Source organism: Delphinus delphis, chromosome 8 (genome assembly GCF_949987515.2).
Source record: "Delphinus delphis chromosome 8, mDelDel1.2, whole genome shotgun sequence".
NCBI lineage: Eukaryota > Metazoa > Chordata > Mammalia > Artiodactyla > Delphinidae > Delphinus > Delphinus delphis.
In genome coordinates this window covers 2,231,706-2,374,021 of record NC_082690.1, presented here as the reverse complement: position 1 = coordinate 2,374,021, position 142,316 = coordinate 2,231,706, and positions in this window count along the sequence as shown.

Here is a 142,316-nt window from a genome sequence, read left to right as displayed (position 1 = left end):
AGGTGATCACGAAGAGGTGCTGACGGTGGACGGAGGGACGAGGGACCGGACCCCTTAACGCGTGCTGGAGAAAGTGGGCCGGTGCTTCTGGTCCCGCAGCACATCCGACCCGGCGTGGTCCTCACCTCTGAGCAGCGTTTCCTGGTTACTTAACTGCTTCCCCACCTGTGTGCAATGAGCGTCTTGATGGTGGGACACAATGGGTCCACCATTACTTTCCAAACCTAACGCAGGGCCTGGTGTACAGCTGGAACTTAATACATATTTTTCGAATGCTTGAATACATGAATAAATAACTAGAAGTAGAGGTCAAAATCTAGGACCGTACAGCCTAATAAGGAAAATTCAATTACTGTCGACATGAGAAAAATATCTTGATAGGAAAGTGTGGTGAAAATGTGGCAATTAGACCTGGGGTAACCAAGAAGACTCACGGGTTTTGGACACACAGGATGAGGGAGGTTGAAGACTTGACGATAACGCCTAGGTTTGTGGATCAAAGATTTAGGGGAGGGCTTCCCTGGTGGCGCAGTGGTTGAGAGTCTGCCTGCCGATGCAGGGGACGCAGGTTCGTGCCCCGGTCCGGGAAGATCCCACATACCGCGGAGTGGCTGGGCCCGTGAACCATGGCTGCTGAGCCTGTGCGTCTGGAGCCTGTGCACTGCAACGGGAGAGGCCACAGCAGTGAGAGGCCCGCATATCACAAAAAAAAAAAAAAAAAAGATTTAGGGGAAGATGGGGAGAGTCAGATTTCTTAGGAGAAACCAAGGGGTCTCTTTTGGGCATTAAGTTTGAGATGAATGTTAGATATTTGGGGGAAGGTCTGAGAAAGCTGTTGGGTGTGGCCAGTCTCCCTGGGTCCAGAGATGCTCTGGAGGCTGCAGGGGTGGCCTGAGTCCCTGCCCAGACATACGGCTGAGAGCTCGCGGCCCCAGGCCACGGGGTAGGAGCAGGGATCATCACTTGTGGAGCTGTGCTGGGGGCTGACAGCGCACCCCCAGGGCTCATGGGAGTTTGCCATGGCTCAAGGGACCTCAATGGCTCGAAAGGCTCCGCGACGCAAGTACGGGGCAGCCTCGGAAAATGGAAACACACCCGAGGGTGACAACGACCAAAGCACCCAGAGCAGGCGGCTCTACCAGAGGCCACGGGGAAACTTCTGGAACTGAAAGTCATGGGTTCTGAGTCGTAAGATTCAGTGGCTGAAGTGAAGAGGAAGGTGGCACCTCCTGAGAAGTGAATTAGTGCCTCCGAAGGTCAGGTGGAAGAACTATCTCAAATACGGAGCAAAAATAATGAGCTGGGAAGTGTGAGGAGAAAGGAAATGAGACATTTGGAGGACAGATTCCAGAGACTTCACACGTAAACAGGAGAAGCTCCAGAAGGAGAAAGAGGGACAGATGGAGACACAACACATAAAGAAATAACACTGGGACATTTTCTTGGTTTGTCAAAAACCTTGAATCTGGAGATTGGACAAGCTGGCTGAGTCCTAGATGACACTGGCGAAAATCCACCCCCTACCCCCCTACCCCGGCGATGCTGGGGGATAGGAAGCTCGTCTCATCCCCCGGCGTCCGGTCCCCTCAGAGCTGGAGAGAGGAGTGTCTTTACCCCAGCACATTGACGCCCTGTACGCTGACCTGGGAAGAGCTTGGGCGTCTCCAGTCTGATGGGTCCCACGGTCAGGGTGAGGGTGATGGGAAAGCCAGCGGCTTTAGACCACACCCAGCCATGGAGGCAAGACCCAGGCCTGGGGGTCCTGGACATCAGTCCATGTACCCACAGAGGGGGTAAGGGACCAAATCCCAGATGCTCGTGGAAGCAGGTGGTCAAGGAGCCCGAGTCTGGGCTCGGAGGGTGTATTCCAGATGCTGCGGGCTCTCCCTCGAGGCTGCCCTCCCACTTCAGGGGCCTGGGACCAGTGTCTCTAGGCTGCGGGTGAGGCTTGGTGATGTGGACCCGTGCTCCATCCCGTGCGCCTAGCAGGATCGGTGCACCAGGGCAGAGACACCTCAGCATCACTTGGTGTCTCCCCGGGACCAAGGGACCAGGCAGAGCTCTTTGGAAGAAAATGTGTGGAAGCCACAACAAATTCACCTGACAGAACAGGAGGTGCCGGAGCTCTGCACGACCCGGAGCACTGTGACCGCTGACCAGCCTGGACCCCCATGTGAGCGGCGTGGGTGGGCCTGGAGCTGGGCGCTGCGGGAGAGGGTCTGAGGTCCCAGCGCCTGGCGATGGGCCGTCAGGGGTTCGGACGCGGTCTCCTCTGCTGGAGGACCCGGTCCTATTCCCCTCTGTGCTGAGAGCTGGCCCACCGGGCCCCCGGACAGAAGCTGCAGGACGTGGGCTGTTGGGCCCATCTCTGTCCTGCCCTCCTGGACTCGTGCTCAGGAGAAACAGCCATGTTAGCTGATATGCACAGCACCTCGTACAGTGTAGAAATGAGTCCCACACGTCACCTCTTTGTCCCGGTGATGTTCCGTCCTGGCCGCTGGCACAACCAGGTGGGGCAGGGGTGACTGAACCTCTTAGGATCACTGGGGACCGAGGCCCTTCTGCAGGTGGAGAGGATGAGAATCTGAGCACTGCTTGGCCGAGTCCCCTGCACCCCCCGAGTCTGCACCCTTGTCCCAGGCTTACGTACGAAGCCTGGGGCCCCTATTCTTTGGCTTTGGGTCTGTACCGCTTACCTTGGACGTGGGAACGGGGTAGAAGTGGCAGCAACCCCCTCAGAGGTGGACCTAAGGGACCTCGTCCGCCTCGGCCACGGCTGCGAGGTGCGTTGCTGACGCTCAGCCTGGACCCCAGAATCACCGCGTGTGGAGTGGACCCCCAGCACCTGCCCACCTGCAGCTGGTCTGTGAGGACAAATGGCTGCGGTGTTAACCACGGAGGATTTTCGGGCCGTCTCTGTTCTGCGGGATGAGTACGGCAACGGCTAACGGATGCTCTTTGAGAAGGTGTGTCCCCGAGTTCTTCATCCACTTCTGTGAGCAGAGGAGTCCCTGAGGCTGTTGTGAAGACAGACTCTCAGGACCCCAGGGGAGTCTGATCTACTAACTCGGGAGGGGCCCAGGAATCTTCATTTTAGATTCGTGCTTCGTGCTGCAGGGCCAGATGTCTGCCTGCTACACACCGACTGGGGACATGTTCCCAGCCAAGGACTTTGCCTCTCAGAGTCCAGGAGTTTCCCCTGCAGCCTGGGTTCCACAGGGCAGTGTGTGTGTGTGTGTGTGTGTGCGCGCACACGCACATGTGTGTCTGTGTGCGTGTGTGTCGCAGGGGCACGTGTGCGTGGTGGGGGACATGTATGGGGTGCAGCTTGGGCCCCCCTCTGCGTGCTGTGCCTGGTGTGGTGCTAATCGGGCAAATTGTTCCAGGAACCTGGTTAATGCTGTGCTCTGTGCTGCTCGCAGCTGCAGCTTCTTGAAGGCACCGCCCCTCCCGAACACACACACACACACACACACGCACACACGCACACACGCACGCACATGCGAGATGGCACTTTTCTGTCTGCAAAGATCAAATTGGCCTCCTTGTTGCTAACTGAAAGCAGCTGTTTATTTGTTGTTTTCATGTTTTCAACTGTTGTGATGAGGTTTGCTTCCTTCTCGTCTAACTGAATTACGAGTCATTCAGCTCCACACAGGCTGCAGAGGAGCTGGATCCTCCCGTTGGGTGGGCCTCAGACTCCTTCTCTGTGCTGCAGCCCGACTAGACCAGCGCAGCCACGTGCTTGGGCGCCGAGGGAAGGGCCAGAGCACAGGGCTTCTCCGCTGAGTCTGCTGTCCTTCGGCGTCTCACCTCCCTGGGAGGACAGCTTGGACCGAAGGCTGAGAGGAGCGTCTGGTCCCCACACCCCTCCTCACGCCCACATGGTGTGAGTGTCAGGAGTGTGGGACCCACGTCTGCTTGGCCTCGGGTTCGGGGTCCGCTGGCCACGTTGTCTTGGAGCTTCTCTGGAGGGTTCATTAGCCAGATGTTCCCTCCGTTTTCCCACTGCTGAGCCCTGGCCTCCACCCCCCTGCCATTTGGTCTGATCTCCACGTAGGTACACCCAGATCCTCTCCATTGCCCCGCTGGGTCCAGAGGAACCGTTTGTACCTTCATAAGTGACTGGGTTGCTGTGTGACCCTAGTCATCGTTTCCCCTCTCTGAGCCTGTCTCTCTTTAACCCTGGAACGGGGTGGCTGGGCTAGATGAGCCATGTCTCAGATTTCTGCTAACTCTAAATGTCTTTGACTGGCGTGTATGGCTGTGTCTAAACTTAGTGACTTCTTAGTAATTCTGCAGTGAAATGGTTTGGCGTTGTCAGTTTAGCATCGTGGTGATAAAGCTCCTTGATCCTCAGGTATATTAGGAAGGGCAACCGGCTTGATAATATTCAAAGGGAGCTGGGTAGACTCTGAACCAAGGTCTCTAAGATCCGAAGTTGACTCAGCATCAAGTACACTGGGGGTGGTGAGGTCAAGAGAGCGGGTGGAGCGAGGCAGCCCAGGGCGGGCGTTAGCAGCAGGGAAGCTGGGCAGATGGATCCCGGAGGCCGGAGGCTGTGGGCAGTGGAGGTGGGCTAAGAAAATGAGAAAACTGGATATCATGATATCAGTTCTTCCCATATTAAGTCACAGGTCTAATTTTTCTGCAAACTCTGATTTTTCAGGGGGAGGGGAAGAAGGCCCAATATTTTTTAAGTTCATTTGAAAAAAATATACAGGTGAAAACAGCTAAGAATTATGACAGAGAAGTTGACTGAGGGGGCTTTGTTTTACCAGCTATTAGAACAAACCACAAATCACTACTAAGGAGGACAGTGCGATAGTTAAGGAAGAGGAGAGAGATTTACAGCCCAGGATCGCCCGGAGGAGGGGCCTCAATGTGGGACGGCGTGGGTGACGGAAGAAATACTGCCGGGAAATATAAGCAGTTTGGAACCTCGCTTTATACCATATATCAAAAATGATATATGTTAATGGGAAAAAATCAAACCATATTGATATGAGAAGACAATTTAAGTCAGTGCTGACCTCTAAGTGAAAAAGGATATTCTAGGCATAAAAGTACTTATGGAATAAATAACTATGCATTTGATTATATTAAGAAATCCTATATGTCAAAAGGATTCTACAATGAAAAGGCAAAACAATGGAAAACTTACAGCTTTCAAAACCAAAGAATGAATTATGTTGACACTGGTTAAAAAAAATTACTAAAACTCCAATAGGAAAATAGGCAAAGATTATAAACGGGCAGTTTGAAATACCAATGACTAAGAAAGTGCTGTATCAAAAATGTTAATTCTTCTTAGAAATCAAATGCAAATGAACAACAATGAGACACTATTTTCACTTACCAGATGAGCAAAGATTTTAAAAGTATACTTTTTTCGTGCTTCCGTGAGTTGAGGACGTCCTGATACCCGTGCTGGTTGCTGGTGGGGGATCACTGGTAATATCTTTACCTAAACAGTACGGACACACGTGTTTAGAAGCCTCTATATATGTACAAATGATCTGATTAAATAATTCTCCTTTGTGTTTGAGAGTCACGCACAGAGGTTCATCACAGCGCTGTTTGTAATCACAGCCCAAGTGTTCATTCATTCTTTAAGCAGCTGATTCAGTAGATATCAAGTTTATGTTGTAAATCTGGATCAGATGTTGGGGACATGCCGGTGAGTAGAAAGCACACGGTTTCTGCATTTTGTGGAACTTACCATTTAGTGGAAGGCAAGCAACAAATGAGTTAACAAACAGCTAATAATTGCTCAGCAATTATGGTAGAATTATGGTGACTCCTTACAATAAAATTTCATGTGACTGTAATGTGATGCACGTGTAGGATGGCTCCATCCATCTGTCCATCCAAGAAGCAGGGGTTGAAGACCTAATGTACACTGGGGACTCTGCTAGACTTGAAGGACACAGTCGTCAAAGTGGACACAGTCCTGCCCTCAGGGCCTCACACAACCAGGAGATTCTATGACTGTTGATGGGGACCCTGTAGAAGAGGTACAGGACCAAGGTGGCCGCTGGGAGACGCCATTCCCTGAGAGGTGGGTCGTCAGGGAAATCTTCCGGGAAGAAATGCCATCCGAGCTGGGACAACCCAGATGATAAAGAACGGGAAGAGAACCGTGTCACAATCAGACCTCAGGGAGGGTTAAGATAATGCAGGACACAGGATGTATGTGTAACATGACACCAAGGGCATAAAGATCTGTGAGCCGGAGCAGGGGGAAGTCTGCTGAAATGTTACAGAGCTGGTGGGGCCTTCCGGGCCCTCTCCTCTCTGTGGAGTCCAGCCCAGGCCTGACCACTGCCCTCTTTCCACAGGTGTCCCCTGGGAACCGCTGGCCGGTCCTCAGGCACGGCCGCCTGGCCACTGGCTACAGTGGCACCCAGCCCAAGAGGTGGTCCTCTGCACTCCAAATCCTCCTCTTGTTAGGAAAGTGCCCAGAGCAACAGGGGAAGAAGAGACCTCCCTCCCCACCGCAGAGAGAAGGTGGGGAATCTACTTCTCAAGATGAGCTGTGCTCAGGCGACCTCGATGTTTCCGTGTTGTTTGTGATAGAAAAGCATCTCTTGGAATAAAGAGCAGGAAGGTCCACACGCGGTGTGAGATGGGCTGAAGGCCAGGAGCAGGATAGGGGGGAGCCGGCGGGGAGGTGGGGGACAGACGTGTTGTGCCTTCCCTGTGCCCCTGCAGCCCCAGACCTGCTTCTGATGGGGGAACTCTCCTCCCCGCCCAAGCCACTCCCTGGACCTGACATGCCACGGCTGCCTGTTTCCAGGAACGACCCCAGCTCTGCAGCCGCGTGTTCCAGGTGTCCTGAAGCTTGGCCCTTCTGACCTGTCCTCCATCTGGAATCCCTCCCCTTTCCCCAGCTGTGCCAGGAGAGCCAACTCTTGTTGTAGGATCCTGTGAGAAACCTCACTTCTCTGTGTGTTTGTGTGGTCTTTCCTGATCACCCCAAGTCAAACAGGCATTTTCCTCTAGACTGTCTGGCATTCGCTGTCAGAAACACTCATTTGACATTTATCACATTCTGCCTTTTATTGCCAGTTATTTGTTACTGTTTGAACAGTTACTGTTTGAACTGTTTGAACCCCGCCCCCCGGTGTGCAGCGCTTTTTCTCTCTGCTTAGGAGGTGATCCGTCCCTCTTCCGTCACTGAACCTCCCAGGCCCAGCTCACAAGCCCCCGGCCTGGGCTTCCCCTCTGGCTTTTTGTGAATCACAGTCCCTCAAGGCTAGCAACTATATCTGACTTATCTTAGCGTTTCCAGAGGTTCCCAGCTCAGCGATGGTGTGATGAATGCTGAGTCAGCACTGGGAGTTTCTGAGGACCGTTTGATGTGTCCTAGGTCATAGGTTGGCAGCATCGTGCTTTTTTTCCCTATTGCATAGAAAGTACTGTGCACGTGACAGGTGCTTAATGAACAGGAAACACTATTAGTTGTGATGTCTGTGTTGATAACAGCATTACCAACATTATTGTTCAACCCCGTCTGGGGTCGTCCTTGTTGACAGGGAAGATGCCAAGGCAGCTGGATTCCAGCACAGCCCTGGCCCGCGTCTGGGGGTTGGTGCTCCGGCCGGCGTCCAGCTGCCTCACCAGACAGGGTGCTTTTATGAAGCACCCTAACCCTAACCTCCATCGGGGCTGTCTCGCCCTGTGAGGGCCTCAGGTGCAGGAGTAGAGCCTGGGTCTGCTTCCTGTCTGCCCGCCGGCCCGGGTGCACGTTTAACTATGGACCGTGGAGGTGGGATTCCAGGAGCCACAAAGTGACCGAACAAGTGTAGGGGGTGTAGAACCCCTCTTTACCTTTCTGACTTGACCGTTAAGGCAGGTCTGAGCTCTGGGCCTGGCACCAGGCTGGTGGTTTACGTGACACTTTCAAAGCCGGTGGCTCCACCCTCCTGTCTCCTGTGAGCATCTCGGTGCAGGTTGCTGGCTGTACCCACAGCCCTTCCACAGAACATCTCAGCAAGGAGAAAGAAAAACAAAACAAACCAAGCCCCCTAACCTCCAGCTCAGCAGAGCCGTGCTGCTGCCTGACTGTATTTATCCTGACAATTCTGTCCCTTGTCTTTCTCCCTGAGTAAAGCTGTTCTTTTGATCCCAAAATTCTCGGAGAGAAGCGAGGCACAGAGATAATTATTTTTTAAAGTTGCTGAGGCGTCACAGCCATAGAGAGTCACGCCTCCATACGAGGGCAGATTCTTTGGGAGAAGGTCCCCAAGCTGTCTCCCGGGCCCTCGGCTGTGAGCCTAGTTGTGGGCAGAGGTGAGACGGCACAGGTGCCTGCAGGGTGGTCCTGGCCCCTGCCTGCTGCTCGGACCCCAGCCTGCCCTGGCTCTCAGGAAAGCCCTCACGTGATGCGTTTGGGTCCTGCTGTCCTGGCAGAAAGCTTTGTTGGGTGACAGTTGTAAAAGGACCTGGGGGTGGGTCCCTCGGAGAAGGGAGAGAACAGGCAGCAGCTGTCACCGGGTGATGGGCGAGCAGAGGAGGGAGACAGATGGAGATGCGTGTGACTCCACAAGAAGCGAGCCGGCTGGGGGCGGGTGGAACGGGAATCGGGTTTCTCAACCCACACGGTTTCTGCTACCAAACCCACCATCCTGGAGACAGAAATGGGTGACATAATGTCCGTTGTACGTCAGGGAAGATTCTGGAAAGCATGGTGGAGTGTGGAACCCGTTCATCCTTGGGCTTGCCAGCCTGCCCCTGTGCCAGGGTTGTGGGAGGAGCTTGACCCCAGCGGGGACTTGGCTGGGAAGGGCTGTCTCTGGCTGGGCCGAGCTCTGCAGCCTCTACCGCAGTTCTGAGGCCATGCTAACTCGGCTGGATCCCTTTGGCCGGACCCCCTTCTTTATTCCTGGCCCCCCCTTCCACGCGGGTTCAAGGGTCACGCAGCTCTGGGTGAGATCATGGGCTGCCCTGCTTCCTAGAAAGCTCATCTGACCTCCTGGCCCATCTGTTTTCCTGAGGGTCCAATCAGGTCACGTGGGTGAAGCCCCCGAAGTCCCTTTCCCCCAGGGGTCATCCTGCTGCCCATTGGTGGGCCTGGTACCCTGGTTCCGGGGAAGCCAGTGTGGCACTGGGGGGACATTTCTACCTGGCACGTTCTGAATCACTTCTGTGATTCCAGAAAACACAAAAAACAGAGCCCGGCCCTTGGTGACTGGGGCAGGCTGGGCCCTGCACCGTGAGCCCGCGTGGCAGGCCTGGAGGGCCAGCATCACACAGCCGGGTGGGGAGGACTTCCCGTGCACGTGGGCTGGGACGTCCAGACTCTACAGCCCCGGAATGTAAAGTCTTGACCGTGAGCCAGCCCTCTGGGAACCAGTGGCTTCTCAAATCATCCAGAGATCAGAAAGTGGGCTCTAATCTCTCTCTGCACTTTCCCCGAGGCTTTTGCTGCAGCATCAAAGCCACATTAGTGAGCCCAAAGCCCCTTTGTAAATGGTCTGACTCGAGGGTCTGCTCCCTGTGGGAGCCGTCTGTTTGGGGGCTTGTGGTGGCTGGGAGGACTGGAAGCTTCTGGAAAATGCCCGTGGGCTGGGTGTGTTGCAGCCTCTGTGTTCCCATCTGAGAACGAGTGGAGAGTTGCCCAGTTTTCTGGGCGGGTCCTAACACTCATGGCCTTTCTGTCCCACGTCCTCACAAACCTGGCTGAGCCTTAAGATCCCCCGCAGTGGACAAGTGGAGGAAAGCTTCACTCCCCGCGACCCAGTGATCAGGGACCACCTCCCTCATCTCCCACCAGCACTCCCCCACCCAGCTCCATGGTTTGCTGCAGGGACCCCTCCTGTTTCCCCCAGGTGGTGGATAGAGGGCTGATGACACATTTGATGAGTTTAAGGAAAGGATGAGAAAGAAACAAGAGATAAAATGCCCTTCACAAGCGGATCCCCATCCAGGCCTCAAGGACAGAAGACCCAAGGCCTGTGGCCAGGGGAGGAAGCTGCCCATGCTGAGGACAGGGGCCGGCCCTGCTCCTGTCCCCTGGCGGCCCGCAGGCCTACCGCCCGTCTTCCCGCCCCTGCATGGAGACTCAGGGAGGAAGAACGGTTCATCCGTCTCCATCTGCCTTACAAGTGTCGTTTCTGTCTTAGAGCATCCCCTGATGGCCTCTGCCACGTCCTCCGCGGGTGGGGCCTCCAGCAGTGCTCTGGTGGGCGGTGCTGTCCCTCGCTGGGGGCTTGAGGAGGGTGGAGCTCCCCTTCTCTCTGTCACTGGGTTGGGGGTGGCGCCCGGGGACGTCTCTGTTCTCTGCGTTCCCGCAGAGGGCTCGTCCCCCACTGCAGTTTCATGCTCTGAGGGTACCACAGGCAGCAAGGAGGGCCCCCCTCCCGCTAAGGGCAAAGGCCAGCTCTTCCTCTTCTCCTAAGCTCCAGGCTGGCTGTATGTCCAGGTCATCGTATTCAACACAAAACTCATCACCTTCTAACTTTCCTGTAATCTCTGGCATCTTCATTCTCCTGGTCACACCCCAAACCCCAGAGTCACCAGTGACCACACGGCCCCTTGCCCACCTCCATCCAGTCTTTGTGTCCAGCTGGTGCGTCCTTCTCACCTCCTGCCACATCCTTCCCGCCAGGCCCAGCCCTGACTCGGGCCCTCTGGCCGCACCTCCGCGGGGCAGCGATCCCCTCCTGGGCTCCCTGCAGATGCGCACAGGTCTATCGTGCCGAGGCTCTGCTTTGATTACAGCACCTTTATAGACACATAAAAAGGAAGCAGTTAGGCCGTCAGTCATGGTAAATGTTAACCATCTTTACAGATTTTTTAGTGCAGCCCATCAAAATTGTCACCCACATTTCCAGGGTCCAAGGGAGCACCTGCCCGGATAGGAGGCAGCAGGCACCTGGGGACACGGGCGCAGAGCTGGCTCTGAGGGCTATGTCCTCTCCCAGGTCTGACCTCACATGCCGGGGCCGGCGCTGACCTACCCCGGGCCCGCTCCTCCTGGGTCTACCCAGAGCCCGCGCTGGCCTCCGGCTTGTTTCACTCAAGAGGGATAAGCAGTCGCTCCCTCTGGGCCCTGTGAGCACTCTCCGTGAGAGGCCGTACATCACAGCGGTTAAAAATGGGGGTCATGGGGTGTTAATCTCTCAGCTGCTGGATGGGGGAAGGCTGGGGTGTCCTAGGGAAGCGCTGGGGCAAGTGGAGCGGACAGGCTTCAGCAACAGATATTAACCGACCAGTAGGGGAGCAAATACACCCACTCAGTGATGGGGCTGGATGGAAATGGAGCCAGGATTTGCTGGGGTTGGGCTACGAGGGGTTGTTTTCTGTTAAAACCCAGTTGATGTTGCTGCCACACATGGGGATAATGAAAGAGCCAGCATTTCTGAAGGAATGAAGGCATTGGGAAATAAAAACAATTTGGTGGGTTCTGGAGTCAGACTCCCTGAGTTTAGAACCCAGCTCTAACCCTTACTGTCTGTGTGACCTTGGCCCTGACACTTACCCTCTCTGGGCCTGTTTCTTCATTTGTAAAATGGGTATAAAACAGGGTTGTTGTTTTGAATGAGCGACTCAGGACCTGAAAAGAACTTTGGCATAGCAAGTGCAGCTGTGGGGAGGGCTGCAGGGGGATGGTATTGAGGGCAGAGGTGCTGCAGTGCATGGTATGGGTAGGAATGCTGACCAGCTCACCCTCTGGGTGGCCTTGTTCTAAACTTGCCTCCTGCACTTTGCTTGCATGGGTCTGCTGCTCCAGGCAGGGTCTGCTGGGTGTCCTCCTGATGCCCCATCTGGGCCTGCGCCCCAGGTACGCCCCTCCTCCCACCCATGGGAGAGCTGTCGAGTTTGGTTATCTAGCATCTCCACCCCAGTGACGGCTTCCTCTGGCCGACTCAGCTCGCCAAGGCCTCTGCGTCCTCTGGTCCCAGGGACTCACTCTTGGAACTGTCCCCTCGGCGTCGGCTGTGGCTCCTAGAGCTGTGTGTGCCAACGCAGCTGGAACTGGCTTTCCCGGCTGGTTTGTCCATGTGCTGTTAGAACGTGGACTCTGTGCAAATTCCTACTTGACCCTGCGGTGTGCAGTGTGACGCTACGCACTCCAGGAGTTCTGTCTGATTGATGCTAATTCACTCCCAAGCCCGCGTGCTTGCTGCCTGGTGGCCGGGGGACTATGGGGCGGAGGACACACGGGTCCACCTGCAGCATGACCACAGCCCTGAGGTTGACTCTGCCTCGTTCTCTCACTGATGGCCCCCAGAGCCACCTGCTCAAGGATCAGAGCCAGCGTGGCCCAGCAGGCTCCTCTGCCCCTGCTGCCCCACGTGGAGCAGAAGGAAGGCTCCCGGACGGGTCCACGTGGTGGGGGAGTGGACGGTGAGCTCAGGCAGGGATGGTCGCCCCCTCAGCTGTGCAGGGCCTGGCACTGCAGACGCACAGTGTCTCCAATTTGGACTCGGCCTCTGGCCTTCCAAAGCCGACGGCAGCCCGATCTGGAGAGTCCTCGCCTTGGAGGGCCATTGGGAAGAGGCTGGCTCTGCCGTGTGCTTCAGCCTGCAGGAAGCAGGCTTTCTGTGCCATTAAATAATGAACGTGGTGCTACACAGAGGAAAGGCTTTGGTGTTAGTAAAAGGCTTCAATTAATTGCTTTCACTTTAGCCATGTTCTGCGTCTCCAGGAGGAGACAAGAGAGGGAATGCGGGTTTTGAAGCCGAGCGAGAGACACATCCTCATAAAAGGCGACAAATGCCTTCTTCCGGTCACGTGGGGCAGCCCAGTCACGGGAGCGTGGGCCGTGGCAGCCACCGCCGGCTCCAGGCTCTGGCTCTCTTCCACTGGCTCCTGGGGAGCTGGGCAGGGGGTGTGGGGACCAGCTCCTTGCGGAAGGGTGATGGCCTCTGATGGGCTGACCCAGCTCTGAACAAGGCTGCGGCAGTCACGGGTTGCTGTGTGATCTGCTACTGGAAGAGCCCGAGTCGTCACAGGCCTGCCGGCCGGGCCTTGAAAGAAAAGCTACTGTTTCCAGGAAGTGGCTGTCAAGGCTGGGGCTGCACCTGGTGGCCCGTGATGCCGCCGAATCATGAGGTGACGAGGGGATGGTGTTTTGCACTTTCATGGCCCTGGGCCTGCCTCATTGTGCTGTCGTCTCTGGTCTGTGTCAGCCTCCCCAGATGTCCATCCTCGAGGGCAGACACCGTCCTTGTCTTCCTGTCGCTGCTCCAGCGGTGCTCAGGACCTCCAGCCCCATGCTAGGACGTGGAGAGGCCTCCCGGGACTGCTTTAATGAGGGAAGACGGACTGTAAAGAAATAAAAAAGGAAAATGTACAGTATTCTGATGGTTTTGAGGACAAGAAGAACAACGCAGGAGCGGGGTGGAAACGCCAGGGCAGGGCAGGCACGGGGGCAGCTGCATGTTGAGAAGGGCGGTCAGGGTTCTTACATTCAGGCAGAGGCTCAAGGAGAGGGAGATGCCGTGTGTCCGAGAGCACAGGGCTTTCCCGGCAGAGGCCCTAAGAGAAGCACAGATCTGGCATGACTGAGGCACCCCAAGGAGGTGCATGAGGCTGGGACTGACCTCGAGGGAGGGTGATGGATGCAGCCATCAAAGAGGTAACGGGACCCGACCGTGCAGGCCTTGTCAGGGCCTTAGCTTATCTTTGATAGGAAGTTATGGGGCAGTTTGGAGTCTCCGAGCCCTGCTATGGAGATAGTAATGGTCCCAAAGACAGGGCCCTGAGAACATGTGCAGGTGATTAAATTAAGGCTCTTGACCTGGGGATAACCCTGGATTACCTGGGTGGGCCCAGTGCCATCGTGAGGACCTTTATATGAGGGTCAGAGAGAGGAGGCCACGGGGTGGGGGAAGCTGAGTCACAGTCAGAGAGGCTGGGACATGCTTGGCCGGCGACTCTGAGGATGGAGGAGGGGCCGCCAGCCAAGGAGTGAGATGCTCCAGCAGCCGGCCCACCTCGGGCTCTGACCTCCTGAGCTGTCAGGTAATGAGGGATGACTTGTCGCGCAGCAGCAGCCCACAAGCCCAGATGTCAGGAGTGCTGCTCTGTGACGGGCCGGTGGCCCCGGGTGACTCAGAGTCAAGTCACTGGGAAGAACCGGGCCAGCGGTGGGGAAGCCGGGTCTCGTCCCTGCGGTAACGGAGGGAGCAGGCAGCGAGGTCGCCAGGTGGGTTCCAGAGACCGGCCTGGAGGGAGGTTCTTACGCAGACCTGCCAGGCATGGAAGCAGAGGAGCCTGCCCTGTGGAGGGTCCCACCCGGGCTGGTCATCTGAGGGGCTGCATCTCCTGGACCAACCCTGGTGACAGAAGAGAAGAGGGTGCTGGGGCTGGGCGGGGATCAGCTGCTGGAGCTAAGACACGGGTGGGTGGCCGTGGCGGGGCCGGCGGTGCAGACTTCAGAGGGAGGGGCGGCTCCCTGGGCTCCTGGCACTGCGGAGGGCCCGGAGGACAGCATAGGAGAAGAGCCGAGGCTGCAGCGCGCTGCTTGTGCCCCAGGTCATGGAGAGGACCGTCCCCTCCAAGAGCTGCCCCCCGGCCCCACTGGCCTGGGCCTCCATCCACCTCCAGAGCGTCTTCAGCGCGCGCGGCCCACTCTTGTCCTCCACCTGGCGCTGAGTTTCATCCTCCAAGCGGGTTTTACATCTTCCTCCTTCCAGAAACTTTCCAAGAGTAGTCAAGGGAGAATCAACAGCTTCTTTGGCCCCACTGGCTGGGAATCCTGACCTCGCAGTGTTCTTTTCCCAGCGTGCTTTTGATATTAATTAAATATGCTGCTATTGACTTACTTTGGTCCATTGCGGGCTAATTCCCCATATGCCCCACTCAGTGTTTTTTTTTTTTTTCAAATGAGTGGCCTTCACAAGGTCTTTAACAAAGCCTTTGAATCCAGGAGATTCCTAGAAATCACATCCCTCTCTCTCTCTTTCCATCCCTCCATCCCCACGTCCCTCCCTCCCTCCCTCCACCCCTCCCTCCATCTCTCCATCCCTCCCTCTATGCATCTATCATCCCTCCATCCCTTCATCTGTTCCTCCCTCCCTCCATCCATCCAGTTTCATTGAGCTCCTACCGTATGCCAAGATCTGTTCGCAGCATCAGGGACATGGCCGTGAACAATGCAGGTTTAGCTGTTGTCAAGGGGACTGCATTCCAGTGATTTTGATCTAATGATATAAACCAACACTTAATTAAGTCTTTTGGATGTTGGTTACCTCAGAAACGGAAAATGTCAGGGCTGGAAGGTACCTCATAGATCATCTAGTAAAACCTTCTCACTTTACAAACGAGGAATCTGAGGCCAGAAAACGAGTGTGGGGGCCAGAGGTCCCTCAGCTGGTCAGCGGCCAGGGCGTTTGCCCGGCATAGTGCGGTCCACCTGCCCACAGTCCCAGGCTTGCTCTGTGTCTGAGTGGCTGGTTTTCAAGGCTGAGGAGAGCACACAGTGGTCCCAGTCAGAACAGGGAACATGGCGACTTTTCAGGTGACTGGAATCTGGGGTGAGTGGCAACACTTGTGGAATGGAAACACCTCATGTCTGCGGGACGTGTGGTGATGTCTCCAGAGGGTGGGGGGTCCCTCTGGAGCACCCTGGGACGACTTCCAGATGGGGCGGAGGAGACAGGTAAATGCAGCTGGCCCTGCAGGCCTTCACCTGGATCGGATTTGAACCCCAGGTCTGGGCTCCCGGGTAGGGTAACAACCCCAAAGCTCCCTTGCCCACCTGGCCGGGCTGGACTCCTGCCGCTGGAACCGCAGCTCAGGGCCTTGCCCCCCAAGCCTCCCTGGGAAGCTGCAGAATCTGTCTGGCCTGCCCACCACCTGAACATCACCCCTACCCGGTTCTCCCTGGTTTCTCCCAACCTTGCGTGGAGAACAGTGTTGAGTGGCGCACAGGGTGGGCTTGAAAGTGATTCGGGGGTGTCTATGTGGGACTTGGAGAAAATGGTCATCACGTTCTTTCTGTGTTACTAAGGTTGATGGAAAGTTCGAAAACATGCAATTTAAAGAAAGATATTAAGTAATACATTTGTAGAAGAGTTCTAGAAATCCGTAAAACTTTTCAAATGAGCAAGTTGAGCTGGCTTCCACGAGCATAACTTTTTTATGTGTATCAGTTTTGATGCTACCTACCGAGGTTTCCCCCGGAGGCCAGGCCTGAGGGAAGGCCTTGGAAGCTGTTTGTCTGGACAGTGATGCCAGAACTGGGGTGAGGGGCTGGGGAGGGAGACGGGCAAGGAGGTGCACTGCTGAGCCAGCCATCTCCTGGGAACGCCGGGCTCCATCCTCCCGGCCTGTGTGTAGGATGAGCATCACCATCCCCTGAGGGGTCGGGGAGGGCCTTAACGTGCCCACCTTCCAGGGTGGCATGTGCAGAGGACAGGCTGGCCCCAGTCTCTGGTCCTTAGTGAGGTCGAGGTTCTGGGAGGCCTGCCTCTGTGATGAGATGTGCCTTCCCTGGGAAAAAGTGATGGTGTGTGTCGGGGGGTGGGCAGCAGAGGCCCAGGAGGGACAGGACCGCAGGTGTGGCTGGTGTGCTCAATGCGGGGGCAGAGCTGCGTGTGTGCGGGTGGGGGGGTGGCTGGGCCTCAGAGAGGTGTCAGGTGAAGCCACGGCACCTGGATCCACGGGGATCAGGGACTGTCCTGCCAGACGCGGCCCTCAGAGATCTGACCACCAAAGGAGCACAGTGTGCAGTGTCTGCACAGCGGGTGGGACTGCCCAGCAGCCTCTGCCTGGTTTCACTGCAGAACGTGGGCTGTGTGTCCTCAGTGAGCCCTTTGCTGCCTAAGGTCCCGAGTTAAACATCCCTCTAGTGACAATTTCCCCCAACACCTGGGATCCAGACCCCACCTGATGACAGGTTACTGGCCAGGGAACAGCACACTCATAAGACATTGTCATCAGTTAGAACTGCATTGCGGAAGGGAGCAGGGCGTGCTCACCACACACGCACACACACAATCATCACGGGTTCTGCTCTGTAAACGGGCCGAGCTGACCTCCCTCTGGGTGTTCCCGGTGGTCAGTGCAGGTGCGAGACGGCGACCTTGTGGGGTTGAGCCGGTGAGCAGAGGGCAAACGTTGTACCTGATTATACAGTCTGAGCAAACTTCTAAAAGGCTGCTTTTCGGAAGATGTATTTGTCCAGTAGCACATTTAAGATCGATAAGGATTTCGTAGAGTTTATCCAGGGGAGTAAAACATTAGTGATCTTTCTGTTGGTTGAGACGTTTATTTTCTTTCTCTCCTACTGACATAAAGAACTCCCTTGTATGGGGAGGGGCTAATCTCGTCATAGGACTCCTGTGTCCAGAGAAGGAAAAGCAGAGACGCGACCTCAGAAATCCTCCAGTGCGTGTTAACGGGGCTAGTGTCTGGCGCGTGTGGGATGCCCCTCCTGTACCAATCCTGGGGGGGGGCGGCCCACTGTGGACTCTGCCCAGAAACACCAGCATAGTGATGGGCGTCCCTGCCCCCAGCGCCAGCCCCTCCCTGCGCAGGCCTGCCGTCCTCGAGTTCTTAGCGTGGCCCCATCTACTTTAGCAGGATCATCAGGGCCTTCCACAGGTGGGCCAGGCACTGCAGACCACTTCTTCCCGAGAGGCTTGGTGAGAGCAGCCCCCTCCCCTCGTCATTCACTCTCGTCAATGACGTGGAGTAAACTGGGAAAGTCGCTAACTTCTCTGACCCTTGCCTGTCACCTGTACAACGGGGAAAGAGCAGAGCCACTGGACCGGAGGCGTGTGGGTTACAGGTGCAGCTGGTAGGGTGAGCTCTGTAATTACCCGATGTGGTTGGTTTCGTTTGCCCCCAGATTTCACTCCTGCGCAGATGGTGCCACAACTTCCCGCGGGGGCTTCCACTGGGTGTCAGCCACCCCAGGGCTCGCTGCTGGCATATGCACAGATGCCCAGGGCTCCAGCCTCCAAACCTGCAGGCTGGCCTAGAAAAGCGCCCAGAGGACAATGCAGGTGGGTTTTCTAACCCACAGGGATCAAACCGCCGTGGGGGAAGGAGAAGCAGGCATGTGTGGTAACCCTCCCAAAGCAAGAGCCAAAGTCGGTCAGCTCGGCGTGATTGCAAACCTGCTCTGGGCTTCCAAGGCTTTTAGTTCTAATATAGTTTCCTTTAAAAATGTTGCACCAGCCAAGCTTGTGACGGCACAGAAGACATCGTGTGGAAAAACCTGCACGTCACTGGCCTTGAATCAGGAGAGTTGGATTCCGAATGGGAAGAAGTTTTAAGAACATCTTAGCCAATTTATCAATCGGATAATTTTCTTCTTGCATGTGTAAAAGAGTAATATATAATAAAAAACATTGCCAAAATGAGCCTAAACAGCTCTTTGAACAAATACAGATACAAATTACGTCATAAGAATGCATTGCACCTAGTTTAATTGGCAGTCTTTTCTTTCCTCAACCAGAGATCGAACCCTGGCCCTCGGCAGTGAGAGCACTGAGTCCTAACCACTGGACCACCATGGAATTCCCTTCTTTCTTAATAAATAGTACGTAAAATAAAAAATACAATGCAATTGTTAGTGTCTTAGATTCGGTGAGATGCAGTATTAGGAGAGTGACCAGTATCTGTGGTTCCTTTAAGTAATTTCCATAGGACACGGTCCAATGAGTGTGTTTTCCCTCTCCTGATTGAGTTTGGGTTGGTTTGCCCATATTTTCTTCGTGACGGTTAATTTTTGTGCCAACTATGGTGTCTGTTGCTCAGTCAGATGCTAGTCCAGATGCCAGGGAGGTGTTTTGTAGATGTGATTAACATTTACAATCAGTGGACAGCAAAGAAGTAGAGTATCTTCCATAATGTGGGGAGGGGCTGATGCATTCAGTGTGGGGAGGGGCTGATCCATTCGGCTGGGGGCCTTACGACCAGAAGAAGAAAGGGTTCTGCTTCAGGACGGCAGCACCAGCTCTTCCCTGAATTTCCATCCTGCCCTGAGGATTTGGGACTTGCCAACTCCTGCAACCCCGAGAGCCAATCCCTTCGAAGAAATCTCTGTCCTCTTGGTTCTGCATCCCTGGAGAACCCCGACGCACGTAATCTTTCAACACGTGTTGGTTAGAATTGAACAGTGTGACCCACGTAAAGCAAAGGAGAGCCTTAGAGGTCAGTGTAGAGAGACGATTTCTGCACCAGTGGCTCTCGCTGCAAGCCCCGCACCCCGCCTCGTGCCCGTAGTGTGGCTCAGCCACAGCAGACCCCGTGTCTGCCCCGAGTCACCCCGTCTCCCTGCGTTCGGCCCGGGCTTCAGGCTACGGGTGCCCTCCCCGCTCAGGGCCGGCACCGAGCCGCCCCAGGTCTGCTGTGAGTGCCCCAGGAGGCCGCGTCCCTGTCCCGTGGGGCAGGTGGGGTGGCACTGACACCATCCTCCCAGCGGCCGGCGTGGAGTGGCTGCCCCGGGGTGCCCAGCATCAGCAGAGCCACCTGCTCTGGGCCCAGCTGCACGTGGGCAGAAGTGAACAGCTATGTTAATAGTTTCCCCAGGATAATCCATCATCCCTCAAGGGTGCATTCCTGACAGGTAATTAGAATCCACACAGCGGAATAACGAGCACCGTGTTTAGAATGACAACCACTGCAAAACAGCAGGGCAGCCGGCCTGTGGTCTCTGGTCCTGGACGCCTCCCGAGCTCACCTTCCAGACCCTGTTCAGCGCGTCTTCAGCCAGTGATCCCGCCGAGCGGGTTCGGACGCCTTCACCACATGGAGGGCCCGACCTCCCTGGCCATGGGCAGGGGTCCAGGCATGGATGGAAGGGAAAACACCGGGCTGAAGGCAGCAAGCCTTGCCTTTCCTGGGGCCACAGTGATGGGGGGACAGGAGATGGGAAAACTTGAGTTAGAGGGACCTCAGAGGAAGAGGATGCAAACATCCCCCCACGCCTCCACGGCCATGCTTTCCAGTTTGTCCACCTGGGTTGGGACCCTGCGGCTGGCTGGGGAGGTGTCTGGCCTCCTGCAAGGGCGCTCAGCTGCTCAGCAAGTAGAGAGCCGTCCTGTCCGGCTGCCCCTCCGTCTCAGCCCCACCTGCTGCACCTGCTGGAGAAGTGTCCCTGGCTCACCTGGTGGTGATGACTTCCGTTCTGCCGTCACCTCGTGGGAGGCTAGTCCCACCCTAGAGACCAAGAGGACTGTGACCGGGCTGGGGCCTGCGAAGAGCCAGCGTCATTCGATAACCTTCGGTCTGTGCCCCTCCCCCCAAGGAAGTGTCCTGCTGTATTCTTTTTTGCGGTACGCGGGCCTCTCACTGCTGTGGCCTCTCCCGTTGCGGAGCACAGGCTCCGGACGCGCAGGCTCAGCGGCCATGGCTCATGGGCCCAGCCGCTCCACGGCATGTGGGATCTTCCCGGACTGGGGCACGAACCCGTGTCCCCTGCATCGGCAGGCGGACTCTCAACCACTGCGCCACCAGGGAAGCCCTGCTGTATTCTTTGCGGGCACACCCACGTTCCCTGGGTGCCCCGTGCAGGTCCCTTGGTGGTTTCCAGGAATTAGAACCCACATCCCGGCTCTAGTCTGGGACGAGGTCTACACGCTTAGGCTGTCTGAGATTCAGTTCCCTCCTTTGTGTAACAGGCATAAAACTGTCTGTTTCTTAAATTCTAAAAGGAATAAACACTGTAATAGTGTAAAGTGCTCAATGAGTACGAGAGAAGCCACCACAACCCTTTATTCTCGGTCTCCCAAAAGGCAGGAGCTGCGTCCTTGGGGGAGAGGGCACCTCCCTGCCCTGCCTTGCTGGGGGGGGGCAAATTTCTAGAGCCTTCTGACCCAACGGAAGCCTTTGCTGGTCTAGGGACGGGACGTGTCAGAACCACTGTAGGAGTAGTTTAGAGACGACCAGAGGTCACTTTATCTTGGCGCCTGGACTGTGTGCTGTGGGCTGTGGGGTGGACGTTATCGCCCGCAGGCCTTGAGGCCCCGTGTGCAGCGCGTGGATTCCGTGGTTCGGAACTCCTGCCGTGGCCGCCTTGGAGCTTCTGGTCTGGTGTTGGAGCTGGAGGGATGAGGGCCTTTGGCTCTGACCACCAGGGAGGGCGGGTCCAGTGAGGTGGAGATGGGACTGCTGGCTGGTCCAACACCCTGTTATCGCCCCCCTCCTCACACCGCCGCTCACGCCGCCGGAGGCTGAGGACGCTCCTTCGCCTGGTTCTTCCCGAGTACGCACAGCCGGTCTGGGACGGCAGTGGCGCTGGGTGGTTTTCGGGCCGAGCTGCAGCCCAGAATCTCCTAGAGCCGGTGGCCTTTCACCCCCTGTGTCACTGCGTCCCTTCTGAAGCCCACAGCCGGCTGTGGAACGTGGCCCAGCGTTCACGACAGACGCTGTCAATCACGAGTCACACCGGGCACAGCCGAGGAAAATTAAGGAGCCTGTGAAGATCCCATGGCACGAGGCCTGGGGCCCGTGGGGGCCTGTGTCTCTCCTGTCCCACTGAGAGCTGCACCCAGGAGCTTGGCCCTCTCCTGCTTTTAACAGCAGAGGGTGGGCGGCCTATACCTTAGTGTTCCTGGCCAGCTGGGTCTCAAGTGGTCTGTGCTGACCACACCCTGCCCCCTAGGGGGTGTTCGGGCCCCTCCCCAATCCTCTAGACCAGCCAACCTGGGAGGCCTGCCCACGGGGAGGCTTCAATCTCTGACCCCCCGACCTGCCAGGTGGGAGGGAGACGCAACCCAATGACACAGGTGGAAATGCCTCGTTACAGCTCCATGAATCAATCAGGTGCCTTGCGGGGCGATCACAGTATCCTGGATGCAAATCCCCACAAGACAATAAATATAGATTCCTTGGTCTTAATCACAGCGGCATCTTCACCTGCCTGCAGTGATTAAGGTGTAACCCAAGTGCCATTTAACTTCATTCCAGGCCATTTCTGCATTGTGTTGTGTAAAGACGTCTGGACACAGAAACACTCCCTGCAGCCCAGGCCGGGTGTGAGGGACTCTGGCCTGGAAGGCGCAGCTTGGGCAGGGGTCCCGCCCCTCATCTTGGACCATCTCTGCGGGGGGCGTCCCTGGCCTTCATTTGGAAGCCCCCTCCACCCTCCCATCTGCTTGCAGCAGGTGCCTGCCCTGCAGCTCAGAGAGGCTGAGACCCTCCAGGCCCACTGACCAAGTCCCAAAAGAGAGCTGTTTCCAGAGAGGCTCTGCCCACACCTTCCCTGGGGGCGAATGCACCTCTGCAGGGAGGGCGGCCTGGCTGCACCGCAGGCCTTACCTGAGCCGGAGGGAAGAGGGCAGAGACCTCTTGTTGGCTCAGGGGTGTCTGAGGCCTGGGCTGGGAGAGGTGAAGAGGTAGCCATGGAGGAGGCCAAAGTCCCAGGTGAGCCAGGGACTGGGTCCAGCCGGGCCGGCGGGGCTGCCTGGGGGCTTCGCTGCAGCCCCTGTGACCGACAGCTGACCCACTTGCTCCGGTGGGTCTTTGAAGGCTGGAGCGCCCATCTGTCTGCACGGGGCTCTCAGGAGCTGGGGTGGGGCTGTGTAGACTGATTCACATGATGAGTAGAGACCCCTAGGGATGCCTTTCCACCTTGTCAGCATCCGGAGAGAAAGAGGTGGGAACAGAGTGTCTAGGGTGAGAAGGGACGGTGGCTGGGGTCCCAGGGCTTGGGGGTGGGGCTGCGACTGTAGGAGCTTCTGCTTGCTCCCCCGCAGGAGGAGACAGCTTTAGCTCATGCAGGTCCTGACAAATCCGGGACCCCATTGTTGTAAGAGTGCACCTTGGAGGTTCCAAAACAGAGCAAGGGAAGAGGGTGCTGAGTAGACCGGGAAACACGTGTGTGTCTTTGCGTGCTTGTGTGTGTGCACATGTGTAAATGTGTGTGCACGCACGCACACACCCGGGGGTGAGCTCTTAGCTCTCTGTCTGCGGGACGGACAGAGCAGGGGAGGAGAGGGTGGCGGCCATGGTCTGGGACGCCTGGAGCAGCCTTACAGGAATTGCTGCCTGCAGCCCAGGCCTGGAGGGAGGGCCTGGGGCCTCTGAGAGCATCACTTACGGGGCTGCAGAGGCCTCCTCTCAGAGCCAGCATCCAAGGCCTGGAAGCTCTCAGCACGAGCAGGCTGACCTGAGGGAGGACGGGGCGGGCCCTGGACGCAGGGCAGCAGGATGCACGGCCACATCGGCGATCAGCTGAGGTCAGCCTGGCAGGGAAGGCAGAGCCCATGGGCTGCGTTTCCTCCGAGCCTGAGAGCTCCTCCAGGCGCTGTGTCCTCCTTCCCATGACCGCTGGGCCCAGCACGTGGGCGCTGCTCAGCGGATGGCATCCCAACCCCGGGGCCGACAGAGAGGAGCTGGAACGTGGCCTGTCGGACCCTGTTCCTCCTCGTCTTGGAGACGGGCCTGCCCTGTCCTGTGCCCCAGGGTCCCTCCCACTCGCCCCCAACCCCCGCCTGCCCACGGATTCGGCTCCTGTGTCCTCCAGTCCACTCACGGCTCTCCGGCCCTTCTCGCTGGTTCCAGCCCCACTGGGTCTCGCCTGCCCACTGCAGAAGCTCCAGCCGCCCCCCAGCTCTCACTGTTCACGAATCTCTTCCCATCGTCCCTCTGCTCCGAACCCGCCGATGAGTACACGCTGTCCAGGCGTAAAGCCCAGCTCTCCTCTGGGCCTTCCTGATCCCAACTCCTGGGACTCCGCCAGTTACCCCTCTGCACACAGCCCTGGCCTCCAGCCCCGTGAAACTCCGGTCCTGCCCCCAGGGTGCTTCGCATGCTGTTTTCTGTGGACATTGCATCTCCGGTTCCCTTTCGCGTGACCCTCCTCCCTGCTCGCCATGGGGCTAGCTCTTCACCCTCCGAGCTCAGCTTGGGCACCTGTGCTGTGTCCCCCAGGGGTTCCCGTGTCCAGCCTGCCCAGCCGCACGGCTCTCAGATGACCCCCACGGCTCCCCCATCTCTTTGTGGCCTGTGGGCGCCCTGACGAGGGACCCCAGTGGTCCTGGTGTTGCGCTCAGTGCCTGGCCCAGATCGGCCCTTGAAACTGTCCTGTGTTTCCTTCATTCTGAGGACTGTCCACACCGCAAGTTGCCCCGTCTGTGTGTGTCATAGGAGGAAAAGGAACGTGGGCACTGGTATTTCTGACTGAGTGTGCATTTACCGAAGCCACTGCATTTCTGCTTCAGGGAGGACCTTCCTTCCTTACAGTCTGAGGGAACCTTCACAGGAGCCTCACGGCGGCCACCGCGGTCCTTGGCGTGTGCCTGAGTGGATGGACCTCTGAGGGCTCCAGGATTGCGGTGTGATGGCGAGAATATTGGAAAAGGCCGTGATTTCTTCTGCTTTGGCTATTTGATTAAACTCAGTTTTCATTTTTTTCCTATATTGACTTACAATTGCTGGAAGTAATGTAGCCTGTCTCGAGAATGAGTCCGACGCTTTGGACAGATGCTGCTCTGCCCTGAGTGATGTTCCCCTGGGATGTGTGCTGTGGTCCCCCTTCCTGGCAGCCCCAGGCGCCCGTGGTCACATGGCAGTAACTGAAAGGCCACCTCCAGATGCACGATCGGCTGTCCCTCCAGTGCTCGGTCCTGGGGGTAGCCTTTCTGAAGACAGTTCTGGTGAAAATTATAGATTCGCCTTAAAGAGGAAACTGCACTGACTGCGATGCTAGCAGATCAAAGCTAACGAGTTCACCACCTGGGACACCGCGGGTGCAGGGATTCTGCGTTTGCTCCACCCGCCTCCGCCCGCAGCAAAGACAGCTGTGCTCAGATTTACTTCTCTACCTGCCGTCTGTCCGCACGTTTCTCCCGACCTCGCGGTGGGATTTCAGTGACACTCAGTATGACGCCACCTAAGAGCAGAGGGACGCGATGCCTTTATAAAGTGACTCTGCCCCTTTACTAAAGTCTGGCTGCCTCTCTCAGACACCCGAATGGCTCCTTAATTGTCTGCAAGGTCGTGCTTACCCTCTTGGGTCTTACCCCGGGTGGGGCCTCCCTCCTGCACCCCGACCCCTGTTCCGCTGTGTTTTGTTCCAGGGGTTTCTGGAAGGGCAGGCGTCCCCACTCTGGACTCAGAGGATGATCGCCCCATCTAAGGAAAGGCGCCCGTTGTCTCTGCTGCAGAGGCCCTGCAGGAGGCGGGGTCCTCAGCCTCACACCCCTCCGCCAGGTTACTCCCACCAGGCATCGGAAGGGTTCAGGCTCTCGGGCCCTGTTGCGTTTCTCCCCCATTGACTCACGTGCTCTCTCACTCTCGAGAGCCTTTGTACAGGCTGGAGGGGTCCTTAGAAGATGCTGCCGCTGAAGGGGTTGGGGGTTGAGGCCCCTCTGTCATGCACCTGGGGGGCTTCCCTGTGGAGTGAGGGTCCCGGGTCACCTGCTGCAACCTCTCCTCCCGCCAGGACTGTGGTGCAGCACCCCCATCCTTCTAGGGACCCTCCCTCCTGTTTCTCTTCTTTGGCCTCTGTCTCCTTTCCAAACATCCTGGGCGTGGGTGAGCCTCAGCGAGGGGTGACCTCAGGGACAGAAGACTTATTCAGGCTTGAAAAACCCAACCCCACCCACTGCTTCAGCGACACTCAAATCCTGGGTGTTGGATGGTCGCCCCACCCCGTCCCTGGCCCTCGTGCTGTCACAGCATTCTTGCTGCAGAGAACACAGGTGATGATTATTTAATAATAATCCACATTTGAACAGTTATTTTCAAATTACAAAGCACTTTGACTCAGGGTATTTCAATGTCTCCTCACACTGACTCTCCGTCTCACTGTCATTCCCCTTTTACAGATATGGACGAGGTGAGCTGGGGTTACTCCTTCATTTATGTGTTTCATCCATCAGGAAGTACTCCCTGGGTGCATAGTGTGTACCTACCTCTGAGTTAAACTGTGTGTAAAGTATCACATGGTAAGGAAAATATAAAATATGGAAATAAGGTAACACGAGAAGTGTAGAGGTAAAAACTGCTGTGGGATCACACATGAAGGGGAATTGTATTACCTGTAGGAGGTGGTCTGCTGTGGTTGGTACGCGGGGGCGATGATGTTAGAAAGTTCTCTTGGGAACTAAGAGAGGGTGAACTTTTAGAAACGCCAGGCAGGAAAACTGTCCTTTATATTACAGCAGCTGGGGTGAGGGTCATGGTCCCCCCGGCAGGATGGGAGGGAGGGCCCGGGAGGGGGGTGAGCCTGGCCTGAGGCCGGGGTGGTCAGCAGGTGGCAGAGGCGGCCCTGAACCCCGGGTCCTCGCTGGCTCCCTGACAGCTGGCTGCTGTGCTCTTGGTGAACGCCTCCGTTTCAAGCACGGAAGGGGAGAGGGAGTGAGAAGACCCAGGGAGCTGTGGCCAGCTTGCCTCGCCTGGGTCTCTTCCCTGGTCTGTCCGGAGTGCAGGGTCTGTGCTGCAGAGGAGCGGTGATCACCCGGGGCTCCCGGACTCAGGAGGCTGCTCTGTCCCGGGTGCGACAGCTCAGCCGAGCGTTCTCGGGCCAGAATTGACTTCCCCAGAGGGCGCAGAGAGAGCCTTTCCTCTGCTCCTGGCCTGGGATGTGGGCCGTGAAGTCCAGCACTGGGGGGCCGGGGGAGGAGGGAGGGAGCCCTGGCCCTGCGGGACGCTGAGCTGCTGTTGTCACGTGGGTGAGGTCCGAGTCCTCGAGGCGAGAGCTGTGACTCCCATCTCCCCCTTAGCTGCGTCTCTGTCCCTCCATCGATGGTAATTCACAGGTCAGTGACTATAACGTGTGGATGAGGGACACCCAGGCTGGGGGGGCTGCTGAGGGTCCTGCTTCATTCCCCAAACATCTCTGAGCACAACTGAGGTAACGACGTAACAGCGGGGAGGTAACGATGGTGGTCAACGGTCTTTGTTTTCCAGGAGCTTCTCACCCAAGGAGAGAAATATCTCAACTTTGGCAGTGTTGGGGGCTGGGGGAGTGCTTCTGGGCTCTGGGACCTGGGGCCCAACAGCCCCGTTCAACTCACCCCTATTCACTTTAATTCAGCCACCTGTGCTGAGCACCCATTTCTGGGGAAGCACGTGGGTGATGGGCTAGGGCGGTGGGAGGAAAGCAGAGTCTGGAGCCCACCTTCCGCTCTCTCCTCCATGTGTCTGTCTGTCTCCTCCTCTCTGAACGGACACCTGTGCGGCTCCCACCGCACGCCAGGCCCTGTGCTTGGAAACTGGGGAAGAATGAGGAGCTGGAAGAACCTCATCCTCGTCCTTGTGGAATCTCCCCACGCGGGCGGGAGCGTCGACACCGACCAGATGGGCACCGAGTGTGCCATGAGGGGGTGTGGGTGACCCGAGGGTCAGTCTCGCTGACGGGCCACCACCTGGGCCTGTGCCACGGCACCGGGGCAGCTGAAGCCCCTTGGTGCTTTGCTGTTGGTATGTTTATGTTACACGAGATATAAAATATACACACACATGAATATGTATTATATTTTACATATACTATATATTATAGAATAGACATTACATTATGTACACATATACGTATATTTTAAATTGCAACCCGTAGGGTATGGTTCCTGCAATAAAAAGGAGTCTGTTTCAAAAACTAAACAGCAACAGAAAATAATTCACTCAAAGATTTTACGTGCTAAAAGAGGACAGAAAACATGGGAGAATATTTGTATAATCTTTGGGTGGGTAAGGCCTTTCAAAAGCACGAAGGAAAAGGTTGCTACTTCTGATCACATGACATTTTAAAGCTTTAGAAACCGTGGGCAAAACCGAGCAACAGGTGAGAAGTCTCACAGGTGGCAGGTTGCTGACGTCACCTGGCCTGCAAGGGCGGTGCAGCTGGACCACAGGATGCTGCTGGCTCCCAGACCAGCTGGCAAAGAGCTGCTTCCCTGGGCTCCGAGTGACCTCTCCCCTGTCACCAGCTCCCCTAGGACCCGCCTCCCCTGCCCCCCACACAGGAAAATGAAGATTTGTGCCTGAAGGGTGCTGCCCAAGGGCACAGCCGATGTTCATCCTAATTGGCTGATGCTTGCGCTACATGATTGTCAAAATGTTTTGCGTTTCACCCCGGCTTTAACATGTCACTGAATGCTTATTTTGTGCTAGGCACGGGCTTACCTGTGTCAGACTCACTAACTTACATGATCCTCACAGCGCCTCCAGGAGGACGGGGACGTTATCGCTATACCAGGTAAGGATGCAGACACACAGAGAGGTCTGCTCTCGCCCAGGGTTATACAGGTTGGAAGAGGTGGAGCCGAGACTCACAACCACTGGGCGCCACCGCCTTTTCAGATCAGCAAGAACAAGGACAAAACCCAATAGAAAAATGGGCAAAGTGTTTGAACAGGAGATTCTCATGTACAACATACATGAGACACTGATGGACAATAAACCTACAGAAAGACCTCCATCTCCAGTAAAAATCAAATAAATGCAAATAGCAACAATAATGAGACATTTTTCATGATCATATTGGAAAGAATTTAAATCATATTCTCTTCCATTATGGTTTATCACAGGATATTGAATATAGTTCCCTGTGCTATACAGTAGGACCTTGTTTACTCATCCTATATATAACAGTTTGTATCTGCTAACCCCAAACTCCCAATCCATCCCTCCCCCACTGCCCTCCTCCTCGGCAACCACGAGTCTGTTCTCTATGTCTGTGAGTCTGTTTCTGTTTTGTAGGTATGTTCATTTGTGTCATATTTTAGGTTCCACAGGTAAGTGATATCATATGGTATTTGTCTTTCTCCTTCTGACTTACTTCGCTTAGTATGATAATCCCTGGGTCCATCCATGTTGCTGCAAATGGCATTATTTCGTCCTTTTTGTGGCTGAGTAATATTCCAGTGTATATATGTACCACATCTTCTTTATCCATTCATCCATCTGTCAATGGACATTTAGGTCACTTCCATGTCTTGGCTATTGTAAACAGTGCTGCTATGAACATTGGGGTGCATGTATCTTTTAGAATTATAGTTTTGTCTGGGTGTTTGCCCAGGAGTGGTATGGTAGTTCTATTTTTAGTTTTTTGAGGAACTTCCATACTGTTTTCCATAGTGGCTGCACCAATTTACATTGCCACCAGCAAGACACTGTAACTCAAAAGTGGTGATTCAAGTGAAATCTTTGAATGACATTTTGCATGAAACAAGATGGTAGAACAGCTTATATAGAATGATGCCATTTGTAGAAAATTATATGCACACGTCTATCAAGGGGCTGCTCTGCAAGGAGGGTCGCCACAGAGTCAATGGTTGGCATCTCCAGGCCAGGGAGGTTTCTCCTCTCCTTTTTGGGGGCAATTTTCATGGTGTTTGAATTTTTATACTTGAAAGGTGTCATCCAAACGTCCAATCCTCGACCTGCTCAGCTGCCTCACCCGTTCCTTCCCCGACAGCCACAAGCAAGCGTTTTGCTCTGGTTTCCTCTGCTCTTTCTGGATCCTGGAGCTCCCCCGGGCACCCTCCTCTTGGGAACCGTGAGTAACAATCTACCTTTGGGGACAGTCGCCTCCTGATCTGCTGGCCTCACTGTGCCTGATTAGAACTAATCTTGGGTACTTTTCAAACAAGAGTCCATCAGCCCCAAGTAACGCAGGCGCTTAAAATCCCCAGTTTATTCCGAATTATTCCTAGTGGGCTCAAGCTCTCGGAAGATCTACACCCTCGCTTTGCTGATGGATTAACGACTCCAGCAGAGGAGCCCCTGGAGGGCGAGTGCACTTATGATCCAATCCGTCAGAACACTGCCCGGGGGCTGGCTTAGTCCTGACCTTTACGCTCCCACAGCGTTGGATCAGGACGTCTAGATAAGGATGCATTTCAGCGCTGAGTATTTGGACATTTGCAGGAGTACTCATTCATTCAATGGCCCCGAGAGAAGGCGGGAATCAAGGCGGGAATCATGTCTGTTCGAGACGTGCCAACAATTAAGGCAGCGCTTTTCCGAATCTTTTCTCAAAGGTCTCTTGCTGGAGGTGTTAAGCCGCCTAACACCCTCCCCGATCACAGCAAGATGCACCTGCAAGTGAGGACGTGGCGAGCATAGCTCTCTCTCACATCCTTCTTGCTAAAAGACGGTGTGAAAGCTCTCATGCCAGTTCACACCAGGGAGACGTTGTGCTGGAGGCGCTCAGGCTGTTACAGGAGGTTGTCAGCCAATCTCTTAAGCTCCTGGGAGCTTCCAAGGGCAGAGGAGGGTCATTCCTCCTGGATTCGAACACAACACCAATTCACTTATGGAAGAGACTCCTTCTAGGAGAACAGAGGCTCAGAGCTCCTCCACGCTGGGGTGTGGTCCCGGTGGCTCTCGGTCAGGGACCCTGAGTGCCCTGCGGGGCTGCTCTGTTTTCCATCCTGTCAGTCCTGCCCAGGCAGGAGGGGAGGCTAGGGGGATGGTGAGAGAAGCTGCAGGGGGAGACCTCGTGGGTGCCACATTCACCAAGAGAACTTCTACAGACCCCGGTCTCCTGTTCTGTGGGGAGGGAGCCACATTTCAGTGGTGTCCTGGTGATGCGTGAAGTGCGGTGGTTATAGGGGAGGGATGAGAGCCCAGCAGACAGACAGCCTCCCTACACCCCATGCTAGCAGGACCCTGGCCCGAGTGTGCTGCAACTGCTCACACGTCCCGGGGCCTGTGAGGCCCACGGTCCTCCCGGCGGTGACCTCGTCACTCCTTACGGTGACAGCGTAGGGTTGTGATTACATCCGTGGACGCAGAGCCCAAGGCTGGGGCTGAACGTCTTGCCTGAAGTTAACGGACAGGGAAGGTCAGGTGTGGACTTGAGCCTGTGTCTGACACTGATGCCTGGGCTGTAGCCCGTGCTGCAGGGGGACCATGTGGCCCGATTCACTGCGTCTGCTCTGGAGGGGAGCTGAGGCCAGCACCCCCGAGGCAGCTGGTCCTCACACGGTCTCCTCCCCAGAGGCAGGCATCACTGGCCCTCCCTGTGGAGCCCCTGGAGGAGGCTCTGAGGCCGGGAGACCACATCGCAGGTGCTCAGGCAGGTCACAGGGCTGCAGTGACTGGATGGAGAGTGGAAAGCTGGTTTTGGAACTGGATGCTCCTCCAATGGGGCAGGCAGTGTGCTGGGCTGGAGTCCTGATGGCCCTGCGGCCCCCGGGCTGCCCATCCTCCCAGGGAACTGTCCACATTTACAGAAGCCCCTGTGAGCCCCTGGGCCCTCTCTGGAGACCCCTGCTTCTCCTTGAGTACAGGGACCCTTTGCCTGGGCTCCAGGTGGGGTCTGAGCAGCAGGTATGGGGAGGGCAGGTGTGGGGGGCAGGGGGCCGCGAGGGCAGACGGCACAGGCCTCCCTTGGAGGCTCACGTGTTCCGACTTCACCTGCCTTCCTGACACTCATATTCTCCTTCTCCAAAGCGGAGGAGATCACTCCAATCTCAGAGGATTGTTGCAAAATTTAAATAAGATTAAATAGGTAAAGCCCTTAATGTGCTTAGCTCATGGTCGGCTCTCAGAGATGCTACTTAGGCCCCTCCCCCACCATCCCCTCCCCCACCATCCCCTCCCCCTCCCCCTCCCTTCCCCTTCCCCTTCTCCTTTCCCCTCCTTTCCCCTTCCCCCTCCCTTCCCCCTCCCCTCCCCCCTCCTTCCTTCTTTTCTTTCTTCTCTATCTTCCTCCCCTGACTCCACTTGCCAAGGCAGCCTCCAGAACCAGGTGCTGCAGGCGGGTTAGGACACGAAGAGGAAAGCTGACCCCTCAGGCTGCACAGATGCTCCAGGGCCTTGCCCTCAGCTCCCTGACCCTGGAGGCAGGACCAGCCCCACGGCACTGTCACCCTAATGACACGAGAAAGGGAAAGAGCGGGGTGGAAGCAAAATGAGGGCTGGTGGCCTCTCTTCCTCCTCTGGAGAAAAATGAAATTTCTGGGACTGTGAAGCTATGCTTCCCCTACAAAAGAGAAGACGATGAAAACTTACTTCTGCTGTGATGTAGTAAAGACAGAAATAACCGTCAACATCAGGAAATGGCTCTGCCTTTTTTTCGTGTCTGAAACCACAGGTCCTCTCTGCAGCCGGCTCACTCATCCCAGAATTAATTTTCTATTAAGAATAAAACTAATGAGTTTAGCCAATTTCTGGTGCCCATAAAGTCGTGCTTTTCATTGCCAAGTTTAAAAGACTGCTGGAGACACCAGCTCCTGGAGGGGCACCAGAGCCAGGGCTGGCAGGTGCTCCCCGCTGGGGCCCAGGGCTGACCCCCACCTGTCCTGCCCTGGGGCCCCGGAAGCCTGCTTCCTGTCCCTCCCACCCCACGGGAGAAAGGGCACGGTGTCCACTGCACGCTGTCACTCTGAGCCCAGCGGGGACACGCTGCTCACCACGCAGACGCGCAGAAGGGCTGTTGGAGACGACTGACAGGCCAGCTGTCTCTGCCACTCCGCCCCCACTCCCCCAACAGGACACACGCCCGACTCCCACGGCAGCCCCCAAATCCCACCTGGTCACTGCTGCCAGGCCTCTCAATGCTGTGTGACTGGCAAGGCCTCGACCTCGTCCCAGGTCGGCTCCCAAGGGCTTGAGACCCATGAACAGAAAGCTCTTCACTCCAGCCCACCTGAGACTCCACCATACAGAAAAGCTAACATAACCACCAGGGAAAATGATCCACCCTCCATCCAGGAAAGGGGAAGAGGAACCGACGACCCGTCCATGGCGGTGGTCAGCCCTGCCGGGCAGGGATGGGGGGAGCCACTCCTCGGCCTCCGGGAAGCTCCTTGGACACGTCCTCTGTGTCTCTAGCTCCAGCCCGGGAGGGTCCTTGCCTCCTTGGTGGGGCTGGGGAACCGGGCTTTCCAGCCTCAGGCTGCTGCAGGGCGAACTCTGCAGAGACACGGTTCCCTCAAACCCGTCTCAGTGAGCAAATCACCGCAGCCACATTTCTTCAGTCTGGACGTGGCTTTTAAGCGGAATATTTGTGTGTCTTACTCACTAGCCCCTGAAGCTTGACCCGCCCCCTTAGCTCGTAAATTAACGGTGACTGTGGTGATAACACCCTTATCTGATCTCTGTGGGGCGCAGACTCCAGCTGTCCGCCAGGACTCTTAATAAAAGGGCTTGATAAATGCTGGGGTCACGGTTTTCTCTTCCACCAGAGCTCCGGCTCACAGCCCCCATTTATAACTCTCAGTTTGGGGGACGGCGGCTTGCTGGGTCTCAGCTTTGGAAGAACTCTCCTCCAGCCACCGCATGGGGTGTAGAGGGGGGACGCGGCACCCCTCCCCTTCTTCACACACAGCCAGCTCTGCCTGGGCCCAGCTCGCTCCTGCAGCATTTTGTTGAAAGTGACAAGAGTGGGACATTCTCTTTATTTCTACCTTTTCCCAGGGCTATGGCTCAGAAGGCCTGTAGCTGCACTTCCCAGGGAGCAACACGCAGGCTGGACTGGGTGCTGTGCCGGCCTCCCAGCCCAAGGCTTCCCCAGGTGCTGCCCGGTTCCCAGGGCAGAGCTCTGCTGCCTCCAACTCTGCCGGTGCAGCCCCACCTCTGACCGCCGGTCCTCGTTAGAAACGGCCTCTGGCTCTTATTAGGCTCTTACTAGGGCCTGACCACAGGCAGCTTAAACACATGAGGGTCTACGGATGGTGCGGACGCTCTTTCTGAGGTCAGGAAGTGCGGTCGGCCGCTGCCACCCAGCACAGGGGCCACCTTCCGTGTCACCAGCTGCGGCCACTCTACCTGAGAAAGAGGCGTCACCATTCTCCTGCCTCGCGGGGCTGCTTGAGATGATGAGGTTCGGTGTAAAGGTACTTTTTACCATATGTTGTCCTAGGAACATTCAACGTCATCCTGGGGATGCCCTAGGAATATCCGATGTTACCACTAAAGTGTTTACACCTCTGAGAAGCTGATTTGCATCTAAGAGGAACTTTCAAAGTCAGATCCCAAGCAGTGATGCTCCTGGGAAATTTCAGGCATCAGGCCGGCCAGTGTTACGAGGTCACAGGACACTGGTGATAGCTTCCAGCCCCTTCCCTGTCATTCTTCACCACCTCGTCCTTCCTACGTTCCTCCCCGACCCCAAACCCTTCCCTCCGCTCCGTCCCGCCCCCGCCCTGCCACTGAGCAGCAGCTGGCCTGGTGAGGGAGGATGTCCCAAGCGCAGCATCATTTGAGAGGAGCCAGGAGGTCAGGAGGGCACCGGCAGCCTGTATCTCAGGGACCAGGAGGGTTTCTCACGGAAGTTGGCACCAAACTGGAGAAGCCCTGTGGCCCCCACGGGACAGACAGTGCATGGTGGCCGAGCTCTGGTTGGCTGTGCGGGCAGCAGGGGGGACCCGGACACGCATATGGAGACATTTGGGGACATCCTTTGTGGGCCTGGAAGGCCGTGGTTCTGGATGCAGGAGGGGAGGCTGGGAGTCACGGGGGCTGTCGGGGGGGCAGGGCGCGGCCCCCAGCAGGCTCTGCTGTCTGGGGCAATCCCAGGGGCTGGGGGGCTTGCTGTCCGCACATCTGGCACGGCGATCCCCACAACACCCGCGTCTCAGGGGCTGACGCTAGAACACGGGCTGGAATCCAGGCCTCTGAGGTCCCCTGGCAGTCACTGCCCAGAGCATCCTGACGTCTGGGGACTGCGTTCCTGATCAATCAGCAATTCATTCCCCTCTTTGGCCAAAGTAATTCAGCTAAAGCCAGATCTGAGCCAGGTCGTTCCCCTGCGTACAAGCCTTCAGTAGCTCCCCGTCACGTAGAGACAAAACTGCTGCTCTGAAAGGGGCTTGTGTGGTCACTGTGCCAGCTCTGTGACTCGTGCCCCCCTGGGAGGGATGCCCCAGGCCACGTGTTTCTCACCTCCGTGCCCTCTTCTGCCTGGGCCCCCTCATCCTCCTCCGGTCAGCGCCCAGCCGCCCCTGCAGGCCCGGCTCAGGTAGGCCTCCTGGGAGCCTTCCCAGCCCCTCCCCCAGCCGCTGAACTTGTGGATCCTGCCCTCTGCCCCCTGTACTGCACGCGGCCGGGCGTGTGTCTGTGCCCACCAGCGCCGGGTCCCTGACTGGCTCTGGACTAGGCAGCTTGCCGGTTACGGGGCTGGAGGAGGGAGTGACGGGATGGCCCTTCTCTCTAGCCTTTGGTCTGGGAGCTGTGTCAGTGGGTGCAGAGGAGCGTTCGGGTGGGGACGCGTCACGGTGCTTGTCCCTACCTGCCCTCTGGGGGATCCTTCCAAGCCGGCAGCTCTGGGGCCCCGGGCGGTCAGGACGGTGCTGAGCCTGGGCTGCACTTGGCAGGGGTTGTGCGCGGCCAGAGCTCAGCCCCTCGGCCTCACATCCGAGCTCTGCTTTGGCCGCGTGCCCAGCTGGTGTGTGCGGCCTTGGGAAGGTCACTAGGCTTTCCTGGGCCTCAGCGTCCCCGTCCCTAAAACTAGCAAGGAGGTCCCACGTTCCTTCCACGTCTCCCGGCCCTGATGCTCTGGGGCTCCGAGCTCCTTTTGCTGGAGAATCGCCTAAGAGCAGGGGCTCGTGGAGAGAAAAGCGGGCAGGGAAGAGATGCCTCCGCTCCCCTAGCTGGGGGCCATGGCTGCGAGTCACAGCCGGGCCTCCCACAAGCCTCGGACAAAGGCTGAAACCACCATTTCTTTGCTTTCACCATAAAGAGCATTTATCTGGGGGGCAGAACGAGGGAGTCAGGCCCCACACGTCAGAGCCCTGTGCCCCCGCCGTGCTGTAGCCAAGCACCAGCGTCAAGGGCCTGGGCCTTCCCGGGGGCCTTCGCCACAGGGTCCGGACACCCTCGGGCCTTCTACAGCAGTGGGAATTCCGGAATCTCTTGCAATATTTCACAAGAGTCTAATAAAAAGTGTGCTTAGACCCACCTGAAAGCTGCGAAGGCAACTGAAACGTCAGAGTCTTGGGTTTTGGCTTGAATTACAGCAGCTAGGCAAGTGAACCCAGGCCTGTCACCTCTGATGGCTTCTTGTAACATGCGCTGACTTGTTGAAAAGAAGGGAGATGAAGCAGCAAAGAGAGTCCAGCGTACCCTTCTTTGCCACATACGGCAGCCGCAATAAAAAGAAAGGCCCTGGAAGCAGCGGGCTGCTCCCTGGGCTGGTAAGTGGGGGCTGGCTGGGCCTCCCTCTTGGAGGGACTGGCGCTCCTGGCGGGGGGCCCTCGGGTGAGGATGAGAGACGGGTCCAGACTGTCCAGGCCCCGTGTTCTCTGGCCGCCTGTCCCTCCCGCTCCTGTCCCTGCAGACTCTCGGGGAGCCAGGACGGGGTATGCCCGGGGCCCCGGCTGGAGCCCCTTCCTCAGCCTCAGAGGGGAGGGGTCTCTGGGCGCGAGGGCACGCCCTGGGCTCAGCGGCTGCTCAGCTGGTCAGGGACGTCAGCAGACGGGGCTGCGCGGGGCCGGTCTGCAGCGAGCTGGGAAGCCTGGAGCCTGCCTGCCAGCTGGGAAGTGACCAGGGGCGGCATCGTCCTCTGCAGGGGGAAGGCGGGGGCCCCCGCCGAGCCAGCACTGGCCGCGCAGGGAAGTGGGCATTTCACGTTGAGGCCAATAGCAAACGCCTGATGGTGGGGCCTGTTTTCAGACGTGGCAGCCAAGGCTTAGGGTGGGCGTCAAGCCCCTGGCCCTAAGTCCTGTTATTCATAAGGGAAGGAGCTGGGATGGGACCTGGGGACCCACTGGTGGGGCAGTGCCCCTCCTGCCCTGTTCCCCCCACCCCGCCCCAACCCGTGGCTGAATCTCACGTCGGCCTGAAAGTTCAGTGGAGGCGGCTTTGGGTCGCGTTTAACTTCAGGAGATTCACCCAGGTAGCCTTCCCCCTGTCCCACGTCACAGCCGGGGGGACCATCTTCCCCAGGACCACATGTGTGGGGGCTGGGCCTGGCTGCTGTTCCCCTCCCCCTCCCGCGGGACCGCAGGCCCGGGGCGACACCCCCGTTCTGTGTGCGGCTTGGTTGTGTCTTGCTCAGCCCTGGGGAGTGACTGCTGGGGGCGTCTGAGTACATAGGGTTGGGAGGCAGCCTGAGTACACAGGGCTGGGGGGCGGCCTGAGTACACGGGGCTGGGGGGCGGCCTGAGTACACGGGGCTGGGGGGCGGCCTGAGTACACAGGGCTGGGGGGAGGCCTTAGTACACAGAGCCGGGGGTGAGCAGGCAGAGAGGGTCTGGGGGTGCCATCGCCTTTGTGGGTGCAGCTTGGAGCCGGTGCTGGCTGTTGCCTGGGCTCCCCCAGGGGCTGCTCCTCCTGCTGAGGTGGGATCCACCCCCCCGCACCTACTGGCTTCTGTGCAGAGGCTCCAGGACTGGAACAGGAGCCGGGCGAGCGGGGGAGGCCGGGTACCTCCACCCTGCGGGGTTTCTTGCTGAGGTAAGCAGTCTGCAGCTCCTCGGCCACCGCGGAGGTAGCTAAAACATTCCTGTGATTGCAGCCGCTTCCTATTCCCCCCGGAGTCCGGGGTCTCCCAGCCTCAGTGCTCAGGGAATCACAACCACAGTTTCCACGTCTGTTCACTGGAGAAGGAGGCCGGGGGGTGCCCAGTATGGACCTGCAACACACAATCCAACACGTACATCTGTGCCGTGACGAAGTGCAGCCGAGCAAGGGCTCCCCTGCAGGACAGGAGCTGAGGGCTGCAGTGACAGGCTGGCCAAGCGTCTGCCTGCGTTGGAAGCTGGCTCCTGGGGAGGGGCCCCTGCTCCCCGTAGTATGCTTGGTGAGACTGAAGACACATTGTGCGTATCAAGTGGCTGTGGCTGGGAGGGAAGAGTAGCAGCTGGGGCGAGGTGGGGAGCCAGCGGTGGGGGCAGAGCTTTCCCAGGAGGGCGCAGAGCGGGTCCTGGGGCCAAGACCCCTGGCTGTGTCCGCACGGCTCTGACCAGCTGCTGGGTTGTCTCAGGTGGCTTTCGGGCACGCTGGGCCTCGGCTTCCTCGCCCATAAATTGTGGGGTTTGGACTAGCTGGTTTCTAAAGATTTCACCAGTCCTGACATCCTGGTTCCTAGAAGCCTTCGGGGAGAAGAGACCTTCATCTTTATTTCATCATATTTGGTCTTCGCTCTTCCTTGGTTGGGAGACTAGAGGTGGTTAGTGGCGCCGAGAGGCTGGTGGGGAGTCACTGAAATTGGCCCCTGTGACCCCCGGGGACCTGGGATACGTGCATTGCAGTCTCTGACTGTAGACCTGTCCTCTCAGAGAGAAGTGCAAGGCACCTCTAAGGGACGGTGCTGGTGACAAATGGGCAGGAGGGGTGGGAACTGTCCAGCAGGGGAAGCTCCTGAAACCTGGGAGGGCTTGTTCATCCCAGAGAACCTGGTCCTTACAGTGCAGGAGTTGTGCCAGATGCCGGGAGGGAGGCCCTGGTACCCTGACCTCAACCCGACCCGAGGAGCTTATACCTGGGGAGGGAGGTGGACACCAGCACTGCAACTTCTACTGCTCCACTATCAGAGAAAGACGACCAATAGTGAGGGGCTCAGAGGACAGAGGAGGACGTGAGCTGTGAGCGCGCGCACAGAGGGGCTGTGGATGGAAGTGCGCTTGGGTGGTGCGTGGGTACAATTTAGTGACACATTGGTGGAATTTCATGCGGAAGGGCTGGCATCAAGAAAAAGGTTTGCAAGCTTTGTAAGGGGTGGGCTGGGGGCGTGGTAAGGAGGAGACACAGAGAGGACGAACAGGAGAATACTGGAGAAGCGGAGGAGGGCAGGAGGGGACGGAAAAAGGTCGATGCAGAGAAACCTGAGGACAAGCCAGTGTGAGGCCCACGTGTTGGCTGGATCCGCTCCAAGCTGTGGGCCTGGAATCCAGTCTGGGAGGAGAGAGCTGAGTGCAGGGGGGGATGGGAGGGACAAGAGGAGGGACAGGGAAGGGGGCGCCCTAATGGAGATACCGCTGCCCCCAACCGCAGGTCCAAGGTCAGGAGCCTGAGCCTCACGAGCTGCGGGGGAAGGGTGGCACCTGCCCTGCCGTTCCCTCCTCCCCGACCGCCTCCCACTTACTGGATCACTTATCCCTCGGTGGAAGCTCTGTGGCCCACGGCCCCAAGGGGCACTCTTGCTGCGCTGGTGTGTCAGCCAACTCTAGGAGTGTCCACGCTTCAGGGAAAATGAGGGCTACCTCCCCACCACCCGAGCCCGTGGTTAGACTCCCCCCTCCCTCCTTCCCTCTGTGGGGACCCCCTTGGAGCCCACCGGTTCCAAGAAGTCTTTATGGCCTAAGCTCCCAGGCCAGCATCATCTTTACTCAAAACTTAACTATTGAATTTTCCACTCAATAGATTAGAATTGACTTGCTTTTTTTAAATTCCTGAACCCCTTTAAACAGGCCTGTACCCGCACCCGTGCGGCTGCCTTCCTGCGGTCTAAGCTGGTCTAAGAGGAGGGCTTTGTGCTAAATGAGATTCGTTAATATCCCCACCAGCAGAGCACACTAGGTTATTTCTGTGCCTGAGCTTCCTTTCCCCACAATGCTCTCCTCATTCCCCTCCCACCTAGAAATCCAGGCGGGCAGTGGGGTGGGAGACAGGCTTTTAGAAAGATATTCTTCAGTGGAGACAAAGGCCTCTCACAGCAGTTATGGCTATCGGAATTGTTTCCTTTTGTAATTTATTGCTGGGGCTTCACATGGGAGTTCAGCCCACGCTTTCAAGTGTTCAGTATCAAATAACAGTTGGGGCCAGGCTCCCTCTGGATGAAATGCAAGAGCGATAACCTTTCACAGAGGAGGAGGTTTAGGTTGTATTCCATAAGAACTTCCCAGGTGTCAAGCATTGCTTCCGTGGGTGCATTTTATTGGGGAGGGGGTCCCGGGTGATCCTAAGTGGAGAGGGATGGTTGGTCTAAAATAGATCAAGAGGAGTACAGGCTGAAAGTTCTGGTCACCTGGTCTAAATCTCAGATTTTGTGACATGTCCAATCTCTGGCTGAACTCAAGGTACCCCCCGCCCCTCCATCCGTGCTACCCTGGGGACCTCAGCTATTTTCTCCTCTCTGAAAGAGAAGGAAACATCCATTATGAAAATCAATTGCTATAATTTGAACCTGCATGCATTTAAAAACTAAATTAAGCAGGTTCATAAAATCTAAGCTCCTTGGTTGAGCAGAACAAGCTTGGTTCTGGAAATGTCTGCTCAGACCAGGAGTGGACTTGGGGGACGCACAGCTGTAGGGGGGAATTGCTGCTGTCCTCTGTGCTTTCCATCCAGGTGGGTTTATGGTGCTGGCCCAGGGCTCCTGCAGTGCAGGCAGGGGACGCACTGTGCTCCTAAGAGGGGCCTCCTGCATCTTTGCACGTCATGGCAGGCTCCTCAGGCCTGGGCCTGGGTGGAGGGGCCACACCTGCAGCAGCTCCAGCAGTGGGTTCCCAGCCCTCCTGCCCCCTCCCTGCCTGGCCATCACTGCCCACCATGGACTGGGCACCACGCCCATTACAGTTACAGGCTTCCATCTTCTTCCTTCTGCCTGTGTATGTAGAAAAAAAGGATTCTTAAAAATGGAAGAACCCACCTTGACTTCTCTGAGAGTTGGATGGAGTTGAGGGGCTGGAAGCATCAGAGTACATATTTTCAATGATAGATTCTGAGCTCATTTTGGAAAGATTTGAGGAAGCCAATAGAGCGGGGCTGAGGGAAGACAGCCCTCTCCTGAGAGGGTAGCTGTCCTTCCAGCATTCAGGGAAACCCAGGAACAAGCAAATCCGAAGTGACGGAAGAAGAGGTGGAGAACCGCAATGCTGTCTCTCTAATTAGAGGAAGTGAGATGCAGCTCCAAGAAGCTGACAGCGCTGGTGGCTAGGAGCCCGGCCTGCAGCCCAGACAAGCGGGGAGACGTGGGATTCCAGGCAGGCTGGGAAGGAGGGCTGATTCTTGTAAATAGGAGTTTGGTTAACTTACTCCAAAGGGCAGAAGCTGAAAACTGGTATGATTCGTATCTAAATGTACTTATATGTTTATGTTCTTTTAAATAATTCTTAACTATAAATCTAGTGTCAGTGTAGTTTTCTGTAATTGTATTTAATTAACGGCCTGAATGCAGTTTTGGAATAAATAACGTAAGTCCACGATAGGATTCTTCAGCATTCTGCTTACTTGTTAGGAAATGTGCTTTTGTAAGGCAAGTGTGTTCTCTAGAAGAGCTTGTGGGGCTCTGGGAGGCTGGAGCCGGGTCATCACGGCTGCCGAGGCCTGGCATTCATGTCGTGACGTTTCCTTTCAGATGTGAACACCAAGCAGCTGATGTGTAGCTGGTTCTGTGCCCACTGCAGCCCACGGAGGGGGAGGGGGAGGGGGAGGGGCGGTGGGTGGTGGGCTCCTGCACAAGCCCGGCATCCTTCCTGCCAGCCTGGGGACCATGTGGTCGTGCGTTTCATGGAAGCTGACCTCACCCAGGGGGCAAGTGGATGAGGGTCACATTTCCCTGATAAGGCCTTGGCTCACCTCCTTGGGGTAAGTAGGGCTCTGGGACATGATCTTGGCGGATGAGATAACAGGGAAGGGAGGGGAGAGGCTCTGAGGAGGGTTCTTCGAAACGAGACATGAGGCAGAGGGCACATCCGTTTTTTCCTCTGGTTGTGTCATTCCCAGCTGTGATGCCGGAACAGTGGCAGCCTCTCTGTGACCATGGACACCTAGCATGAGGACAGAACCCCAACATGATGAGGGTGGAAGAATGAAAAGACGTAAAGAACCTAGGTTCTTGATGACATTGCTGAGCCATTCAATTAAAAAACCCTGGAATTTCCCTCCCTATGACAGTGTGTTTTGTGGAATAATAAATTGCCTTATTGGGGTTGGCTTGTGAGTTGGGTTACTTGGACCCATAGGTAGCCGTGCATGTATTTCTTAAACCAACAATCTTATGAAGTAGGTATTACTATTACATTCATTTTGCAGGTGAAGAAATTGATGCTCAGAATGGTTAAGTAACTTGCCCAAAGCCACACAGCACGGGAGTGCAGAGGTGTGCTCAGGCCACCGCAGAGCCATTGCTCCTTTGACACTGACGGCTACTCTACACTCAGCTGAGTCCTCTGGAAGGCCAGCCAGCTAGGTTGGAACCTGCGGGGTGGGTCCCCTCACGCAGCAGCCAGGCTTGGCCCTGCACCCCGTCCTCTTCCTCCAGGCAGAAGGTAAGTGCAGCAGTGACAGCAGCTTTGATGGCAAAGGGTGACAATCTCTATCTCTCATTTCATCATGCTATCAGCAGTCAGGCTCTGAAAAATCAATCCCGCACTGACTCATCCCCCCGCGATGCGGCTGACAACAGACACCGTCTCCAACTGCAGGCCGGCCGCGGGCAGTGTGTCTCCAGAGGGCCTGTGCGGTTTTATCCTGCTCTTTACTTTGAGACTCAGCCAAACTCCTGCCCCCTCGCTGGTGAGTCTGCCCCTTTGCCCGGGTTTGGCGGAGGTGTGAGCGGATGACGTGGTCCTGCCTGTTCCCCTGGCCTCCAGCTAGCCTGGGCTCCCCTAAGGGGACCACACCGTCACACTGATGTTTGATCCCATCAGGACCCAGTAGCAGTCAGGACACAGCTGCCTTATGGGTCACTTTGTCAAGATGGTCCACCCGCCCCTGTCCCTCCCCTGCAGCCAGGAGGACACGGCTACGGAAGGTGCCAGGGGCACTGGGGGGGCAGCTCCCAGGATTCGGGACTAGGGCCAAGGGGAGGAGTCGCAGGAAAGATGGGAACAGAAGGTGGACAGGACGGCAGACGGAGGGGGCGTCTGACCTCAGGGCCTGGGGGCGACACGACGACAGTGCCACACCTGCCCTCCATGTGCTTGGAGCACCAGCCGGAGACTCATGACGCCGAGGACGAGGGCTGAGTCAGCACGACCGTGAACCTGTAACGTGTCAGAATTTATCTTGTGCCATCATTTCACTAATAACACAGATAATTTCATTTGATCCTTGTAACAACCCTGTGAAGGGGGTACGGTTATTGTTCCCAGATGAGGGAACTGAGACCCAGAGGGTTCAGTGGGTTTTACAGGGTCACATGGCTGGTGGGCATAAGAGCCTGGGATAGAACCCGGGTCTTCTGGCTCCAAACTTCAGGAGCCCCCGGGCAGCCGAGAGAGACGCCCTGTTCCGGAGCCTTTAGGGGCCCAGGGTAAACGCGCCTGTCACTCCAGACCTGGCAGAGATGTCGGCGAGTGGCACCTTCATCTGGAGACGTCTGCGTGCTCTGCAGGGTCTGCTCATGGACGTTTATGAACTTCCGGGGCCTTTTGCTGACAGTGCAATCTGCAGCCCTGTTAACAGTAACGAGCTGGTGAGCTTCAGGACAGGCGGGGAGCTGGGAGGGAGAGGAGGCCGCCAGCCACCCGGAGAGCCGTGCTTGGTGGGGATGAACGAAGACCGCGTGTCCCCCGGTGTCAACAGCCCCCCCAAAACGACAGGAGCCGCCCAGCCGTCCTCCCCTCCTGCTGACATGAGTCACTGCAGCACGATTGACGTGCTTCCTCCCGCGGCTGAGGGTGAGCTCTGATGGCCACTCAGGCACAGGTGTGGTGACTCTGGAACCAAAGCTGAGTTCCTCTGCTGGACCCCTGAGCCTGTTTCCGTGGCCATGTTGCTTTGTACGGGAAATGAGGTGGTCAACTCCACCACGAGGAAACCTGGATACCAGTCATTTAACCCCGTGAAAGTCATCACAGGCTACTTAAGGATGGTTTGAGAAGAGAAACGAGGAAGAATGCGTAGAACTGTCCAGCAGGCGGCCTGGGTCCTGGTTCTCCTGGGCCTGGGTGGGCAGAGGCCACATGGAGAGCCTGGGCTCCATCTCCGCGGCCAGGGCGGCAGAGGAGAACCAGTGGAAGAGGACAAAGCCGGTGAGGACGCTCCACGCCCCACTTGGGGGGGCAGGTCTGTGAGCACTGTTCACGGTCGGCCAGGGCGGGGACAGAGCTGCATCTAGGACACAGGACCCATGTCCAGGAGCTCTGTCTGGTGGACACGTGAGTTCAGACGAGGAGGAAAAGGCCGGCAGGGTGGCCGGGGACCCCCGGCACTCAGAGCTGCGTGGGTCACCTGCTCTGCAGCTGAGCACTCCGGTGAAGCCCTGCCTGGGCAGCCTGAGACCATGCATGTGGGGCCCTGGCCATGGTGGAGCTGGGGGCTCTGGCTGGCGTGCTTCTGCTCACCTTCAAAGCAGACAAGTCTTTCCCCTGGGGCCCAGCGGTGCCTGGCACGTAGTAGGTCTTCAGTAAACACTTGCTGAAGGAGTAGACATGTGTGCGCAAAAGTGGGCACACGGGCACACACATGCATATGCGGGGTCCCCGAGGCACACACAGGCGTGCACATCCGTGCTGCTTGGGAAGGGACAGAGCCGTGGCTCCAGGGCTTCCCGGAGCAGGCTGGGCCCCAGGAGACAGACCCGCTCTTACGGTCCTTCCTGTTTCGTGGGGGAGCCACATGAACCAGGATGACAAGCTGCGTAAACTTCAGGTGTGAGACGTGCTCCTGAAGGCTCTGGAGTTCGTGCACGTGCGCTCGAGGGGTGCCTGTGCGCCTGGCGGGGGTTCACGTCGCTGGTGCCGCACGTGCACCTGTGTCTGCCGAGGCAGCACCGGCCAGCGCCGCGTCCTTAGGAGATGGAACACTAGTGGAAATAGTGCATCTGGGGGTCTGGTGGGGGGCGGCATCAGAGGGACCCCCAGAGTAGTCATCAACAGGCCGCAGGGGACAGAGCCTCCACTGGGCGCTGGGTCATCTCAGAGGGCAAAGAGCACGCGTGTGGCCTGGAGGGGTGGCTTGGGCCAGATGTCACGACCATCACATCCTCCTCCAGCTGTTTGTAAAATCAAGATCGCAGGTTCGTAGTCGCTGGGGCCCCCTGAGCCTGATGTTCCGTGAGTCTCGACATGACCCCTGTCCTTAGGGAGTGTGTCCTATGAACAGGGGTCCCAGAGATGCCCAAATACACAACCACACACACAATTACACACACACACACACATGCGTGTACACACAAGCTCACACGTGGACAAGGCAGTGTGGAAGTTGGGACAAGAGGCTCCCAAACAAGTTGACGCGGTCAGAGGAGGCCTCTTGGGGGACTTAAACGAACCATCAGAGGCTCATCAAGGTGGGGAAGGGAGGGGGGCCAGGGGTGGAGAGAGAGGGAGAGAAAGGCGGCTCCAGGTGCCGGAAGGTAGGACCACAGAACGAGGGGCTTAAAGCACAGAAGTTTACTCTCTCGAGTCCCGGAGGCTGGAATCTGAAGTCCAGGTGTCAGCGGGGAGGGTCCCTCCTGGGGCCTCCCTGGGGTGCAGACGCTGCCCTGTCATGCCCTCACCTGGCCTCTCCTCTGTGTGTGTGTCTGTGTCCAGTCGCCTCTGGGCAGGAGGACATCAGTCACGTGGGCTTAGGGCCCACCCTAGTGACCTCATTTACCCTAATTACCTCGTTACGGAACCTGTCTCGATGCATTCATGTCCTGAAAGGCTGGGGGTCTGGACTTCAGCATATGAGGTTGGGGAACACAATTCAGCCCATAAGACGGGCGGCAGGAATTCTCCCAGCAAGTCAGGACTCAGGCAGATTGGCTGACATGGGCATCGGGAGTGTCTTCCCACCTAGGGGTCGGGGGTACGAGTGGGTCTGCTTCTTGGGACCCGGGTCCAGGACCGGAATCTCAGCGTCTCCACCAAGTGAGGCTGACTCAGCGCCCTGGCAGGGAGCAGGGCGGCTGCAGGGGAGCTGGTGAGGTTAGCGCTCTGAGCAAACATACAGGGAGCGACAAGAACCACGCGGGTGCTTTACTGGGTGCAGCGGGCGCTGGGGTGCGCTTGGAGCCTGGCTCAGCCAGTGGGTCGTGTTTTCCTCATTCCTACGTGGTGGGGCTGAGACAGGAGCTAATGCAGTGCGAGTGGGGGTGCGGCTCCAGGCTGAGGAGCCGGTGGTGCTCTTGTAACATAGTCGTGGGTCCCCGAGAGCGCGGGGGACCCTCACGTCCCAGTGCCGAGGGCGTGCGCTCTGATGCCACGTGGGCTGCGCTGGCGTTGACTTTAGAGATGTCTGCGAGACACGCTTGTTTTCCAGCCATCAGAGCGTTTGCCTTCCTGAGTGAGCAGAGGGAAGTTGTGCTTAGAGGACCCCGTGTGAGGGGCAGGGCTGGGGGTAGAATCTGACGGGCCGTTCCGCTGTCCTGGCTGCGCTTCTGCAGGGACAGATCCCGATGGGGGATCTGGGGTGGGTGGAGAGGAGAGTCCCCTGCTGTCATGGTGTCGTGGGCTGTCCTTCCCACAGAGGACACATCCCGGGCGGGATGAGGCCCCCAGCGTCAGCCAGACACCCGTCTGCTCTGGAGGGCAGGGCGCAACCCCTGCACACCGCCCCTGACCAGCCCATGTCCCGTGTGACCCGGGAGCAGGGCCCTCCTGTCTCTCGCTCCTGGCAGGCGCCTCCTTAATCTCGTCCAGAGTGGGGCTACTGCTTTCCCTCTGGAAACAGGAAAAGCCCGAGCTCCCAGTAGAGCGAGGCTTGGATGATGGCTTCTTCCAGCACCCTCCGTCCAGGCCGGGCTGCCCAAGCCTGTCTCCTCCCCTTCCCTCTCGGCCTCTGCTCAGTCCACAGGCCTCAGGGCACATTCATCTCCGTGGGGCCTCCTATCTAAGTGGCCAGGCCGGGTAGGGGCTGGGGGCTCAGCCACGGCGGGTGGGGAGGGAGCTGTGGGAGCATAGATGGGAGACCTTTCCCGTGGAGACATCCCCAGCAGCAGAGACAAGAGGCTTGGGCCGGGCAGGTGCGGGCAGGTCACCTCCCCAGGGCCGCGTGGTGGTTAGAAGCAGAGCCTCGTGGGGTCCTGGCTGTGCTGCTGACTGAAGGCTGCTCTGGTCTGAGCCTCACTCCCTCCGCGTCTGCGAAGGGGATGTGCTGTCAGCCCCTCCTCTGGGCGTCATGAGCATTGACTGGGAGGATGCGTGTTCGGGTTTAGGGGTGCCACGGAATACACGTGGGGAAGTAGGGGCCTCCCCCGGGGACCTAGGGGTGCTGGGCGTCTCCCTGCCCAGGAGCCTTCCTCCCTCCCCCGGTCTCTGTTCACCGTGTGCTGGGTCCTCTCTGTGCAGCAGCCCGTGGCCCCATCGCGTCCCTTGGGTCCTGCTGGCGCTGCGGGGCTGGGCCCCCTGTGGCGGTTGCATTCCCCCTCCCCGCCCCTGGTGCTGACCCACGGCCTCCCTGGTTCCATCCTGAAGCCCAAGTCTCCTTCCGGACTCGGACGCCCACCCCTCCCTGCTGCCTGCCCCACGAGGACTCACCTCAAAGGAAACGGCTTTGGGGAAAAGTGAAGCTGCTTTAAATATAAATGGCGGGGGCACAGTGGGACCTTATTAAAATACAGAGGTTAACAAGGCCTCATTCCCCTAAATTATTAACAATGTACTTATTCTTCAGAAAAGTACCCATGAAAAATTAAAACACATGGAAATGGTTGTTCACGTAAAACTCAGTTAATCTGTGAATAACGTTTTATTCAGAGCATTTAATGAACGGGGGACTTTGGACACCTGCTGTCCCCCACCCCCCTCCCTGGGCACCTTCATCCTGGAGGGAGAGGCAGGAGGATGGGCCAGGGCCTGACGGCAGGACCCCTGGACCCAGGTTCCTGGGACCCGTGGACCAGAGTCCTGAGGCCCACACGGAGCCAGGGAAGCCGCCTCTGGAGGGAAGAGGGGACGCGTGGCGAGGAGGTGGGCCCCCGGTGGGCCCTCTGCTGTCCCTGCGGCCCGTGCTCTGCTCACCCAACGGCAGCCCCTCTCGACCTCCTCATTGCCAGGAGGGGACGGCTTCAGACCCGGAGGGCAGGGCGTGGGCCCCCTGACCAGGTGGGGCTGGGCAGACCGGAGGGCCGGGCAGTGTCCCGGGGGGAACCCTGGCCGGGGGCCCAGCTGCACAGGCGGCCAGGCTGCTTTCTGTTGACTGTTCCCTTTCCTGCTCCTGGGCCTGAACCCGGCCGAGGTGGGAGCTGAACGTGCATCTGCTGAATGGACCAATGGAGTAAATAAATGAATGGGGAAGGGGCCCATGGCTTCCTGGGGACCCCGGGGGGGTCTCAGCCTGCCCACCTCCCGGGGCCTGGCTGTGACTCGGGACCCGCAGGCCTGGGAAAACAAGCACGTGAGTCCTGGCCCCCCGGGAGTCAGAAACGGGCTCCACGCCCACGGGCGCCCCAGTGTCTGCTGGGCCCCGTGCGGGGGCTGCGCTGAGCACGGGGCCTGGTGCCGAGGACTCTGGGCCGAGCGGTTTTCTGCACAGCAGCATCCTCCTGAGCCTGTGTCCTTTCTTTCAAAACACCCCTGGAAATGAGCAGAGGGGTGGCCACGACAGTCAGCCTGGGGGAACGTGGACGTGGCTCAGAGAGGTGCAGGCCCATTAGGGCCACTCAGTTTGTGCCGCCGAGTGGGAGCCGGATGGGCAGCGGGGACAGCAGGATCGGGGCCGGACAGAGGGTGCCAGGCGTCTGTTTTAATGGTCATGGGTGGGGCTGTGATTGTGGAGGAGCAGGAAGGGGACAGGGAGGGACTCCCTGATGGGCATGCCGTCCTCGGGGACCCCCCAGTGAGGGTCCTGCACACACACCCCGAAGCACAGCGCTTTACAGTTGGCAGAAACAATGAAGCTCGGGGGCCCTCGGTCACTTGTGCATTCGGCAGCACTCGTCACAGACGAGCTCCCGGGCTGGTGGGGACAGACACAGCGAAGGTGAACCAGACTGGAGTCGGGCTGGGGGCCCAGGAGCTTTGCCAGAAAGACCCCCGACCTCCCCCAACCTCACGTGCTGACCACGTGAGGTTACGTTTGACCCTTGCATTTGTCCTGAGACACAGGGATGCCAGCTTCACTTTGCAGATGAAGAGGCTAAGGCTGTAGGCACAGGGGGGTCATTGGTGACCGGCGGAGGCAACTCAGGCCTTGTTCCCACAGATGGTCCCTCCCACCGTCTTCCTCTCCTCCTCCTGCAGAGAAACACCAAGGCCCCGATCTGTGCCCTTGGGCTCCTGGCTGGTCCCACACAGGCCTGCAGGCTGGGGCCAAGCCCCCAGAGACAGTCGGGCCCCCTGCCTGGATGTGAGAAGAATCCAGAGGTGTTTGCCCCTCCCTTTGCTTGCTGCCCCGGGAACCAGGCTGCTACCCCTCCTACCGGAGCGGAAAAGTGGTGCTGAGAAACAGACTCGTAAACGGGCGAGTCCTGGAGGCCCGGCCCCGAGGGGTCATCATGCGTCAGGGCAGGAAGCTTGATGCCGAGGCCGGGGTCCCGGTCCTGATCCACCTGCTGTCGGGGTGCTGCCCCTTCGGCCCCAGTATTCGATGGGGGAGGTTCTCTTCCAAAGAAGAGCGAGGCTGTGTAAATTGTCCTGGGAGGAAAGGGTAGAACTTGACAACCAGGGAGCTAAGAGGCTGCCCATCAGAAGTAGGTCCTGGAGGGTGAAGGGCCAGGGAACAGGGAGGCCCTGCCAGGCCCTCGTGGGGACCAGGCCAGCCACTCTGCTCCTCCAGGCCAGAGGAGGCCTTGGGCGAGACCTCACCGGGAGGGAGTGTGTGCGTGGGCGTGTGCACACGTGGATGTGTGAGTGGGCCGTGCGTGGTGAGGGGCGAAGACCCAGGATTACAAGGACCTGAGAGAACGGGCAGCTCGTACCCTCCACTCTGTCGGTGTCGAGGCCTGTATCGGCACTTTCCCATCTTCCACTGAGCGAACCTCAGTTTCCTTCAGCTTTTCTATCATCAGAAATACTTATGGTCCTAGACCAAGGCTTTCCCTGGTGTGGATCTGGCTTCACTCCACTGAGTCAGGCCAGATTTCGAGGGCTCACACCCCTCCCCTCCCCCTTTGAAAAACGTTGGTGTGTCAGCACATGAACGAATATTTGTGTGCGTGTGTGTGTAAGGGTGTTTGGCCGGGGTGGGTGTGAGAGGGGGTAAGGATGGCTTCTGCTGTGGAGGAACTCAGTCTGGGTCCACAGGTCAGACACCTGCACAGGGCGTTATCATTCAAGACGGGGCTGGAAGGCCAGTGGACCCCTCGCATCATCGTCTTAACCTCCCGTGGGAGGGGCCCCCGAGCTGTGGGCTCTCGGGGGCCAAGAGTTACACTTGTCCAGCGACGTTCCTGTGTCCCCATCCCGGGGGCCACGGCTGGGCTCTCACCTGGGGGCTCCTGGATGGCAGCTCTGGCTGGCTGCAGACACCTGGACCCCCAGCCCGGCAGCTGTGTGGCCTCTGCCTGCCTTTTCCTGACCCCTCCAGGACCCTCCCCCCACAGGATGCCCCCCCACCGCAGCAAACACCCAGGGCCGTGGCTTGTAACCCGCGGGGCGGGCAGCTCCCTGGCCATGCCCCTGCCCGCTGGGGGTCCCCAGGCTCCGCCTTCAGGAAATCCACTCGAGACCCAGTGTCTATTCTGGTCCTTTTCCCAAGTTGCCTCTGATGAACCTTGAAGCAAAGATCTGAGGCCGGGTGGGAGCAGGGAGAGGGCAAGGTTCTCTCCCGGATCTGTCCTTGGAAATAAATGTCATCCTTCCCAGTCTTGCCCCACGTCAGACTCTGCCAGCCTCCATCCAAATCAGAGGCCCCATCTTGGGGATATCAATGCATGTCCAATCCCTCTCTGATTAAACAGATGAGAAAGACCAGCCTGTCATTTAAGGCCCGGGATCCTTTGCTCCTCTGGGTGGTGGGGTGGGGTGTCATTTTCCTCTTTGGAACCGGCAGGTGCTGCCTCCGGACCGGCTTAAATCAGGCTGGAGGCTGTGGGGACCGGAGCTGGGAGAGGATGGGACATTTTTATTCCTAGGAAGACAGTAATTGCAAATTTGTCACCAGTGGCGACATGTGGTGAGCAATTAATTCTGGGGGCCTCCCTCCTGTCACCACACATGGCTACTGCCCCAGGCAGCCCCTCTTGCTTAGAAGACTTGCAACTTCCCTTTCAGAAGACAAGCTAGGTTGCTGTACACCCAGTCCACTGGGGCAGCGAGGCTTTTGCCGCTGAGGGGTGAGCACATCAAGGGCCTGGTGTTGGTGACATTGCCCTGAGCAGCGAGGAGGGGGACGCAGAGCGGATGCAACGAGGGCAGCGCGGGCCCGGGGCTCACATGCGCCGACGCCCTGTGGGGCAGGCATTACTCTCATTCCCTCTTTACCTGGGGAAACTGAGGCACAGAGAGTTAGTCAGCTGGCCCAAGGACAGACAGCCCAGGGGGCAGAGCAGGATCCAGTCCAGCCCACCTTAACCTACAGGCCCCTCCACCAAAGAGTAGGTGGGAAGGAACACAGCAGCATCGGGCCGGCAGGTTCAAGCCAGGGTCATCGTCACGACTTGTGCATCCTTAGGTGAGTTGCTTATTTCTTTTCTTAAGCCTCAGTTTTCTCATCTGTGAAACAGGGACACTGGGACCCACTTCAAAGGGTTGTCACGAAGGACAAGGACACTGAGCTGCCTCCTGACTCCCAGCCTGTCCGTTCCCAGGGCCCACGTGTGATTATTTTCCCAGCGCCCGTGGGTAACTGCCCTGCACTAAATTGTTGTCTAGATCTGTCTGGTTTCTAAGGCTCAAGGACAAAATTTAGAACTGAATACCCTAGAGATTTGGAGCCCGAATTTGTTGTTTCATTCTCAGCAGCCCTGATGGTGCTCCCACACTCGGGGCCTCCAGGGCTGACCGTTCAGAGGCCAAGTTCCTCTGCACGGGGTGTAAGGGGAGGGCAGTCTGGGGGATGCCCAGGGCAGCTGGGGGTGGGTGGGCGTGGTGCTCTGTCCTCTGCACCTGTCAGAGAGCAGGTAGTCCAGACAGGCTGGAAAACGCTTTATGTGCTAGGCTGGAAGATCTACTTCCCTCATTATGATTTTTTTTCAAGCTCATAGTAAAGTAAGTGAAAAGCCTGGAGCAAAGTGCTGGAAGGGGGGCCACGGGAGCAGAGAGGGGAAATGGGGTGGGGGGACCTCGGGTGCCTCTGTGGTAGCTCCACTTCTGCAGCCCCCGTGCCTGCACTCCCCCAGCTCAGAGCCTGGTGCCTAGTGCCCAGTGAAATCCAGAATCTCAACCGAGGTTTAAGGGCGAAGTGAACCCCTTTGGCCCCGTGTGGAGGAGAGCCTGCGTCTGAGGGAGGTAGGACCCTCCCAGGTCCCACCTCTGCTGGGGACACGCTGGCTTCGGGGACACGCTGGTCTCCGGGCCAGGCCTCCTGTTCACACCCACGACCCACAAGGGGCGGTAGCGCTGTTCCAGACCCACTGCCGCCTCTCACGCCCGCCTCCCGGAGCTGCCGGCTTGGGGGGTCCATGCTGAGGGACGGCCAAGGACAGCCCGCTGAGAAAGCACTGGATGCCCGTCCCTCCGGTGCCGCCGCCAGCTGTGTCACAGCAGAGCAGCCTGCTCCCCCGAGGTGGGGAGGAGACCGCTCCAGGGCCCCCCGGACGCGATTGGGGGCTGCAGGGAAGGAGAAGAGCTGTCGCCTGAGTGGTCTTCGGGACCTGTGTCTTCTCCCGGCCGGCAGGACCCCATGTCTCAACGGTGGGGACACAGGGACTGGGGGCTTCTGTCGAGCTTTCGGGTTAATTAGGAGGACTGAGGTGAGAAGAAGGTGGGAGATTCAGGCCGGCGGGATGTGCTTCTGTGGGTTTGCAGAACTTCCCCACCTGCCCACATGCATTTCCACCTGGGTCGGGGGGCAGGGCGTGGGGTGGGCAGCAAATGGTCGAGAAGTTCGGCTCAGCCCCACCTCTTCATTTCACAGGCTGTGTGATTTAGAGCAAGTGACTTAACCTCTCTGGGCCTTATTTCCTCAGCTGAGAAATGGGACAGTGGGATTGCCTCCTCACAGACCTGTGGGGATTCAGTGAGGTGTGTGAGCTGGAGGTGCAGGGCCGGCTCGGCACACGCCCCGCAGACGTGAGGGCCGCCTACCATCCCTCCTCCTTACCCGGCCTGCTGTCCCTGCCCAGTAGGAAACCCTCGCTTGTTTCTTCTCACCTAGGTATAAAAATCTATGCTTTGCACTCACATGCCCATTTAAAAATTTTCCATTTCTTACGTTTTCATTGATTTTTATGACTTTTGTCTAGCTATTTTTTCTGTTAAGACACCTATTCTCCAAAATCTATCGATCTATCATCTATGTATGTATGAATGTATGTATGTATGTCTCTCTCTCTCTCTCTCTCTCTGTCTCTCTATCTATCCTCTGTCTACAGCTATGTTAAAACCTGACTTCTTTGTAGAAGGACACACGCATCTCACGTAGATCCGTATTTGTTCTGATAATGGCGTGGAGGCCGACCAGGCTGCTGTGGTCAGCTATGCTGAGGGTGGGACCCACTGCAGAGTCCCACGTGCTGCCTGCTCCTCCCGAGTTTCCCATGGTCGATGCCACGACTCAACTCTGCGGGTGAAAGCCGGAGGCTCAGGTGGGTGAGGGCTGGACAAAGTCGCAAGGCCGGTAGGTGGTGCAGCCGGGACTAAAGACCAGTGTCCGAAGGCTCAGGAGAGGCCCGCTTCCCTCTCCAGCCTGACTAGGGCCGCTGCTTGGCCTGGAGGAGCACACTGGCTGGATGGGGAGAGGCAGCGGTGGTTGGAGAGTGGGGGATGGCGGGTGCATTCCCAGCGGTGGGAGGGTGCTGATGGATGAAACGGCAGGTTGGCTTCTGGGCCTGACGGATAGGTTGCTCATGTTACCTGAAGTCGTCAGATGGAGGAAACACAACTGTTGCCAGAAGCTGTGGGGCCCCGTCTGCCGCCCCTGCGGGAGGGCTGACAAGGCAGAGCGGCAGTGGCCTGTACTATCCACACCGGGGGCTCCGGCTCTGCTGGGGGGCTCCATGTGGCGTCCACCCTGACCAAGCCCCTCCTCGTGGGTGACCCCGACGGCAGCTGTACCCCCTCTGCCTGGTGCTCAAGGCCTCCTGACTGAAGACCACTCCCCTCCTGGACCTTCCCCCCACTCTTCTCCCGGGGTCCCTCCACTCACCTCCGCCCTGGGGAAGGACGACTGTGTGGTGCTGATCGTCAGGCTTTGGAACCCGCCTGGGCTCCAGTCTGAGCTCGCCCACCTCCCAGGTGTAAACACTGGATTGAGACAATATTTGTCCTTTTGTGACTGGTTTATTTCACTTAGTGTGATGTCCTCAATATTCATCCACATTGTCGTATGTGTCAGAATCTCCTACACACACACACACACACACACACACACACACACACACACACACACACACACACACACACACGGTTTTCTTCATTCATCTGTTGATGGACACTTGGGTTGATTCCATATCTTGGCAATTGAGAAAGCTGCGGCAATCAACGTGGGAGCACAGATATCTCTTTGAGATGCAGATGTCCTTTCCTTTGAAAATATATCCAGAAGAGGGATATATCACTGGATCATATGGTTGTTCTATTTTAAAATTTTAAATGAATTTCCATGCTGTTTTCTATAATTGGCTTTACCAGTTTACATTCCCAGCAACAGTGCACGAGGCTTCCCTTCTCTCCACACCCTCACTAACACTTGCTATTTCTTGTCTTTTTGATAATAGCCATTCTGACAGGTGTGAGGTGATATCTTCTTGTGGTTTTGATTTGCATTCCCCTGATGATTAGCGATGGTGAGCTTCTTTTCATGTGCCTCTTGGCCCTTTGTATATCTTCTTTGGAAAATGGTCCATTCAGGTGCTTTACTCATTTATTAGTGAGGTTACTTGATATCGAGTTGCTTGTGTTCCTTATATATTTTGGATATTAACCCCTTGTCAGATGTATGGTTTGGAAATATTTCCTCCCATTCTGTAGGTTGTCTCTTCATGCTGTTGAATATTTCTTTTGCCGCACAGAAGCTTTTTAGTTTGATACAATCCCATTTGTTCATTTTTGCTTTTGTTGCCTGTGCTTTTAGGGTCAGATCCAAAAAATCATTGCCCAGACCAATGTCAAGAAGCTTTTCACCTATGTTGTCTTCTAGTAGTTTTACAGTTTCAGGTCTTACATTTATGTCTTTAACTCATTTTGAGTTGATTTTTGTATATGGAATGGTATAAGGATCCAATCTCATTCTTCTGCACATGGATAACTTGTTTTCTCAACACCATTTATTGAAGAGACCGTCCTTTCCCCACTGTGTGTTCTTGGCGCCACCAGGGAAGCCCCCACTGGAATTTTAAAAGGGATTGCATTGAATGTGTGATCACTTTGGGTAGTATGATCATTTTAACAATATTAGCTCCTCCAATCCATGAACATGGCGTGTCTTTCTATTTATTTGTGTCTTCAATTTCTTTCATCAATGTTTTAAAGTGTTCAGTGTATAGATCTTTTACTTCTTTCATTAAATTTATTCCTAAGTATTCTTTATGCTATTATAAATGGGATTGTTTTCTTAATTTCTTTTTCCTATAGCTCATTGCGAGTGAAACACAACTGATTTCTGTATGTTGATTCCATATCTTGTAATTTTACTAAATTTGTTTATCACTACTAAAAGTTTTTGGTGGCATCTTTAGGGTTTTCTATATATAAGATCATCTGATCTGCAAACAGAGATAATTTTACTCCTTCCTTTCCAACCTGGATGCCTTTTATTTCTTTTTATTGCCCAACTGGTCTGGCTAGGACTTACAGTACTATGTTGAATAAAAGTGCTGAGAGGGCTTCCCTGGTGGCGCAGTGGTTGAGAGTCCACCTGCCGATGCAGGGGACACGCGTTCGTGCCCCGGTCCGGGAAGATCCCACATGCCGTGGAGCGGCTGGGCCCGTGAGCCATGGCCGCTGAGCCTGCGCGTCCGGAGCCTGTGCTCCGCACGGGAGAGGCCACAACAGCGAGAGGCCCGCGTACCGCAAAAAAAAAAAAACAACAAAAAACAGTGCTGAGAGTGGGCATCCTTGTTTCATTCCTGATCTTAGAGGAACAATGAATCTGATGTTAGCTGTGGGCTTGTCATATATGTCCTTTACTATGTTGAGGTACATTCCTTCTACATCTAATTTGTTGCCAGGTTTTGTCCTAAAAGGCATTGAATTTTGTCAGGTGCTTTTCCGGCATCTGTTGAGATGATCATACAATGTTTTCTCCCTCATTCTGTTAACGTGGTGTGTCAGATTTATGGATTTAAAGATATGGAACCATTCTTGCCTCCCTGGAATAAATTTTACTTGGTCACCGGTATATGATCCTTTTAATGTGCTGATGAATTTAGTTTGCTAGTATTTTGTTGAGAATTTTTGCTTCTGTGTTCATTAGAGATTTTGGCCTGGAATTTTCTTTTCTTATAGTGTCCTTGTCTGGCTTTGGTATGAGGGTAATATTGGCCTCATAAAATGAGTTTGGAAGTGTTCCCTCCTCTTCAATTTTTTTGGATGAATTTGAGAATGAATCGTGCCAATTTTTTTTAATGTTTTCTAGAATTCACTAGTAAAGCCACTAGGTCCTGGACTTTTCTTTGTTGGGAGGTTTTTGATTACTTATTCAATCTCCTTACTCACTGTTGGTCTGTTCAGATTTTTTTTACTTCTTCTTGGTTCAGACTTGGTAGGTTGTATGTTTCTAGGAACGTGTCTGTATCTTTCAGTTTATCCAACTTGTTGGCCTATAAATGTTCATGGTCTCTTAGGAGCCTTTGGGCTTCAGTCGAAATGCCTCCTCTTTCATTGATAACATTATTGATTCGAGTCCTCACTTAGATCGTGTATTTCAATGCAATGCCTATTACCTGTGCTTTACTATCTGTGCTTCCAAAAACCATCTATTACCTATGCTTTACCATCTGTGCTTCCAGAATTTAGGGCCACTCTGCAGCGGAAGCTTCTGTCCCTTGAAATTGGAGCCCCCAGGTCTCTAGTCCTTAGTCTTCAACTCCGAGTCTAAGATGAATGGAGCAACAAAGTGGTGAAAGGCGCTTGTCTTTATCTGCCTCTGGGGCTGCTGCAGCGCCTCTGCTCACCAGCCCTTGGGGGTCCGGCACAGCCTATCTTTTAGCTAGAAAAGCGGTACCAATTATGTATTTATCCTCACCCTGATCCTCTGTGGGTGCTGATTGCTTTGAAGGTTTCAGCGTGGATGCAGAAGCCAGAGGCCTAGGGCCCGCAGCTCCTGGAGGGCAGGAGGGGGCAAACCCCGGGGACCCCGAGCCCAGGAGAGCCACGTGGGAGACAGCTGGGTGTCTTCCCAGTAGCACAACTGAGAGAGGGGTCTCTTCTGTCCAATTCGTGTGCAGCCCGGCAGCCTCTGCCTCCCAGGGAGCTGGATCTCTGGGCTGATTCAGCAGGACCAGGCAGTGGGAGAAGGGGGGGTGTGTGTGGATTTTGGAGTCAGAAAAACCTGAGTTCCAACTCCAGCCGCATCATTTTCTGGTCTGAGATGGGATGCGTGACCTAACACGTGTCCTCATCGGTCAGTGGGGCCGTCGACACCTCGTACCTGGGGTTTCTGGGTGTGGCAGCTCTCAGGAGGTGCTGCCTGTGCCCCCTCCCTCCCCTTCCCATCTCCCCTCCCCCCTCCCCCCTCTATTCCCCTTCCCTCAGGCCCTGGTGTCTTGTCTGGCCTCTCACCCTCCCCAGCCTCCCAGGTAAAGGTCGGCTTCACATCCTGTATCTGTATCTGCCTGCTTTCTGTTTCCCTCTCCTGTGAAATCCTTCAAGGTTACGTCCAGCTGACAGCTCGGCTGCCCCACTGCTGGGCAGTGTCTCCATAGCAACGGTTCCTGCCGCTCCCGGCCTCCTTCTTCCCCAGGCTAGAAGCCCGGCCCCAGGATCCAGCCGCCTGAGCTGTGCTGGCCTCGAGGGGACAGGCCAGTCCTCCTTCACCATGGCTGTCATGAGACCTGTGTGGTCTTCTAACTCTGAGTGGTCCAGCAAAGGAACCAAATGACTTGGATTTCTCCCCAAAATGCCAGCAGAAATGATTATACTAGCCTTCCTCTGAGAACTGGCGAGGTTAGAAGAGGGATGACCGGCTCCATTGCAGCCGGGTGGAGGGAGGTGGCGCCGTCCACGTGGGGCTGCGAGGGGGACCTGCTGCCCGTCTTCTCAGGAAATGGGGAGATGCCGCAGGAGCAGGGGTGACGATCAACAAGAGAGGCAGGCGTCTCTGTCCTGGGCCAAATTCAAGCCAGTTTTAAATAATGCCATTGCTTTCGGAGGCCCGGAGGTCCCCGGGGGGGTTCATCATGGACGAGCGCCTCCCCTCCCCAGGGCTCTGCCGAGACAGCCTGCTGGGGCCTGTCCTCACGGCACACGGGGTGGGGGCCGAGGGCCTCTCAGGGCGAGGGGCTTGAAGGCGCTGGCCCGGGGCCTCTCCTCCCCACCCTTGCAGACCTGGGGGCCCCCTTGCCTCACCTCTGCCTCACCTGCCCCTGTGGAGGCAGGTCTTGCAGATCCTGCTGCTGGTGGGGCCTCAGGGTTACCCTTTTGCCCTCATCACCACCCCCTGTGGGGCTGGGTACCCCCTGCACCTCCCAGGGCTGGTCCCACAGCCTCCGACTCCCCCCTGGCACCTGCCTCCCCACCCCACTTGTGCCAGCAGCCCTGCCAGAGCCGGGTCCCCTCCTGCAAGCCCTCAACGTCCCCACTGTTCTCGGGCGGGTCCAGCCCCTTGGCTGCCGTGCAGGCCCCTCCCCTCCCAGCCCTCCCCTGGGAGACGGGCATTGTCTGCTCGGGCCCCTCCTCCCGCCCCTCGGTACCCATTACTGCCTCCTTAGTGCCTGGCGCAGTGCTGGCCTGCGAGGGCTGCACAGGGTCTGAAGGGCTCCTGGGCAAAAGAAGGAATGAAAACAGGGTGAAGGAGGGAGGGAGGGGGAGGGGAGCTCGCCGGGTTCGCTCCAGGCTGGGGGAGGCGACTCCCGTCTCCACCTCTCACCTCCTCCGGGCTGACTCCCACCAGGGCCGTGGCAGGAGCCCCCTGGGCACAGGAGCCCGCACTGTTCTCATGCCTCTCAGGACATCACCACGTGGGGCAGGAAGTCGGGGGGCACCTGCTGGCCCCTGTGTGGTCAGGGCTGAGGTGCCTGTGCCCTGGGCATGGCTGGGGCCAGCTGGGTGGACAGGGAGATGAGGCCCTCGGGGGCGTCCTCTCCAGGGAGTCTGGCCTGACTCGGGCTGGCCCTCGCTGCCACATGGGAGGGGCTGGGGCTCGGGTCCTGAGGCTCTGACTGCACTGATCGGTCCTACGGGACCACCGTAGGGTCTCACGTGTCAGCGGCTCGGTTGAGTGCCAGGGCCCCTGTGCTGGCCCTGCCTGTGGTGAGGTGCCTTCTGTCTTCTGTCTTGCGGTCTCCAGGGTTGCGAGGGGTGATGCTGAGAGCAGGGCCGGGGAGGTTCCTGGTTACCACGAAGAGGATGCAGGCCAGCCTGGAGAGCGCAGTGGGTGCAGCAGGGCCGGCCTCCAGTGAGCAACCTGCCCCAGGTCTGTGGTCAGGTCAGTAGGGGCCGAGGGGCACCGTGTACCTGGCAGAATCCCTGGCCAGCAGGGCTGGAGCCCTCTGTGTCCCAGCGGGGGCTGGGCTGTACTCATCACGTCCCTCCCTCTTGTCTGTGAATCCCAGGCCTGCCAGGCCGGGTGAGGCTGGAGAGCTGGGGTGCCCGGGGCCCCCGTCAGGCACCTGACTCTACCTCTCCTAGAAGGGGGCGCCTGGGCCCAAGTATCTCTTCAGTGTGTGTCGGATGTGACGAGATCCTAGGGGACGGTGGAGCTGATGCTGTGCCCTGGTGATGCTCCAAAGGGGGCATGGAGCAGAACACGCCCCCAGGACCTGTGTGACGTCGGATGCTGGCATCACGGCAGGCAGGCAGAGCCGGGTCCCGTACAGACCACAGGAGTGTTGACTAAGTGACCGCATGCATGTGCTTGGAAGGCCCAGATGAGGATGCAAGAAAGAAATGGGGACCCCAGGTGACAGCCCCGGGGAGGCACTGAAAGCCAGCACTGGAACAGTGTGAGATCTCACTGCAGGGACTGCATGTGCGCGCGCGTGTGTGTATGTGTGTGTGTGTGTGTGTGTGTGTGTGGGCCTGCATGTATGCACATGTGTGTCCCTGTGCCTTTGTGCCCATGTGTGCAAGGCTCTGGGTTCTGACCACACGCGGATGGGAGAGCTGACCTTGAGCCTCAGAAGGGAAGCCTGCCTCCCCCGGGGAGCTCTGCCCATGGTCTGGGGTGCAGAATCTCCCAGGCGTCACTGGTACCTCGGCCTCTGCTGTGCCTGGGTTTGGAGGTGGGAAGGACAGGGTCCCCAAGCTGAGCAATGAACATGAACTTGATCCCAGGTCTGGTGTGCCAGGAAGAAGCTAACAGAGAACTTAGGTGATGCAGGATCCCATGGAGAGAAAAGTCCTTGCTGATTATGAGCTCACAATAAAAATGTCACACATGTCCCAGGCATCCTTTCGTGAGCTGGACCCCACAGCCCAAGAAACCGGGGTACTTGAACCCCAGGATTGAGGGTCACACAGCACTGTGAAAGTCTACGGAAATTATTAGAGAAAAAGGCATAAAACCATGAGAAGGAACAGGAAATCACTATAAAAGAACACAGGGTTTGAAAAACCAACGTCTCAAAATTAACATAGATCGTGTTAAAATGAAAAACTAACAGGCAAGGTGAGCAGCTGAACTTGCAGTGAAGAAAATGCGTGGACGCCAGGTGAGGACACGCCCAGTGGGCGGCGCCCAAGACGGGATGACAAGCGTCACGGAGAAGGGGACCTGGAGGACAGCATCAGAAAGTCCCGTGGGCTCCAGGAGAGAGTGGGGAGGATGGGGCCGCGTTCAGTGAGGCTCAGCTGAGAAAGCGACAAAACCAGTGAAAGACAGGAACCTTTAGGTTGAGGACATACAGGCAGAAAACATAGTATGTTATGGGCTGAGTCCATCTATCCATTTGGCAATTTTCTGAGTTCCTTCCAGGCACTGGCCGTCTCGCGTGTGTGGACATTGGGTCCAGGGGGAACGCTGGGAGAGGTGTCTCCCGTGAAGGGCCAGCAGTGAGGCTCAGCTCAGGGCCAGGTTCATCTGTCCCCCACTCTCCTAGGGAGGCCTGGAGGACAGGGCCAGCCTGGGGACGAGGAGGTACCGTGCTGACCGGCACCTGCTCCCCAGGGCCACCCCTCCCTCCTCCCGAGGGCTCCTGTCTCAGGCAGATTCCTGGCTCTGAGCTGGAGACAGGCCAGCCCAGAGCTCAGGATCCCTTCCCCGCGCTTTGTGGGACCCCGCCTGCTCTTGACGGTCGGGGCCTCCTTTGGACTTTGAGCCTCTGACCCTGGGCCCCGCTCCCCGAGAGCAGCCCCCCGGCAGCACCTGCTCATACCCAAGCACTGGTCAGAGGAGGCCTGCACGCGGGGACGCCCAGGTAAACGTGCATCTCAGGCCGCAGCACACTGGGTAAGTGTGCGTATCCTCAGGTGGTTCTCACTTTCCTTCTAGCCCGGCAGCCCCTGTGAACGGTCACGAAGGGCAGAGTCAGGGCAGAGTCTGGTGGGGTGTCCGGTCCCAGCACCAAGCTCTGTGGGCAGAGTCCTCCCCGGCCAGGGTGCTGGCCTGGGGAGTGTTCCTTCCTACAGTCCAGCCTCTGCTCTGGGCTCAGGGCCCCCTGGGGTGCTTCCGCGGGAGGCTCAGAGCAGGGAGGACCCGAGTGCCAGCCTGGGCCCTTGACCTGTGCCTGCCACCAGCACCCCACCCCCACCCCCCATCTGCAGAAACTTCCTTCCAGCCTCCACAGTCCGTGCTTCCTCTCAGAGAGGCAGGCAAAGCCCAGGGAGAGGCTATCGTTGCAAAATTTCTCTTTGCAAAGAGCAGAGGTTCCATCCATCAGTCCCGGTGAAGGCTCTGACGAGTGGTCATGGCTCCCATATCTGCCAGCCACCCATTTTTCAAGATAAGGAAGAGGGAGCCTTTGCAGGTGAGATAAGGGAAGCTTCCCTAAGTAGCCGCATTCGTCCGTTACCAGTGCGGCCAGGACAGGACAGGATCCATCACGGAGTCGTGGTTCCCCAGGCAGGGCGACAACCTCCACGAGACCTAGCGGCCCATGAATCACTCAGCTGGGGACAGGCAGATGCTAAGGGCAGGGGGAGGAAAAAGCAGCAGATCCAGAGGGGCTGGAAGGAGAGCAAGGAGGCCTCAGGGACGGGCCGCAGCATCAGAGGAGCAGTGGGACGGGGCCCTGGGGGCTGGGCCAGGCAGGACCCGGGTGGGATTCGCATTTAATTGTCCCGTGCGCTGGCCTCCGTCCCATGTACCAGCTCATGGAATCCTCACAAAAACTCTAAAAGGGATTTGCTTTAGGGTCACAAGATAGCTTATTGTCCAAACCGAGACTCTTCTGAAGTGAGTGGAGGTCTGACCACTAGGGACCCCTAGGTGGCCCTGTGCCAGCTGACTCATGGGGTCACCACGGGAACCTGGGCTCGGAGACGTGGGGACATTGGCCCAGGCTCAGCGACCCCTCACGCCAGGAAAGAGCACAAGTGGGCTATGGCCACCTGGAGGGGCTTGGGCGTGAGGGTCCCGCTTCCCACGCCCCTGAGCCCCTCGTTTGCTGCAGGCCAGCCCAAGCTGGGATTGTGGGGTGGCCTCGTGGGAAATGGACCAGCCCATCTCTGCGGTCATTGACAGCCCTCGGGTCTGGCCGGCACTGTCCTGCACGTCCTTTGAGGGTCAGTTTGCTCGTCTGACGTCTTTCTCCTTCAAGACTGTGGCCTCTTCCCTCCCGGAATGCGGCTTCCTGAGTGACACGACGGTTCCTCCCGCTGGGCCCTCCCCACTCCCGACACGGTACCTGTGTGCATACGTGTGTGTGGACACACCCATGGCTGTCTCCCAGCAGCTCTACTGCAGACAGAGTGTGTTTTCCTGACCTGCTTTGCTGCAGACAAAGGAGGGGAGAAGGACAAAGCATTTCCTTTCACGCCTTCCTTCCCTAGACACTATTTACTGAAAACCTACTAAATCTCAGACACTGTTATAGGCGTTGAGGATGCAGTAGTTTAAAAAATTTCAAGGGCTTCCCTGGTGCTGCAGTGGTTGAGAGTCCGCCTGCTGATGCAGGGGACACGGGTTCGTGCCCTGGTCTGGGAGGATCCCACGTGCTGCGGAGCGACTGGGCCCGTGAGCCATGGCCGCTGAGCCTGCGCGTCCGGAGCCTGTGCTCCGCAACAGGAGAGGCCACAATAGTGAGAGGCCCCCGTACTGCAAAAAAAAAATTCCAAAACCCCATAACCCCAAATCTGACATTTTACTGGGAAACACGGCCAATAACCAAATAACAGAAATATATTTAAAATATTAGGAGTTGATCGATGCTCTGAAGATGCCCGAATCCGGGTTAAGCGGGGAACCGGTTCAGGATCACAGGGTGTCCCCAGGACACGGGCTGGAGAATGAGGGACCCCGTCCAAGGCTGAGGGTGGCCTGACCAGGCACAGAGCGTCAGGCGGTTGAGGACGCTTGTGTATCTGTGCTCGTGACACAGAGGGCAAACTGCTCAGCTGCTGGTGAGCTAGCTGGTTGAGGGGTGGGAAACGGTACAAATGCTCAGAGAAAATGAGTTTCGGGAAGAGCAGTGGGGCGCCCCTGTGGACCCCGGGGCGATCCTGGGAGCCGGCCAGGAAGGACGCGCCCTCTCAGGGTCCTGGGGGCTTGTTCCTCCGACCCGACCCTCTCCGCCCGGCACGCAGACCCTTTCCGAGCGTCCTTGCTCCACGGTCCCCTCTCAGAGGCAGCCCCAGGCCCCGCCCTCCAGCCTCTGAGTTCAGAGTCCGCGTCTGTCCCTCACCTTGAGTTTCTTACTCCTCACATCCTGGTGATCTGGGGGGGACAGCAAGCCATGCCCCCTGGAGTGAACAACCTGCACCCTGCTCCCTGGGAGGACCCTGTGTGGCCGCAGCTGGGTCCACCCTCCGCCCCCACCCACTGGGTGAAGAAGGACCACGCCATTAGGACAGTTCTGCCCACGACACGGAGGGCTGGACCCCACGGGGTGTCCAGAGGGTGGGGGGAGCCAGCAGGGCGCCCAGCACCCAGGAACTCTGTCACAGCTTAGCTGCTGTTGTGACTTCTTTTGTTAAGTCCCTGGCAAGTGTCTGATGCTGTGGTAAGCGTTTTACCAAAGTCTGCCTGATTCAATCCTCACAAATATTACCTACTGTTCCATTTTGTAAACAAGAAAGCTGAAGCTCAGAGAAGTTGGGTGAACATCGTGGGTCACACAGCAATTACGAGGAGGAGGTGGGACTCCGTGCCAGGTCTGTGGCACCTGGGGTGGCCTGAGGTGGGGGGGCTGGACCTGTGTCTCATCTTCCTGGGAGCTGGGGAGGGGCAGGCGGAGCGAGGCACATCCTGCAGTGTATTTTGGGATCGTGCTTTGCAGCCAACAGCAGTCAGAGAACAGTTGGATGTGATGGAGCAGTTTGTGTTGGAGTCTATTACGGTCCTGACATAAATTAATTATAACCCTTCTGCTGGAGCAAGCGTCATGTGCAATTAACATTTGCTGGAGGGAGGAGGGGGAGGGGCTGGAGGAGCTGCCATCTTCACGAGGGGCCCAGCGAGGGGTGGAAGTAACCCTCTCTGCTGGGGTCAGGGCGCAGGACCCTGACGCCAGCTGCTGGAGCCCCCGGGGCACTAGGTCCGCACATACACACTAGTTCAAGCTTCGAAGTAGCCTCGTGAGGCACCATCAGCCCCGTTTACAGGTGAGGAAACAGGTGGATAGACTTGCTTAAGGCGGCCCAACCAGCAAGGGCACCGGGTGACAGTCCACTGCCTGCCCCTCGACCTCGGAAGCTGCGGTCCACACTTGCATTGTTTCTTGCCGCGTAATTGTGATCGAGTCACCTAGGCAGCTCCCCCAGTCCCAGCTCCCCACTCTGTGAAGGAGACCCGATTAGAGGGTCTGCCCCTCACAGCGAGGCTAGAAGAGTCTGAGGTGGGCACGCACTTTGCACCCCTCACCCACCGGTTTCCCACCGTAAACCCCAGTGGACCCGCCCAGGTGTGAGCTTCGTCAGCGGTGCTGGTGATGGGCGTGCGGGTGTTTGGGAAGTGCTGACAGCTCAGAGGTGGATGAGTGCAGAGCTGGGAGGCCCCTCAGGCTGGCACTGCCTGGGCCTGGGAGCTCCCAGGGTCCCCCCTGGGGCTGGGTGATGGGGGGACATGTCTCAACAGCCAAGCAAGGGAGACTCAGGCCTTCGGGGCCTCGAGGAAACCATGAGTCACACCGGGGCCGTCTCATGAGCTGCCTGGCTGGTTTGCGAAGTGTTCAGTGAGCTTCCTGTTAGTGGACCTATCCTTCTGTTGTTATGAAACTAATGAGCTTTTAGTTTTTCCACCAAATGTACTTGGGAATGAACAGCTACACATTTGGTCAGAGGCTGGTGGAGGAACCCTGAGCATCTCCAGGTCCTGCTCCCTGCTAGCCAGCTGGAGTGGGGGAGGCCTGGGGAGGGGGAGGGGACGGGAGGGGAGGGGGGGAGGGGAATGGAGGGGAGGGGAGGGGAGGGGAGGGGAGGGGAGGGGAAGGGGAGGGCAGGGGAGGGGAGGGGAAGGGGAGGGCAGGGGAGGGGAGGGGCTGGGATGGATGGGGCAGCCAGAGAAAGAGGAGGAAGAGAAGGGGAAATGGAGGGATAGAAAGGGGGACAGAGGGAAGTGCCCAGACAGAAAACCAGAGGCTTCTGCCATCCGGCCACGTTCGTGATGGCACTGACACCGCACGGCCCCTGACAGTCGAGAGGCCCATGGGGCTGTTCCCAGGTGATTCCCAGGAGGAAACCAGGACCCCGACAGGACATGGGACCCTTTTACATGATGCTCAACTCAGCAGAAGGAGGCCACCTGCAGGATTCGAAGGGGCCGCACGCAGAGAAGGATGAGATTTAACACTAATCACCCTCCTACTACAGGCCAGGCATTTTACAAACATAATCTCATTTTATCCTCACAATAATCGCTTTGGGATGGAGATTATCTTTCCTGCTGTACAGATGAGGAAAGGGAGGTACCAGCCAGTCCCCAGGAACACAGGGCAGCTGGGAAGGGTGAGTTCTTCCCTTGGGTACACAGCCTCCTCCAAGGTCCCCCAAGCCCCTACCCTCGGAGCTGCTGCCGGGGTGGGGGGCACCTGCTTGGGGACGAGGGCTTCTTAGAAGGATTCAAGCACTTGCCTGGAGCAAGTGGTAAGATGTTCACACTTCAGAGGAGGGAGACCAGGTGACCTTACCCTCGATGATGCCGGGATGTGTTTTCCCCAGACTCTGTTACCAAGTGAGCTGGGACTAGGGGGCGGGTCTCCTGACTTTCTGCTTCACTGGGTACTTTCACGAAAGTAAAGAAGAGCAAACGGTGAGAGGCTCGCATGGAAAACACAGTAGTAAAATACAGGGAGACACCTGCCACATAGACAGGGCGTTGTAACTGGTGGGGCTGTGCCTGCACCCCTCCCTGATAGGGAAATGTTTTGAATAGGTTTTATAAAATTAATTTTGTTAATCTTCCTGGCCTAGGAAATTCCACCTTTAGATATTCACGTCTTTGGATTGTAAAGCTTTGGATTGGGTCTAAACGCAGATGCCTCTAGGAGAAACAGTGCGCGCAGTGTAACGTGGAGGACGTGGTGTGCCAGCTCCTTTCCCGGCGTGCTCTGGAGGTGGACCTGGGCGGTGGGGGGCAGGTGGGCGCCGGGACCCCCCCGCTAGGGGCACACTGCCCATTTCTCAGCATCATCTTCCTAAGACCAAGAGGTAAGATGACACTTCTGCTGCCCTGACCCTGACTAAAGGGTGTCCTCCCCAGTCAGGGGCCTGCGGAGCTGACGAGACCCGAGGGGCGACGGCAGAGGGTCTCAGAGAAACGTAGGTGGGAAGGAAGGGCTGGGGGCAGTGACTGTTTGTCCCCACAAGGAGGAGGCTGGGGGGCACCTCGTGCCGTCCTGTAAGCGTCTGGAGGGTTGTTCTGGAGAGAGGGTGGTGCAGAGACCCCACTAGGACTGCGGGGCAGGGATCGAATCAGACCCTCCGCAGAACTTCTCTCCGTGGGGCAAGGCGGCTGCAGGAGGCCTGCCCTTCGGGGACAAGGTGGACGCAGGGAGGTCCCGGCTGTGTCGGCTCCTTCGTGAGAGCTCTGGTCTTAATGCACCTGCGGCTCCTGAGGGCTGGTGGCCTGGGAGGGACGCGGTCCAGGCATCCCTCCTCTCTGTCCACCCCCCACCCCCAAACCTCCAGCCTCGGGGGGCCCTAGACCTTCCTTCTCCCCCCGGAGCAGAGGGGACAGGGAAGGGGGCCGAAGCCACGCCTGCCCCTCCTAGCCTCACTTTCTCTGCCGTCTGGGGTCACGTGATGATAAAAATAAGCAAGTACAAGTCTAAGCTTCCGGCCAATGGCAGTTTAGCTACCCTGCAATAAAACAAATCCTCGAACCCGCGACACATATTTACATCTCATTAGCAGAAGCCAAAGGCAACAACGGCATTAAAATTAAGAAATTAGGCACAATTATCCTGTCGGCAGCAGTTGGGGAAGTTGTCAAGGGCTGCTTTACTCGTTGGTTTGCGCAGAAGTCGAGCGGCTCCCCAACTGCGTGCTGCTATCTTCCACCCCCTCCTCCTCTTGCTTTAAGACATCATCTGAGGGTTCATTTGTCTGCAGTACAGCGGCCTGGAGCCGGCGGGGCGGGCCCGGCTCCTCCCTGGGCTCTGTGTCCAGTGAGGGGCTGAGGAAGGCGGACACCTTCTCGACCGCTGTGTCCCCACAGGGGCCCTGGGTCCCTTAGATGTGGAACATGGCATGGCTCCGTTGGGCGTCTGCGGGGATCCGTGTGGCAACGCTCAGGATGGGGACGCGGGAAGCGAGGCTGGTGGTGCCGGTGGGCACCCGACGGGAGCAGCCCTGGCCGTGTCATTGGGAGGCCCGGTCTTCACCCTGCTGGCTGGCCGCGTGGGACCTTCCGCACTTTGCAGGGCTGTTGACATGACGGTGCCAGCAGGGCCGGCGTGTGAGGCCAGGGTGAAGGTCAGTGTGACAGGTTGGGGCCGATGGCCACGGGGAAGCAGAGGCACAGGCTGGAGGGGGTCTCAGGTGGGCTCCGCAGAACCTGGGCCCACGGGGTGGGGAGGGGTGATGCCCGGGTTTCCACTTTGGAGGAATGCAAGAAGGAAGAGTGGGTTACGGTGGGGAGGAGTCTAGTCCTGGTGGGTTTGGGCGCCTGTAGGTCGTCTAAGTGGAGACACTCCCCCCGTCCACGTTCTCCCCGCGTCTGGGTTGACCCAGCGCTGCCAGAAGAGGGGCCGGGCCGGGGGCACCACTGGACTCTAGCCACGTGGGAGCGGCCTCGAGCCCACCCTGTCCTCACCCTGTCCCCACTCTTGTCCTCGTAGTTGCACTTGGATTCCCGGAGGCTGTTGGCAATTTTTTTTTGCGGTACGCGGGCCTCCGACCGCTGTGGCCTCTCCCGTTGCGGAGCACAGGCTCCGGACGCGCAGGCTCAGTGGCCATGACTCACGGGCTCAGCCGCTCCGCGGCATGTGGGATCTTCCCAGACCGGGGCATGAACCCATGTCCCCTGCATCGGCAGGTGGACCCCCAACCACTGCGCCACCAGGGAAGCCCCATTTTTTTTTTTTTTTGCCCCCAGAATTTGGACCGAGAGAGACGCACAGGCCTTCCCGGGCAGCCCCCGGGCATCTGACCGCACTGCCAGGAGGTCGGGTGGAGGAGGGAAGAAGGACATGACAGCTTTCTCGGGCCCCCCAGTAGCTAAGAGTCCTACATTTGTAATCGGTTTGTTTCTGTTTCTGCTCTCAACTTGGAACCCAAGTAAAACGGCCGGGGTAGGGCCAGGGAGAAGGACCATGTCCACCAGGTGAGGCGTCGGGGCGGAGGCTCAGGAGGGTCTCAGGAGGCACTCTGGCCTGACCATCTCTATATGTGTTTATTTTCCACTGGCTTTTAAGTATATTTACATTTTTGGCAACTAGGCAAAGTACAGAGGTTTAAATTGTTAAGATACCAGAAAATGCACATAAAAGGCACAAATACCTTTGATAAGCTCCTTTTCTGTTGCCTTTGGCGTTTTGGTTTATAGCTTTCCAAAATGTAGGCATTTCCGGAAGGCTTAGAGATACCTTTTAAAGAATATATCAAATACAAACAGAAAGGTGTACGAATCCTAAGTTTACAGTTCCACCATCTGAGCACACCTAGTATCGAGCCCCCAGATCAAGAACCAGACCATCACTGGCACCTGTTTCACCCCTATGTTGTTACCGATGTGAGTGGGTCCAGAGCTGTCACGTGACCGCTGAATTCCTGGTCGAACAAGCAGCTCTGTGTCCTTTTCTCCTTTCCTTTCTCCAGTCCCTTTGAATTAATGTGATATTTTTAATTTCATTTTTTCTATTACCTTGGCCTGTATACCTTCTTTTCTGATTTTTCTGTTTCCTTTTCTCCTTTCCTTTCTCCAGTCCCTTTGAATTAATGTGCTATTTTTAATTTCATTTTTTCTATTACCTTCGCCTGTATACCTTCTTTTATGATTTTCCTGTTACTGCAGATAGTTCAACATGCATCTTTGACTTCTCACCGTCTAATAAAATGGTATTTTTACCACTTCGCTGAATGTTTCAACTCCATTTACCCCTGCTGCCTTTTGCTTTCATGGTGATTATTATCCATCTTAATTCTGCATGTACTTGAAACTCCACAAGCCGTTACTACTATTGTGTCTACAGTTGATATTCATTTTTACTGGCCCATGTATTTTCACTTTCTGGTTATTTTCATTGATTCATGCAATTCTGCATTTCCATTTAGGACCTTTCCTTTCAGACTGATTAATTTAATTTAGTATTTATTGTAGTTAAGTTTTCTGGCACTACTTTGCTCATATATATATTTTTTTAATCCAGAGGCTTATTTTTAAAAAGTATCTTCATTTCTACAGGGTTCACCTTTTTTTTAATGCTTTAAAAATAGCATTCCATTATCTTTGGGTTTCAATTCTTTCTCTTGAGAAGTGAGCTCTTATTATTGTTTCTTTAAAGGTGATGTTCTTTCAGCCCTAAGTTGTTTTTCAGATCTCCCTCCCTCCCTCCCTCTGTCTGTTTCCATCCCCCCTCCCCCATCCTTTAGCGCTGTGACCATAATGCATCTGTCAGCATATTGTCAGGTCTCTGTCCTGCGGGAGGTTTGCTGAGCTTCACGAGTCTGGGTGCTGCTGTGCTTGATCAGTTTTCAGTCATCATTTCCTGGACGCTTTCATCACCCTGTCCTCATGCTGCTACAACTGCGCTCATCTCAAGCCTGCTGGGGAGTCCTGCACGACTGCATCCCTGGGTGTAATCTCCGTGCCCTTTGACCTCACTTACAGTTCACCAACCTTGTGTTTGGCTCCATCCAATATGATTTCAAATCTGTCAATTAAATATTAATAATTAGTCAATACTTAATAACTGAGTAATACTCAGATATTGCATTTTCACTTATTTATAGGTTCCAGTTATACATGTCAAAATGTCCATCTTTTCACCTACACTGTCGATCTTTTCTACTCTTCATAGAATTATTAATCAGAGTTGAAAAAGGTTTTGCTGCTAAGTCTAATATCTGAGTCATTGGTCCACTTTTCCTCTTAATTAGCAGCTTTTTTTTTTTTAACTTCTTTGCCTGTCTAGTGATATTTTGCATTATTCTGTGTCCACATTCTGTGTAAAGAGCTTTAACGACTCTCGGTGACATTTTATCCCTCAAGTTGGAGTTTCACTTTCCTCTTTTGGGCAGAAGCGGGAAGGGCTTATGGCTTCAGTCATGAAATGGGCTGGACTTGGGCTGGATTGTAGCTCTGATAAGACCCAGCTCAAGGCTGGAGCCCAGAGACCTCCACTGGGAGGTGGCCAACATCTGTGGGGGGACTTTCTTGGGGCTCTTCCAAAAGCCTGGGATGCACGCAGGTGGTGAGACCAGTGAAGTCGAGCAGGCTGTGGGTTTGAGGATGAAGGTCGTTCAGAGGTCAAGGAGCCCTGGGTCGTGGTGTCTCAGGCGAGCCAGAGCACCTAGGGAGCCCACGGCTTCAGAAGGGGGACACCCCCCAGAGTAAAGGCTACTCCTCCCCAGTGTAACAATGTCTCAAATTAATTAAACACTTTGAAAATAACTTTGGATATGGAGGTTGAGTTCTGCCAGTCAGAGGGGCTGGGATTTCCACAGGGTCACATCACAGCACATAGAACCCAGACTGTGGTTAAGGCAGCTTACCTGCAGTCGAGCTGATTGTTAGAACAAACACCCACAAGTCCTCAAAGGAACATAACAGAATCCAGAAATCCTACAGTGAGTGACCACAATGTCTTGTGTACAATAAAGTGTTTCTAGAGAAAAAAGAAACAGGAAAACTTGGTCCATTGGCAAGAAATAAAATCAGTGAATAAAAACCTTTTGGGATGGCCTAGATGCTGGGTTTAGTAGACAAAACATTTGAAGCAGTTATTGTAAACGTGTTAAAGAACTTTACAAAATTAATTTTAATGGGTGAACAGACAGGGATTGTCGGCAAAGGAGTAGAAATTATAAGCGGGAGTCAAAAAGACATTCAGCACAAAAAATAGAATTACTTAAATGAAAAAATTCACTGAATGGGCTAAACAACAGAATGGAAGTGGAAGATAAAAAGAAGTAATGAATTAGGAGACAGTTCAGCGAAAATGATGCAATCTGCCGAAGAGAGAAGAGGAGATGGAAAAAAAAGAGTGAAGCGCCACTAACCAGGGAGACAATATTGCGCAATGTAGTGAGGTAACTGGATGCTAGAAAAGTAGACCCTAAGGATGTGGTTACAGCAATTCTTTGAGGAAACAGTGGCCAAATATGCCCTAACTTTGAAAACCAGACCTAAGAAGTTTAGCAGCCCCTTAGAAGGATGCATACAGAGAAAGCCACACTTAGGCGAACTCCTGAAAATCAAGAATGGAGATCAAATCCTGAAAGCAGTTTGAGCACGTGGACCCACCACACACAGAGGACCGTGACGTCAGGACAGTAACGTCCCGTCAGAAAAGCGGAGGCCAGAGGTAACGGAGCGACATCGTAAAGGACTGAAAGGAGAAACAGAGTGTTGTCAATGCAGAATTCTATATCCAGTGAAAAATCCCTCAAACGTGGCTGCAAAAATAAAGGCATTTTCCCATAAACAAGAGTTATGAGAGCGTGTTGCCTGCAGACTGCATTGGAAGGAATACTAAAGGGTGTTCTCCAGGCTTCAGGGAAATTATACCAGATAAAAATTGGGATCTGCAGGAAGAAGTGAAGAGCAATGGGTGTTAAATGTGTGGGTCGATACAGAAACCATCTGCTTTCTTCCATCAATTTTCTTAACAGACAGATGACTTGTTCAAAACGAAGATATCACCTGGGGATTTAACACCTGGAAGGAAAAGCTGTAACAGCAATAGCACAAAGGATGGAGTCAGGAAATGAAGTTATACCTTTTTAAAGGCCTCACACGTGTGAAGCATGAGGTTGGATGTGAAGGGAAGTGGTACAATATTAATTCCAACCAGATCGTGATGAGGATGGATAATATAATCCCCAGAGTAAGCATTCACAAAACAGTAGTGAAGAGGTCTATTTTAAAAACCACTGAAAAAATGTTCAATTGACCCCAAGTAAGGCAGAAATAGTGCAGCATCAGAGGAGCAAACCCCGAAAGAACGAACAGAAAACTGGCATACAGAGGACGGATTTAGACCCAGCTGTCCACGTTCACTCAATGTCAACGCACTAACGGAAAGTAGAGAATGTCAGTCTGGTTACCACCTTATGCCAGGGGAGGACAGGAATTTTAAATGTAAACAACAGGCAGAAGCAAAAGGAAGGGACAGGCCGGCTCAGCTTCTGGTTTGCCCGTGTTCACGGCTCAGTCCCGGACAGTGGGCATCCAGAGCCACCCTACGGGCTTCCGGAGCCCCCGACTCCAGCCCGGGACCCCAAGGAGACACACAACCTTCAAACGTCCCGAGGGGGCAGGCAGGTCCCCCTCCCTCGGGCGGGCCTGTGCTTCCTGAGAACAGCAAGACTTCTCGGGTGACTCCACCCTGACTCTTGGAAGCATTGGGCTCTGAGCCGTCTCCACGGTCGGTCTCCACTGCTGGACCCCCGAGTGCCCAGGTGTGCGTCTGAGCATCTCAAGCACCCAGCCTGCTGCTCGGGGCCTGCACAGTGGCCGAGGGCTTTGCTGGTTATTCTTTCCTCCCATCCATCCGAGCCCAGAATCAGCAAATGTGCCCACTGGGAAAACCGGCTTGTGATCCTCAGCTCGCCTGGCCATGGTCTCTTCTCCCTGGAACTTTAGTGCCTGTAGAAATGCGATATCTGTAATATATCCTGTTCTTTTTTCTGCTTACCCTGCTTATCTCACTTTCTGCAGAAGTGCTCTCCTGCTGGGACACACTGCCTCTATGGGCTGAACAGGGGGAGTGTGTAGTGCTTCCTCCAAACAGCCCTTTGGGGGTGGACCTCAGGGTTGATGGTCGCAGGGGATGGGTGGGCGTGGGTGAAGTGGACATCTATCAGCTTGATGCCATAGAATCCTTCCAGAACCTTCCAGGGCAGGCGTGGGTTGGGAAGAGGTTCTAATTTCTAAAGTTCATGTTCCGTCCACAGCGCGTGCCACCTGCCTCTTGGACGAGTTCCTCGAAGAGATTTAGACGCCTGGGGAGACAAGGTTATTTCTGGCTGGAGGAGCACAGCCAGCATGGGGTTTTGAGTTAAGGACTTGGGGTCAGTCCGCAGCTCTGCGTTTACTGAGAAATAGTTTGGGAAAAGGAGTGTAAGCTCAGTGACCTCAGTTTCTCCTAGTGAAATGGAGAAAACAGAATGAAGTATCTTTTGGGGTTGTGGGAGGATCCAACACAACAGAGTTTGGGAAGGTGTTTGGAAAGTGCAGCCCTGGGTGAGGGGACTCCTGTCCTCTTTAAAGCACAGATACCCCCTGGTGCTCTGGCTAAGTGCGCAGAAGACTCAGTCCAGGAGAAGGACGGCATCGATCTTTTTAATCCTAAATCAGCGATCAGTTTCCGTGTTGAGTTGTCTCAGCATCCAGCATTCAGAGGCTAGGGCCTTCAGACTTCAAACCTTCAAGAAAGCAGGCAGGGGCTAGAGGCTCAGGGTGGGGCAGGGGCAGTGTTTGGGGTCAGGGTCATTTGAGGATGGTCTGCCCACCTGGAGCATCTGCCTGACTGCTGTTCCCTGAGGGGCAGCATGGTGGGGTGGCCCTGCAGCCCGAGCTCGAATGGCTGAAAAGAGCCCTTTCCGCAGAGATTCAGCAGCCCAGTTTTTTGTCACTGAAATAAAGTGTCCAATTTCTCCTGCATTTTTAAGAAGCTGTTTTCAACTGAGTCTCCAGCTGGATTTATTTTTGAAGAGATTGTTCTGCAGGTCATGGTGGGCACGCGCTGAAAGGCACTGGGCCGTTACCACTGTGGTCGCCGCCAGGGAGGCCAAACAGTGGCTTTGAGGGGCGAGCAGGTCCCACTAGCCAGGTCGGGCTCCAGTCTTCCCCGAAGGTGCCGACCCGGCTTGTCCGGCTCCTCCCCGGCTACCAGTCGTGTGTGGCTTCCGGCCACCGCCCGCCGTGGCCCCTGCAGCCTGGGCCTCGGGACCAAAGGCACAGTGAGGCTCTGGGCCTCTGCTCTGGGGGGGCGAGGGGGTGCCCGTCACACCGGCTCATCCCAGAGTGTCCCCTTGCCCAGGGCTGTCCTCGCTCCTTGAGGTGGTGAGGGTTGAGGGGCCCGCAGCAGAGGACGGAGCTCGCGCCCCCTCCCGGCCTCGCTTGGCCAGTTAGGGGTCAGTGGTCAACACCATAGACCCCGCGGCGACGAGGTCGCGCAGCCACCAAGTGAGGCTGCTGTGGAGACACGAGCACGATCGGGTCCATGGAGCGCGCGGTGTGGCTGCGGAGCCTGTGACGGCCTCCCCGCGTGGCCTCGGTGGCGCTCGGAGCAGGGAGTCAGAGGATGTGAACCCCCCTTCCCACCAGTGGGGGGCTTGCAGCTCAGGCCTTGGGCCTGGTCCCTTGGCGGGACGCGCCGTGCCGTGGGCGCTGTTCTCTGCGGCAAGGGCTGCTTTCTGCGTCCTGGCTCAGGACTCGCCACCTACCCAACGAAGAGTCCCCGCGCCGCTCCCCTCCCGGGACCCAGAAGCCGGAGGGTCCGGGGTGGGACGAGCTTTAGGCCAGCTCTTCTTCCTGCTTACCCGCTGTCCTCCGTGGCTGCTGCCCCGTTCACATCCAGAGACTGGCTTCTTTAATTCTTGTTCTTGTTTAACTGTGCAGTGGAAACGTAACTCAGCAGGCTGCATTGATTAGGCATCCGTCCCGTGAGGTCACTGGGTCGTGCATAGGGGCTGCAGCCGTGGACCCCAGGCAGAGCAACAGCAGTGGGGCGGGGGGACGGGGCCAGAGCCTTGCTGAGGGCACAGAGCACCGAGGCCTGATCCGGCGGACCCTCTCCCTGGCCTCGAGCCCCCAGCGCCCCCACTCCAGACCAGATCGAGGTGCCTACAGGTGGATCGCTGGGCAGCAGGACCCCCATGGGGACACCTATCTGCGTCGTCCTGACCCCACGGCCACAGCGGGGTCGTCTGGGCAGCCTTTCCACTCCCGAGCCTGTCACTGGCCCGGCCACGCCACCTCCCAGGGATGTGACCTTGACACCTTGTAAACTAGTCAAGCTCCCTGGGCCTTGGCTTCCCCCCACACCCCGGTCGTGGATGGAAGGTTGTTCTGGGGATTAAGTGAAGTGGTGCTGTGGGTGCTGACCCGGCCCGGCCTCCGTGCGTGGTTACCGCTAGTGCAGCCCGGCCAGCGTCCTGGGAGGTGGGCAGGGCGGGCCTCACATTTTCCTTGTCACAGGAAAGTGGGTGGAGACTCGAGAATAAAGAGCCATGTCCGAGTGAAGACGGCCTGAGGTTCCACCCAAATCTGTCCCATCACGAGAGAGAAACGGGTCGTGTTCTGTGCCTAGAACAGCACACGTTACGCCTGCTGAGAAGGACAGTGAGACGCTCGGAGATACTGCTTTGGAGCAACTTCTAAGGCTGCTGAGAACAGCATCGGGACGCCCTCGCCCGAGCTCCGCCCACACCCCAGTGCGCCTGGGCGGGGGTGGGGTGGGGTGTGCAGGGCCCGGCACAGAGGACGGGGTGGGGCGGGTAGCAGGGGGGCCGCCAGCCCTGCTGGGAAGGAGGGCAACAGTCTTGAGGACAACCGATTACACCTAATTCAATCTATGGAAATATTTGATTACATCAATGGATGTAATTTATTATGCAAAGTTGCCCTTTCTGACAAATGGAAGCGGCTCGGGTAAGTGGGATTGTGGCTTCAGTGGGCAAACAGAGCCAGCTGGGAGCCCGGGTGCCGTGCTCAGGCACGGAGCTGAGGAGGATGCCCGAGGGGTGCCAGACTTTCCAGAACTGTGTCTGGCCCCCCCTCTCCTGGGAGAGTTGCCAGTGGAAGGAGGGAAGCTGTGAAACTAATGGGACGGCTCCACCTAAGCAGAGGTTTTGGATGCGGCATTTTGGGATGGTTCCATGGATAACGCCATCAAAGTTCACACCCTCAGGTCAAGGCTTGGGGCTCTCAGCCCCTCAAAGCACCCCACGCCCCCTCCTCTGGGATCCTGCAGTGGGACCAGGCCCGACTCCCCAGACAAGGGACAGCCCCGAGGTAGCTCCGTGTGCTGGGCCGAGGGAGGAAAGCAGATGCCGGGAAAGGAGCCGGTCACCCTGGCTGGAAACAGGATGGCGGCTGTCTTGAGAAGCTGGGGACAAGCTGCACCCTGGACTCAACTGTCTTCCTTCGTCTGCAGGGGCTGACTTGTACCTCAGCTTATCGTCTGATGGTTATTTAATCTGCATCTGTAGTCACTTCCCTTCCGCCCTTCATGCCGATGGGCTTGCTTTTTTTCTCTCGTCTCTGAAGCCCTGACCCACATTTCTCAGGCACAGAAGCCAGCTGCGCGGCCAGCGCTTCCGCGGGGATCAGTGATGGCCAGCGTGGTCTGGGGGCCTTGTCCTGCTGGCGGTTCTCCTAGCCTGAGTTCTCCCTGATCCTGGTGGGCTGGGAGCCTGGGAACCTTCCCCGGAGCCCCTGGTTCCCGGGTTGGTGGTCTCAGCCTGGGGTGGGGCTGCAGGGGGCACATGGTGGGGCGTCAGTGGGTGACTCGGTGGTCAGTCTGAGTGAGCTCACACCACACGCTGTGTCTGTCAGGCTGCACTTTGGACAGATGGAGACCACTACCCCGAGTGGGAAGAGGGCCTGATGGGTTCTCGTGTGGTTACAGGCAAACGGGGAATCTACTTGAGATCAGGGCTGTCTCCGAAAATTCAGGCCACGCCACTGCTGTTCTTCGGCCGTCTCTTGGCGCAGAGCAGGAAGGGAGAGCAGGTGCTGTGGCCGAGGTCCAGGACTGGTTCAGCTTCACACACCGGGTGATGTTTGCAAACCTCGGCCTTTCTGGACCTGCTTAGTTGTCACGGGAGGCTCAGGCCTCGGAGCGTTTCTATGACGATCAGATGAGACCCTCACCATCTGAACTTGTGGACTAGAAAGGGTGGCCAAAAAGATAACCCTTGATCTGTTTTAGAATCTGCACTCTCAGAACTTTCTATCTCCAGCTCGAGAAGGGCAGGCTCAGGTCACCCTGTCCCTCTGGACGGCAGCTCTCACCGTGGGAACCTGGGCCGCAAACGCGTCTGGATGGAGGGGCACCGTCCGTCAGGGGCTCCCGGTGCTGACAAGGCGGTGTCTCCATTCAGCCGCCTGGCACGTGTCAGCAGCTCCTGCATCCGCATCCAGTGAGCCCGCGGTCCTGCACCCCGGGTGTGGCTTCCGGTGATCAGCCCTTAAAGGTCTCCCGGATCACAGCCCACATGTCTACTCTTGCGGGGGCACAGGCTGGAGACCAACACATCACAGACTCAGGGCCTGGTCTCTCCTGGCTAAGGTGCTGTCACCGTCCCATGAAAGATACTCCTCCTCTTGTCACTCCTGGCCCCCGAGGAAGTCAAATCATCCTTGCAGAGAGAGGTCCTTTGTGATGGGCTTTTCTATTTTTCACAGGAGCCCTTTCCCTGCCCCTGTGTCTTTATTTCTACTTCTGTAATATAGATTTATGACCTTCTATAGCCCTGGAGCAGGAAAAATGAGGGTCACTGCTGCCAGACGCCCTCAGGATCCTGCACGCAAAGGCAGGAACACCCTGATCCGTGGTACAACGCATCCCACTGGGTGGGGCTTAATAAATTGTGCACTAAACGGGTCTGTCCAGGAGACAGAATCCGTCTTACTCAGGACATTGGGCAACCAAAAGTTATCGCCCACGCTGATTCTTTTTCTCCTAGAGGTATCCTGACTCCTGTTTTCCTTCAGCCATCATTGCCAAATAAGAAACATTTACTTAGATAACAGGGTCCAAAATTAAAAGTAAAAATGTGCAGGTAAGATTCTTTTTTTTTTAATGATTTTTTAAAAATTAATTTATTATTTATTTTTGGTTGCATTGGGTCTTTGTTGCTGCATGTGGGCTTTCTCTAGTTGTGGCGAGCGGGGGCTCGTCTTCGTTGTGGTGCGCGGGCTTCTCATTGCGGTGGCTTCTCTTGCTGCTCTAGGCGTGCGGGCTTCAGTAGTTGTGGCTCACAGGCTCTGTCGTTGTATCTCACGGGCTCTAGAGCACGCAGGCTCAGTAGTTGTGGCACACGGGCTTAGTTGCTCCACAGCATGTGGGATCTTCCCGGAACAGGGCTCAAACCCGTGTCCCCTGCACTGCCAGGCGGATTCTTAACCACTGCGCCACCAGGCAAGTCCTATAGGTGAGATTCTAATTCCTCATTTCCTACTGTCCTCTGAGCTCCTAGGGCCGGGATGAGGCTCTGCGTTACTGGTCCAGGGGTCCAGGGCCTTGCTCATCCGCGGTCCAGTTACAACCTTGGGAAGTGCTGGGCCAAGCATCCGCTTCTGTAAAGCTCAGGTTCAGGGTGGGGAGTCCAGGCAGACAGGCTAGAATTGACGTGTGCCTTAGAGGGCCTTGTCCTACACAGTTGGCTTCGTGTCCACTTTTAAAGCCTTTTTGGAAGAATTCAGAGTTCCCAGGATATCCTGTTCCACAATTTAATAACCTCTCTTCTCTGAAAGCTGGCATGTCTGTCTATCTATCTATCTATCATGACCCAAATCTCCCTAAAGCTGACTTTGCTGTGCAGCTCTGGGAACCATGCTTAACCTCTCTGTGCTCACGGTGGGTTTCAAAGCCATAGCTTTGCTCTTTATATACCATGTCTGTCTGTCTGTTGTGCTGCAGCCAGCAGGGTCTACTAACACAGAGGACAGATTTCCTGCAGCCCACAGCAGAGGCAACACGGGCAGCTGAGTGCCTTGTACAGTCTAACACAGTGGGGTTGACCTTTCCTTGTGGGGGGATGGGCAGGGGGCTGCCCAGGGCTCCCAGGAGCAGGGCTGCGGTTTGCCTGTCAAATGTCCATCACAGCACACGGAGTCTCCAGCCCTGGGTCCTTGCCCTGCATGCCTGCTCTTGCCTGCAAGCACCGGCCGTGTTCACATGCCCTCTAGGCCCAGGCCTGGGAGTGGTGCCCATGCGCCTGTCCTTGTGCTTTGGTTGCCAGTGGGACCCCCAGCAGAGAGAACAGACCCTAGGTGAGATAGAGGAGGAGACAGGCCGGGGTACTGAGTTCCTCCCTCTCCCTTCCTGGGCTGGCTGGCTGCCTCCCTAATGGTTCCTATTAGGCGGCTCTCCCTCCAGTGCCAAATGAGAAACACCCAAATACTCGCCAATAATAGAACAAATTATAATATACTCACACAATGGAAAAGTATGCAGCAATGAGGAGAAACTGCTGAGACACCCAGCAACACGGATGCGCATCACAAACAAAATGCTGAGCAACAAAGCCAGACACGGGGTGTGTTTACTGCTCTACTTCCGGACAAAAACAGCCAACAGGAATCTGGCATCAGAGACCAGGGCAGTGTTACGTTTGAGGGCGATGTGAGCAGTGCCTAGAACAGGATGGGGAGTCCACTTTGCAGATCTCATGAGACAAACTCAGATGTGAGTACTTTTATGGAGATATGTTTCTCATTCATCTAAAAGTTTATGTAAGAATCTGTATCTCCGTGAAACTTCTTTAGTTGTATGTCATATCATGCATGGATAAGGTTTCTAGCAGAATACACAAATGCTTTCCCTGATGATTTTTATCACACACAATTGCACTTACTCATTTAAAATTGGATTCTTCTTCATCCTCTGACTCTGCTGCTCATTGTAGACTGGCAGATGTTACCACCTTAAAAAGCAGCCCTAACAAGTCTACTAGGGTTCCACTATCAATCCCCATTGAAATTGAAGCCTGCTTCAGTCAGGTATCCATTAAGAAAGGTTTTAGATGAAAACTTCAAGGTGTTAATTGATCCCTCAGGGGCATTGATGTTCCTTTCCTTTTGTAGTTTCTTTGAAGCTTTGCTTGGCTTCACCAAAGAGGCCTCCACTGATGTCAGCTGAGTGCCGATATAATTTTTTTTTTTTTTGCGGTACGCGGGCCTCTCACCGTTGCGGCCTCTCCTGTTGCGGAGCACAGGCTCCAGACGCACAGGCTCAGCGGCCATGGCTCACAGGCCCAGCCGCTCCGCGGCATGTGGGATCTTCCCGGACCGGGGTATTAACCCGTGTCCCCTGCATCGGCAGGCGGACTCTCAACCACTGCGCCACCAGGGAAGCCCCGATCTAATTGTTTGAACACATAAAAGATCTTAGCGCACATACCCCAAATGAGATTCACCTGCACTTCCTGGACCTTACAAAGTTTCCTTCTCTATAAGATTTATAAATTTCCTTCACTCTGTGGAATATTTGCTCACTTCTATTTTGGAGATGCCGGTGCATCAGACGACAGAAGTTCCCAGCGACCTTGGCAGTGGGGGCCAGCACAGCCGGGGTGAGGAACCCACCGCCTCGTGTTGGCGGTGGAGAGTTCGCTCCAGGGCTGACGCCGCATGTGGGCAGCGTCACACGTGAAGTGGGCTCCCTAGCTGGGTACCTGTCACGGGTGATCTCCCAAGGCCCTGTGACTACGAAGCCTGAAAGCTTTCTATATTCTATATTAATTCTATATTCCCCTCTCAGAAGTGATAAGTAAGTTACACATATTCAATGGTCACAAACACCTGCAATGCCCTTTTATCAGCCAAGTCTCTGCCAGGTGCTCTTAGTCTCCCAAGGAAAAAGAAAGAAAAGCAGAAGTAAACAAATAGAACCTAATCACATTGTCACCAATTAAGTAAAACTCCTTGGTATCCTCAGAGGAAAAATTTTATTATAAATTCTTAAGAACGTATTTAGAAATATCAGCATGATCATTATAATGCATTATTCAGTTAGTTAAATGTGCTTTAAAAAAACCGTGAAATATATCTTCATTGTAAGAGCATCTGCTGTTTTTTGCAAATGATTCGCCGTCACTGAATCATCAATTTTTTATTTTATTGTGTGTCTCAGGCTATTCGTTCTAATTAACGGCCACACGTGGAGCTAAGCAAACGAGCCTCCTTCTGCAGAAACGGGGCTTTCGGGCCTGCTCTGTGCATTAATTCCATATGGGCTGGACGAGCAGCCCCCAGGAGGGACGAGTCTCAGGGTGTGGGCAGGGATGTTGGGATCCCGACCTCAACCCCAGCCCGGCAGGAACGCTTCAGCCCACCAGGACCACCGAGGCCTCGCAGGGCGAGTCCAGCCCAAGTCCCCCTCCTGCCCGGAGCAGCTCTGACCCTCAGAGGACAGGGTGCAGAGGGGGCCTTGGCGGCCCGCCGTCCCGCTGCTGCCGGCTCAGGTCCCCGGGGGACGCAGGGCCACGGTGACGGGTCCCTGGACTCTGGGCCGGGAGGGAGGCTGGGGCGGGAGACCAGGGCTGGGAGGAGGCGGGGAATCCTCCCTGAGGCCTGATCTCAGTGACAGAACCCCTCCCCCACCCCGTGTCTCCGCCTCTTGTTTGTAGAAAAGCTTTAGTCTCCTAGGCTTTCCCCACGTTCCAAAGAGCAAATTTAAACAGGGAGGTGAGAAAATGCGAAAACAAAGGAAAACAGTCAAGCAAGACAAAATAATAATAGTTTAGCCATTAAACAAAGTCAAGCACCTTCACTTCCTCCTCAGGGGCTGCAGATAGTATTCTGAGCTGTGTCCTTGAATTGTCTTGCAGACACAAAAACCCCCTCCAGGTGGAAGAAGTTAACTGTTCGCTGACCACCGTAGACCCCAGACAGGTTGGAACCAGAAAACTGATACTTGAGATTCTTGAAACATCACCTTGTTACCTCACCATCACCCAATCAGAAGGTCCACAAGCTGGCCACGTACCGCATGACCCTCTCCCTCACACTGTCTTTAAAAAGCTTTGCCTGAAAGCCACTGGGGAGTTTGGGTGTTCTGAGCATGAGCTGTCCGTTCTTGCTTGGCCCCATGTTGGATGCCCTGCAGTTAATGCTGCATTTTCCTTCCATAACCCGGGGTCAGTAGATCAGCTTTACTGTGTGTGAGTGAGGGGACGCGAGTTTGGTTTGGTAATGAGGAGGGAGTGGTGCTGAGAGGCAGTAGGGGAGAGGGGTGGGCTTGGGGAGCAGGGGGCGGGTAATGTTCACTGAGAGCCACTGTGTGGGGAAGCAGTCCAATGGCTCCAGCACCATTTTTCTTAAAATTAATTTTTATTGGAGTATGGTTGATTTACAATGTTGTGTTAGTTTCAGGTGTACAGCAAAGTGAATCAGTTATACATATCCACATATCCACTGTTTTTTAGATTCTTTTCCCATATAGGTCATTACAGAGTGTTGCGTAGAATTTCCTGTGCTATACAGTAGATTCTTATAGTTATCTATTTTATAAATCCAGTGCCATTTGTTGAAAAGACTTTCCTTCTTTCAATGAATTCCTTTTGCCCCTTGATCAAAACCAACTGGACATATTAAGGGGATTCATTTCTAGACCCCCTTTTCTGTTCTTTCAATCTGTGTGTTGTTTCTCCACCAGCACCAGGCAATCTTGATGACTATAGTTATCTAGTACGTTCTGAACTATGGGAAAGTGATTCTTCTACTGTCTTCTTCTTTGTCAAAATTGTTTTTGCTTTTCTAGCTATATTTCAGAACAATGTTGCTTGTATCTATAGAAAAAAATCTTGCTGAGATTTTGATAAGAATTGTCTTAAACCTGCCTACCAGTTTGGGAGAGAATTGACATATTTACTATGATGAGTCTTCTACCCCTTCTAACTCGTGAACGTGGCGTGTCTCTCCATTTATTTAGATCTCCTCTTATTTCTTTGATGAGGACTTTGTATTTTTCAGCATACAAGTCCCGTGTATGTTTTGTTAGATTTACAGATGAGTATTTCACATTATTTTGAGTGATTACAAATGGCAGTGTAATTTTAATTCTGGTATCCATGTGTTCATTGCTAGCATACAGACGTGACTGAGTTTTGTAGGTTTATCTTGTATGTTACAATGTTGTTTTACTCACTTATTAGTACTAGACTTTTTTGTGTGTGTACATCCCTAGAAATTTTCTACATAGGCATCGTGTAATCTGCAAATAGGGACACTTTATGTATATATTTATTTATTATTTTGATCGTTTATGTATTTATTTCTAATCTGCATGCCTTTCATTTCCTTTTATTGCCTTATGGTGCAGACTAAAACTTCTAGCATTATGTTGAAAAAGAATTGCAGGAATGGACATTCTTCTACCACATAAAAGAGGGAAAGCATTTCTTCTTTATTCATTAATTATAATGCTGTAGATTTTCTGTAGATAATCTTTATTACATTGAGAAATTTACCTTCTATCCCTAGTTTTCAGAGAATTCACTTTTTTGATAGTGTCTTTTACGTATAAAGGTTTTCAATTGTGATGAAGCCCATCTTTTCTGTGTTTTCTTTGGTTGTACGTGGTTTAGATGCCACGTCCAAGAAACCGTGGCTTTATCTAACGTGACAAAACTTTACTGTTTTCTTCTGAGAGATTATTTTAGATTTAACTCTTATGCTTAGTTGTTTTGTCTATTTTGAGGTAATTTTTGCATGTGGTGTGAGGTAAGGGTCTAGATTCAGTCTCTCATGTATGGAAATCTAACTGTACCAGCAGCTTTTGTTGAAAAAATATTCTTTGTCCATTGAATTGGCTTGTAATTCTTGTTGAAAATCAATTGTCCATAAATGTATGGGCTTCTCTGGGGACTCTCAGTTCTATTCCATTGATTAATACCTTAAGGCCAATAGGACACAATATTGATTACCATTGTTTGTAATAAGTTTTGAAAATGTGATGTGTGAGTCCTCTAACTTTGTTATTCTTTTTCAAGATTCTTTTGGCTATTCTGGATACCTTGATTTTCCATATGAATTTTAGGATCATCTTTTCTATTTCTCCATCTGCCCAGAAGCCAAAGTCCTCAGTACCACTCCATCTAAAGTGACCAAATTTGACAGTGGGTTACCAGGACTGGCCCTCAAAATCAAGTGGTTTTAGGAACCACAGTGCTGTCAGTGAGTGGGGTCAGATAATCCCTGGCATCCATTGGCATAGAGTTTCTAAGGCTTTTGTATTGGGATGAGGTGAATGTAGAAGTTGAGTAGTAGTGATGGTCCCTGATTCACATGTGTGCAGCAATAAATAGGAAAGTATGGTCTTGGGATAGAAGCAGCCTAAGTGTCCATTGACAGATGAATAGATAAAGCCGTGGTACATACATACAACGGAATATTACTCAGCCAGAAAAAAGAATGAAATAATGCCATATGCAGCAAAGCGGATGCAACTAGAGAATATCATCCTGAGTGAAGTAAGTTAGAAAGAGAAAGACGAATACCATATGATATCACTTATATGTAGAATCCAAAACATGGCACAAATGAACTTATCTACGAAATAGAAACAGACTCACAGACATAAAGAACAAATTTATGGTTACTAAAAGGGAAAGGCGGGGGGGAGATGAATTAGGGGTTTGGGATTAACATATACACACGACTCTACATAGAGCAGATTAACAGCAAGGTCCTGCTGTAGAGCACAGGGAACTATATTCAGTATCCTGTGATAAACCATAATGGAAAAGAATGGGAAAAAGAATATACAATGTTTCTATAACTGAATCACTTTGCCGTACATCTGAAAGTAGCACAACATTGTAAATCAATTATACTTTAATAATAAAAAAGAAACAAAATAGGAAGAAAGAAGATTCACACACACAAAATGTGGTCTTGGCTGACATTTACTGTGGCATTTGAGGCCTTGCAAAAAGATTGTTAACAGGCGCACAGCATCTCAGTGCCTGTGAAGATGAAGCTGGTTTTCTTCAATGCTGATCTCCTAAGCCAGGATGTATATTTCTTTCTATGAGAAGCAGTCTCCTAACTGCCGAATGAGTTGCAGGGTCTGGCTGTTATGTACAGCGGGGAGTTGGACGATTGTGGAAGGTGTTTGAGAGGGTCCTGGGGGATTGGATACAGCAACAAGAGCAGCAGGTGAGGCGGAGGTGCTGCTGCGTCCTGGAGCAGGGCTCGGGGGGCTCCTGAATTCAAATACATCAGATACGACGTGGGCACCCAGCACCTTCATTCCCCCGGCCCAGGAGACCCCTCTCCTTCTCTGCTGTAAACAGCATCTCACAAACCGAGGGGACCTGAGTGCATGGAGCTCACCCAGGATATGGAGAAGGGACCTCCGGATCCCTTCGCGTCCCAGCTGTGCAGCCCTGTGGTTTCGTAGCTGTGCTGAGGCTCCCAGCACATAATGGCCATGGCCGTCTGATGCCAGCCTTCCCGTGACCCCAGCACCACATTACCCCCCCCACTACACACACACGGTTGTAACCCCCCTCCCTTCCCCACCCTGTCCAAGTGTGTCCTAGACACTGCCCCTGTTTTCAGACTTCACGGAGGATGAAACTTAAGGGGAAAAAAACCAAAGGTTTAATTTCAACAAGATATATTTAAGTTAGATAATAAACAGTGCTCCTAAGTAAGGGCTGACCAAGTCCCTGGGGAAGGGCATCGAGGCAGGTTGTGAGGTTTCCTCATCTGGAGAACATCCACGGAAGGCGAGAGGACTTTCTCCTTGTGAGAAGGACTTTCTCCTGAGCCAGGAGGAGGGACAGACGACCGCCTGCTGCCCGTGTCTGGGCCACGGGCCACGGGCCACGGACCGCAGCCACAGAAGCAGATGAACAGGCTGTGTGGGTAACTGAGCAGCTCCCAAGCATTTCGGTTCATCTTCGGCGAGAAGGGCCTGCAGGCTGCCCTCCCAGAAGAACAGCCCTGGGGCTCAGACTGGTGAGGAAAACGCAGGTTGACACGGGTTCTGCCCGAGGGGACCCCTCCCCTGTGGCTGTTGGTGGGGGAGAAGGGCCAGTTGGCTCCCCTGGGGGCCTCATCCTGTCCTGACATCGTGGTCCCAGTGCCGCGGGGTGGCAGGCCCCTCACCCCATCAGTCCTCCCCTCCTGCGGCCTCATCGGCCCTTCGGAGCTGAGCCTCGGGCTGGGAGCTCGAGAGTGACTTTCCAGGGCTTTTGCGGACACCGTTGGCTCTCTCGCAGGTTCCTTTGCGGCCTGGGGAGAGGGAGCCTCCTGAGATCTGTCCTCTGTCTGCACCTTGGGGCCCCGGCTTCCCAGGCAGGTCTTGCTCCCGTCCCTGCTGGGGGACGGCCTACAGGTCATGCCCTCAAAAGAAGAGGGGGGCTTCCCTGGTGACGCAGTGGTTGAGAGTCCACCTGCCGATGCAGAGGATGCGTATGCGTGCCCCGGTCCGGGAAGATCCCACATGCCGTGGAGCGGCTGCGCCCGTGAGCCATGGCCGCTGAGCCTGCGCGTCCGGAGCCTGTGCTCCGCAATGGGAGAGGCCACAACAGCGAGAGGCCCGTGTACCGCGAAAAAAAAAAAAAAAAAAGAAGAAGAAGAAGAAGAGGGGACTGGGGTCAAAGTCAAGTCTGCTCCGGATGCAGTGCGTTCCTGGGAGTGGCCTTGACCAGGACGAGGGTCAGCCGGAGGAGGCTCTGGGGGCAGAGTCTGGTCGCTCGGCAGGAACAAGCCGCGGACACCTTTGTGGAACCCACGCTTCTTCCCAGAGAGGCTCAGTCAACTGTTGGTCACATAGTTTACTGACGCAATTCCAGGAGAGGGTGGAAGATGAATTGGAGGAGCTATTGGAGATGACATTCGTGAATTAAAGGGACAGGAGTTACCTCAAGGGTCTGTAAGACTTCCTATCATCCCGACATTCCATGCCTGTATGATTTGTATCTGAAATGACACCAGGAGATGCACACTTTGGTGTCCCGGGTTCAGGCCTGCTTCAAACAACGAGCGTGTGAATGAGGAAAAGTTGGTGCTATTAAATAAGCCCCGGTGTCACCAGCACACCTGTCTGTAGAACATGGCTCATTGACTCACATTCTAGAGACAATGACTGTCCCGTGATCTCACCCAGGGTTTTCATGCCCTGCTCTGCGGCAGAATCACATGTGAACGTTTCTGTTGACCACAGATACCGGTCATCAGCCCTGGAGTGACTGAGTCAGCATCTCCCTGGCTGGGGCCAAGGACCTAATTTTACAAAATCTACAGAAGGTCCCCCTGCACCGAGATCGGGAGCTGCCTCTGCCACCCCGAGACCCCTAGGGCCTCTGCCCTGATGGCCCTGCTGTGGCCCCTGTCTCTGCCCCCGATCCCCCCACCGTCCTCGACTGTCCGGGGGCTAATCCACACCAAAGCCCGGCACCCAAAGGGGCTGAGGAAGGAGCAGGGGTCAATGTGCTGGACACAGGCTGCTGAGGGGAGCAGGGCGGCGGGCAGACCCGACGTGCAGGCTGAGTTCTGCTCCAGGACCCTGTGCTTTCGTTTAACTGCATCTGGAAGAAATGCAGGTGCTGTTTCATAGCAGGTTTGACCTGAACTTGAATTTGCAAATTTAGCCTCTGTTATTCACATTCATGGACAAAGGATGGCCTCTCTTCTGAGAAGGAAGCCCTCTCCTGGGTCACAGTTTCTCCAAGGCTGGGAGGTGGAGTGGACTTTGGGGGCTGGGTAGAGGAAAATGTTTTATTTTTGGCTTAAAACTCATGGATCAGAAAGCCAGTTTTCCCCCAGGCCAGTGATGGTGGAGAGGGTGACAAGAGTTAACGGGGCAGCTGAGGAAACGTACTCTGTGTCTTCTACCTGAAACATGAGTCCCATGACGAATACACATCAAAAAATGCTTGTTTATGCAAAGCTGGATCCGCTGTGTTCTGCTTCAGATAGAGCTTGACAGTCAGCCCCAGGTGATAGGAGGACACGAGCCCTGCTGGTTGGATGAAATCTGCTTCCTCCTGTCCCTACACGAGGCTGCAGCTGGAGGTGGGGACCACGTGTCTCCAGCAATGTCTGTGCCCTCGTTGCAGAGTCTCTGCTTCCTTTTGTTCTGGTCTGCTCATCCCCCCTTGAGCCCACGAGTTTACCCATGACTCCAGCCATTGCTTTTCCAGGAACCATGCTTAAGGGCATTAGACAAGGCACTGATTTGCAGAGAGACCGTCAAGGCCTCTGCAAAGCCAAGAAATGCACACTGTTAAACATTTACAGTAACATCGACTGCGACCGTGAAAACAATTTTACAGCAGATTAAACACAGTTGGTGCAGAAGCCGTCCCAACCCTGGAGCTTGGTCAGCAGCTAGGAGAGCCTGGGAAGCGGTAACCAGCGGCCGCCGCCCGCCATCCTCCCGGTAATCGTCTTCAGCGGACGGGGTCTCTTCTCTCATTTGGGAAGATTTCCCTCCTGAGATGAGAGATCAAACTACAACGAGGGAGAGGAGAGGCGGGAGTAGCCAAGTCAGAGGAAGTGGAGGGAAGACAGAGGATGGAACATCTGCTCGAGCCGTGGGGAACTTGCTGTCAGACAAGGGGAAAAAGGCCAGCGTGCGGAGGACGGAGGACGGTCTCTTACCACGCGGCAATAATAGGTCTGAGAATAATGGATTCATACTTGGATGCGAGAGAAGAAAGCAATCAAAATTGCTAGAAGACCCTCTGATTCCTCTCCTTCTCCATCTAGTTTATTTTGTCCACCTTCTTCCCACTGAAGCAAGGCCTTCTCTGCTCTGCATCTGTCTCATCGAGTCCCTCCTTCCCCAGCAACCAGTCGCCACCGACGAGCGCTGAGCATGGCCGTCCACCTGACCCAGATCACCGGGCTCTTTGTGTGTGTGCTGGCTGGGAAAATCTCAGCCAACCAATCTGCTCTTAACTTCACACTTGATTTTCTGTGTTGCAAAAAGCCAGGGCCATTTGGGCACTTATAAAGAAGAAAAATAAATGACATTTGAAAGAGGTGAGGCTGTCAACATCATTTAGAATCTCCCCATTGTGAGTTGACAAGTAATCACGGGGCCTGGTCTAGAGAAGTGACTCTTGAAAAGGAGACAGAGGAATGAGTTTTGCTGGGAAGTAGCCACCACGAGCATGAAACAGAGAAGCACGGTGTGTGCTTGAGTGGTGATTCTTCAGACCAGGCCAGGCCCTTGGGAATACAAAGCATAGGCTCCCATTATGCTTTGTATTTTATTCACCATCTGTCAGAGGACCTAGAGCTTTCTGGATTAAATAATCTCCCACTCACTGGTAAATACTCTTGGGGAAAAGAGAATTATAATCACATTCATATTAAACCTAAAAATACAGGAACACAAGGAAGAAGACAAAACCATGATACCTAGCTGAAAGCAAGTTTCTCCTTGATTGAAGTAATATGAAGATGCCACCAAGCAAGGGCTACAGAACAGTGCATAAAGGATGTTATGGGTTGAATTATATCCTCCAAAGAAGATACAATAAAGCCCTAAATCCCAACACCTCAGCACCTGACCTTAGCTGGAAATAGAATTTTTTCAGATGTAACCAAGTTAGGATGAAGTCACTATGGTGGGTGCTAATCCCATGTCACTTATGTTCTCAGAAAACAGGGGAACTTGGACACAGACACGCACAGAGGGAGATGATGTGAAGTTGGAAACCAGTGATGCGCCTACGAGCCAGGAGCACCCAAGGCTGCGGGACTGGGGAGACCTTAGTCCTCGCCCTGTGTCCCCAGGGGGAGCAGGGCCTGCCGACACCAGATTTCAGACATCCTGCCTCCAGAACTGGGGGACCATAAAATTCTGTGGTGCTTTGTGACAGCAGCCCCAGCAAACTAACATGGGGGGGTTCTGGAATTTCGTGGGTGGTTCTGTGTTCCAATGTCATTTGATTTGTTTTGCTTCTAGATTTGGAGAGTCCATTTGTTGGTCATCTTTCCACTTGGCGTAGGCCATGCTGGAAACCTTGTGCTGGGATCTGTCTGGGGAAGAAAATGGTCCTTGTTCTGCATCAAGAATGGTAAAAGGGGGCTTCCCTGGTGGCGCAGTGGTTGAGAGTCCGCCTGCCGATGCAGGGGACACGGGTTCGTGCCCCAGTCCGGGAGGATCCCACATGCCGCGGAGCGGCTGTGCCCGTGAGCCATGGCCGCTGAGCCTGCGCATCCGGAGCCTGTGCTCCGCAACGGGAGAGGCCACAACAGTGAGAGGCCCGCGTACCGCAAAAAAAAAAAAAAAAAAAAAGAATGGTAAAAGGTTCACAGGAGGAGGAGCGGGGGAGGTGGGGAGGGAGGAGGGTGGGGTTGAAGCAGCTCATTCAGCATCATCTGTGCCTCAGCCTCTGTTGGTCCTTCCAGGCCTGCAATACCCTGTGCGCCAGGTGGTCACTCAGGGAGGTGACTGCGTGCTCAGAGGAGTGGTCATCCACAAGTTATAAGTGCATCCGCCTGAAGAAAAACATACAAAACCCACTTGCCTGTAGTGACTCAGGACAAGTGAGGTTTAATTCTTCCCCAAGCACAGACAGTCTGGAGGTGGGAAGATGCTGGCCGTGAGGCAGCACTCAGACAGTCCAGGACCAACTGCTGGATTCTCCTTCGTGCTTGAGGCCTCGTGCTCATCATATGGTAGCTGTGGCTCCAGACCTTTCGTTGGGGATCCAGGCTGGAGGAAGAGGGAATAGCAGCATCGATTTTAACTGTTTCTTTTGTTAGAAGAGGGAAGCCCTTCCCAGAAGCAGCTAAATCACATGCATTTCATTGACCTGAACTATATCATGTAGACACACCTGGTAGTTAGTTTTGTGGGAAAATAAGTGTTGAGTTCTCCAGCCTGTGCAGTGGAGGAATAGGACAAGATCGTACTGGTGACGGCTTTTGGGTTAGCCAAAATCCAGTGTGAGCCAGAGAGGCAGAGGGAGAACATGAACCCGAGGATGTTACATCCTTTCCTCCACAAGACTTTCTTACGGCGAGGCCGCCAGCCCGTTTCCTATAAGCATCTCTTCTGTTCCAGAGGACCGACCGGATCCCTTGAATGCAGCTACGTCTTTCATGCCAGGCTGCTGTGGTATTCTGGTCAAATTTCTCTGCATAGAAATAAAACAGCCTAATAGGAACCACACCATCTCAGGAGACAATTGACCTGGCTTCTAGTCCCAGTTTTGTCATAAATTTCCAAGTATTTTTCCTCTGTGCCTTGGAGTAAAACAGAAATTTATCCCACATACTTTTGTGATGTACTTGAAAATAATTTGGGAGGTTCCAAATGAGTTTTTGATTGGATTAATATGAATAATGTCACACAAACCATTGCCAGTATTTGGACAGTGTTTTTAGCTTAAAATTACTCTCAAAATGTATATGACCTCACAATAGCCATTATCAAGTGGACAGAGAGAAAGTTACCTTAGAATAAAAGTTGCACATGTAACCAAATTTCTCCCACCTTCAAATTATTACAACAATCCCAGGAGAGATATTCAAATTATGTAAAGCTTTTTTTCATGCACATCTTCTTTATTCAGAGCAATCCATACCTTACACGTTACACAAGTTCTTGAGTCTGTTTAATCCTCCCCTTTCTGTGATTCCCCCTCTTCCCCCAGCCACAGTTCTTAAGGTGGTAATTGGTTTGGTACTCCTGTACCTGCTCCATATCTGAGTCTTATAAGTGGACTAAAATCAGAGGAAACTGTCTTCAAGCTGACATGATCAAACACACTAGTCAAAGCAACCCTCTGCTCCTTCCTGGGAAGGGGGGGCTGTCAATGTCAACGTTTCTTATCAGGGACCGTCATTTCACCTGGACCATTTGTGGAAAGAGATGAACCACAAAGGAAAGGGTCAGGTCTGGGCGGCGAGCTCCCCAAATCATAGGGGTGGGAAGGGTGAGGGTGCCGAGGGAAGAGGAAACAGAAACTTCCCATCCCTGGTTCCCTTTCCAGCATCACTACGCCTGGAGAGATGCTTATTCTTAGCTGGAAGGAACTCTGTCCTTCACGGCATTGCACCAGAGAATCGCTTAGTTGTTTTGGAAAGATGTCCCTGTTTGGGTTACTGCCGACAGGGCCCTGAAACTGACCCATTCTCCTTCCGTCTCGGGTTTTCTCAGCCACCGCAGGAACCAGTCCTAAATATTGTACACGGAGCTCTAAGGACCGCCTTCCCGGGACCCCCTCCCCCTAGCTCTGCGCTTGGGGGGCAGGACTGGCTCGCACTGCACAGCTGCTGAGAGAGCCTCCTGAGGGGGCGGGACGACCTTGGTGTCTCCAAGGGACTGAGTCACCCAGACCTAAGGATCCGTGCGAGGCCCCGGGCTATCCCTCCCCCCTACCCCAGGGGTTCCCCTCCAGCAGGCAGGCGAGGGGGGAGAGGGGCTGACCCTCTGCCCACCGTCCGCGGTCCCAGAATACCTGCGACCATCTCTGTGTCGCTGGCTGTGAAAGAGAGGGGGCTTCCTTGAGGACAGTTGTTGGTGGGAACGGAGAAGGGATGCCCCTGGAATCTGAACTCACTCCACTTTTCCTCCAAATCCCTTCCGTGGCTTGTCCTTTAGCTTCCTCTTCTGAGATTTTCTAGGGCTGGGCTGACGGTGCCTGAACCATGAAAACTGTAGAAGACCAAGAAGAGCTGCTTCTGACCCAACGCCGGCCTCCTGGGCTCCCAGAAGTGCTGAACCTGGAGGTGGGTCTGGGACACAGATGGAGATGCTGTGGGTGGCCCAGGGACCTGCAGCTGCCTTCGGTCACCTTCTGCTCTCCCGGACACCCTAGACGGAGGGCGGAAGGCTCAAACAGCAACTCTGCCACAGCCTATTTTGCACCATTAAGTGTTCTGAAAAAAGTCAGTCAACAAAAATGTTTTGGAGAAATGAGTCCTCTATGAAACATATTTCTCCACAGATCAAATAAAAACTAAAATTGGCAAAAAGAGTGTTCCTGTTCTTCATAAATATACCTATAAGAAATGAAAATTCTAAGGAAGTAGTAAGAAGTAGATGATCCCTGGCGTCACAGCAAAGTTTTTGCGAGGAAAAATTTATAACAGATTCCAGGATCACGAAATATATACAGAATGTACCTCAAATAAAAGCTTTGATAACGAGTCTCAGAAAAACGTGCTAATCTTTTTTTTTTTTTTGAAGATGTTGGGGGTAGGAATTTATTAATTTCCTTATTTATTTTGGCTGCGTTGGGTCTTCGTTTCTGTGCGAGGGCTTTCTCTAGTTGTGGCAAGCGGGGGCCACTCTTCATCGCGGTGCGCGGGCCTCTCACTATCGCGGCTTCTCTTGTTGCGGAGCGCAGGCTCCAGACGCGCAGGCTCAGTAGTTGTGGCTCATGGGTCCAGTTGCTCCGCGGCATGTGGGATCTTCCCAGACCAGGGCTCGAACCCGCGTCCCCTGCATTAGCAGGCAGATTCTCAACCACTGTGCCACCGGGGAAGCCCAAAACGTGCTAATCTTGACAGGAGTTGCCGTATTGTAAAAGGAGGGTCTGGGGGTTTCTCTGTCCCAAGTACTTCTGTTGGGGACACCGGGGCATCTCTTTTATTACCAATTCATGACGCTACCTGGTACAGAAACCTAGTTCAAAAATACCAATTTCCACCACCGTCTGAGACTCTCCTTTTTGTCAGAGGTAAATAACCCAATTTCTCTGTGTTTTCCTCCACCCTTCTCTCCCCTCGTCCTCTCCCCGCTTGTCCTCTTCTTTGCCCCCACCCTCCTCTGGCACCTCTCCATCCTCCTCTCTCTGCCCTCACCCTCGAAGGTCCTGTCCTCGGCCGATGACAGAGCCAGTCACGGGGCTTATATTTTTCTCCTGGGGCAGCTCCTTGTGGGAGGCTGGTGAGCAGGGCTGCTAGAGTTTGAAATATTTCAAGGGTAAGAAAAGGTTAGAAATAAAATTCAGGAGGTTGATTCTTTCAGGACATTCTGGGGTTCTCTGTGCTGGCAGATTCATTATTTTGTGAGATGATCACTGATTGTGTCTGGACGGGCAGGAGGGCGTGATTTAGATCGTGCCCACAGCTGTTAGCAAACAATATCTCAGGCCGAACCGTAAAATGAACCCTTGCAGCTGTGCCGCTGGTAATCATCCAGTTTGCCAGTTCATCTTGGTCAGAGATGGGTGAGGGCCAATGTTAGATAATGCTCCTCATTTAGCACGTACTGTTTATTTATTAAGGTCATAACTTATCTTAACTGTTAGTTAGATAAATTTGGAGCATTACATATGCCCATAAAACTACAGCAAATTATAAAGCAGAAACTAACACACCATTGTAAAGTAATTATACTCCAATAAAGACGTTAAAAAAAAAACTACAGCAAAAATATGGTACAGAATATTTCCATCACCCCAGAAAGCTTGCTTGTGCTGTTTTATATAACCCTTCCCCCTCCCAACAAGAAACCAATATTCTGAGTTTTATCACCAAAGATTATATTGGATTGTCCTTCAACTTCATGTCTGTGGGATCATATAGAATGTGTTCTTTGTATCTGGCTTATTTCACTCAGAATAATGTTTATCAGTAGGTTATTTTTGATTTCTAAGTAGCATTCCATTATGGAATATTCCACATTCCATATTCATTCTTCAGTTGATGAATATTTGGGTGGTTTTCAGTTTCTAGCTGTTAGAAAAAGGCTACTGCAAATATTCTTATACTATTAATTTGGTGAACACATGTTTTAAACCTTCTTTGTAATAGCTAGGAGTGGAATTGTTTAGTCAGATGTGCATCTGACTTTATTAAAAAAAACTGTCAAAGAGTTTGCCAAAGTGAGTGTTTCATTTTATTCTCCCTCAGCTATGTCTGAGTTTTAGTTACTTCACACCTTCGACAATGTTTGATATTGTCAGAAGTTTTTTGTGTTGGTGATTCTAATGGGTTGGAGATGGTATCTCATTGTGGTTTTAATTTGCATCACCCTGATAAATAATGATGCTGCGCACAATGTCATATGCTTATTGGTATTCATATGTCTTCTTTCGTGAAATGCCTGCTTGCATTTTTCAATGGGTTTTTCACGTATTAGTTGTTGAATTGTACACGAAGAATGACTCACCCGTTTTATATCTACATATCTACATTGGTATCTATTTCTATATCTATCTGTGTAATACTTTCCCAATTGTCACATGCCTATTCATTTTTAATAATGTTTTTTGATAAGTAAATATGTAAATTTAATAAAAGTGGAAAATGATGAATGACTCTGCCAGGGCAACAAAGGTGCAACATTTGAGGGTTTTTCTCAAATTTTTAAAGAAAATAAAATACAGTTCAGTCTCCCTGCTGCTTATATGAGTTGAGATTTTAATATCCTATTCAATGGGTAGAAATGCACCTGGGAAAAAAAATAAAGTTATGAGGACCAGAGGCAGCTTTGAAATTTGAGTTGACCTTCATGAAGCAGGGGGGACAGGAAGGCACTGAAGGCCGACTCATCCCCTGGGGACGCTCTGATGATGATGATGAAGATGATGGTGATATGGTGATGATGATGATGATGGTGATGATGATGATGGTGATGATGATGATGAGATGATGGTGATGATGGTGATGATGATGATGGGATGATGATGGTGATGAGATGATGATGATGATGGTGATGATGATGATGGTGATGATGATGATGAGATGATGATGATGGTGATGATGATGATGATGGTGATGATGATGGTGATGGTGATGAAGAATTGTCAGCTAAAGAGGCCCAGTGCCTCCTCCTGCAATTGGCCTGGGATATATGGAGGGAGAGAGATGGGGTGGTGTGAACCAGATGGAAGAATAACTCTGCCTGTGAGTCCCATAGCCGAGATGTCATTACTCACAGGGTTTTGTTTTGTTTTGTTTTCGTTTCCTTTGGTTTTCTCTGGGCTGTTTGTAAATTCTTGTTTATATTTTCCAGCCAGTTCTCAGGGGTCTGAACTAGATTAAGACCATTAAAGGGGGGAACTTCCCTGGGGGTCCAGAGATTAAGACTCCACACTCCCAGTGCAGGGGGCCTGGGTTTGATCCCTGGTCAGGGAACTAGATCTCGCATGCCACATCTAAAGATCCCACATGCCATATCTAAAAGACCCCGCACGCCACATCGAAGATCTCACATGCTGCAACTAAGACTTGGCACAGCCAAATTAATTAATTAATTAATTTTAAAAAAGACCATTAAAGGGAGAACAGCATCCCCTAAAGCCAGAGCAGGGCCAGAATCATATTAGTGAGAATCCTCAGATGATACAAGTCACAGAAAGGGGAGGAGGCCTGTGAGGTCTGGCGGCCCCCTGAGGAGACTCTCCTTGCATAGCTGACCTTGGGGAATAGAGTCCCTGGTCCCTGAGGAGGAGGGAGGGACACAGAGCCTGGAAACCAGGCAGGGCTGGTGCCAGGTGAGGTGCCAGGTGGGGGCCGTGGTACCTGGGACACCCTGTCGACCTCTACCTGCTGTTCATGCCTTCTAAAGCCCTACAGACTGAGCTGTTCTGAACAGGAAAAGCCGGCAACCTTTGTCCTTTTTTCTTTCTCTAAGAAATTCTTCCTGAATTAAAGCCAAGAATCTCTGTCACCCACCGTCCTAACCAGGACACTTTCTGACTCTGAAATCAAACTTCTTAGATCATCCCTTGGAGTTGACATTGACATTAAGAATTTTAACCCATTATGGATCTTCCTTGACCCACAATGGGGTTATGTCCCGATAAACCCATTGTGGATTGAAAATCTCGAAGCCAGAAATGCACTGAATACACTTGACCTACAGCATCACAGCTCAACCCAGCCTCCCCTAAAGCTGCTGAGAGCACTCATGTTAGCCTAGTTTTTAATAAAGTGTTGACTGTCTCATGTAATTGATTGAATACTGTACTGAAAGTGAGAAACGGACTGGTTGTCGGGGTCCAGGATGGTTTAAGTGTATCCGTTGTTCACCAGCATTGCGGGAAAGGGTTGTACTGCATATCACCAGCCCGGGAAAAGGTCAAAATTCAACATTCCAAGTACAGACTCTACTGAAAGTGTATCACTTTTGCACCATTGTGAAGTAGAAAAATTGTACGTTGAATCATTGTAAGTCAGGGACCGCCTGCACTAAGGGCCCAAATCCCCACATCAACTTAAATAAACAAGCAGTAGGTGTCATGTACATTCTTCTTGGAGAGTCCCGAGCAATCATTTTCCCTCCTCAGTTTTGCAAACTATAGTAATAAAACACCCGGGGTTGTGTGGCAAAGGAAACTTCTCGACATGCTTATTGTGCAATAATAAATGAGTCCCGTCTTTGCATCCCATTAAAGTGCTCTGCAGCAAGGCAATTTTAGTAGAACCGGAAATATAACCTGGATATTTGGGAGGAGAGAGAAAAATCAGTAAAGAGGGCTAGAGGAGGGGCCTAGGGCTGAATTAATTAGGCTGCGATTTTAAACCATGTTCTGGAACCCATCGGCTTGACAGAATAATTATCTTGTGAAACTATCTTAATGTAAAAAACATAATTGCTGTTAGAATTTGACTGGCATTGTACTGACTTCATAGCTCAATCTGGTCTTTGACTTCTCAAAAATGTTTTGTAGTTTTTAGTGCACAGGCTCTGTACACATTTTATTAATTTTCTCCTATGATTTTAATGATTCCAGATGTTGTTTGAAAAGGTATTTTTTAAAATATAAATGTCCATAATTTAAATAGAAATTTAAGTTTAATATAAATTTAAATATAAATTTCTCATAATTTCAAACTATGTTATTTGCTACCATTTGCCTAAAATTTGGCAGCTTTTAATTGAGATTATGACTAATAAATAATCATGTTTATTTCATGTCTTTTTGTAAAAACCCTGTTCTGAGCTGCACTGATTCAAAGGCAACAGTGTGTCCACTGGAACTGCCCCCCGGGCTCAGTCTTGCCCAAGTGCAGGCATTACACTCAGCCTCATGTCTCCCAGGGTCGCGTTCTGACTCACCTGGATCACGGAGTGTAACTGGCATCATCCTGGGGTGCCGGTGATGTATGGTTCACCGCCTAAGACACTGCCCTCCAACTTTCGGCCACCCATGCGCTCATTGCCAGCTCCTCCGGGCAGCGGCCTGGACCTCCCTGTCCTAGGGGGGGCCTGGGAGTCGGCGTATCGCCTCCTGTTACCTTTCTTTTCTGTCTCCCCAGCTTCAAACTCCTCTGCTTTTATTCTCTCTGTCACTGACACCTCTCTCTTCTTTCCTCTCAAAGCCCTTGATGCCCTTTGGAGCAGTGGTCCCCAACCTTTTTGGCAGGGATTGGTTTCATGGAAGATGATTTTTCCACCGATGGGGGCGGGGATGGTTTCAGGATAATTCAAGCACATTACATGTACTGTGCACTTTATTTCTATTATTATTACATTGTAAAACATAATGAAATAATTATACAACTCACTATACTGCTGGCAGGAGGCGGAGCTCAGGCGGTAATGTGAGCGATGGGGAGCGGCTGTACATACAGATGAAGCTTCCCTCACTCACCTGCCGCTCACCTCCTGCCGTGCGGCCCGGTTCCTAACAGGCCACGGACCGGTATTGGTCTGTGGCCCGGGGGCTGGGGACCCCTGCTTTGGATGACACCTCTCTGGTCCTTCACTCTGGAGTCCAAGGCGTTAGCAGCAGGAAATCAAGGTGCTTTTAGTCTGTCCTGAACTTCCTGGAAAATGGGGCTAGTGACTTCTGCAGAAAAAAGAGAGTTTATGTTGCTAAAAAAATTTGCTGCCACACAGGTAAAAATACACCTTTTCATATGGCTTTTATTGTTTTAAGTGGCAGCAGAGAACAAAGACTGGTGTCTTTGGAGACAGAAAACCTGGGTTCCAATTTGGACTCTATACTTTCCAACACATGCCTTTGGGCAAGTCACCCTGCTACCCTGAACGCAGGAATCTTCTTCTGTAAATAGGAAGAAGATGTCCACCCACACAGTCAGGAGTGTCCCCATCTGTCCTGTGCTTCTGACTGCAGAACTCACTGTTGAGGTCCCTACAGAGGAAGGATACCCTTCTCTGATCTTTGTCATTGTAACACTATTGCCTACTCTATTTTTCCAAAGGATTCCCATTATAAAATTAAATAATTAGAACATTAACTACTATTTACCAGACACCTGTAATCTACTGGGTCGTTTGCATATATCATCCTTAATCTTCGGTTCTGGAGGGGTGGACACGGGCACGCACTGCCCAGATCCCTCTTCAGGAGCAATCAGTATTGAGCTACAGTGAGGTCAGCAGACCACCTCCAGCTCTCAGCTCCCTCAGGGTGTGCCTCAGCGGAGGGCCACCTGGCTCTAGGTCATATCTTTTCCTGGGGGAGTCCACCTCCAGGGACATAAGACACATCATGAGGTGACTCTGAACAGCAGTGTTCCTTCCAGAGCCCCCAGGTGGGTCCAAGGCTGGGCTGAGCTGCGGTGCTCCTCCCGTGCCCAGTTTTGCCTCCTCCTCTCCTTCCACGTATACTGATCCCTGATCAACACCTGCACTCCAAGCCTGGCTCAGATTCTGCTATTGGGGAACCTGAACAGTGGTGGTTGGTACTCAGAGTCCTGAGAAGGCAGGAGATAGGACTTTAGAACTGGACCGCCCACCACCCTGTTGGCCATGAGGACCCATCACTGGTTGTAGAAGGATCACAATTGGCCCCTGGCACCAGGTGCTGGTCCAGATGTCAAAGTCTCACAGGTGGTGAAATCAGGTGGCGTAAAACACCAGTGCAAGGGTGTTCTATTTCAGGTGTAGGACAAATGGAGAAAATGGTAGTTCTTTGCACAGAGAGATCTCATGGCTACTTCTAGGTGCTGTCGTTTTACTGGAGAACAGCTGGCATTGACAGACAGTGGAAAAGCAGCAGTAGAGTCTGGGCTTCTCAGAACCCTCAACCCAGGAAAATGCTTCCTTTGGTTGATCCCACTTTGGGGCTCAAGTCACTGGTCACAAGGAACGAGGACCTTCAAAATGACAGACCAGCTTTCTGCTACTCTCAGAGGAATTTTGAGCTGAGAATATCTGATCCCTTGATAATTGGAAGTTTGCTTTCAAACAATTAATAACAAATGTCATAAAGCGCAAATCAATTCAGCAAATTAATTGGTGTTACATAATTTAATAACTAATGTTCAAGAGATAGTTCCCATTTAACCTTGAAAGAATTTTAAGACAATTAAACATCAATGGGAAAATTACATTTGTAAAATGAGACAGTGAGCTGAATATATTTGCATTTTATTAATTGAGAATGTTTCCTGAAGTTATTGTGAAACTTGCATATAAAGTGCAATAAACACAAAGCACAAATGAGCCTGTGTGGGATAGGCAGAGGCTGGGGACGGTGGGAAAAGGAGGGGGCTATCGTGCCCGCCTTGAGTGAGACATCCACCTCCCCTCGGTCCATGCACACATGCACATACACACACACACACGCACACATGCACACACATGCGCATGCACACGCATACACGAACACACATGCACACGCACACACATACACACACGCATGCACACACACACACACACACACTGCTGACCCTCTAAGGCTCCCCCACTGGACATTCAGATGTCCTGCACCCGGCCTTCGTGCTGTCGTCCACTGACATCTGGTCTCTCCCTCGTTTCACAGAAGACACCCACTCCTCCTCACATTCTGTCTCCCCTCAACCCTCCGTCATCCTCGGAGGCCTCGTCACCTACCCAAGCCTCTCAGGCTGTAACCTCCCTAGAGGTTACAACTGTGCAGCTACAACTGTGCAGCCTTCCCCGGGAACGTGCCATCCTCGAGAACCATGTGGAAATGAGTCCAGATCACCCTCTTTGGCCTCAGCTCTCATCCTGCTGGCATCCTTGCTCCAGCGCCCTGGGTCCATCCTTTACCTTCGTTAAATCTCACCTCCACCACTGCTCCATCCATCCAGGGCCTTGGGTGCCCCTCTTCTTTCCTATCTCAAATCCACGGGCCATTATTATAATTAATCCTTAAATACAAGTTCATTCTTCTCACTTCTCTGTAGGTATTTTCCTAAACTCTCACACTGGAAGGGCCAATCTTCCTAACGCAGGTGTGACAGAGCTTCGCTGAAGGAAACTGTCACTGTGGGAGGGGGGTGACCACCCACCTCAGCACTTCCCCAGTGCACTCCCTCCACCACACCCTCTGCTGACTTTTCTATCTTTTACATTTTATTCAGACTCTCAGGGGGCCCTTCATTCTTAGAGTAAGGCTACTGGCTCCCTTCACACCCGATTTAGAAATGGAAAACCTCAAAGAAACGACTTCTTTGCATTTCACTTATCTTCTTCCTCCTAATAAAATAAAGAACTATTCTTTTCTCTTTTTAAAAAAAAAAAAGTTAAAATTGATGAAGCTTTTTCTTGGCAATCACACCTAGGATCTAATGTATCATCACGACAAACCTAAAGAAACACTATCATTATCTCCTCTTTGTCCAGATGAGGAACCAGACACGAGAGGCTAAATTTTCTCAAAGATATACATGTACTACCGTCAAGTGAATGGAGTCCATCATCAAAGCTTCTCACACACTCCCGCCGCAGCAGTGCCCTCCCGTCTTGCGCTCACCTGGGGACACGCCTGGACCCCGTGCCCTGTGGGTCCCCCGCCCTGCAGGCCCTGCCACACACACGCTGCTCTGTCCGCAGCGCCTGAAGTGCCTCACAGCTGTGCCCTTCGTCGACAGGTAGTGGAGTTAGACGTGCATGGACTGGCAGCGGGGACAGACCCGCCCCTGGGAAAGGTTGGACGGTCTTCTGTGTGGTCGGCCCCCTGCCCCGTGCTCTCCAGACCCCGCCCCCGTCCTCCAGCCCCTCGCGTTGGGCGGGGCCGGCGCAAGACAGATTCCTTTTCGCTCCTCCTTCTCTTCGACCCTCCCGTCTGCCTTACTCGCCTTCGGGTTCCGCAAAGCCGCCCCAGGCTTTGAACCACCTACTTTGCCTAAATGGCAGGGGCCAGGCTCATCGGCCAGCCAGTCGTCTGGCCCTCGGCCTCAGCCTATCTGGAGCCAGGTGTTTCACCTTGATCTCAGAGTCATATGCATACCTGACTCATTGCCTCCCTGCCAGGTCGCTAACCCACCACCCAGTTAACCCACTAACTTTGAGGGACACTCGACTCAGGCTGACTTGCCTTTTATTCTCCATCAAATGCGAACCAAACGCTTCAGGGTTCAGACGAGAGAGTGAAGAGGAATCAACACTCTCTGTGCAGAACGTGCCTGTATTCACTAGCTGCCGGCCCTGGGTCACTGCTGCACGACGAGAGCTGTGTACACCGGCACCCAATGCGGCAAACACCCTCAGAGAGCACCTCAGAGTCAAGGGCAACGTGCCCGGTGCTCTCCACGGTTGTAAGGGCATCAAAATAAAGAAGGGAAGGAGAACGCATAGAGTTTATCATATCTGTTCACGGAAAGTAAAAATTGCTTTCTGCTTTTAATGATTTCCACAAACTCCCAAACGCTAGAGCAGTTTCAATTTTTCTGCCCAGCGATAAGGCTTAGGCTTAGACCCGTCTTCTAGGAATGAGGAGTGACAACCGCTGACATTTACAGATTAAACCAGCTGGTGGAAACCCACCGCCGGCCCCTTTCCCTCTGAGCTCAGAGCAGCTCTGAGAAACCAAGCGAAGGCACCAAATCCCCCTTGATTCTGCCCAATCCACCCTCGCATCTCTATTACTGATGCAAATGCAGCCACGCATCTCTATTACTGATGCAAATGCAGCCACGGGGTGGAAAGGAAGCACTGAGAGGAAAAGGAGCGGAAAGCTGTGACGATGAGCAAACCAGGACGCAGCCCCTGGGAGCGGCGAGAAACCCTGGAGGTCACTCAGTTTATGCTTCTCTCCCTGGACTCTCCCCTCCTGCACATTTTCTGATGTTTAATTGAAGTATTTATGCCATAAGCACAGAAAAGTACATCCATCAGAGGTCCAGTCTGGCCAGTTTTCATAAATTGACGTCATCAGCACTCAGACCAAGACACCGGAGTGGCTGGCCACCCAGCAGAGCCCCCCAGTAGCCCCGTCAGGGGTGACCAGCACGGCCAGCGGGTACTGGCTTTGTTTGTTTCGTCCTTTACACAAGTCACCTGCGCACACCTGGCTAAGCTCCTCAGACCATGTTCGTGAGCTTCAGTCATGTATCGTGTGAGGTTCTGGATGCTCCTGCTCTTTGCTGTTAGTGCCCTTTTGTGAAAACACCACGTGTGTCTGTTCCACTGTTGATGCGCATTTCAGCTTTTTCCTGTCAGTGAAACTGGAGTCCCGCGGCTGCAGGGCTGTCTGAAGTTGCCCAGTGGGAGTGGTGCCCAGCACGGGGTGCTCGCTGGACCCCAGCTGAAGGCTCACTGCCCCCCCAGGCTCCTGCTCCACCTCTGACCAGGTTTTCCTGCTGTGCACACCTGCTATATTCTCCATACGGAATGCAAACCTGACGTGCCACGTGTGCAGAGATGTGCTTATACAGCAGGTTCTGTCAATACACACCTTCTCTGGCAGATAAGCTACGAGGAACAAGTGTGGACACACGTGAATGTGTGTAACACCAAGAGCCAGGGTGAGGCTTCATCTAGCCTGAATGTGATCTGGATTTCTGGACATGCACTTGGTGGGCATTTCTGCTCTTTAAGAGCCACTAGAATAAATTCTCCGGGGAAGCAGCTAAATTTATTTCCTGGAGATTCATCATTGAGACAAGAAATGCATCATCTACTCTTACTCCTCCCAAGACAGATCAGGCATCAGAGGCAGTGCGGTCAAGTCCATGCCTGCAAGTGTAGACCTGCTGGTGGAGCCCAGGGTGCGGGCATTCCCCCTGCAGCTCCCACAGCCTCCCCCTCCCCCTCCCCCACCCCTCCCCAGCCAGTCACCCCGCCCTCCCCAGGGAGAAGGGATCCCCGACGGAGGGGTCTGCACTTTGGTGACCCGGCTGCCCCAGCCACGTGCACTGACACAGGCACCTTGTCGCTGTCCTGCTGCTCGGATGTCGCCCGGATCTGCTCAGGCTTCTCAACGTGTCCGCGGTCAGGCAGCCTCTCGTCGGGGGGTTAACGGGTCGCATGGTCTTGCCGCTGCTCCCCCAGGGGAGAGAACTTGTCCCCAGCCCGCTGGGTCAGCATCTCAGGAGCGGGTCAGGGCCGTGAGCGGCTCTGGGAGCAGGGGGCAGGCAGAGGGAGATGGAGGGGTGACAGAAAACAGCAGTTCCCTTCGTCTGCCTTCTCTGGGGCTTCCTTCCAAGCCCAGACCAGCTCTCAAGGACACCTCGGGGCTGCACCCTTGACACTGCTGAGAAAATACTTCATTGAGTTACCAAAAGAAATTGCTGTGAATAGAATTCCCGAGTGACCTCAGGTTGTTTTCCTGCACCAGGAAGACACTTTTTCTGCTTGGATGGTGAGTGTCCACGGGGAAGCCCGGAGGGTGAGTAGAATGAGGTCCTTCCCATGCACTTTGGAACTTCCTCAGCAAAATAGGGTAGTGTGTGCATCTCGCCTCCTTGACAAGTTTGTTGTAAGGATAAAGTAAAGTAATATTTCTTTGAGCGACTGAAAGTCTCCTAAAATTATTTATTCTGAGTACAAGAAATACGGAGGGAAGAAAAGAGTCCCTTAGTTCCTGAGGAAATTATCATTTTCATTTTCCTATTTACTTGCTTTGACAGCATGGGAGTTAGATCAACAACAGAGAAGGCAACTGGAATTAAGGTTGAGGGCAAAGAAGCCAGCTAGGAGTCCCACCACGACAGAAGGTGCCCGGCTGGCTCAGTCCACGTGGCACCTTCAGGTCTGGGGGCCTGGGGTCTCTGTCAGGCTGGAGACCCTGGACATCTTGTCGACTGCTGGGCCCTGCAGGAAGCTGTTGGGCCGTCCCCGCCAGGGCTCCCCGTCTCTTTCCATGGCTCGATCATCCCTCCCCCACGCCTCACTCTCTTAAATATCACTCTTCCTCCCTGTGTTGAGCTGTTCAGCATCACTCTTTGGATTAGCGTGGCTTTTAACAATGGCAGGAATGGTGCCTCGTGATTGTCTGCTTTTCTTTCCTTCTTGGGAAAAATCCCAGTGATGGACTAACCACGGAAAGGCCTGACTCTGCCCGAATAGGCAGGTGGGGTGGGGGACAGAAGACATTAGGAACACAAATCAGTACCTCAGTGTGTCACCATGTCACACTGACATGTCACCATGGAGGCCAAACACGTGGACAGAAAACCTTTTGACGGACCTGTGTCCAGCTCACAGCATTGTCTCGCCAGCCGCGAGGCCTCGGGTGGATTACGCGATCCCCGTGAACCTACACTCATGCGTGTGACACGAGGTTGTGTTGTTTACATCCTGAGGTGATTGTGAGGACCCGACGAGGCAGCCGTGTGGGGTCTGCTGTGGTGACAGGCACCCAGGGTTCCTCTGGCTTACCAGTTTCCTCAGTGTGCTGTCCTGGAGGAGATTAAACGTGAGCAGGCCAGCACACCCTTGGTTAGTTTGCAAGTTTGCAATGTGCCTGGGAGCAAAGCCATCTCAGAGGCTCCAGGGAGGACATGTTTCCCGGGGAGGCAGAGGCGCCATTCAGACTCCAAGGTGGACAGAGCTGTCACCTGTCAGTAGCCCAGGCTTCACACTGCTGGGCTGATGGCCCTGGCAGAGCGCACGATGTGGTTACAGCTCTGGACCGAGTCCAGGAGGCATCGCCATTTTAAGCCATTATATGATTTCTTGTGAATTTATGGGAACTGCAGTGTCAGCCCTTCTGAGACTGGATGCCGCTTCTGCTTTGGAGCCCCCGGGGTGCCCTTTACTGTCCTTCCTCTCTGGAGGCGTGTTGAGCTGACACCAGGCGCTGATGGGGGCCTGGAACCCCCTCCAGTTGGGTCAGCTGCGAGCTGCAGCTGGTGCCGGGGCACAGGGGAGACCACCGTGGCTGAGCTGCCTTCCAGCTCCCATGCTGTCCTTACTAAGTGGGTCCTGAGGGGATGCAGCGGGGGGTGGTCAATACGTGTCTTCGTGCTTTGCTCAAAGGTAAACGAACACATGGAAGTGGCCTCGGGTGTTGACTCTTGCTTTCCAAGAGCTTCAGCAAGATGATTAGACTAAATGGCGACTCAGAGACACCTGCCTCCTCCACAAGCGAACCCAGAGGGACCGAGAGCTGGGACGGCGGTGTTTTCTGTCTGGTGCCAGGTCTCAGATCCTTGGGAGGCTGGGAGAGCTGGGGAGGTAGAAGAAGCTCTGTCATATGATTCCAGAGGCTCAGCACACCCTTCTCCCCTCCCCCAGGGTCCTCTGCCTCATGCCAGCCCACTCTTCCTTCCCACATGGCCAGGACCATCCCCATCATGGCACAGACATCCCTGAAATCCATGCTGAGGGCTGATGCTGTCACAGCCAGGAGCCCCATGAGCACCACAGCTGGACCAGGCCGGCGTCCCTGGAGGGGCCGATCCCTGGGAAGCAGGACAGGTAGGGATGGGCTGAGCATCTGTGTGGACAGAGGTGAGGACGGGGGGAGCCAGCGGGCAGGGAGCATCTACTGGGCACTGCTGGTCCCTACACTGTGCCAGGTGCAACGCGGGCTGTGGAGCGGGGTGTAAAGGCGGGTGGAAGGTCCTGATTCCTTACAGGGGCTGGGGCTCGGCTGCTGGCTGCACAGTGCGTCCAGAGCAGGGGGTCGGGGCGGACTGAGACCGGAGCGCAGCGCCCTGATCTCCTGACTGCTGCATCCGGCAAATCACAAGCCCTACCCGAGGATAAAGTCTCTGCAGGGTGTTTGGTATTTTCAGTATAAACCCTGGCTACACTCCAAACAGATGGAGATCATCCCACCCCCAGCTCTGTGCGTTGCTATGGGAACGCACGAGGCATCTCTGGGAGGGAGGGGTGCGTCTTTGGGGGGGCGGGGCGTGACTAGGCTCCACCCTTCCCTCCGCATTTTGGCTGTGGCCCCTCGGGGTGCAGGGCCCTTTCCCTCTGTCTGGCCTCCCCTTCGGCCCTGGTCAGTTCTGTCACCTGCAGCATTCCGGGGCCGTGACGCAGGGACAGGGCGTTAGGTCCGGCACTGGCAGAGCTGGACTTCCAGGATTCCTGCCCCAGTTTTCTCATCGGCAAAGAGGGTTCAGGGCTGGTTCAGATAACGTCATCGATTGCATCCCTGTGTCATGCGGCGTGTCCATGGAGGCTAAAGGCTCAGGGCTAAGGGGATGGGGGCAAACACGCTTGGGAAAGATACACTAATGGTTCAAACTGCAGTATGACAGGTGGTAGAGATGGAGGCATTTCATTTGTGGTCACAGAAAAAGATGGGATGGTTAAAACGCCCAAAGAAGATTCTGGAGGAAAGAAGATAAGCATACTTCATGTGGTTTCATTTGGGGTCACCAAGAACATTCTCCCAGCTCCCTGGACTGGCTCACTGAAACGACAGAAAGTCCTTCCTTTCTCTGTCTCTGTCTCACACACGGCGCACACCAGACCCACACCCTGCAAAGAGTCAGCTGACACCATGAACAGGGTCCACGCAGACAGAGCGGAAGCATCTGGGATGGGGCTTCGCTGCTGCCTGGACTAACATGCCCCCCACGCCCACTTTCCCCAAGTCTGCAGGTCCCTGAGGGAAGCTGCGTTTTTAACAGAGCTGACTATCAGCTCTGGAGGAGCCGGCAGTGCATGTGCTTAGATGAAAAACCAGAAATTATTTTTGCTTAGGAAAGGAAAAAAATAAAAATACCTCAAACGCAAACACACCAAAAAGCTCTGGGGTCGTGCCTGCCGCTAATGGTGTGTTTGCCCTCAGGGACCCTGAGCTAAATCCTTCAGTGACTCTTTGAAGTTGGATAAAAAGAGAGAAGGAACACAGACGCCTCTCACCTCCAGCTGTAGGTGGACATTTGCATGAAGAACAGAACCACCTGACTTCCTCTTTTCAGACACAAGTGTCCTTTAGTCCTTCCCAGTGGTGCGGTGTTTTCTATCGTTGCCACTGTCCGAGGCCCACGGACACACGACGATTCTGTAGCCCAGCGCCGGCCTCTCCTCATGTCTCGTCACCCGTGGCTTTGTGGCCATTGGCTGGGCACCTAACGCCCCTGAAACTGGATTCTCCATCTGCAAAATGGGGGTGATTCCTTCCCTACCGCGTGGCAGTGAGGGCTCAACCAAACACACACTCGACCCATGGAAAGTGCTCGTGAGGGCGGCTCTCCGGAGAGAGAAACCAGTGCAGGTGCAGTCAGCCAGGGTCCCCCTGGGGAGGGCCCGGCGGCCTCCTCCTTCTCCCTGGGTTGCGGGGGGCAGCCCCGATGTGGAGATGAGAAGTTGCCTTACACTCCCTGAGCTGGTCTCCTGCGGCTTCTCCAGACCGTAGTTCCCAGCTGACTCTCAGACTTCGAAAGTGCCCAGCGGCTGCCCTGAAGTGCCAATGGCATTGAATGTACCTAGCGCCCTGAATGAATTGATGGACAATCCTTGCAGCCTGAGGATTCTGGGGTTCCAGACCCTGTGCTCCCCCATTATCCCTCCCAGAACCTCTCCCCTCCACTTGGAGTGCTTTTCTTTGGTTCTGTTCTCAGGCTGCCTCCTGGCTTCCCTGGACACCCTGTCCCCTGCAGAGTGTCCATGGTTATACCCCCGCCTGCCTGGCCGTGCAGTCAGAGGGTAGGAGCCAGCTTCACCTGTGCACCTCGCACCCCAACTGGCACCCAGGCTGCCCCTCATCCCCCCTCTCCGTCTTCCCAGTCCAGCCACCATCATCTCCAATTCACTTTATCCCATCAACTCTTGTTCCATCCAGAGTATTGTTTTCAAAATATAATTAAAATATCTTGGGGCTTCCCTGGTGGCGCAGTGGCTGAGAGTCCGCCTGCCGATGCAGGGGACGCGGATTCGTGCCCCGGTCCAGGAAGATCCCACATGCCGCGGAGCGGCTGGGCCCGTGAGCCATGGCCGCTGAGCCTGCGCATCCGGAGCCTGTGCTCTGCAGTGGGAGAGACCACAGCAGTGAGAGGCCCGTGTACCGCAAAAAACAAAAAAACGAAAACAAAAACAAAAACAAAACTTACCCCTGCTGTTTAAAACCCCATATAGGTTTCCCCTCGCTCTCAGAGTTGACCCAAAGTTGTGACTGTCCCTGAAAGCCTCTGGGTGGTCTGACCTGTCAGCCCCTCTAACTTTGTCTTCCTCCCCTGTGGCGTGCCACAAATGGCTTTCCCACTGATCCTGGGTTTTTGCATATGCTGTTCCCGCTGCCTCAAAGGCTTTCCCCTTCCCCTTTTCCTTGGTTGGCTGGTCCAACTCCTTCTTTGGCTCAGAGAAATGTTGATTCCTCTGGAGAGCTTTCACTGATCACCACTCCAGGTCCCCTAAGTCTGAGTCACACAGGCGTTTGGATTTAACTGTACTTTGCCTTCACAGATGTAATAGGCAGCCTTTTCCAGAAAAACAGAAATGATAGGATATAAAAGGATATTTATGATGAGGAATTAGCTGATGTTGTTATGGACACTGGCAAGTCCCATGACCTGCCGTCTGCAAGCAGGGGAAGCTGAACTCCATCTGGGTCAAGACCCTGAGGACCAGGGAGTGATGTGAATCCCAGTTCTGTCAGGAGACAAGATGACATGTGCCTGCTCAGCAGAGAAGCAGAAAAAAAGGTGAATTCCTCTTCCACCCTTTTGTTCCATTCAGGCCCTGGATGGATGGGGTGATGCCCACTCACGCTGGGGAAGACAGTCTACTCAGTCAGCTGCATCACAGGCTAATCTCATCTGCAAACACCCTCACAGACACACGTTTAAATAACATTCCACCAGTTATCTGGGCATCCCTAAGCCAGATGAGTCGACAGATACAATTTACAATCACAGCAGTTTTTACGACCATTTTGATTACATGTTAATCTATGGCCATTGCTTTGTTTAACGTCCTTCCTCACAGACCAGTGGCTTCATGTAAGCGAGTACAATTTTATGTGTTTGATTTATGACCTGACACACGGTAGGCACACAATAAATAATTTAATGATGATGCACTGATTAATTACTGAATCCTTAGAGCAGGGCCCTTCAAAGTCTGGTCCATGGACTAATGCTGGTCCATGAATTGTTTGTTAGTAATTAAAGACTAAGTGCTCAGAGATTTTGTAACAATTTGAGAGATTAATTTTATGCCTGTTGAATCTAATAATAGTAAGATAGATTTGCATTTTACATACAATGTTTATGGGTAATTTATTTTTATTCTATTTTGTAAAATTAGTCTGCTTTGAACATTCTCTCCTTGTCTCTAACTTTTGACATTTTAATTATAATGTGCCTTAGTGTGGGTCTCTTTGGCTTTATCTTATTTGGAACTCTCTGGGCTTCCTGTATCTGGATGTCTGTTTCCTTCCCCAGGTTAAGAAAGTTTTTAAACTTTCCTATTTCTTCAAATAACTTTTTTTGCCCCCTTCATTCTCTCTTCTCCTTCTGGAACCCCTATAATGTGAATATTAGTCCTTTTGATGTCCCCAAAGTCCCTTAAGCTATCTTTGTTTTTAAAAATTCTTTTTTCTTTTGCTGCTTTGATTGGGTGCATTCCACTGCTCTGTCTTTGAGTTCACTGATTCTTTCTTCTGCTTCATGTCGTCTGCTGTTAAATCCCTCTAGCGTATTTTTCAGTTCTGTTATTATATTCTTCAGCTCTGTGACTTCTACTTGGTACTTTCTTATTTTTTTATCTTCTTGTTGATGTTCTAATTGTGATTATCCATTCTTTCCCCAGTTCAGTAAGCATCTTTATGACAATTACTTTGAACTATTTATCAGGTAAATTACTTATCTCTGTTTTATTAAAAACATTTTTTTCTGAAGTTTTTTTTGGTTCTTTTGTTTGGAATGTAGTCTTTTGTATCCTCATTTTGTTTGACCATCTGTGTTGGTTTCTATGTATTAGATGAAACAGCCACCTCTCCTAGTCTTGAAAAAATGGCCTCATGTAGGTGATGAACCTTGTGTTTTCACATTGACCCAGTTCTTTGTTGTCTGTGGAACCTTTGTCATTGTCCAAGCAACCTATTTTATTTTGAATAACTCCCAGTATTAAGGATGTGCCAAGAGCTGTCAGTATCCTGAAGAGGGGTTTCTTGGTCAGCACTTAGATTCAGGTTGATTGGAAGCCAGACCCTTGGGCAGCAGCTCTTAGAGTATGCAAATATATACAGTCCTGTGGGACTGCAAGTGGCCCTGCTGGCCACCAGACCAGGTGACCTGAGGTGTCCCCTGTGTGACAGTCACAAAAATCAGGGCTCCAAACTAATTATAAGCTCCTTTCTGGGAGATACCAGTGCACTGTAGCAAGGCAGGGGGGAGTGCAATGATGGTGGTCCCTGGTGCATGTTCCCTGAGAGCAGCTCTGTAGCCTCTGGATGTGCCAACCTGAAGTCTGAACCCAAACCAGGCTGAAGCTCCAAAATACGCAAATAGGCCTCTTTCACAGAAAGACTGATGGTGTGTTTCTTTCTTTCTATTTTTTCCTTTTTTGGCCGTGCTGGGTCTTCATTGCTGCACGTGGCTTTTCTCTAGTTGTGGCGAGCGGGGGCCGCTCTTCGTGGTGGTATGTGGGCTTTTCATTCTGGTGGCTTGTCTTGTGGAGCATGGGGTCTAGGCATGTGGGCCTCAGTAGCTTGTGGCACGTGGGCCCCAGAGCATGCGGGCTTCAGTATTTGTGGCGTATGGGCTCAGTGGTTGAAGTGTGCGGGCTCTAAGGTGTACGGGCTTCAGTAGTTGTGACGTGTGGGCTCAGTAGTTGTGGCTTGCAGGCTCTAGAGTGCAGGCTCAGTAGTTGTGGTGCATGCGCTTAGTCACCCCATGGCATGTGGGATCCTCCCAGACCAGGGATTGAAACTGTGTCCCCTGCATTGGCAGGTGGATTCTTAACTACTGGACCACCAGGAAAGTCCTGAAGGTGTGTTTCATTCTGCTGCTGTGCTGTGCCCTGGGGGTATAACCTGCCAAGAACCACAGGGATTGTTAACCATCCTGTGTGACTCAGAAAGGAAGCCTCCTGGGCCAATAGAGCCATGCATTCAGGGGTGTCTCTGGGCATCAGCTGCTAAAACTGGGCTACTAGACACGTGTAAGAGTTCCTCTCTGAGATATACTGGTGCTTTGGAGCATGACAGATGGAGAGTGTGAAGATAAGGCCAATATGACCAGCCCACGGCTAACATCATACTCAATGATGAAAACCTGAAAGCTTTTCCTGTAAGATCAGGAGCAAGATAAGGATGCCCACACTTACCACTTTTACTCAACATAATATTGGAAGTCCTAGCCAGAGCAGTTAGGCAAGAAAAAGCAATAAGAGGAATCCAGATTGGAAAGGAAGAAGTAAAACTGTCAGTATTTGCACATGACATTATATTATATATAAAAAGCCCTAAAGACTCCATCAAAAAGCTTTTAGAACTAATAAACAAATTCGGTAAATTCGAAGAATACAAAACCAATATACAAAAATTAATGTGTTACTGTACACTAATAACAAACTATCAAAGAGAGAAATGAAGAAAACGATCTCATTTACAATTGCATCAAAAAGAATACAATGCATAGGAATAAATTTAACCAAGGAAGTAAAGTTTTCAGTACACTGAAAAGTATAAGACTTTGATAAAATAAATTGAAGAAGATGCAAATAATTGGAAAGATGTTCCATGCTCATGGATTGGAAGAATTAATATTGTTAAAATGTTCCTACTACTCAAAAGCAATTTACATATTCAATGCAATCCCTATGAAAATTTCAATGGCATTTTTTCAAAGAAATATTTAAAAAATTTTTTAACTTTCTATGGAATCAAAAAGACCCCAAATAGCCAAAGCAAATTTGAGAAAGAAGAGCAAAGCTGGGAGCATCACACTTCTTGATCTCAAACCATACTACAAAGCTACAGTAATCAAAACAGTTTGGTACTCACATACAAACAGACACAATAGCTCAATGAAACAGAATTGAGAGCCCAGATATAAACCCACACATATATGGTCAACTAATCTATGGCAAAAGAGCCAAGAACATAAAATGGGGAAAGGACAGTCTCTCCAATAATTGGTGTTGGGAAAACTGGACAGCCACATGCAAAAGAAGGAAACTAGATGACTATCTTACACCATACATAAAAATTAACTCAAAATTGATTAAAGACTTGAATGTAAGACCTGAAACCATAAAACTCCTAGATGAAAACATAGTGCAACATAGGCAGTAAGCTCTTTGACAAAGGTGTTGACAATAATTTTTTTAGATTTGACACTAAAAGCAAAAATAAGCAAATGGGACTACTAAAAAGTAAACTAAAATCAAACTAAAAAGCTTTTGCACAGCAGAGGAAACCATCAACAAAATGAAAAGGGAGCCTATTGAATGGGAGAAGATATTTGCAAATGATACATACAGTAAGGGGTTAATACCCAAAATATAAAAAGAACTTGTACAAGTCAACATCAAAACAACAACAACAAAAAACAATTAAAAAATAGGCAGAAGACCTGAACAGACATTTTTCCAAAGAAGACATACAGATGGCCAATAGCTATATGAAAAGGTGCTCAACATCACTAATCATCAGGAAAATGAGAATCAAAACCACAATGAGATATCACCCATACCTGTCAGAATAGCTATCATCAAAAAGAACATAAATAACAAATGCTGGCCAGGATGTGGAGAAAAGGGAACAGTTGGACGCTGTTGGTGGGAATGTAATTTTGTGCAGTCACTATGGAAAACAGGATGGAGGTTCCTTTAAAAATTAAAAATAGAACTACCATATGATCCAGCTATTCCACTCCTGGGTATGTATCTGAAGAAAACAAAAACACTAATTTGAAAAGACATATGCACCTTCATGTTCATTGAAGCATTATTTACAATAACCATGATATGGAAATGACCTAAGTTTCCATCGATGGCTGAATGGATAAAGAAATGTGGTATATACATATACAATGGAATATTATTCAGTCATAAAAAATGAATGTGATCTTACCATCTGTGATGACATGGATAGACCTTGAGGGCTAGGTGAAGTAGGTCAGACAGAGAAAGACAAATCCCATCTCATCTCACTTTTACCTGGAACTAAACAACACCAGCAACATAACTGGACTCATGGACGCAGAGAACAGACTGGTTGTTCCCAGAGGCCAGGGATGGGGGTGGGCAAAATGGGTGAAAGAGGTCAAAATGTCCAATTTCCAATTATAAAAAAAATAACTCCTGAAGATGCAACATATAGCATGGTGACTATGGTTAATAATACTGTGTTGCATATTTGAAAGTTGCTAAGAGAGTAAATCTTAAAAGTATTCATTGCAAGGAAAAACATTTGTAACTGTTTGTGGGGACAGGTGTTAACTCGACTTCTTGTGATCATTTCACAATATATACAAATATCCAATCACGATGTTGTTCACCCGAAGCTAATGTAATGTTATATGTCAATATGCCTCAATTTAAAAAATAAAGCATAAATGTGCTTTTAGGCATTTGCCTAGTTGTGCCAGTGTCTGGGCTTTCTCAGCGATGGCTTCTTTCAGTTTATTCTACTCCTTTGAATGGGACTTTCCTGTTTCTTTGTTTCCCTGGTGATTTGTTGTTGTTGAAAACTGGACACTTGACTCTTTTAATGTGGCAAATCTGGAAATCAGATTCTCCCCCTTAGTCTTTTTTTTCCTTTTCTTTCTTTCTTTTGTTTTTTGAAGGTTGAAGGCTGCCTCTTTGCCAGGGATCAGCCAGAGCTGAAAAAAATGTCTCCTCCGGTGTTTTCTGAGCCTGTGCTTCTCCCTGTGACTTTCTAAATTCCCTTATCTGGAGTTATTTTTTAATGTTGTAATCCTTAGATAGCTGGCTCCCCAAATGGGAAAAAAAACTACAAAAAAAGATTCTATTACTTTGAAAAATTGGGGATCCCCTTGTCATAGGGGAGATCGCAGGCTGACGGAACCTGAAAATGTCCGTCCCCCCCTGCCCACCCCCATCTCTAGCAGGAGGGATGCACCTGCTCACAGCCCCTGGCTAAGGAGTGACCGGCTTGGCTGTGGTCACGTGAGCCCTGGCGGAGCCTCCTGGCCCCGGGGTGTGGGATGTCCTTTCGGCGACAGGAGAGTGCCGGCAGGTAAGGCTGCTGCTCAGGGAACATCCAGGTAATGTGCACATGACCTCCTTTGTCCCTGTGAGTGACACTCGGTGACATGTCACGTAAAAATGTGTAATATTTGATTTAACTCTCATGACTCACCGCTGTGGAGTGACGGCCGGCAGGGACATCTCAGCAGCAGAAACTGAGGTCCCAGCATCCAAGCTCTGCCCCACCCCACAAGGGCAACCAGAGGCAGCTGCTGAGGTCCCCTGTCTCAAGACAGTGCCCGACACTGGGCCCCGGGACCGCGGGGACCATCTCCTGTCCTCATCTCAGCCTCGGAGGACTTTCCCGCTTGTGCACGGCCCGGCTGGGACAGGGGGACCTCCTTCCGTCAGTGAGCGGAGAGCTCAGGGCAGAGGGCTGTGCTCAGGGGGACAGGAGACACCTCCAGGGGGCCGGCCACCCTCTGTCTTCGGGTTTGTGAGAGCGGGAGATGAGAGGCAGGTCGTGATGTTGGGAAGGGGAGGCTCCGGGCGAGTGCCAGGTGGATGCAGGACAGACGGGCAGTCCGGGAGCCGCCTGATCAGGAGGGGAGGAGGTGCAGCTCCACCGAACCCGGATGGGTCAGCTGATGCTGCGCCTGGGGGGATGCTAAAAGGCCTCACAGGACCAGTGGGTAATGATTTCCGGGTCCCTCATCCTTGAGGCCAATAAATTAGAGGCCCGAAGATCGGAACGTGAGGACCCCTTTAAAGTGATAAATGGCGTCCCTGCTCCGGGTGGCTCCCGGGCAGGTGCGGGGGGCGGCTGTCCACAGGGGCAGGGCTTGGGGCTGGACGGGGGTCAGTGGCGGATGCTCTCTGAGAAGCTGAGTGCAGGCAAGGCCTGGTGCAGAGCGGCCAGGGTTCTGCCGGAGGATGGGGACTTGGTTGGGAGGAGCACCGACCTTCCTTGGCTTCTCTGTCAGCGGCTGGAGGTCGTGGGCGAAGAGCCTTGGGCCTGGCTCTGCTTCCAGCTCTGTTCTTTGACCTTGAACGAGCCACGCTTCTCAGAGCCTCGGGGCACCCACGAGCGCCCTGCTCTCCCCCCGAGGCTGGGGTAGGTGGCTGGGCTCTGGATATCGCTCCCTGGTCAGACGCTCATGGAAAGCCAGGACTCCGTCCCCACCAGCTCCTCGACCCACATGTCCTTGTCCTCCCCCACGTCACTCGTGTAAACAGTGTTTCCAGTCTGTGGAAGATCCGGGCTTCCGAGATTTGCGGCTGCCGGGCTCTTCCCCAGCCCGGGCCCAGTGAAGTCTTACGTGCGCTATTGTTTTATTATTATCATTTATGAGGAATAACTAATCTGCATGCCTTTACTCACTGCCCACTGCAGACGAGGGAGAGGGGCGTGTTCGTTGACCCGGGACCCACTTGGGCTGAAGGCAGCGGCTCACACGAGGGTCCCGACTTCCCAGCCGGGAGGGGATCTGGAGGGGGAACCTGGAGGGCCGCAGCACATGGGGCTCGTCGGGGTCCCTCGGCCCCTTTTCCTGCCCTGTCCCCTTGCTCTGCCTCGCTGTCACCATGTTCTGGACACCCGGGACTTTGGTTTTCCGGGGCCCGGGTTTCTCTTTCTCCAGGTCCTGTCCCCACCGGAGACACGTTTCTCCTAAGCTCCGCGCCAGCAGGAGGCCGCTCTTGGCTTGTGGTTCCCGCTCGGCGACGCGGATGCAGTAATTCAGAAGGCAAGGTCAAGGCGTGGGCGGCTTCTGGGTTACCCTGCAAGGGAAATATTTGGGGAAAAAGTATTTCCCAGACCCCTCTGTGCATAGCACAGGTTCTGCCCGCTCACCTGAACCGGGGCAGCCCGGTGGCTTTGCTGTCTCCAGGGGCCCCCTAGGAGCCTGCCGCCTGGGCCTGGGGCTGGAGGCCTGTTAGCTCATGGAACCCTTCTGGTAAAGGTTTGGGGTCAGCCATGCACGTGCAAACTTGGGGTTCCGTGTCCACAGAGCCAGAGACTCCCAATGGGCAAGGCTAATGTGGATTTTAGAGGTTGAACAAACGTGGCAATTGAAGAGCAATGCAGCTCATCGTTCAGAGAGTCTTGCCTTTGAGCTTCCTGGGTTTCTTGGCTTCTCTCTTCCCTCTCTGAGTGGACCCGGGGCGTCAGACAGGCCACCTTCTCACTGTTGGGCCACACGCCCAGCCCCGCCCCCCCTCTCCGTTCCATCCTGTCCCGGACGGGGGCAGGGGGGCTTGACAAGAGCCCAGATCTCTGTCCTTCAGGAGGTCCAGACCCCAGCCGGCCCTCCTCTGGGTGAGGTTGATCATCTCCTGCTGGACTGGCCAGCTCTAGGGGCTCTGACGGGGCTTGAGGTAGACAAGGAAGCAGGACAGGGAGAGGAAAAGGCTTTTCCTGTGATGAACAGAACAGGATTATTCATTTATTTACTAACTATGGATTACGTGGCCGCTGGAAGCACAGCAGTGCGGAGGGGCTGGGGGCAGCAGAGAGCAGCGGGGGGCCTGGCTCAGCCTGTGGTCCAGCAAGTAAATAACCTCTGTCCACACAAACATGTGCGCTTTGGACAAGCCCACAGCATATGTTTCCTTGTACATTTTCTGTGTGTGGTGAGTCATGTAAGAGAATCTGAAATGTCTGGGCAGTTGTGTCCACGGCTGCCCGTCTGGGGCCCCAAGTAGCTGGGTAACAGCAGCTTGTAACAGACGGTCACACTCCCTGCTCCCTCCCAAACACACAGGCGGAGAGCAAAAAGCAACTCCACGGGCCACGGGTTACAGGGCGCGGGGGAACCACAGGCTCTGTGGTGTGTCCGGGCACTCAGCGATTTTCAAGGACACTTTTATACTTCAAGGAGCACTGCAACCATCATCTGAGCAAAAGCAATTCTATTTGTTCCAAAACCCTCCACTGCCCAGAGTGAAACTCGATCACCTCCAGAGCTCCATGCACCGCGGCTCCAGAAGCCCCGACTCTGTCAGCACCACAGCTTAAAACCCCAGAATCAAAGGTGAAAGCGTTTCTCTTTGCCTGCACCATGGATCTACAGGTACAAAACCCCATTTACTCTAAGATTAAAGTGTTTTCTTTAAACACCTCTCGGATGGTTTAACATCCCAGCAGGCGATGGTGAAAGCAGCCCAGCCTTGTCTTGGGAAGCAAGTGCATCTTCCTGGTCCGTGGTCTGGTCCTCGCAGAGCCGAAACACCTGCTCCAGGAGACACGGAACAGGATGTGAGAGCAGAGAGATGGGATGCTTTATTGAAAAATAACTGCATTTTTATGCTTTGCGTCTATATTTTATAACAGCTCCCTAGTAGCTGGTACGCTTTCCTCTTCTTCCTCTGCTCTCAGATGGGGACGAGCCGGGGTGTCTCCCGTGGAAGCCGGTGGCGGAGCAAAGGCTCAATGTTAGATGTTTATCATCCCGGGACGGGGTCCCTCACTCACATCGCCGGCTCTCCACCCCATACCTCTTCGTCTTATTTTGCTAAACAAGATGAGTTTCTGTCATTGCTGAGAATAATTGACTTGTTTGTAATCTACATCAAGGCCCAGGTTAAGAGCTGGACAATGCAATGATTTATTATTTCACTCTTCTGTTTAGTCTAGTGTGAAATTGTTTTCCAGGTGGTGATTAATCCTGCCAAGACTGTCTGCTCTTGCTGGGTAACCTGCTAAGCCCATGGGCCTACAATCAGGGTGTCACTGCGGCTTTGTCACACGCCAGCACTGCTGTTGTCCTCTGTCGCTCAGCCTGGACCAGCATCCATTACTCATTTTCCAAGTCTGGATTTTCGGGAATGATTGATGTCTTCTCAGAAAGAAAAAGAGTGAGAAGGCTGCTGGCTGGGCAGAGAGGGTCCCCCAGATGTTTAGACGGCTGGCCCCGTGATTGGGGATGTCCCACCGTCTGCTCTGTTCTGGAAAGCGTGGGGTGACCACCTGGGGTCCCTCTTGGCCGCTGGGTGGTAGTGGGCATCATGGGCGCTGACTCCCTGGGCTGGTGGGGTGCGAGCGGGCACGAGGAGCAAGGCCCCCCACCCCGTACCTGCTGCTGCCCTTCGGGAAAAGTGGTAACAGTCGGACCCGGGAACGGTTCCCGGAGGGACTGTGGGAATGGGGCCCTTGAAAAGCAGGAAGGATGGGCTGTAGGAACCATCCTGGTGGAGACTCTCCAGGGGAGGACGCGGCTTCACCGTGGTCGGAGCCTTTTGACCTGGTGCTGTGAGCATTCGCGGCTGAGTAGCCCCTGTTCTGCACATCTAGTGACACCCCGAACTTCTACCTCCACGATTACCGGCTGCCAGGAGCCCCTGACCCCCAGGTTCTGATGATCAAAACTGCCTCCAGACGCCACCAGATGTCCCTGTGGGGGTGCCCCCTCCTGGGGAGCCACTGCTGCGGGTGAGTGATGAGGACCCTTGAGTGTCCCCCCACCGGGGGGTGCACCCACAGCTGCCCAGGTGGCTCCCGCGAGGAAGGAAGAGGCAGGTTCAGCCGTCCACTCTGCGACCTTGGAAAGATCACTTAACCGAGTCGGGCTTCCCGACGGTGTAATGGTCCTTAGGAAGCCCTCAGCTGTGGAAGGACATGGGCGTGGGTTCAGAAACACTGTCATCTCACCCTCCTTTATGGGGATCCCTCAGGGTCGGGCTGGGTGGGCAGGTCTGTCCCGCAGGTGACCTGGTGAGCTGTGAATCCCCGGGCTCCGACCTCCCCTCCCTGCGGCTCCGACCTCCTCGGGAGCTGCCCGGCCGCCTCTCCCCCGGCCCTGCCTTTCATCCTGTGCAGGACGTCCAGCCATCGGGGTCTGTCCTCCCCGGGCGGTCACTGGAGGGCCTTCCTCTGTCTTCCCTCCGGATCCTCCAGCTCAGCCCCCCGGAGCCTCGTAACCGAGCACGGGGCTCCTCCGGCCTGGGCTGCGGTCTCTTCCCAGGCCTCCCCAGCACAGAGACCCCTGCCCTTGCCTCCTTCTGTTTACACAGGATCTTCAGCACTCCCACAGCCCTGGGGCCCTTTTCAGAGGAAACAGAGCCGCAGAGGTGAAGCCACTCACCCGGGCCTCGAAGCCGAGGGGACCAAGTCCGGATGTGCACGGGGCCCCGATGGGCAGGGCTGTCCCTACGTCCTCCGCAGTTTGCACGGGGTGCAGGGTCTCCCAGGATGCCCTGGGCCCTGGGTCACACCCAGGGCACACGTTTCTTGGGCAGATCTTCTCCAGGTCCCCTACCCGCCATCCCGGAGCCGGCACCCTCGGGATGCCCCACCTCGGTTCCCCTCTTTAGCCCCCGGTGGGGGCGGGGGGAGGTGCCTGGCGTCCCCTGGGACTGGTTCTCCTGTCCAGGACCTTCCCTGTAGGCTCGAGTTTCCACTCAGTCTGTAGGACAGGGGATTCCTGAGCCTCCGGGGCTGTTCAGGATCCAGGAGGGCTGAGGCTGGGCAAGGTTTCCTCACCTCAGGTCAACAAAAGGAGGGAGAGGCCGCCGTCCAGCCTGGCCCACCCGAGGGGTTTGAGGCCCTAAGCCGCTGTGGCTCCCTGAGCACAGCCAGCTCCCAGTGGTTTGGGGAAAACACTAAGAAATAAGACCCAAGTTTCTACCATCAGACTGTCGAGCAGGCACTTGTGTGGACGATCGTAAGAGTCAGCACTTGAGAGGCACATCACTCTGGGCCCTCTTCTGTGCCCCGTCTGTGTGTTATATCATTTAGCTGTCAGGACAGCCCTGTGCGTGGATGTGATTTTTATGCCACTTGTTGATGCCACGAAGCCCAAGGCTGTGTGTCGTGAAAGCTGACTTTGAGTCTCATACTGTTGGTCCCCAGGCTTAATTTCTCCTAGAGGTTGGTCCCTGGGCCCCCTGACACATTCCTTCAGAAGGATGTGCACTCTGGTGTGAAAAAACTGAAATTCGTCATCCAGGAGACACTTTGATTTGACTCGATTCTAGATTCATTTTGTCATCAGATTTGTCTTCCTAATGGAATTGTGGGTCCCATCAAGATCCGAATGAGCTTTCATCCCCCGAGCCTCAGCAGTAATGATGCGTGAGTCTGTGTGTGTGTGTGTGTGTGTGTGTGTGTGAGCTCTGGGGTCTGGTCTGAGGGTCTCGGCTGAGGGCGACTTGCACCTCCTTATGGCGTTAGGACAGGGTGATGAATGTCACGTGGGCCTGCCCGGGCCCTGAGGATGAAATGACGAAGCTGTGACTCCTCCTTTCCTCTGCGCTTCCAAACATTTCAGTTCCACCAGGGCCCCCCGTCTGGCCTGCTGCGGACCATGACTCAGCTCTTTTCTAAAATGAATGTCCTGAGAATTGTTCAAAGACATCCTTCCTTCCAGTTTGGCAAACCACCGCCCTCCCGGCCACGCCGAAGCCCCTGTGCTCGGGAGGGAGAGGTCTGGCAGGGCCAGAATCCCCTCCAGCCCCAAGGACTGAATTCAGCCCTCGCGCTACCTCTGCAGTTCAGATCAACTTCCACAGGCGTGGCGAGTGCTCGGCCAGAGGGTCCCTTCTCCAGGGTCTGCTATTTCCAGGCTTTGAGAGACCAGAGCGGGATGAGGACGTTTCTTCATTTCCCATCTGGAGGGCTGTCTCACTTAGAGAACACTGTAAGGGCTGCTCACGGCTCTAGAATCAGAAAGCCCAGCTCCACCCCGCGTAGTGTGTGACCAGGGCGGGGACCTTACCCTCGCAGACCCTGCCTGTCACCGTCACTGTCGCAGGCTGCACTACCATGCAGAAGCTCCCTGTGCCAGGAATAAGGGTGTCGGGATCTGGTGACAGAAAGGAACCCCCAGAGTTCACAAAGCTCTGGATGTGCCAGAAACGTAGGCACAGCTGTTCCTGACAGCTGAGCTCAGTGACCTGGGGAGGAGACATGGTCACCCCCGACAGGTGGAGGGACTGAAGTTCATGGATGTTCGCACACCTGCTCGCAGCTGCAGGAGCAAAGGGAGGACCCAGCGGGAACCTGCACGTGGGCCAAGGCACCCTTGTAACGAAGGCTCCAAGCTGAGGTGAGAGCACGGCTTCCTCGGGGGGAGGGTACTCTTTTCAGTCCAACGCTTCCCAGGTGCTGCCGAGGGCCCCCCCGGGGTCAGTTTGATCTCAAAGGCGCTGGCCCCTTTGGGCTCCAAAGGCCTCTTACACAGGACTTCTGTTAAGCCCTCAAGCGTGTTTGCACACAAGTGTGTTAGGTGATTTCCACACGGCAGGCGCTGGGGGAACGGCGCGTGTGACACCACCTGGTCGGGCTCATGGTTGAGGCTGTGAGCCAGGCACGGTGTGGTGATGGGGGGCGGGGTGACGAGGCCCGGAGCCCGCACTCCGCTCGGGGCCAGTGGCCTCTGCCCACCCCTGCCCTCCTTCTAACAGCACCACTCTGCTGGTGGGAGCCGGTTCCCCAACTCCCAGCTTGCTCGGGTGAATCACTCTCTCTCCATTTTCCTCAGATAAACGAGAGTATGCTTGGCAGAGCAAGATGAGAAATTCGAATACTTTTCTCCCCTCCCCTGCTCCCTTGAGGTCTAATTAAGGATGCTTGGAGCAGAAGGCTGGGCTCTGTGATGGGGCTGCGAACCCACCCCCGCCCAGGCTCCCCAAGCAGCCATGTCTGCACCAACTCCCTCGGCCCCTGTGTCCCACTCCCCCGCAGCCCAGAGCTGGGACCACCCCTCCCTGGGCTCCAGGTTTCTGTGTGCACCGCCTGGCGTTAACCTGTTGAGTTGCTGAGGGTTTGGTAGGAAGAGCCGTGGAGGCGACGCTTCACAAACATGCTCGCACTCGGCCTGTGGGGCACCAGGGTCTGTGTCTGGGGTGCAGGGCTGGGCAAAGGGCAGGGCCTGGCGGGATCCCTGGGTTGGGTAGGCGCAGGCACTGACCTCCCTGCACGACGGGATAAGGGGCATCGGAAGGGCCTGAGGAGGTTGAAAGCTCTTCGTAAATGGAAGGCGCTTCCGTCACTCCTAGATTATCTTTTGTTTTTTCTCTTACCGAGGGATTTGTGGGGTGAGGGCCTCCCTGCCTGTGTCCAGGGGCTCCTGGGGGGTCTGCCTGGCATGTGACGTCCGGGGGACTGGATGAGGCTCATGCTGCGGGCTGGTCCCCTCCCAACAGGATGGGGGTCACAGGAGACATGCAGGGCATGGGGAGAGGTCAGTGATGGGGGGGTGAGACCTGGGTGGGAGGAAGGGACGGAGGAGGGACCAGGCACTGCGGGGCCACCAGGGGCCTGGGGCACACTCACACACTTGCGCACACTCACATGTTAGCCACACTCTCACACTCACTCACACACACACACACATACACACCTACAAACACACAGCTTCAGGGGCAAGAAACAGCCACTGACGGACGTGACACCTCCTATCAATGCTGTGACGCCAAGTCCACGGCCAGTTCCTTAATTAGCAAGAAAACCAGGGCACTCCTTTTTCATGATGGGATGATTTCACACAAAGTAAGACCCTGGAAATCAACTCAGAAGGCCCCAGACACTCACTTTTCCCCCCTGAATTACTTAGAAATGAATAAATCAGAAACGGAATTCGTTTGCCAGGGCCACAGAGGCTCCACAGCCCCGGCCCTCATTCCTCCACGAGATCCCCCAGGACAGCTGATTGTAGGACGTGTGTTTGCTTCCTGCTTTCTTCCTCTTCTTCTGTTCTTTTTATTGGCTTACTTTGCCCTGTTTCCTTTTACTCTCTCAGTCCTGCCAAGCTTATCTGAGGCTGAGGTGCCTGATGAGGGAAGAGTAGGAACCTGGCACAGAAGCTTTGGGGAGGACGGTCACTTCCCTCTGTCACTCTCACTACTTAGCAGGGACGAGGATGGGGCTGCTGACCAGCTGGCAACAAATCCACGACCCCTGAGAGCAGGATTGACACCACAGCTCTCCCTGCCCCCGGCCCCGCAGCACGGCTTGCTGCCCAGGAGCTCCGTGCCCCGACCCTGATCCCGTGCGCTGGTTCATTTCTCTGCGTGTCGTCATCTCCCCACAGCATCTGCATCTCCGTGTCGTGACGGTTCTGTGGATCGAGGCGGGACCTGCTTCTCTGGTTTGCACCTGATGCAGAGTGAGAGCTCAGGACGTGTTGACAACTCACTGGCAGGAAAACAGATGAGAAGAGAGTGAGGGAAACACCCAAAATCCTGCTTCAGAGGCCGGACGGGCCAGCCTGCATCTGTGCTTCCGGAAGAGCCGTGCGTCTCGGGGTATCTTGGAAGGATCAACATGCCGTCTGGGCATCTGTCTCTGAGACCTTGAACCTGCTCCCCGGCGGCTGATCCCCTCCTTAGCGGGACGTTGGTTTCCTGGTGAGTTTCGCAGATGGCTTTGTACCAGTTCCCGGGGACTGGGCTTGAGTCCTGTCCGTGGACCCTGGAGGCCCTCAGACCCCTCTTGCTTCTCTTCACAACCACTGCCCAGAACGGTGGACGGTCGGAGCTTTCACGGGACCCGCCCGCTTCAGGGACCGAGGTGGAAGGCGCACGACCCCTTCGGGACCGAGGACAGCATGTGACACAGCCGTAGTGGCGTCAGGGTGTCAGCATTTCCGTGCCAGCTCCACGGCCCCAGCCCCTGCAGGGTGATGTGAGGGGGCCCAGCGACCCCTGCACGGGCAGCGGGGAGTCTCGGGGAGGAGCTCTGTGCCTGCGGAGCCCGGATCCCTTCTAAGGGGTCAAGCTGCAGGCTCGTCGTCCACATGGAGCCCTTTCATGCTCCTGGGCCCCAGCACACAGGCCCTGAGCCCCGGAGCAAGACGCTCCTCACTCAGGGTTGTTCGTACGCCAGCATCCTCGCAGAGATTGTCTGAAACACACTTCGGCCAGAGCTTCTCCCCTGCCGAGTGCAGGATGCCAGGGACCAGGGGGGCACACCTGCGTGCGTCCGCTGATATTCCTGGCTTTCCTTGTTTCTCTGCGTTGACGTCCTGGCCGGGGGCTGACCATGTGGTCGTGAACCCAGGAGCTCCTGGACGTCCTCGGATGCACGCAGCAGGTGGCTGGAGGGGTGAAGATGGAGGAGGGAGGCTGGTCCCTCTTCTCCCCTTGGGGGCTTTTACTCTCAGGAAACACTAGCAGGAGGCCCCTCCCCCTGGGGGCTCCTGAACCACTGTGACATTCCAGGTGACATGCGACGTCGGGCCTTCGGTCCCCACGCGCCTCCTGCCCATCGTGGACACAACAGGCAGAAGAGCGGGTCTTCCGTCCTGCGTGGTGGTCAACTCAACTCTTCCCCAGCTCAGGCCCCGCTGCTCTCCCACCTTCTGGACACATCCCTGCAACCCGAGACAGGCTGACCGTTTGTGTCTTAAATTCTACTCTCCCCACGGGTGCGAGATAGGATGATTGTCTGGACACCTGATGCACACGCAGGTGGACTTGTCCCCAGGAACACGGGTGCACTTTCACAGGTCATTAGCCATTCTGAGAGCTGACTCTCGCCCTCCGGAGCGTTTGTGTGTTTGAACAGATGACAGGTGGGAATCAGTTTCCATGGAGGAGACCCGCTCCTCCCTCTGGAAGCACTTTGCACCTTTCCAGCGTCTCAGCCCTCACTTTTCATGCTTCACTCTTGAGTTTTTCCTCTCATGTTTTTGGCATTTTCTGGCTGACACTGACACTTACCTGGCTGGTCCCCTGGTCCCCTGTGACCCAGAAACGGTCCCCCTAGGAGGGCGTGAGGGGCCCGCTGCCACTGGGGGTTACGGGAAGGCGGTGGTGGGCACCTGTGGATGCTCAAGAGATGGAGGCTGTTCAGTTGCTGGTTGAGGTTGTGATTCTTCAGAAACTTGATAAGAAATAAGTGCTTCTTGAGATTATGTGAAAGCTAATGAGGTCATTTAGGTAAGTGCCCCGAGTGGCCGGTAAGGACCGTGTCTCGCTCATCATCACCCCACAGGGCACTTCCTACGAAGTTGGTTCATAGGGATGGCAGCATGTGTTGATCGACTGTATGAAACTATGTGCTTGATGTGTGTGGGGTGTGTGTATGTGTGTACATGTGTGTGGTGTGCATATGAGTGCATGTGTGTGGTGCGTGTATTTGTGTACGTGTGTGGTATGTGTATTTGTAGTGTATGCATGTGTGTGTACACGTGAGTGTGGTATGTGTCTTGTGGTGTGTGTGATGATGTGACGTGTGTCTGTGTATGATGTGTGTGTGTACACTGTGGTGTGTGTCATGTGGTGTGTGTCGTGTGTTTGTGATGGATGTGAGGTGTGTCTGTGTGCACTGTGTGTGTGTGCTGTGTGTGTATGTGTCTGTACACTGTGTTGTGTGTCATGTGGTGTGTGTGTGATGCACGTGAGCTGTGTCTGTGTGTGTGATGGGCATGAGGTATGTGCTGTGTGTGTGTGCTGTGTGTGTGTGTGTGTACACTGTGTGGTGTCTGTGTGATGCACGCGAGCTGTGTCTGTGTGTGCTGTGTGTGTGTGATGGACGTGAGCTGTGTCTGTGTGTGTGTACACTGTGTGGTGTGTGTGTGATGGACGTGAGCTGTGTGTGTGTGCTGTGTGTGTGTGTGTACACCGTGTGGTGTGATGGACGTGAGCTGTGTGTGTGTACACTGTGTGGTGTGTGTGTGATGGGCGTGAGGTGTGTGCTGTGTGTGCTGTGTGTGAGGTGTGGATGGGAAGCAGTCAGGAGGCAGCGTGAGGCCACGCCAATCCAGGCCCGTGTGGGGCTCGGGAGGTCTCTGCCACCTCTGTGCCCTGGGCGCTGGGCAGTGGGTAGGGGCCCTTCCCTGGCGGCTCTTCCCGCACCGCCTTTGATTCCTTAATAACCACCGGCCCCTTCCTCTGCCTCCTTGCTGACCTGTTTGAAGCAAGCACTTGACAGCTTAAGAGCGTCTTTTCTTCTTTCTTTAAAGCATCAGCCCCCGGGCCTTGTTAAGCAGCAACAAAGCAGCTCAGTTACAGCCTCCAGAAAGAAGCGTGCAGGCGGGGAGTCGGGCGTGAGCTTGCAAATGTGCTGTCTTCCCCCCACTCGGTAATCCGGTCCGTTACCCAGAGGACAGCACGATTCCACGGCAGTGTCAGTGAGACGGGGCCCAGCTGACCGAGTGGTTTCCATGGAAATGCTGCGTCGTGCCTGGCAGAGCAGTGGCTTCGTGCAAGAAAAGGATGAGAAATACAGCCCACATCACGCGTGTTCTGACCCATCTCCCAATTCACCTCTTGTTGTGTGTGTTCCTCTCCTGTGTGCAGGCCAGAGCCTGGGGCCCAGGGCCTGTCCTCAGGCTGCTCCCCACGTGGCACCCTGAGGGCAGCGCCATGTCCGGGTTCTGCTGCCCTCGGCCCCTTTGCTGGGCCTTTGTCAGGCACCGTAATGAACCGTCCACGTGTGCATCTCTCACGAGCAGCACAGATGTGAAGCAGGTGCTGCTGGGGCCTTTCTTTTTTTTTTTTTGCAGAGCACAGGCTCCGGACGCACAGGCTCAGCGGCCATGGCTCACAGGCCCAGCTGCTCTGCGGCATGTGGGATCTTCCTGCACCGGGGCACGAACCCGTGTCCCCCGCATCAGCAGGCGGACTCTCAACCACTGCGTTACCAGGGAAGCCCTGGGGCCTTTCTAAAATCAAGGACACAGGAAGTGAGGGAGTGGCTTGGCCAAGGTGTCCAGCTAATAAGGGCATGCTGCGTGCTCAGTCCTGGGGCAGCAGAGTGGCCGTCTGGCCTGGGGAAGCTCAGAGCTGATTGATTGACAAGGGGGTGCAGGCTCCTGACCAATGTGCCCTCCACCCAGGCCCTACCCCCTCTCCCGCTGCTCTTGCGTGGATGAACAATCCACTTTGGGGGTTGAATTCTGATGCCTCAGAGTCTCTATCTGGAGACATTCCAGGGGTGTAGCTTTTTTCCAGAAGCCCCTCTGGAGCCCAGCCAGCCCGTGCTAGCCCAGCTGCCGCCCCAGCTCTGGCCTTGGCTCCTGTCCTGAGCAAGGACAGCTCTGAATGGCTCAGGAGCTGTGGGGACCAGGGGGGCAGCAGGAGGGGCACTTCTCTTCGGGGAAGAGCAGGGGCTTGTGAGACCACTGTGGGCCTGTCTGGATGCTGACAGACCTGGAAGTGGAGGTGCACACCCTCCCTGTTCCCCTGGACCCAGGCCAGGCGTCTGTGTGAACAGGGGCCACAGGACCACCCCCAAACAGAGCTGCGAACAAGGGTCCTTCCAGTCTCCACATGGCTTCTCGCGTTTGCCCCTGGACTCACCTCACGGCTGCTCTTCTGCTGCAGAACGTACGGGAGGGTTTGGGGCAACGACAGCAGATGGAGGTGAGGCCCGCGGCCAGGCGAGCAAACAAATGGTGAAGCCTGGGGACCCCAGTCCCTACCATTTGTCATGTCATGAGCAGGTCAGCCAGGCCTTTGCACAGAGCTTTGCAGGCCACGGTTGTGAATGTGTGGCCTTGACAGAGGTCACCTGGAAGGAGTGGCTGGAGCACGACATCTTCAAGGCCTGATGCTTCTGCGGGAAGCGCACCCATCAGCCCTCGGACCCTTCCAGCCCCATGACTTAACCTCCCGTTCAGCGGAGCCATCCTGTCTCCTGGTGGGTGCATCCCTCCCTCTGGACCTAAGGCCTCTTGGCCAGCAGACAGCAAGGCTGTGAGGACAGGAATCAGAAGTGTTGCTGGGGGGTCAGTAGGGGTGGCTGTGGGTGCACCACTCCCATCTCTACCCCCTGATTTCTAGTCTCAAAGCATAAAAAAGTGCACATATAGATTTTCCCTTCTTTTCTTTTCTCTCCTCTGCTGAAAAGAGAATATGAGGCCTCAGAGGTGTCACGAGGGGCAGCTGGTCCAGCAGTGGCCACAGAGAGGACAGTCCACCAGAAAGGGACAACCAGTGGGATGTTGGGGGAGTGTTAATGGCAGAAAAACACCCCCTAGAGAGGTCCCTATCCTCACCCCAGCACCTGTGGGTAGGTTACCTGATGTGGCAAAGGGGACTTTGCTGACGTCACCAAGTTGAAGATCTTGCGACGGGGAGACTGTTCCAGATGATGGGGATGGGGTCCCGGTGACCACAAGCGTACTTACGGGGGAGGATGGGGGCAGGAGGGTCTGAGTCAGAGCAGGAGATGTGGGGGGTGAGGCCATGGAGAGTGGAAGAGCACCGGGGGCCGCGAGAGGCCGGCAAAGGCCAGGCAGTGGACTCTCCCTGCATCCACCAGAGGGAGCAGCCCTGGGGACACCTAGATGTCAGCCCGGTGAGACCTCCACGACGGGGGAAATGCATTTGTGCTTCAAGCTGCTAGGGTGTGACGCTTTGTAACACCACGTGTGGCTAACAAGCTTGTGTCAGACCTTTGAGATGTTGGAGTTGTCTCATTAGGGTTTGAGCTACACTAAGTCAAACACTTAGGGAGTGTGAGAAAGAAAGTGCTCCCTGATGGTTAGTGATGCCGGAATGCGACAGAGTCAGTGTCTCCTCTTGAGACCAGCTTCTCTTGTAGATGAGCCTCTGGACCGGCCTTGCCTGGGAGCTGGTCCCACTCTGCACCTGGGGGTCTTCGTGCAGCATTTCAGCAGCCGTGTCTCACTTAACACTCGGGAACGAGCAGGCTGGGAGCCGCTGCAGCTGACTCGATAGGTCCAGGTAAGTGCAACCATAGAGAGCTCAGCAGAGCAGGCAGGGGCCAGACTGGGCTTCCTCACGAAGGCAGGAGAAAGCTTTGGGAGGTGCTTATGTAGGCGTGTTCCAGCTGCTTCTCCTTTTTTTTTTTTTTTTTTTTTTACATCTTTATTGGAGTATAATTGCTTTACAATGATGTGTTAGTTTCTGCTTTATAACAAAGTGAATCAGTTATACATATACATATGTTCCCATATCTCTTCCCACTTGCGTCTCCCTCCCACCCGCCCTATCCCACCCCTCTAGGTGGTCACAAAGCACCGAGCTGATCTCCCTGTGCTATGCGGCTGCTTCCCACTAGCTATCTACCTTACGTTTGGTAGTGTATATATGTCCATGCCACTCTCTCGCTTTGTCACAGCTTACCCTTCCCCCTCCCCATATCCTCAAGTCCATTCTCTAGTAGGTCTGTGTCTTTATTCCTGTCTTACCCCTAGGTTCTTCATGATATTTTTTTCCCTTAAATTCCATATATATGTGTTAGCATACGGTATTTATCTTTCTCTTTCTGAGTTACTTCACTCTGTATGACAGGCTCTAGGTCCATCCACCTCATTACAAATAGCTCAATTTTGTTTCTTTTTATGGCTGAGTAATATTCCATTGTATATACGTGCCACATCTTCTTTATCCATTCATCCGATGATGGACACTTAGGTTGTTAAGTCGCTTCTCCTTTTAATCACGATGTTACCAACTGGGTTCGTTTGCCTGGTGCCCGGGAGCCAAACGCTGAGACGCCGAGCTTTACAGCAGAGACAGGGTTTGTTCACGAGGCCGCCAAGCGAGGAGAAGGGTGACAAATCTCGGGATGTTGATGGGGTAAAGAAGCAGGGAGCTTGGGGAAAGGTGACCGGAAATAAGAAAGAGGTGAGCTGATGCCGTTCTGCAGGAAGCAACTAAGCTCCAGGCTTCTTCACAGGACGCATGTCCTGAAAGTGATGGCTTAGCAGGGTCTGAGGGTGAAGTCTGGGGTCCTCTGATGTCAGAGGTCACCAGTGGACACTCACACAGGCCCAGATGGAGGATCGGGGGTCCTAACCAGTCTTAACCGGCTGGAGCTTAAACTGGACACAGCTGACTCCAAGTTCCTGAACAGTAAGCTGGGCAAACATCTTCCTGTTTGGTCTCCTGTGGTCATCTTACTGGGTTGCTTGGAGAACGTGTGAGCTTTTGTAGCAATGACTAAAGCCAGCTTGGTCCGTGCCGGCAGGTTACAGTTTACTGGATCTACCTGAGGACTCCCCTCGGTTTCGGTGACGATGATAAGAACCAGTTACCGGGATTCTGTCGGGTCCAGGACCAGCCTTTCAGGGTCTGCGGCCCTCAGTGCAGAGGGCGTTTGGGGGAGACAGGGTGGGCAGCTGTGCAGCCTTGTGGACGGGGACGGCATCGGCCTGCGGGAAAACAGAGGGTGGTACCCAGGGTGTCAGTGCTGAGCTTGGGTCAGAGGGGAGGGGGGTGGGTAGGGAAGGAGCCTCCAACGCGCTGCCAGAGCGGCTGTGAGCCTCCAGGGAGAGCGCCGGGTGCAGCCCTTGGTCCCCCGCCACCCTCGGAGTCCAGCCAGGCTGCCCACTGCCGTCCACCCAGGGTGGAGCTGGGGCTTGGACGGAGGTAAAACTTCGTAAGGATTGCGTGGAAGATGCTCCTAAAGGCTTCCGACTCACCGACCCGTCCTCGTAAAACTGCCCCGGACCTTTGAGGATCTGACCCACGGCACCCGTGACGTCAGGGCCTGGCGGTCGCCTCCTCTGAGAAGCCTTCCCTGCTAGCTGCCCGCTGTACTGGGCCGTCCCGGGACTCGGGGCTTCTGGGGCTGGAACAGGGACAGCCTTGGGAACCCAGACGCTGGCCGCATTCCTGGACCTCCCCCCTCCCCCCTGTCTGATGTCAGTGCCGTCCACGCTGTTACCTCCTCAAATGGCCGTTACTCTGCTCCTTTCCTTGTAGTGATTAGCACAGGCCCACCCCCCAAATGAGGCGCCTGTGTGTCAGCGCTGGTTCCTGGCATGTAGCCCTCGCCTGGCACGTGGGGACATTCAGGGCATATTTATGCCACAAAGAGGTGCACTGCCAGTCCCCCAGACGGTGTGTCCTGTGTCTCCACGAAGTCATCCCACCCCGCATTCTCTCTCCCCGAGAGCTTACCCCGTCTTCTCCGGCTGAAAAACCTGGTTTGTTTCTTTACAACTGAGCTCAGACGTCAGCTCCTCTCTAGCCCTAAGAGGGAGCGTGAGTCCTGAGACCGAGGTGCCCTCCACAGCGGTCAATGAATGAGTCTGCGTTTATCCCTGGAAATGTCAGCTTTCCTGGCTTCAGCCCATCGTTTCTGAATTATGTTTGAATCCTTATTTTGTGATGCAATCTATCAGTGACCCGTAATGGGCTATGTCATCCACAATTAAATACATGTGCCCTCTCTGTATCCATCCTTTTATTTCTGTCTAAAACACGCTGCACAGAACAGTGCTGATAAATGTCATCTGTCATGTAGTTTGAGAAAACAAATGAGAAGGATCTGACCAAACTCGAGGGCTGGCAGGAGCTCACCTCGCAGGTAAACGCGGGTACTTCCTGTACCTAGAACTTTCCCTCTCACCTCCACACCATCCCCGCCCCTCACCAGCTGTGTGTCCTGGAAAGAGCTCTCTCTACGTCACCAAAGCTCCATTTGGTTCAAATGCAGTATCCCTTCTCCTTACAGTTCTTCAAGCACTCAGCTGCTTTACTCATTCATTCAATAAATATTGGTTGATTTTTTTAACATCTTTATTGGAGTATAATTGCTTTACAATGGTGTGTTAGTTTCTGCTTTATAACAAAGTGAATCAGCTATACGTATACATATATCCCCATATCACCTCCCTCTTGCGTCTCCCTCCCACCCTCCCTATCGCACCCCTCTAGGTGGTCACAAAGCACCGAGCTGATCTCCCTGTGCTATGCGGCTACTTCCTACTAGCTATCTATTTTACATTTGGTAGTGTATATATGTCCATGCCACTCTCTCTCTTTGTCCCAGCTTACCCTTCCCCCTCCCCATGTCCTCAAGTCCATTCTCTACGTCTGCGTCTTTATTCCTGTCCTGTCCCTAGGTTCTTCAGAACCATTCTTTTTTTTAGATTCCATATATATGTGTTAGCATACAGTAATTGTTTTTCTCTTTCTGACTTACTTCACTCTGTAGGACAGACTCTAGGTCCATCCACCTCACTATAAATAACTCAATTTCGTTTCTTTTTATGGCCGAGTAGTATTCCATTTTATATATGTGCCACATCTTCTTTATCCCTTCCTCTGTCGATGGACACTTAGGTTGCTTCCATGTCCCGGCTATTGTAAATAGTGCTGCAGTGAACATTGTGGTACATGACTCTTTTTGAATTATGGTTTTCTCAGGGTATATGCCCAGGAGTGGAATTGCTGGGGCAATAAATAAATAAATAAATATTGGTTGAGAATCTTGTGATTTTGCAGGCACTGTCCTGTACACTGGGTCACAAGGAAGGGTGAGGAGGGTTTTGTCTTGTGTTATGTCCGTTTGCAGATGTCTTTTTTTTTATCTTGTCAGTCTTTTAAAAAAAATTTGTATTGGGGTATAGGTGATTTACAACATTGTGTTAGTTTCGGGTATACAGCAAAGTGAATCAGTTATACATATACATGTATCCACTATTTTTTAGATTCTATTCCCATATAGATCATTACAGAGTATTGAATAGAGTTCCCTGTGCTATACAGTAGGTCCTTATTAGTTATCTATTTTATATATAGTAGTGTATATATCTCCATCCCAACCTCCCAATTTATCCCTCCCCCCTTCCCCCCTTGGTAACCATAAGTTTATTTTCGACATCTGTAATTCTATTTCTGTTTTGTAGATAAGTTTATTTATAGCCTTTTATTAGATTCCACAAACAAGCAATATCCTATGGTATTTGTCTTTCTCTATTTGCAGACTTGTCTTAAGCCACACCCTATCACTTGTGTTTTGGGCAAGTTAGGAAGACTCTGTGAACCTCTAGTTTACTTCTCTGTAAGATGGGGATAACATTACTGTTTTACCCGGCTCTGCAGGTTCACCCCTACACAAAGGCCCTGACACGGCGTCTGGGTGGGGCAGGCAGTGTCTGAGGGTGCTTCCTTCTGCTCCTCTGCACACGAGACTGTGGATGAGGAAAGGCTTCCCCGCCACGCCCAGTGGACCCCGACACCCCCGTTCACCGTGCTGAATGGAGTTGGTGGGGGGGGAGGGGTGCAGGGGGGTCACCACCCCAGGAACCGGGTGACCTGCCTTCCTGGGGCAACCCCTTCAGGGCCCCTGAAGTCCGGCCTGTCCCCTTGGAGCAGGGTCCTCTGCAGTGACTCCAAGTGCCCTCAGGCTTGCAGGGTGAGGGGTGCGGGGGACTCCAGGCTCGAGGGACGGCTGCGGGTGCCAGGCTGCGGGGGTCGTGGGCTCAGTGCGTCCTGATCTGTGGGATCATCTCCAAGCCCCTGACCTGTTTGATCTCCTTCCTCTTCCTCCTCGTGTCCCGCTCGCACCCCTCTTCATGCACGGCCCCCCCCCACGCCCCCGCCCCAACTGTGGGCCTCGGACAAATCACCAGATACCCCACACGGTGGGCCTTACACAGTGCTAAAGACTCCCCAGAGCAAGCCTACCCATTTTGGGGAGTCCCACGCTCTCCCTGCAGACATCTGCGCCCCTTGCCCTGGGCCCCTCAGGTCAGGGCGACCTCTCTGCTCCCCAATTACCTCCTCTCTCCCTCCCCTCCTGCTCCCCCCACCCCTCCTGCTCCCCCATCACCTCCTGCTCCCCCTCCCATCCTGCTCCCCCTCATCCCCACCTTCTGTCTCTTTCTCCATCGCCTGCTGCTCTGTCTCTTGAAAGGTCATTAGAATTCTACAGAAGAAATCTCCCTCTTGTATTACAGAGCTGGTTCTCTGCTAATCTCACTGCATTTGATGTAAATGCCTTTAATGCAAATAAAAAGTTGTTTAATGAAATGAATGATAAAAAATTTATAGAAAGCCCTGAACTGCATACAACTCACTCAAAACAAATACTAAATCTGTTGGCAGCACGGAGCAAACTTCCTGCATTATTTTTAAAACTTTGCAAATCAAGGGGGCTCGGCATACTTTGTCTTTTCGTCACACACACAGTTTTCTCACCTCCACTGCGTCCAACCAGGAATAAACGAACATGTTGCATTTGCTTGGATAGCTGGTGGGTGTGTGAAGCCGTGGCATTGACTCTACTGTGTGCAGTTTCCTTCACTACCGTTCATGATGATTCTGAAACGAGAGTGGGGTCCAGCGGAGCTTTCCGCCTGGACTCCAGGCCCTCTGGGCGTGGGGAGAGGGGATGAACCGACGTGAAGCCAGAAGAAGAGGAAGCTGAGCTGGTCGGGGCCTATAGGGCCAACGCTGAGCGGAAATGGGCAAGTCCCCCGTGGAAGGTGGGGCTAGCGGTGAAACCTCCACGCACTGGGGATGGAGCTGCTCAGGAGAAGGAGGACTGGCCAGCCTGTGGGGCCACCTCCTCAAACCCTTTAAACCTCCCTGTCGCCGCACCACACGCACCCGGGTCATGGCCGGGCCGGCCCATCCTCCAGGACTCCGGTCTCTGCCCTACATGTCCTCCTCTCTCCCCATCGGATCCAGATCCGCCGTCTCAGCCTCTTCACCCCAGAAGCCTCGGCCCTGAAGTCGCCTTCACCATCCGTCCTGGCCGGCCTCGCGTGGGTGGCCTCACTGGGCCCCGCGCACGCCTGCGTCCTAAGCCCAGTCCGTCTGGACGTGTTACGATGTTATCCTTCTGCCCCTCACAATACTAGACACCATATGTACAAAAAGTTAATGATCCATCTTGAATTAATTTCTCGTACATACAGTGGTCCTGTGGCCCAAGCACCATTCTGGATGGACAGCAAAGAGAGAAGGTGGCCGGTACCGTCTCCATGTTACAGTGATGGACTTGCTAGAAACTCAGAGGATCAGGCCCGGCCCCAGCATGGCTGGATCAGGCCTTTGCATAGGACCCCTGCAATGCTGTGGGCCCCTGCTTCTGGTTTCTTTCATTAATCTTCCGCTTTATACTGATTCATTCCACTCCCACACTCAGACAAATCACAGAAAAATGGAAATGACAATGATAAAGGAAAGACCTTTTTAAAATCAGTGTTTCTTGTGCTTAGAAGGGAAAAATTAGTGACTTTTCCAAATCTTTTCTTATACGTGTTTCACTTATGCCTCACACCAGGCTTACATCTGTCCCCACGACCACAGAGTTACCCGAGGACCACAGTGCCGGGCGTGCTAAAGACGTGACCACTCAGGCTGACCTGTGAGCATCCCAGGCAGAGAAGCTCGTCCTTTGCTCAGAGAAATCATCTTGACATCCGTGTGCGTGCATCAGGAGAAAGGGGCAGAGAGAACTTCCTGCGGCAGGAGGGCACCTGTGGCCCAGGCCAGGTCAGGGGGACCACGGGACTCCAGACCCCCGGGCGAGCCCCGGGCACTCAGCTCCAGGCCCCTCTGCCGGGGCACCAAGTAGGCTGGGAGGATATTGCTTCCCCGCTGGCAGGAGTTGCCGTGCAAGGGGGGAGCCGGCGGGGGGACAGCCGACAGGCCCTCTGATGATGGGGAGCTCCCTGTGGACACTTCTCTGAGCCTGTCTCGCCGTGGCCTGACTCCTGGGAAGGGAACATGCAGAGGACGATTAGAAGCCCTGCCGGAAGGACCGTATCCAGTTTTTACCACAGAATGGACTTGAGGACACGGGGAGGGGGAAGGGTAAGCTGGGATGAAGTGAGAGAGTGGCCTGGACGTATATACACTACCAGATGTAAAGTAGATAGCTAGTGGGAAGCAGCCGCATAGCACAGGGAGATCAGCTCGGTGCTTTGTGACCACCTAGAGGGGTGGGATAGGGAGGGTGGGAGGGAGACGCAAGAGGGAAGAGATATGGGAACATATGTATATGTATAACTGATTCACTCTGTTATACAGCAGAAACTAATGCACCACTGTAAAGCAATTATACTCCAATGAAGATGTAAAAAAAAAAAAAGATAGCACGGCTACCTTGTTTGATAACACTCTGTTGTTAGTTAGGGGAGCAGGGATTTGATTTGAAATCTCTTTGCTTACAAAGTTCATGTTTTTTCCAGTTAAGCTGCTGATCTGGAAAGCTGTACCTTGCTTGGTAAAATTTGGACTCTGTAGTCTCCCTACTCTTGCCATTACCTGTAAGTAAAATTTTGACTTCTAAGATATTGTTCATTTTACTTTTACTGTAAAATTTATAATAAAAATTTAAATTAAAAAAGAAAAAGGTAAACTACCTGGTTGATAGTTTGGTTTCAGTACTGCAAAGCCAGGCTGCATATTAAACCCACTGTACTAGAAAGTGATCACAGGTCAGTCTGCAGATACTCCCTGAGCACAGCCATCCCTCCCATCTGACAAAGCCAAACGTTTCCCAAGCTACGGCAGATATAAATGATGCAGCCAGGGATTCACCACAGTCTTCAAGAGCATGAATGATTGATTCTTTAGCTAATTTAGACACAAGGCGTTCTCTCACGCCATTTTTACCAAATTTATCTTGTGGTATTAGAAGCTGGAGACAAAAGAAGACTCAAGCTCCTCTTACTGCCCCAAAATAAATGGTTACGTGACTCCTGATGAATATAGGAATTGGTGAAAATGCTTTGCTATTTGATGTTGGAGAAGAAGATACAGACAGAATTTTGGTATTAGACGTGAATCCAGCTTAGCTGATTTGGTAAATTATGAGGACTGGGTATGTGATGGAACATTTCAATGCAGCCCAGATATGTATCTCCAGTTATATACAGTCCATATATTAGTAAGAAATAGTAGTCTCCCTCATCTGTTTGTTTCACTTCCAGGGAAATCTGAAGAGACTTACAGCAGACTTTTTTTATATCATGAAAAACTAACCTCCAACATTAGATCCTGAATCTGTAATGATCAACTTTGAGAAAGGAAATATCACCATTTTCTGTAAGATGTACCCAAATAAAACTATAACCATGAATCTACACACATTTTATAGGAGTTCAAATATTTTTTGTGTTTTCATTTTTTACAATAAAATCTTTAAAATATTTTGTTGTTAATTTTCCATATTTCATTATGTCCTTTTTAACGTCCCTCTCTTTTCTTTCCATTATTTTATCTTTTATGGCAAAGTTGTCTTACAGTCCATTAGCTGTGCAGTGAAACTGCTTACAACTAAGAGTCTAATGGTGAAAACACCTATAGGGCCCAAAGGGGCAAGGAAATAATGTAAGTGACCACAGGGCAGGTGGTTCAGGTATAATAAACACCTCGTCAGGGGTCCCCTCTCCCTGGGGACGGTGGGGTGACCGGCAGGGCGGAGGGTGGAGGGCAGAGGGTAAGGAGGGAGAGGTAGTGGGGACTGCGAGGGGGACGCCCCGCCATGCTGGGCTCCACGGCAACGCCACCTGCCAAGAGGACGGCTTTAGCCCCCAGCATTTGTGAGACTGGCCCCTTTCCTCCAACACCCTGACTGCCCTGATGGGGGTGAGACAGAGGACAGTCTCCTTCTCAAGACTGGTCTCAGGGAAGGAAAGCCTTGCTTCCTGATGATCTGTTCTAAGCAGGCTTGAAGGACAGATACTCAGTATCTCCCCCCTTTGAGGAAGCACTGCATTCGGGGCGGGTGAAAGATGACCGTCTTAGCCCCAGGCACTGTCCACCTTCACGGACAGCTGCGTTTGTCTCTCAGGGTCCACCTACCAGAGGACAACCACCACCAATGATGACACAGGCAAGGGTAGAGGAGCTGGACCGCTGGTGTCAGCCTCATCCATTACGTGTAAGGTGTCCAGTTTCCATGCAGCGCAGGGTCCCTGAGGGAAACGTGAAGTGGGAGGAGGGCAGCTAGGAACTGGGCCGTGCGTCTGAGTCTGGCATCCTGGGGCTGCGCAGCCCCACGAGACCCGGGCCGGCTCTCTCTGGACACCGTGTCCTTGCTGATGACATGACGGGTGAACTGGATGGCCGAGGTCTCCCATCCACGAGGCCTCGTTTCCACTTCTCAGATTCTAACCCAAGGCCTTATGCTTCGTCAGCACCAAGATCACAGAGCATTTTGGGTATGAAACGGGGCTCAGTTTCTCCACGTGGGGCCTGTGAGCAGCTCTGGCTCCGGGCTTAGTGGGTAAAGGGCTGCACCCACGACTTACAACCAGGCTGGTGCTTACGGGAGAAAGATGATCGTTCCTACCCCTCTCCCTGAAAACAGTCCCTATCTGGAACTCTGAGTTCTTCAAGGCTTTGAGGCTTTGCCGAGATCCTTAGAATTAAAAAACGTTAAAAAAAACTCTTTGTATAAATATGATGCAACAAAATATTTGCTCCTTGCTTTCTTCACGTCGCCTCCCCGGGGTTCAGGGAGAGCTCACGTGCTCCACGGGAGCCTTGGCCTGAGGGGGACATGCCCTTTGAGAATGCTTTGTTGCTTCAGGGCTTGGAATATTGGGCTGCACCACCCCTATCTTTTCCCCAGTCCTCCTTGTGACAAAGTGAGCAGCTTCCTAGAGCTGCTTCCTTACTGTCTGGGGGTAAACCAACTATGCTTCAAAAAAAGTGAAAACATTCCCATGAATATAATTATTTTTCTGAACCATCTGAAAGTGAGTTACAACAGGACAATTCATCCCTAAATCCTTGAGCATCTATCTCCTAAAACAAAGGCATTCTCCTACATGACCAACCTTCAGTGGTCCCATGAGGACATCTGGCACTGATGTTTGCATATTATTTATATTCATTTCCCCCCAATTATTCCAAAAATGTCAACAAGGACGTACTTTATGAACATAATAATAAACACAATACTATTACCACACCTAAAATCGTTAACAACAGTTCCTAAAATCATCAACTATTTAGTCACTTTTTTATTTCCATCACCTCTCTCTTCCCAAACTCTCTCTTTCTCTCTCTCTCTCTTTGTAGAAGAAACCTGGAAATTTGTTCTATAGAATTTCCCCAAACATAGGTTTTGTTGAGTGTATCCTTGTGGTCTGTTTTGAAAATACATTTCTCCACTCTGTATTTTCAATAGATACACCAGAGTCTTCATAGAAATCAGATGCGATTTTTCAGAAACCCCACTTCACAGGCAGTAGCAGGTACTTAAGTTAGGTGGCACCTAATGTCTGATTGTCCTTTGAGATTGTACCAGCTGTTACCTAGGGCCATGAATTTACTGAGTTGCAAAGTAGTAATATTCTGCAATATTCTATCTTCCTAATCTACTACCTGTAAAATTTTTAGAAAGTTTATAAAACGTCTCATCTCTGCTGTACAGCAAAGTGACTCAGTTATACACGTGTATACGTTCTTTTTTTATATTCTTTTCCACTGTAGTTTACCCCAGGAGGTTGGATATAATAGTTCTCTGTGCTATACAGTAGGACCTTGTTGTTTTATATTCCATATATACGTGATATCATACAGTATTTGTCTTTCTCTTTCTGACTTACTTCACTTAGCATGATAATCTCTAGTTGCATCCATGTTGCTGCAAATGGAATTATTTTGTTCTTTTATAATGGTTGAGTAGTATTCCATTGTATATATGTACCACATCTTCTTTATCCATTCATCTGTTGGTGGACAGTTAGGTTGTTTCCATGTCTTGGCTATTGTGAATAGTGCTGCTATGAACATAGGGGTGCATGTATCTTTTTGAATTATAGTTTTGTTTGCATATATGCCCAGGAGTGGGATTGCTGGATCATATGGAAGCTCTATTTTTAGTTTCCTGAGGAACCCCCATACTGTTTTCCATAGTGGCTGCACCAACTTACAGGGAATGTGTGAATTTTTAATAATAGTTGAGAGGAAATATTTATATCTTTTAGAGCTGCATAATGAAATACTTTTAAATAAGATGATGTGATTTGCTTCAAAATAATTTAGGAATGTGTGAGTATAGAGTTGAAACAAGATGAGCCATGAGCTGATAATTACTGGAGCTGGGTTGATGGAACATTGGAGTTTATTATACTATTCTCTCTACTTGTGTATATGTGTAGAATTTTCCATAATAAAACATTAAAGGAATAAAGACTTAATGAGTGTCTGCAAACATCCCACCTCCCTGCCACACACACACACACACACACACACACACACACACACGGGTTGTGGCTTTGATGAGGGGAGAAGGACACAGAAACAAGTAGCAGAGCCTGGGCTCAGGTGCCCAGCACATCACAAGGATGAGCCTCGGGCTCGGGGTCTGGGAGAGGCAGCTTCCATCCCAGAGCAGAAGGGCAGCGTGGCCTTCCTGCAGGGGGAGAGATGCAGCGCGGTCCAGAGCTTTCATCTCCAGGGAGGCTCCCATCAGGGCCATTCCCCGCCTCCGCTCACAGGGTGTGTCCCTTGTCGCAGACCCTCATGTCTGGGCAGTGATGTAGGAGCAGAGTTGCCCCCCGAGCCCTTCCCCCCAGCCTGGAATGGACGTTGTGAGGTGCTGCGGCAGGATGCTGGGGACCATTGCTGAGATGCTTCTGGAGCAAGGCCCACAGCACAGTCTGGTTCTGTACGGGGGTGGCAAGGGCAGAAGCCCCAAGTTCTCAGCTGCCTGATAATGGAGGGGTTGCGCTCTGTCAGGTGCATTCACTACAGGAAGTTACCCTATCTTAAACTTTGCCTTATGTAGCTTTTCAAAAATACACAAAAACGGAGAGAACAGAGTAATGCACCCCTGTATCCCTGTCACATAGCTTCAACAATTGCCAATATATTTCTCCATCCTGTATAACATGTATCTCCACAATTATTTTTCTGGAGTATTTGAAAGCAAATCCTCAACACTATTATTTATTCTGTAAATAGATTATCATTTATCTCTAACTAAGTAAGGATACTTCCCCATAAACTCCCTTCCATTACAGCACCTAAAATTTAATAATAATAATTTTATGTGCAACATCTAATACCTGGTCCGTATTCAGATCTCCCGGATGGTCTCAGAAACGTCTTTCTGTGGGCGCTGGAGGATCCAGCACCCCAAGCCCTCAGGTTGCTCTCGTCGTTATGCCCCTAAGTCTCTCCTCCGAGAGACCCTGCCCTTCTATTGCTTCTCTGTGTTACTGCTTTCTTGGGAAAGCCCAGTCCTTTCCTGTGT